Genomic DNA, 121896 nt, shown 5'->3' with positions numbered 1-121896 from the left:
ATATTTTAAAATTAAAAAATGTTGAACATACCCAACATAAAAAAAAGTTACATTTCAGGTGATGAATATGCCAGTTACTTTGATCTGATCATTACACATTGTGTACAAATAGTGAAATATCACTATAACCCATAAAAACACAAATTAATGTCAACTAAAAACAACAAAGTTAAAGTAACTAAAACACATTTTTAGTAACTATGTAGATAAATTTTTCGAGAATATCGGTTTTATTTAGAATATTCAAGTACAAAAATGAAAACTTATACACCTATGACCATTATGAAAGTTAGAACCATTAATATGCTGTGAAAATACTAAGGCACTGAATACAAGTATCCCTTGAAATAAGAATTTTTTATGTTTTTAACATTCAGAAGTTCATAGTTTAGTTTAAAGAAATATTTTTAATAAAATTGATTTAACCTTCTTATTTTTTCCCCTGAAAGACAGTTTTAAACAAGCAGTAAGCTATCCTAATGAAAATAGAATGATACACCCAGGTTCAGAGGTATCACTAGGTAAAAAGCTAAAACCTGAATGTTTTAACTTTTCAACATATTTTGTTTCATTACAGCAATATGTCAACCACAACAAGGCATACTCAAGCACAAAAAGTCATTCTGTTATATAATCTGACACAAAGGGTTAGAATATTACCAATGGGATAACTGTAACAAAATTTTATAATTCTATAAAACTATTGAGAGGTTAGAGTTTGAGCCATATAATACATTCTAAAACACATTCCCCCACTTTTTTGTTTATTTGTTTAGTGTATATGGAAAAGTTCATCCTGGAATATAAATGTAATCAGCCACAGTATGAAGGAGTTCTGTATTTTCAATGGCACTCAGTCTTTGCTCTTTGGCATAAAATGTGACTAAGTGAAAATAACTTGGCAGTAGGAGAAGATACCTAGATTCATTGCAAAACAGCACCTTGAGACTTCTAACAGCAGTGAATATCTAAGTAATATCTACTTTGGCTTATGTATTAACCTTATACTCAAAAGTATTTTTCCATAAATGTCAGTAACAGTGGACATTTGCCAGATATATAATTAGTGATAAAGCAAATAAAAACAAGAATATCAAAGCATACTTATAACATTTTACTTTTGCTTGTGATGACCTTCTGTGCTCTGGAACTCCTGTTACATAAAATTGGGGCTGAAAAGAGAAAAAATCTTTGATTGGTACAACACAAAACAATACAGGAAGTAAAAATTACCAGTCATTGGTTTTACAAAGTTTTTACAGAGAAAATATATCACAGGATATTTAGCTACAGGGTTTTGAAAAGGTAAAGGGAAAACAAAAAAACACCAAACCATAATTTCTTAAGGATAAATTCTAAGCTCTATGGACGTGGTTTTTCTGATGTTGCAAACAACTGCATGGTTCTCAAGTGCAGCAGCGTGACAAATTTTATAATGTAAACATAAGTGGTCTTTAATATGAAAGGAAAAACTAGAGAATCTAATTTTAGTAATATTTGAGATGAAACAATAAAGCAAGGTACTGTTTAACATTATAATTTTTAAAAATGTATGTTGGAAAGCAGTACTATTATATCTATAGTCTACCTTTTGAAATACAATGCTTGAATCAAATATCCCTGTTACACTATCACATTAATTCTTTCAAAAAAAATTGCATGAAACACAGGCATTGAGAAAATTAAAGTAGAAGTCCTGTTCTGGGCCTATCATAGGAGGACATGACCCTGCTAGGGCATAGGTGGCTGAGGCAAAGACCACAAAGGAGTATTCTGAACAGAACAAATCATGAAGAATTTCACTACAATCAAATAGGTAAACTAATAAGGACATTTTAAGTGGGAGAAATAAAATGAAGGACACAAAGTACAGAAGGAGATCAAAAAGGGAAAAAACAAAACTTATTTTCTAAAACTTCCGTAACTTTTTGATTTTAACACATACCAAAACCTATAAGCTTGAGATTATCATCCAATTGCTACTCAAGGCCGCCCCCTTGTACTGTGGCCCTCTCTACCTTCCTCTGCATCTTTACGTCCATCATTGGTTTCACATGTTCTGACATCAAAGCACAGGAGTTCGAATCGATAGCCTGGTTCCCTTATTAAAATAAAAATTCTCACAAAATCAATAATCAAAAGAATTGGTTAAAAGAAAAGTGATCCTAAAAATTAGGGTTTTTTTCTCCAACAAAGTACACAGTTTCAATTTAAACATAAAATTCAAAATAACTCATGATAGGTCAGCAGTCATTAGCTGTGAACTAAGGCCATGATTGGGCTGGGAGAAATGAGAACAGTTAAATTTTCTCCCAGTTAACTGACCCTTTTCTACTATGTTGTATTATTTTATTTTGTTCATTCAAGTATTTACAAAGCCCCTAGTATGCGCCAGATACTGTTCTAGCTGTTCGGAAAAGAACAGTAAATCAGAAGACAGATCTGTGCTCTTAGGGAGCTGCAGTTTGAATATCAGGAGGCAGGCAGAAAGTAAGTAAACAGGAGTTAGAACTAGGAAGATCAAGTAGGGCCAGGAGGACTATGGGTGTAGCCCAGTGTTAGAATGCTTACCTAGCACACATAAGGTCCTGGGTTTGATCCCCAGTATGGAATTTGGGTGGGGACGGGGAGCAGAGCCAATAGACAATAGAGAAGGAAAGGGCTACAGATGCAGAAGGTGAGGGCTCTTACTTCTTGCGGTCCTTGTCCTTCTTAATGTTACTACCCGATGCCATAAAGGATTGGTTCAGGAATATGTCACAGCTAGATTTCCTTTTAGAAAAATGGATCATTTCTTCTTCCAAAGCTCTTCTCCTTTCTTCAAGTTTTAGTCTTTCTTCTTGGTGAACTCTTTTAAGGTGCTCAAATTTGGCCTGCAGCTGTGAAATAAAAATGTAATTCCCATTTCTGACACAGAGTGGCAGCACACGCACAGGAATGCTCTCTGGCTCAGCAACTAGACAATCCCAACTTCCACTTAGGTTCACATCATTTTCCTAATGTCTCCTAAGCTCATGCTTCAAGAAAAGTTTACATCTGGAATTGCCTTGATAATTTTAATTTTAAATGAGTTCCCATGCAAAAAATGCTTGAACCAGATGCAATAATAAACCATAGCGTCATTAACAAAACTGACCTTTTTCGGAGTTTTTATTTTCTTCCTTTACAGTTTCTTATCAAAACCTCTTTAATAAAGTTTCTCAAGTTCATGGTCAGTAAATAAATAAATAAATAAATAAGGGCCATAAGAGAGCTGAAGGAAAGTATCATGAAGGAAAAAACCGCTTATTTTCCTAATAAAGATAATGCATAGTTTTTGAAATTATACTGGCAAACCCTACTGGAAAGCAAATGTTAGTTGTTAGTTTGTCAAGAACCTTACAACTATACTGCATATTTACATACATTCAGTAACTTCTTGAAATCTAAACAAAGAAATCCTGAATTCAAAGAAAGCTTGAATAAAAATATTTTAGTAGAATTTACACATTTATAATGGGGGAAAAAATAGACAAATATCCAACAAAGACAGTAAAAAAATAAATAAATTTAGGCCGAATACACTGAATGCAGCTGTGGGAGACCAGAATTTGCCACTCTAAAATATGAAGGACTACTGAACCGAAGCAGCAGCAGATGCTGAAGAGTTCTCTGTCCTCCCTCTAACACCTAAAAGCAGGACAAAGATCTACAAAGAGTACCCTGCACCTCCCTCACAAGGGGAAAAAGGTTTAACAGTGGCCTAGAGTAAGCCCCAGAGGATCTCTTATTCACAGGCTTTACTAGACTTCATCTGCCTTCCTTTGCTTTTGTCTTGTCAATTCTTTAAAAACTCATTGTTCCTTGTTGAAGATTCTATAGAATCTGGAATTCAAAGCCACCTCTCTAAAAATTACTGACTGAATATCTCATGTATATGTGAAGTATAGATGTTAAGAAGCTTCTGTATTTTTCTTGTTAATTTGGGAACAAGCGGTTTGTTCCAACTAAGAATGTATTCTTTCCCTATTAATAAAAGAGCAGGAATGTAGAAAGAAAAAGAACCAAGCCAGTAAATTTCCATTTCCTTGGGGCTGAAAATCACCGTAATAAACCATATGAAGGGAACACTATCAACGTAAAGGCAGGCCTGTGTTTAAATTTATTCTGCTTCACAATTTAAGGAATTCCTTATATGAACAACAGAAGTGGTATTTCTCAAAGGGTATAAAACTCTGAGAAACAACATATAAAAAGGAAGCTTTAAAAAAAAATCAAGGGGGCTTACATAACATTTTTAAACTATGATGTCTGGCAGAAAAAGCACCCAAGAAATACTAGTCACTAACAAATAAAGGAATCTCTGCTCTTTCCACCCTTCTATTACAGCCATCAAAGAAACCTTTAGCACAACACTCATTGTAGAGTAATTGTATGAGCAACTTCTTCCTGAGGATTGCTTAGGAGCTCTGCTTTTCATATCTTTTCTACTCCTAGCACTCAGCAAAACACAATGGAAGAACCAGTACTGAGATAAAATACAGATAAAATTACGTGAAGTGCTGCATGTAAGTTCACAGGGGTATAGGAGGAATGCAGGTGTAAAATGGGGATCAACTTCACGCTTTGCATGAACCCAGCTGTTTGACCTCTGGTGGCTTATTTTAAAACTGATGTTTGTTGCCCCCAAAATTTCTTCCTCTCTTCCTCCACACCCCCAAAACTTCAGGGGATGCAAATTAGCATTTTTTCCCATTCCAGGTCATGCTCTTCAGCTCATTGATCAAAAGAAGAAAGAAATCTGTGCCAGGTTCAAGCAACTATCTGAAGGCCACTGTTGATATTTGGATAAGAGGTGTCCCCCAAAGCTCCTGTGTTAATGCAGGAATATTTGCAGGTCAAGTGAATGGACTGTGAGAGCTGTAATATAAGCAGTCCATCCTAGTTTGAATGCACTGACTGGGTGGTAACTAGACTGGTGGGGCATGGCTGGACGAGGTGGGTCACTGGATGTGTACCCTGAAAGGGTAGTTTTTCCTTGCAGCCCCTTCCTTACTTCCTCACTCTGCTTCCTAACCCCTCCATGAGCTAATAAGTTGGGCCCTTCCACCTTGATGTGTGCCTCAACTTGGGTCTAGAGTAAGGGGTCAGCCATTTATGGACGGAGACTTCTGAAACTGTGGGACCCAAATAAACCTTTCCTCCTTGAAGTTGTTCTTGTTGGGTATTTTGGCCACAACAATGCAAAACTGATTAAAACAGCCACCTTCTGAATATAAATCATATCTCCTGACAGCACATCCTGAGTCTGGCCCCTGAATTTCCCTTTAAAAACCCTTTGCTCCCTCCTTGTAAGGGGGATGATATCTCTTGAGATACTAATCTGCTACTTTCCTCATTTTCAAACAAATCAATGAAACATCTTTTCCATTTTTTCAAGAGCTTGTCCTCATTATTTGGATCAGCACTGGGTAATAAGGACAAAGATTCTGATTAACAGGTGGAGCTGGTTTAATTGTAGTTTACCTTAAACATAACACAATAATCTGGGGACTTGAGCAGGCGCCACATGAATCAATTGTGTGCATGCTTGCCAACACCAAAGTGCAGAATCTAAAATCTAAAAGATAACTTTTTTTGTCCTCTAGTCTGATTAGATAAACCTGAGATTGATATTTTCAGTTTTGGGTAGTAACAGAGCATTCATGCAAATAAATAAAAAGCAACTTCCTGGTAAGCCCTTTTCTGCATCCTGAACTTCCTCAAGCTGAGATTGAAAACTGAAAAATACCCCCTGGTCCTTCCTGTACCAAGGAAGTTTCAACTGACATGTTCTATGGCTTATATAGCCAAGCTTAATCTACATATATTTCTATAAATTATAACCATTATCTTAGGACCTGGAAAGAAAGAAACTATCTGCTTTTCCCCAGTTTGATCAAACTGCATAAAATTCATTTTATCTTTTCACATCATTTATTTCTTATACAGGCAGGCAGATGAATTCAACCAGTCAGGATCCAGGCAGGTTCCCAGTTTTGGTGACAGTTAGACTTGGTGTTTGGAAAAAAAGGTATATAATGACAGTTGGGTTTCAAGATGGAGGAACAGAGGGGGTTGCTTTCCTGGCTGCTTCATGGCATGAAACCAAGAAAGCAAATAGGCAACTTCTCAGCACGTGGATGGGAAAAAAAGTGACTTTGCTGGAAATTAATACTGGACACTCAAAGCATACGGAGGACTTAGGACGTTCAAATTAATAAAATAATGAAGTAATCCCCAGTGCTACTGCCATGGCAAGCTAGACTTCCCCCACCCACCAGGAGCAAAGTGGACAGATAATGGAATTAAAGGAACCCACATTTTTAGGAGGTCTGTGGTCAAAGACACTGATGAACTAACCTGAAAGACTTATTGCACACAATCACTGTGCAAGAAAGAAGTGCATCTCTTGCAGCTGCCCACAGAAGACAAAGGATGAAGCCATTTTGCAGCTGAGCTGCGGGGACCAGAAGCCGGGTGAGCTGATTTTCAGCAAACCCAAACTGGACCCAAAATTCAGGCCTGGCAAACACACCCTGCACAACATAGAGTGTGCCTACATGACCAGGAGAAAATCAAATGCAGGGAGGGGTTTACACAGGGGAACAGAGGTCATGGATACCCACTTGGCCAAACCCCTTTCCCCCTCCAATCTAGCTGCTTGCAAGACCAACAGCGAGAGACAGGCCAGCCAGGAATTCAAAAGGGTAGGGGCAGGAATAATTGTGTTTGCAGACTGAAACTAAAAGACCATGAAACGAGGAGTCCATGGGTAACAGAGAGGACAAACGATTGGCTCTTCCACTGTACAACTGGAACCCAGGGAAGATTCCTGGGGTGCAGTCTCCTAGTGTGGGCAGGCAAATGCTGGGCCCTGGAGGTATGCTGATTTAAAATCTTCAAACAAATCAACATTCAACGAAGAACCTAGAGCCTACCTAGACCTTAACACTGCCTCCAGAAGCTCAACCTGCGGGATTGACTCTCACACACCAGAACTCCACCTTGAGGGAGAAGCAGACATCACACTTCAGTCCACCACACCTAACACTGTGGAGAGGGGAAGCTGAGAATGTTTTGTTTTGAACTCTGAAGAAACAATTTAACTTTTCATGGAGAACTTTTTTCTTCTTTTCTGTTTAATGGAAATGTGAATGGTCAATAGACACTTATATACATACATAGTTGTCAATTTTTTCTAACTTCTACCAGTTATTTTTCATGGCTAAGTACTTTGAGGACTAGGATGCTGATTAGTATATTTCAGTTTTGTTTTGTATTCTTCATTTGTATTTATTTATTTATTTAATTTTTTTAGTTGTAAATGGACACAATATCTTTATTTTATTTATTTCTTTTTATGTGGTGCTGAGGATAGAATGCAGTGCCTCACACATGTGCAACAAGTGCTCTACCACAGAAGCTACAACCCCAGTACCTATTTGCATTTATTTTTAATTTTTTATTTTACATATTTTCTCTCATTTATCTGTTTTCTTTGATTCTCTTTCTCTCCTCTGCTAACAAACTCTATTTTTCTTTCTCTCTTCCTTTAATTTTTAACTTATATTTTCTCTCCTCCCTCATAATCACATCCTAAATCTCTTCTGTGCTCTCCCTGTTCAGCATTCGAAATTGGAAACCCTTTTACTGTTTTACTGTGGGAAATAACTGATAAGATTATTTCCGTTTATTGTGACAATTAACATTGTAGATGTCACAGAATGAACTATTTAATGCTATATTATTGTTTGCATTGGTTGTTGTTAGAACTATTTGCTTAATGCTATATATTGTTTGCAATGGTGGTTGCTGTTATTTTTCTGTCCCTAAACTGTGAGGTACTGGAAACCTTCAGGGACACTATAAGCCAAAGGGCAGAAACTCTACTGCCTCATATCTATGCTGTTACATGGGTAGACACACAAACAATATGAAAAAGCAAGGGAACAAACTGCCCCAAACAAACCAAAATATTTCAATAACAGAATCCATCAATACCACAGTGGAAGAAATGTCAGAGAAGTTTAGAAAGTTCATAAAATAATCTGCAAGGTAAAGGATAAAGTAAAGAGCAAAATTAGAGAGAAAATACAGGAAATGAAAGAACAATAAAGAGAGATTCTGAAAAAAATCAAGCATAAATCCTTGAAATGAATGAATCAATAAACCAAATTAAAAATTCAATGGAAAGCATAACTAGTAGACTAGATTAGTTGAAAGACAGACAGAATTTCAGGCAACAAAGACAAAACATATCATCTTGAAAATAAAGTTGACCATGGAGAAAAGATATTAAGAGACGCATGAACAGAAGAACTTCCAAGAAATATGGGCTACCATGAAGGACCAAATATAAGGTTTACTGGGATAGATGAAGGCTTGGAGATACAAACCAAAGTAATGTAAAATCTTGTCAATGAAATATTAGAAAATTTCCTAAACCTTAAGAATGAAATGGAAAATCCAATACAGAAGGCATACAGGACCCCAAATATACACACAAAGGTACAATATTATGAAAATGCCTGATATAGAGAATATAAAATTTTAAAGGTTGCCAGAGAAAAATAGCAGGACACATTTACAAAGAAACTAATCTGGATCTCAGTTGATTTCTCAAACCAGACTCTAAAAGCTAGGAGGTCTTGAAATAATATGTACCAAGCACTGAAAGAAAATAGATGCTAACCAAGAATACTATACCAGCAAAATTAAGCTTTGATGATGAAATAAAAACCTTCCATGATAAAAGTTAAAACAATTCACAACTAGAAAGCCTATATTACAAAACATACTCCATAAAATATTTCATGAAAAATAAAACTGAAACCAGCAAAGGGAGGAAATACCCTAGAATAGTCAATCAAAGGAGAAACTAATTCAAATCTAAAATCATAAATAAATCAAAATGACAGGGAATAAAAATCATTTCTCAATAATAACAGTGAATGTAAATGGCCTAAACTCATCAATAAAAAGACATAGACTGGCGGATTGAATTAAAAAAACAAGACCCAACAATATGCTGTCTCCAAGAGCCTTACCTCACAGGCAGACATCCAAGACAAGAGGCAAAAGGATGGGGGAAAAAAAAAAAACACATTATTCACATGGATCTCATAAACAAGCAGGGGTTTCTATCCTCATATCAGACATAGTGAACTTCTAGTCAAAGTTAATCAGAGAGACAAAGAAGGTCATTTCATACTACTTAAGGGAATTATACACCAACAAGATATATTAATTGTAAATATGCCTCAAACAATGCAGCATTTATGTACATCAAGCAAATCCTTCTCAATTTCAAGAATCAAATAGACCACAACACACCTCTAACACACCTCTCTCATCAATGGATAGATCTTCCAAAAACTAAATAAAGGAGTTACAGAACTAAATAATACAACAGAATTAACAGACATACATAGAATATTTCATCCATCAATGACTGAATACACCTTCTTCTCAGTAGCAACCAGATTCTTTTTTAAAACAGACCATATCTTAGGCCACAAAGCAACTCTTAGGAAATACAAAAAAAAAAAAAAAAAAAAAGAGAGAGAGAGAGAGAGAGATAATACCTTGCTTGCATTCCATCAGATAATAACAGAATGAAATTAGAAATCAACAATAAAATAAAAATAGAAGCTACTCTAACACCTGGAGGTTAAATACTGTATGACCAAAGGATAGCAGAAGAAATCAAAGGTGAAATAAAAAAATACTTAAGAGGTAAATAAGAATAACAATCCAACATATCAAAACCTCTGGGACACAAGGAAGGTGGTTCTAAAAGAATAGAAAGTCACAAAATATATACCCTAATATTACATTTCCAAGTCCTATGAAAATGAGAATAAATCAATACCAAAAGCAGAAGACAGGAAATAATTAAAATCAAAGCTGAAATCAATGAAACTGAAGAACCAAAACAAAACAAAACAGAATTAAAAAAAAAAAAAAATCAATGAAACAAAAAGCTGGTTCTTTAAAAATAATAAGATTTTAAACTCTTGGCTGAGTTAATCAAGAGAAAGAGGGAAAAAACTCAAATTACTAAAATCCACGATGGAAAAAGGAAATATCACCATGGACACTACTGAAATACAGATGATAACAAGAAACTATTTTAAAAATTATAGTCCAATACAACAGAAAATCCCAAAGACTTCAACAAATTTCTAGAGACATAAAAATTGAATCAGAATATAGAAAATTCAAACAGATCAATTTCAAGCAATGAAATAGAAGATGCATCCAAAGCCTACCAAAAAAGACAAGCCCAGGACCAGACAGATTCTCAATCGAGTTCTATCAGACCTTCAAAGAAGTAACACCGATTCTCCTCAAATTATTTCATAAAATAGAAAAGGAGGGAATCCTTCCAAACTCATTCTAAGAAAGTTGTATCACTCTGATCCCAAAACCATACAAAGAGACATCAAGGAAAAAAAACTTCAGACTAACATCCCTGATGAACACAGATGCAAAAATTCTTAATAAAACACTGGCAAATCACATACAAAAAATATTTTAAAAATAGTGCACCATGGTCAAGTGGACACCCGGTTGGTTCAACATATGAAAATCAATAAACATAATTCACCAAATCAACAGAATTAAAGACAAGAATCACGGATTATCTCAATAGATGCAGAAAAAGTATTTGACAAAATATAACATCCATTCATGTTCCAAACACTAGAAAAACTAGGGATAGTAGGAACCAAACCACCTCAACATTGTAAAAGTTATATATGTTAAACCCAAGGCCAACATCATCCTAAATGGAGAAATATAGAAAGCATCCCCTCTAAAAACCGGAAGAAGACAGGGATGCCCCCTTTCACCACTTCTATTCAACATAATCCTTGAAATGCTAGCCAGAGATATTAGACAAAAGAAAGAAATTAAAGGTATACGAATAGGAAAAGAAGAGCTCAGACTATCCCTATTTGCTGATGACATGAGCAACATGATCCATTATTTAGAAGATCCCAAAAACCACCAGAAAACTTCAGGAACTCATATCTGAATTCAGCAAAAGAGCAGGATATAAAATTAACATTCAAAAATCAACCGTGTTCCTATATACCAATGATGAAACAATTGAAAGAAAAATTAGGAAAACTATCCAACTCACAATAGCCTCAAAAAAAAAAAAAAAAGACAACAGCAAAAAACCTTGGGAATCAATCTAACAAAAATGGTTAGAGACCTGTACAATGAAAAATACAAAACACTAAAGAGAGAAACTGAAGAAGACCCTAGAAGATAGAAAGCTCTTGTGTGTTCTTAGATAGGCAGAATCAACATTGTCAAAATGGCCATACTACCAAAACCACTATAAATATTTAATGTACTTCCCTTTAAAATAGCAATGATATTCTTCATAGAAACAGAAAAAGCAGTCATGAATTCATTTGGAGAAACAGAGGCCCAGAATAGTCAAAGCAATCCTTGGCAAGTAAAGTAAACCAGGAGGCATCACAATACCAGACCTTAAATTATACCACAGAGCTATAGTAACAAAAATGGCATGGTAGTGGCACCAAAGCAGACATGAAGACGACAGAACAGAAGATACAGAGACATACTCATAAATACATAAATCTCATGCTAGACAAAGGTGCCATAAACATACACTGGAGAAAAGATACCCTCCTCAATAAATGGTGCTGCTGGCACCTGCAGGCAGTTCTCTGCTTTTCTGAGGTGACTACATGGGAAAGACAAAGGGTGCCATTTTAGCACCTCCTCTCCCTCCCTGCCCCATAATCCAGGTGACCTTATCAAAAGAGATGGATATGAGTTGGCACAGAGGTCACAGTCTTGATAAGGCAGATCTTCTCAATGTCTTCCTTTTATCACAGACAGTAATGTTTAGAATTGATTTTTTTGAAACAAATTGTTCAGATGCAGCCAAGAGTCTTTTCTTTCTTATGCTCTGAATTACTTTTTTGAATAAATTCCCATGAGACGCAAAAAATAAATGGTGCTGGGAAAACTGGAAATCCATGTGTAGCAAAATTCAACCTCTATCTCTCACTCTGCACAAAACTCAACTCAGAGTGGATCAAGGACTAAGGTGAGCCTAAAAGAAAAAATGTAGGCCCAATGCTTCATCATCTCAGCTTAGGAACTGACTTCCTCAACGAGACTCCTAAAGCACAAGAAGTAAAATTGAGAACCAACAACAGGATGGTATCAAACTAAAAAGTTTCTTCCCAGCAAAGGAAACAATCAAGAACATGAACAAAGAGCCTACAGAATGGGAGAAAATCTTTGCCACCTGCACCTCAGAGCATTAATCTCCAGGACATACAAAGAACTCAAAAAACAACACCAAAAAAAAATAATAATAATAATAAAGAACCAAATAACCCAATCAATAAATGGAAAAAAGAAGTGAACAGGCACTTCACAGAAGAAGCAATACAAATAATCAACAAATATATGAAAAAATGTTCAACATCTCTAGCAGTTAGAGAAATGCAAATTAAAACTACACTGAGCTTCCATCTCACTCTAGTCACAACTGCCATTCTGAATATAAGTAGCAATAAATGGTGGTGAGCATGTGGGGGAAAAGTACATTCGTGGGGCTGCAAATTGATGCAACCACCATGGAAAACAGTATGAAAATTCTTCAGAAAACCTGGAATGGAACCACGATTTGACCCAGTTATCTCACTCCTCAGTCCAAAGGACTTAAAATCAGCATACTACAGTGACACAGTCACGTCAATGTTCAAAGCAGCTCAATTCTCAATAGATTAGCTATGGAACCAACCTAGGTGTCCTTCCACAGATGAATAGATAAAGAAAATGTATACATACATACAATGGAATATTACTCAGTCCTAAGAAAGAATGACTTCAAGACTTTTGCCAGTAAATGGATGCATCTGAAGACTATCATAAGTGAAATAAGTGAATCCCAAAAAGCCAAAGGCCAAATGTTCTCTCTGTTATGCAGATGTTAATATACTACAAGGCAGGATTAGACAAAGGGGAACGAAAGGAAGAGGGGGGTAGAAATAGGAAAGACAGCAGAATGAATCAGAAATAACTTTCCTATGTTCATAATATGAATAGACCATCAGTGAAATTCCACATCATGTACATCCATTAAAACTGGGATCCTAATTAGAATAAGTTCTATTCCATGCATGTGTAATATGTCAAAATACACTCAACAGTTGTGTATATCTAAAAAGAACAAATAAAATTTAAAATTTTTTTAAAAGAAAAAATAGATCTATGATTTTGTAATGCTCACTATAACGCCAACAAGAATAAAATAGTTGGGGAAATAACTCATTATATCAGAGAATGAGGGTAGAAATAAGAGATGGCTAAATTCCACCTAATAAAAATTACATGTTCCATACATGGTAAAAGTAAATTGTCCTGTGAGCCACTGAGCCCCTGACAGAAGTATTAAAAGGGAGACAAGGCTGAAGTATAAATGTAAGGCCCTTCTAACCTATAATTCTTTCATTCCGGAGAATGCCTTTTCCAAGAAGTCTCAGCTCCTTAGTATTTGCTTATTTAAATAGTTTCTGCTTTTCAGAATAAGAGATGTAATAAATATGTGTATGTGTTTAAAGAATGGGACTTCCCTGGGTCATGTGGATCAGAGGCTCATTTATATAGTTCAGTGGTAGGGAGTACTTGCCCAGTAAGCACAAAGGCCCTGGGTTCTGTCCCCAGAACAACAAAACACAAACAAAAAACAGGTCAATGGTGTAAGAGTCACAACTCTCTGAGCGTGTGTACATCCCTATGATGTGGGAGAGGAGCAGAGTACAAGGTAAAGCTCAGGAAGGGAGCCTGTGTGGGCAGATTTTGTATTATGTAAACAGAGATGATATCTCTGATTACTTAAATGGAAGAAACATACTTTACTGCATACTAAAATATCTTGAAAGGTTACAGAGTACTTCTAAGTTGCTGAGTTGGCCTTGAACTTGTGATCCTCCTGCCTCAGCCTTCTGAGTCACTGGGATTACAGGTGTGCAACACCATGCCCACCTAAAAATGTAGCTAACTGTAACCTTTAAAAGTATCTCAACCAAAGAGATGGAGCAGAGGGGCAGGATCCATAGGAATGAACTTGTCTCCTGAGCAGACCTTCTGGGAAGGGGACAGAGGAATGAGTAGATTTGATTTTAGGCTTTTAAGGCTTTATATCCCAAAGTGTGCATCACATGGTTACCACTGACTCCATTAGAAGTAACCCACATAGACACAGTTTTCACTTTATTATGACCCTCGTGATTGACCTAAGGAAGCTAAATGCCCTTCTTCAGCACACACCATCTCCATTCTGGGCCTGACCTATGTTACTGACCCTGCCATCTTTTGGAGAGGAGGGGAGTGGGCAAATCTTGTTCCACAGAAAAAGTGTCAGACTGGGAGACTGTAGTCCAGCTTCAATCTCAGATTAGCAATGCCTTGGACCTCTACACCCATCACTTTTCTCCAGCCCTTTACACATGAAAGAAACTTCCTAGCAAACAGTCAATGCTTGGCCTCCATTCCTACTGGATTCCCATGTGTCCTCATCCTAACATCTCATGAAGGAGGTCAGAAAATGGAGGCAACATTCTCAATTCAGGGTAGATGAATGAGAATGAGGAGCACCAGATATCAGGAGATTCATGTTCTCAACTATTATGCCACCCCAAAACAACTACTGCCAAAAAGTATCAAGATCACTATGTGGGAACACATTATAAAAGAAAAATTCAAAAAGTCAGTTACTCTTAAAGGGTGCTGCACACAGAACTAAGACTAAAATAGGCCCCAGTATCATCATTTTACCCCTGGCTCCTTATTTTATTATAATCCAGTTTTTCCAAGCATGAAATAAGACCAACAATTTAACTCACAGTGATACTTTTAAAACTTGAGGTACATAAAGAAATGCTCACAAACTAAAACTTTTAAATAAAAATATTATTATTATTATCATGCAAGATGGTAACTCATATAGACAAACCTAGATGAGGTCTGAAAGTAATTATCTCACAACACCAACAACGAGTTATTTTTAGCCCTGTTCATGACGGAATAGGATTCTCGTAAACTGGATACCTGTTGGCATTAAGTACTTTGCTTTACTCTATGACAAAAATTAAAGGAGCAACCTAGAAATGTCAACTAAACATGAGTATGTGTTACCAACACTTTTGAAAATTCTCACTTATATATCCACTATACAACTTGAGCAAACAAAGCAGCTCAAACAACAGTCTTGATAAAGCTGTACTCCTTCTCCATTGTGATGTGTTCTGGGCAGCAGCACAGCATTTTGACAGCCTGCAATCAAGCTTGTTTCCACTTCTATATTCTAAGCCCTCTACTAATTCCTGCCTCTCCAGGCTTATTGGTGCAGACTTAATGCCTATGAGAGCTGATCAGGTTTCCTTTCCTGGACTGGCTGCAAGGAAGGTCAGAAAAAAATTTGTGTACAAGTTCTTGCAGTGTTATTACCATCTAACCCCTGCCTCTATTTTATGATCCTATCCTGGTTTCTCTTTTTTCTTTTACCCTAATTTGAATGTATGCTCTCCAAATGGATATTAAGACTTGCTTTTGTTAAAGACAGAATATAAATTCATGAAATTACAAAAAAAAAAGTGTCTAAACTGCATTAAGATAAATCCTCCAAAGTAATAGGACACCTAAAAAGAATCAATGTAAATCACATCAAACTTGCCTCTCTTTCAGCCTCTTTCAATATGGCTTCTTTCTCCTTTACTCGCTGCACAAACATCTGCTTCATTTCTTCTTCTTTTCTCTGACGCTCACCATACAATTCATGTCTTTTGGCTTCGTAGGTCTCTTGAACACTAAAAAAAGTTATCTGTGTTACTCTCAGGTTAAAAAGATGATGTAATAAGTTTGATAAATCTCATATACCTCAAAGTGGATATTAGAAATATAACAGCATGTACCAGTATCTGCTGATGTACAGAATCTGAAACATGCCATGTAAAAGCATTTGATAAAAGACCTCCAGTGCTATAGCTAATGTAGATATTAGAACTGATTAAAAAGTCCTTCACAAGAACTACCCTCCCAAACATGTTCCCTTTTTAGTCTCTGTTAAGTGGCATTAACTCTATCTAGAAACATTGAAGAAATGAAGTCACCTGAGACACTTCTCTTGCACTTATCTCTGTATCTGACCACCAGGGTTTATTAGTTCAGAATGTGAATCTGACATCATTAAAGTCCATCTTCTTTCCATTTCTACAGATATCCTATTACAGTCCAACTTGATCTTTGCCATTTTCTGCCTTTACTGTTACAATAATCTCCTATATCATCTCTGGACTTCTAGTTCCTCTTTTTTCACATTGTTCCTGCCATTCCTTAGATCTTCCACCAAAACCACAGACCTCCTTATCTTTTTTCCCAATTAGTTATGCTATCTATAGAATCCTTTGATTCTACTTTCCTAGATTCATTTCTCACCAAAACAAATTCAATTCCCTTAAGGTTCCAGCCACGCATGCCTATTCACTGTTCTTAAAGCATACCTCACATTTCAGGTATCTCCTTTGTTTCTGATGCTGCCACTCCCCACCCTCCTTCTGCCCTCATATTCCTCTATCCCTCAAGGTTAAATGCAGATGTAACTTTCTCTACAGGGCTTCTCCACTTCTCTACTTAGAATGAATTGTGACTTCCAAGCACTTCTGGGCATTTACATTTTGGCTGCCTCCCTCTCCCAACAGATCACAAATCCTGAGAACAGGAATGGGATCCCTATTTGTCTTCTTCATCTGACTATCTAGTAAAGCTCTTCAAAATAGTTTGGTGATGGAAACTTCTGGTTAGTAAAGGCAGATAAAATCAAGCAGAGCAAAGACTGTCCTGGAACTCTACAGACAGCTACCCTTTCTTAATTGTAACATTCCAGAAGTATAATAAACCTCATATGTCAAAAATAAACCTCATAAGTCCATTTTTAACTCTCTGAGAGAATACCCTGAAGGTCTGATGATAGGTAATACAAATTCACTTTCTTTCTGTGTCAGTTACTACTACTTATGAAAATACATATAAACAGACTTCAAAATATGATGGAATTCAGGAATTTGATTGATCTTAAATAGTGTAACTAAAGAAAGTTCAAGGAACAGCAGTTAAAAATGTTGCACAATAACTATTGTGACTTATAGTTAAGTTTATGGTATGCGTAGCAGATAACATGAGGAACACAAGTTAAACATCTATAAGAACATTCTAATTAAGAACAAAGCTTAGCGGGCTGGGGCTGTAGCTCAGTGGCAGAGTGCTTGCCTAGCCTGCATGAGGCACTGGGTTCAATCCTTAGCACCACATAAAAATAAACAAATAAAATAAAGCCATTCTGTCCATCTACAATTACAAAAAATTATAAAAAAAAAAAAAAAAAAAAAAAAAAAAAGAACAAAGCTTAGGCTGGGCATGTAGCTCAGCGGTAGTGCTTTCCTGCCATGCATGAGCCCCTGAGTTGGATTCACCAGCAGTGGAGTGGGGTGAAGTGGGGAGGGGAGGGTGAGGTAGGAAAAGAGCAAAGCTTATAAATGTACAAATGTCCTAGGTACCACATAACTGCCTCAGATGCCAAAGAGGCATTTTCCTTTGTACTAGTATTTTGTCTTTCCTACTTGAGTCTCATTTTTAAAAAGCCCCTAAGTCTATCAGATTTTATAAACCTCACTACATTTTGTTCGTACAACACTGGACTGAGAGCCTTTAAAAACAGACTCAATTGACATTATCTTGAATTCATATAAAATGTAACTCTCTTTAAAAATGCCTCCCTGCTCTGTACAAGTACTACAGTTGCTTAGAAAGAAAATAAATTTACATGATAAAAAGAAGAGCTCTAACATTTGTAGAGTATTTGCCATAAGCAATGGACATTTCTGAACTCATGTTCAATATTTAATTTCCACAGTAACCCTCAAGAACAAGCATTGATATTGTTTTATGGGTAAGAAAAATGAAAGTTGAGAAGTAAAATAATTTGTCCAAAATAACATAGCTTCAAAGTAATGAACTGGGATGTGAACCAGATCAGACTTGCTCCGAAGTCCCAATTCCCAAACATCATAAATCAGACTGTTTCAAGCAGGGTATCTCTGAAGGAGAGTGATGTGCTGCTCCTGAATATTTTCCATCATATTATACACTTGTCAACTCTGCACAACACACACTTATGAGAACAATTTTAATTAAAGAAAACTGCACTATCATTCAAAAGGTGGTGAGGAAACTCTTAGGGGATCTGGAAGGGAATGGTTTGTAGGGTTAGTATTGTGAAATGACTGCAACCACTATTTACTATATCATAGATTTATTCAAAGAAGATGAAAAAGCTTTCTTGCTATACTATTTATTTCCTTACTATAAAAGTAGCTTTGTCATGAATATTTAATGCCCACATGCTATAGCTGAAGATCTCACTAGCAAGGCTGAAAACCAAAGAGGAAGAAAAAAAACATTCTCAGATGCTCATGCCATCAAGGAACATCCTCAAGCCCTTCCCCAGACGACCTGTTTGTGTGTTTCATGTATAGTTTGAATATGACTGATGAACTTTTTTCTAAGTCTACTCTGGACTGAAAATAAAGTGAGTTATTTATCTCTTGAGGGCTCTAAAAATGCAAAATGTTACTATAATAAGCAAATCTAAAATTTTATATAAATCTTCCTTTCAAAATTATAGATCCTATAACACTTCAATGCCAGCGATTTTGTACAGAAATATTAAAGGTGATTAACTATGAAAAGATTAGTACATTAATCTGAAATTATTAAACTTGGGGATTCAAGAAGTTTTATAAAATTGTGTTTCATATTGTTTAAATAACCAATATAAAACATTAAAATCAAGTTATTAAAACCAGTAAGAGTATAATGCCATGTACTTGGATGTACATGATCACTTGTGGGCAGCTTAGGATACCAACTATGACTCAGCATAACCATTCAATAAGATGCAAACGGAAAACCAATGAAGAGGGCTGATAAAGACAAAGAGAAATAAAGGTCATCCTAACAAGTACATGTAAGTTCTTTTAAAAAAATTGCTGGATTAATATAGATTTTACATGTCAACCAAATTATAGTGATTACCGAATTAAACATGAAAGATTCACCAGAAAATAAAATGTAAAGTCTTAGAAACTCTGAAAAATAAAAATTTCCAATGTATCAGGCTACAGAATCACACCATTTAGCAACAAATAAGAAAGCACCAGTGGAGATACTTTGCCTCAGCTTAAACCAAGAAATCTAGTAAGAAATATCTCCTCCATCAAGGGGAGAAGGCAGAATCTATCCTCACACTGGAATCCAGTTCCCTTTCTTACTGCTCCCACCCAATCTAGAACTTGGCCTAACTGAAAAGTCTCCCCTCCTGATTCTCCAGGTTTAATGTGATTAGTGAACAAATGTTCTCCAAAGTAAAGAAATGCTCCATAAACACATGTGATGGGCAATGAATGGATCTTGACTGCCTAGCACTTGTCCATCTCCTTTGGTACTATGATCCTGACTACCTTTCCTCCATGGGATAGTTTGGTAGGACAATCCTTCAGGTTAATGCCCACTCCTAAATATGAGATAGGAACATGACCTAAGGTCACTGATTCCTGGTTTATGAACTATGAACAGAGAACAAAAGGTGACAGAACTGGTTTCAGTTCATTCACTTCACTCGAGCTAGAAAGAAACCCGTGCCTACTATTCTAAATGATTCTGTAAATCTTGACCTACCCCCACCTTCCAAACACTGCCCTTTTTGTTTAATGTAATAACTTGAGGTCTTCATTTTTGTACTTGTGCAGCATAAACCTAACCCTCATTTTCAACCAGTTGTCTGCTCCTTCTTTCTTGACAGTCTCTTCACTTAGCTTCAAAAAACGCCAGCAGTGGGTGTTCTCCACTGCTGGCTTTTTCTCACTCTCTCCTACCTGCTCATTCAAGTGACAAAACTGAGGGTGATTTAAAGTAGTTTCCAAAGCACCTTTCTTTTGAGATGTGTTTCTCCATCCAGGCAGTCTTATTATTGCTCATATTTTCAATTAGCCACCTAAAGGCCTATGATTCCAAAGGAGTCACTCCTTTGGCCCAGACCTTCTCTGAGCATAAAACACCCAAAGGTGCCTCACTGGACACTGTCACTAGAATGTCACAGAGGAAACTCTTAACAGATCCCAAAATGAGCTTATGAGCTCCATCATTCTTACCACTAACCTAATCTCAATGAATGGAATAGTCATCAACCTAATCAATGAAACCATAACCACAGAAGAGAAATCTTCCTCTAAGCATCTTCTGGGATCTTCTTAGATCTGATCACTAAATTCTTCCAATTTTACCTTCTAAATCTCTCAAATACATCCAGTTCTTTATTTTTATTGCTATTGTTCAAGAAATGTTCCCCTAATTGGCCTCCCCTAAACATTTGCTTATCTCTTCTATATGTTCATTACATTTATAGTCAAAAGTGATTTAAAAAGGCAAATATGGTATCCACCTAAAATGATTTGTCTTCTCTGTAAGACAAAGATAAGAATCCTCACCAGGGCCTCTGCATTGTGACTCCCTGCTACCTGTTCTATCAATCTGATGCTACCCTAACTCCCAACTGTTTATACTGACGTAGAAATAAAAACTTTCCATGACAAGGATAAACTATAAAAGAATGCCTGAACGACAAGACAGTACTACAAAGAATATGAAAAGATAAACTGCACACGAGGAACCCAAAAACAAATCCTAAAACTCCCAAGATGAAGATCAATGGAAGACTAAACATCTAAGTGAGAATCAAGACAGAATTAAATATAACAAATGTCAATAAACCACAAACACATATCCATAAAAACACTAAAATAAATGGTCTCAACTCCCCCATTAAAAGACAAAGATTAGCAGAACGGATCAAAAAACAAGGTGCAACTATATGCTCTTTGCAAGAGGTTCGAGATTCATCTCATAAGCAAAGACTCCCCCAGGTTTCAGCCTGGGATGAAAAAAATATATATATTCCATACAAATGAAGTCTGAAAACAAGTCAGAGTAGCTATTCTCATTTCTGACAAAGCAGACTTCAGCAAATATTAATCAGGGGCTGGGGATGTAGCTCAGTTGGTAGAGTACTTGCTGACCTTGGATTTAATCCCCAGCACCACACACAAAAAAATAATAATCAGAAGAGACAAAGAAGGCTACTACATTCTGGTAAAGGGAACAATCCAACAGGAAGATATAATGATAGTAAATAGATATGCCCCCAATGTCAGTATACTCAATTACATTTAAAAAAAAACCTCCTTGACATTAAATCTCAGACAGCCCCCAAAACAATAATACTGGGTGATTTCAACACACCCTTATCATTAATAGGTCATAGAAGCATAAAATCCATACAGATATATCTAACCTAAATAATACTATAAATCAAATGGGCATGATAGATATGTACAGAATATTTTACCCCCAAATAAATTTACCTTCTCAGCACCATGCAACATTCTCCAAAACATACCATATTCAACATCACAATGTAAGTCTTAGCAAAATAAAGAATGTAATTTCATGCAATCTATTGGACCAAATGGAATGAAACAAGAAATCAACAGCAAGAGAAATAATAGAAACCACATAAAAATGTGGAGACTAAACAATATAATATACCAATTCAATGCAATCCCCATCAAAACACCAATGACATTCTTCACAGAATTAGAAGAACAGACCTTAAGTTCATTTGGGAGAATAAGAGACTCAGAATACCCAAAGCAATTCTGAGCAAGAAAAGTGATACAGGAGGCATCACAATACTGATCTCAAATTGTATTACAGAGCTACAGTAGCAAAAACAGCATAGTATTGGCATCAAAATAGATGCAAAGATCAATGGAAGAGAAGACAGAGAGAGAGAAACCCTCATACAGTCATCTGATACTTGACAAAGTTGCAGAAAACATGTGGGAGAAAAGACAGCGTTTTTAACAAATGATGCTGGGAAAACTGGATATCCATGTGTAGAAAGAATGAAATGAGCTCCCTATCTCTTACCCTGCACAAAAGTCAAATCAAAATAGATTGAAGACCTAGGAATTAGACAAAAAACCTTGCAATGCCATTGTATAGGCACAGGCACTGACTTCCTCAACAAGACCCCTAAAGCTCAAGAAATAAAACCAAGAATCAATAAGTGGGATTCCATCAAATTACAAAACTTCTGCAGAGCAAATGAAATAATTAAAAGCATCAAGAGACAGCTTACAGAATGGGAAAAAATCTTTGCCAGCTACTTCTCTGACAGAAGATTAATATCCAGAATCTATAAAGAATTCAAAAAACTCAACAACATAAAAACAAAACTCAATTGATAAATGGGCAAAAGAACTATAACGAATTTCTCAAAAACAAAAACCCCAAAATTGGCCAACAAATATGTGTAAAAATGTTAAAACAACTGAAACAACCAGGGAAATGCAAATCAAAACCACACTAAGATTTTTCTCACTCCAGTGAAAGAGGGGATTATCAAGAACACAAACAATAATAAATACTGGTGAGGATGCGGGGGATGGGGAGGTAAACTCATACATTGTTGGTGGGACTGCAAATTAGGACACCACTCTGGAAAGTAGTGTGACAACTCCTCAAAAAACTAGGAATGGAACCACAATATGACCCTGCTATCCCACTAATTGGTATTTATCCAAAAGAACTAAATTCGGCATACTCTAGGGACACAGCCACAAGAATGTTTATAGAAACATAATTCACAAGTCATCCCCAGATGCCTGTCAATAAATTAATGGATCAAGAAAATATGGTATATAGGCAAAATGGAGTTTTTACTTGGCCATATAGAATGAAATAATGGCATTTGCCAGTAAATGGATTGAAATGGAGAACATCATGCTAAGTGAAATCAGCCAGACCCAGAAAACCAAGTGTCAAATGTTATCTCTCATATGTGGAAGCTAATGCAAAATAAGGGAAAGAAGGTGGTGGTGGTGGGAATCAGATATCAAAAATATAAAGGGAAGATGAGTGAAATAGAAGGAGAACAAGAGGGAAGGAGGAAAGAAGGGAAAAGGGAAGAAATATGGAATGAATTTAACAAAATCATGTTATAAGCATATATAAAATGTAACAACCAAAGGGAATTTCACCTTAACAGATATGTAGAATGAATAAATAAATAAATAAGTAAAGGAGCGAAAGGAAGACCAAGGGGGCGGGCCAAGATGGCGGACTAGAGGGCGGCTGCATTTCACGCTGCTCCAGGACGCAAGATTCAAAAGAGGAGATAGTGAGAGACTTGGGACCAACTCAAAGCTGCCAGGTGAGTCTCTCCTGTTGGGGAGGCGTCCCGGATGGGGCGGTAGCCCCGGAACGCAGGGAATTTGTGAAGTGGAGTTGCTCGGCGAGACGCCCCTCCCCCCCGCTGGAGCGGTAAACACAGACAACTGGGATCATCGTAGAGGAGGCGGCTCAGCATAGCGCTTGGACTCGAGCAGCCGCTGTGGCTCTGGGTGGCTGCCTGGGGAGGAGCTGCGTGGCGAGCTGTTTGGACCCAGAGTGACCGCTTCCAAACACCGGGGGGTTGCCCGGAGGAGGAGGAGAGGCCCGGCGGGTCGCTTGGGTCTAGGAGTGACTACATCAGAGCCACGGGCGGTTGCCAGAGGAGGAGCTGCGTGGTGAGCTGTTTGAACTCAGAGTGGGCGCTCCTGAGCGCCGGGGGACTGCCCAGAGGAAGAGGAGGAGCGCGGCGGGACGCTTGGTCTGGGAGTGACTGCATCAGAACCACAGGCGGTTGCCAGAAGAGGAGCTGCGTGGTAAACTGTCTGAACCCAGAGCGAGCGCTCCTGAGTGCCGGGAGGTTGCCCGGAGGAGGAGGAGGAGAGCGGCGTGTTGCTTGACCTGGGAGTGGCTGCATCAGAGCTGCGGGCGGTTGCCAAAGGACGAGCTGCGTGACGAGCTGTTTGAACTCGGAGCAGCTGCTCCAGAACACTGGTGGCCTGCCTGGAGGAGGAGAGCGGTGGGACGCTTAGCCTGGGAGTGACTGCATCAGAACCACAGGCGGTTGCCAGAGGAGGAGGCGAGTGGTGAGCTGATTGGACTAAAAGCAACCGCTCCTGAACACCGGTGGCCTGCCTGGAGGAGGAGCGTGGTGAGTCACCTGGTCTCGGAGCCACCGTTCCTGAACACCTGGGGGGCTACCCCAAGGAGGAGGAGGAGAAACAGGGCGGGTCACTTGGACTTGGAGTGACTGCCTAGGGCTACGGGTGGTTGGCGGGAGGAGGAGACCCGAAGTGAGTTGTTTGGATTCCTAGTGACTGCGTCGGAAACCGGGCGGCTGTCCGGAGGAGGAGGTGTGTGGCGGGTCTCTATGTCTCGGAGCTATTGTACAGGGCTCCAGGTGGTGGCTCAGGGGAGGGGCTGCATAGCCAGGCGATTGGTGCAGAGCAGGGTCCCAGGAGCTAGGTGGCTTCTTGCTGGAAGAGCCGCACAGAGACACGCCTAGGGGCGGAGCGAAGTTTCCAGGGCTGCGGGCAGATTCTCTGGGAGAGGCAGCCTAAGGAGACTCGCCTGCGAAGGGTGAGGCTCCCAGGCCCGGGACGTAGGTCCGGGCCCCTGGGATCGTTGCAGAAGAAGACAGCCCAGCCCAGGAGGTAGTTGTAGATTGAGGGGAACCTCTAGGAGGGCAACTGACTAGCGAGACGTCCCCACCGAGTGACTCTTCCCGGCCGGGGGAGGTTTTCCCACAGGGACGGTAAAGCCAGAGACATAGGCACAAACAGGCCTTGCCTCAGCCCACAGTCTACTTCCCCATTGGATGACCATTGGTCAACAAGTGGAGGCACTTCCGCCCACTAGCAGGGAATATACGCCACCTGAGGGTTACCACACCTAGAGAGGCAGCTTCTTCGTGGAGCTCTGCATTATCAACCTCCTCCAAGACTTCAGGCTACTGAAGGATAAGAGGGGATATACTAGCAATCTTCAGGGACATTATAAGTTGATAGAGGAAATCTGCAATATCTTAATGACCCACTGATCCCTGAACAATATGAGAAAACAAGGGAAGAAAATGCCCCAAACAAATCTAGATGTTACATCAATAAAATCCAACGACAGCATGGCAGAAGAAATGACAGAAAGGGAGTTCAGAATGTACATAATTAAAATGATTAGGGAAGCAAACGATGAGATGAAAGAGCAAATGCAGGCATTGAACGATCGCACCAATCGACAGTTAACAGAGCAAATTCAGGAAGCAAAAGATCATTTCAATAAAGAGTTAGAGATATTGAAAAAAAACCAAACAGAAATCCTTGAAATGAAGGAAACAATAAACCAAATTAAGAACTCCATAGAAAGCATAACCAATAGGATAGAACAGCTGGAAGACAGAACTTCAGATATTGAAGACAAAATATTTAACCTCGAAAACAAAGTTGAACAAACAGAGAAGATGGTAAGAAATCATGAACAGAATCTCCAAGAACTATGGGATATCATGAAAAGGCCAAATTTGAGAATTATTGGGATTGAGGAAGGTTTAGAGAAACAAACCAAAGGAATGAACAATCTATTCAATGAAATAATAACAGAAAATTTTCCAAATCTGAAGAATGAAATGGAAAATCAAGTCCAAGAGCCTACAGAGTGGGAGAATATCTTTGCCACTCATACTTCAGATAGAGCAATAATTTCCAGAATCTATAAAGAACTCAAAAAACTCTACACCAAGAATGTAAATAATCCAATCGACAAATGGGCTAACGAAATGAATAGACACTTCACAGAAGATATACAAGCAATCAACAAACATATGGAAAAATGTTCAACATCTCTAGTAATAAGAGAAATGCAAATCAAAACCACCCTAAGATTCCATCTCACCCCAATTAGAATGGCAATTATCAAGAATACAACCAACAACAGGTGTTGGCGAGGATGTGGGGAGAAAGGTACACTCTTACATTGCTGGTGGGGCTGCAAATTAGTGCAGCCACTCTGGAAAGCAGTGTGGAGATTCCTTAGAAAACTTGGAATGGAAACACCATTTGACCCAGCTATCCCACTCCTTGGCCTATACCCAAAGGACTTAAAATCAGCATATTACAGAGATACAGCCACATCAATGTTCATAGCTGCTCAGTTCACAATAGCCAGATTGTGGAACCAACCTAGATGTCCTTCAATTGATGAATGGATAAAGAAAATGTGGTATATATATACAATGGAATATTACTCAGCCATAAAGAACAATAAAATTATGGCATTTGCAGGCAAATGGATGAAACTGGAGAATATCATGCTAAGTGAGATAAGCCAATCTCAAAAAACCAAAGGAAGAATGATATTCCTAATAAGTGGATGATGACACATAATGGGGGGTGGGAAGGGTTAGTGTTGGGGTTGGAGTTGGGTTTAGGGAGGGGGGCAGGAATGGAGGAAGGAAGGACTGTATAGATGGAGGGGAAGGGTGGGAGGGGAGGGGGGGAAGGGAAAAAAATGGCAGAATGAATCAAACAACATTACCCTATGTAGATTTATGATTACACAAATGGTATGCCTTTACGCCATGTACAGAGAAACAACATGTATCCCATTTGTTTACAATTTTATAATAAAAAAAAAAAAAAAAAAAAAAAAAAGAAAGGAAGACCAATACAAGAGAGAGGGAGAAGGCAGGGAGAGGGAGGGATGAAAGGGTGGCGAATGGAGATTAAAATCAAATTTCTTACATGCTTGATTTTGTCAAAATCAACCCAACTACTATGCATAATTATAATGCTCTAATTTTACAAACAAAAAAAACAAACATGCTATCACTCCTAAAACGATTTTACGTTCTCTCTAGGATAAAGATCAAAGCCCTCACCAAAGCCTCAGTGCTGGTGATTCCCCGCTGCCAGTTCTCTCAATCTTATGCTACCCTGGACCCCACCCGTTTGTACTCCAGGGCACTGCTGTCCTTCAAGTCTTAAACATGCCATATACTCGCTATGCCTTTGGGGCTTTTGCATGTGTCTTACTGTTTTTCCCAACTTACTATAACTCAAAACAAGTCACTGCCTCAAGAAAGTCTTCCCTAATCTTCTAGCTTAAATTAGGATCCCTCCTTTCACCTTATACTTTGTCTACCTTTCCTTTGGTGCACACATTACAAGTGTAATTTACTGTGCAATTTGGGACTTAATTTTGGCCTCGCCTACAAGCTTGTAAACCCCATGAGAGCCAGAATTATATGAAATCCCTAGCACTTATCCCATAGCCTTGCAAACAGCAGACACTTTGGAGGTGGGGAGTGGTAGAGTACATGCATAGCATGCATGCCCCCAGCAACTCAACCAAAAAAAAAGAAAGAAAAGCAGACACTTCAAAATACTAAAGATTTTATCCAGTATTTTTCACTACTGACTCCCAAATTACTATCTCAGCCCTTTCTCAAATTCCAGATATATTTATGCAATTTTACCTGAATTTTAAAATTATAAAAATTATTATTGTTGTTGTTATTAATTTGGCACTAGGGTACCAGGAGTGCTTTACCACTGAGCTACATCCCTAACCCTTTTTATATTTTATTTTGAGATGGGGTCTTGTTAAGTTGCTTAGGGCCTCACTAAGTTGCAGAGGCTGTCCTCAAACTTAAGATCCTCCTGCCTCAGTGTCCTGAATTGCTGGGATTATAGGCATATGCCACCACAGCCAGTTCTGAATATTTAATAAGCAGCTTAAATTTAATATTTTGAAAATCTCTCAATTACCAATGCCGGTCCTAAATTCTCCCTGTCCAACCTTGTTCATGTGGGAATAAACATGACATCTATTCACCCTGTTTCTCAGGTCAAAATAGTGATTGAGGGCTTGGAATGTAGCTCAGAAGTAGAGCACCTGCCTTGCATTCATGAGGCCCTGGGTTTGATCCCAGCAATGCAAATAAACAATAATAAATAAAAAGAGTCACTGAAGTAATCTTTCATCCCTCTTTCCTTTGCACCCCACATTCAAATCAATCCATCACTGGATTCTTAAAATTATATATCCTAAAAATTCTTCTCACTCCTCTATCACTACCAACCTTTTCTAAAGTCTTTATGTTCTCGTACCTGGTCTCCTAACTTGGTCTCCCCACTTTCACTTCTGACTGCCACCTATCTTCTCATTCACAAAGGGCAGTGTCCTCCTCCCATACCCACCCAAGAGTGACCATCTGACCCACTGTGCATACGTACCCAGTGTCTAGTATGCTGAGCAGATGGTAGACAAACAGTAAATATTGGTTGAAAGACTGAATGAGCATATTAAAATGTAGATTTCTAGGTTCCATCCCTGGAAATTCTGACCCTGCATTTTTTAATCATCTACAGGTGACTACGATGAATCCACCAGGCAACCTGGATCCCTCTTCTTAGAGAGTACTACTCCAAAGCTGTCCCGCTTGCTCTCTCTCAGGGTATCTGCCTCCTTAGTGCACACAGAGACCTTTGCACTGACCCTGAGGCTTGGAAGAAATGAGAAGAGAAGCCTCCTTTGGGAAACACTAGGAAAGCCAACTTGAGATGATTAATCTTTAGTAAAGATATAATACAATAAGAAAATCATTAGGTTTATCACAATATTGGCCCATGACCAGAATACGGCATACCTGAATTTGGTGAGGAAGGATTGAGTATATATAATTCTTAATTTATTATGCTACAACATAATACACTAATAAAATTTAACTTTATCTAAGATTAAATCTTGCACAAGGTCAAGGGCAATTACAATACTGATTGGAGTCTCCTGTTCTTTCCTGTTGTTTTTACTCTGAGGCACATGCTAATAGGCAGGGAAATGACTGGAATTCATTTATAATGGAATGGAAAAGGAATCCTCAGTCTTAAAAAAACAAGTTTAAAAAAGTGTTTGCTTTAAGGATCTCATGCTTTATTCCATGCAAAACTGGATGAAAATGCTGTATCAAATCAGATTTGATGTAAAGGATTAGGATTTCAAAAAAGAAAAAAAGGGCAGGGATATAGCACCATATAAAATTTCCAAGGACATTTAGAGCAACATTGAATTCTCTATGCTCTAACCATTGAAGCAAGAAGTCTTAAGGTTCTAAAATTCTTATAACTACATTGTGATATTGTAAGAAACAACCTAATCTCGGACTGTACACACATTCTTTCCTTATAAAATCCTTTGCTAAGTTTCAGTCATTCTAAAAAGTTCTTCAGGATAAAAACCAAATGACCGAGTTTTAGATTATTTAATATGATTTGTAGTCCAACTTTCTTTGTGATAATTGTTCAATATACTTTCATCTGTTTCAGATAAATACAAAAATAAAACTAAAAATGAGTGTTTTTCCTTCACTTATTCATTCCAGTGTATTATGAAATCAAGGGCTTTGAGTCAGACAAGGAGTTAAAGATCCTTCAGAAGCAAGAAGGATTAAAGTGATTCAAGAAGGACAATAAATATTTGTTGTTAAATGATTTGATTTTCTGAGTTTGGGATATTTTAAGAAATACATTCCCATTTTTCTGGATACATAAAAAGGTACAATCCTTTCTAACTTCCTCTTGGCTTCTCAACAAAGTCTCCCTTACCTGACAGGCTTGTTTTCAGGGCCCACATCTGTAAAGCCCATTTCCTCCAGTTTGCAACGCCTATAGAGCTCATAGTGCCTAATGTGAGTCTGCTCCTGTAGGTCCTCCATGTTTGTACAAATGAGCATTTCTCGCAACTTTACAAAGTCACAGTGGTTTTCATTTTCCACTAATCAGAAAAAAAAAAAAAAAAGAAAAAGAAAAGAGCAACACTGTTTTTTAATTCTTGGCACACAATTAGTATTTGTTGAATACACAAATAAAACATGAAAAATGAACATCAAAATTATCGATATGGTTAACAGCTATAATTATTTTATACAAGTAATCAAGGTCTTGCCTTATACACACTGTATTATAGACAGTGTTAATTAACAGACTGGGGGATTGGCTTTAAATTTACTAGCCAACAGACAAACAGAAAATGGTAAAGGAATACATGTTATGTTACACATGCTCAAGATATTTCATGAATGTTGGGACAGAGCATTTGGAGGTTCACTACTTCGGTGGTCCATCGGAGCCACTGGGAAGAATCTGCCATTTTCAGTGGAAAACAAGTGGCGCTTACTGGTTATGATGACCTTATTCTTTGGATCAGGTTTTGCTGCACCTTTCTTTATAGTAAGACACCAACTGCTTAAGAAATAGGGATGTTGTAATCCATCCATTTAACAGATATGACGAATGTTTTAAGAGGTGCAGTCTCTGAAAACTGAATCAAACTCTTGGATTCATAGCATACTGGATATGTTTGTAAATAAACTAATAACATGAAAAAAAAGATATTTCATGAATGTTTTGTTAGCAGTTCACAAATAATACTCAGAACATTTCAAACCGTGCTCTAAAGAATATGTAATATTATTTCATCTAAATGTAGTAAATTGTGCAAACAAGAATATCATCTATTCATCATAATTATCAAATTCTTTTTCTATAATACATTTGTGAATTCAAAATTAGTGAATATACTATATGATCTTTATCCAACTTTATGGTGACCAATGACTAAATAAACACATTATTGTGACCAACAATCTTAAATGCAATTATTCCATGTATTTACTTATTTATTTTTGAGACAGAATCCCACTATGTTGTTCAGGTTGGCCATGAACTCACAAGTCTCCTGCTTTGGCCTCCTGTGTAGCTGGGATTAGAGGCATTCACCACCACGCCCTGCTTGCCCTTACTTTTATATTTTTAGTACAAGTATTAAAAATAAAAATTTTAAAAGTTGTCAATTTAAAAAATTGTATTTTGAAGCCAGTAAATGGATAGGGGTATTCTATTCCCCATTAATTAACATCACAAATAAATGAACCAGATAGTGCTAATTACTTACTCATTAAAAATGGCAGATAATCTAAATGTCAAGTGAATTTAACTTTTTTCAACTTGGTTGAATGATTTATTTGTTCTGGAACAGTTTGGTAATAGTTTGATCAGAAAAAAAAAAGATAAATTTACAGGATCATGGATTATTGTTCCCTATAGTTAAGTGATAATTAGTTTAAATATCGTGTTCAAATATTACTTTACACATTCAAATTTTGATCAAGAGTTGGGGGGTATAGCTCAGTGAATCCCTGGGTTCAATCCCAAGCTCCCACAAAAAAAATCCACATTTTGATCAAAATGCCCACCCAGTGCTTCCCACTTTCTGCATGGCACCAGGGGAGACAACGTGGGAACAATACAGGGAGAATGGGGTGGCTCTGCCTCGCCTCTGACAACCAATCATAATTCAAAATAAGCAACACCTCAGAGACTAAATTAACTACATCAGAGATTATGAGGCAACACAGATCTTTTTTTTTTCTTTCTTTTTTTTTTTTGCTGTTGTTGTTTTGTTTTATTTTTGTGGTACTGGCGATTAAACCCAGGGGCACTTTACCACTGAGCTACATCTCCAGTTCTTTTTATTTTTTGCTTAAAGTCTCCTTAAGTTGCAAGTCTCGCATCAAGCTTGAAATCATACTGCATCAGCCTCCTGAGATGTTGGGATTACAGGTGTGTGCCACCATGTTCTGTACAATATATATATTTTCAAGTCACTGTTTATCTTATTTACCTTGTACAATACCCCAAGGGTACTGACGAGCTCTGACCATCTTGTTTCCAACTTTTACCTCATCCATACTTCCCACAACAGCAAATGGCAACTGTTCCTATAAAGGAACCATAACATCAATCTCATTTTCTCATACCAAAGTGACAACTGATTAGTTATAAAATTATGAAAACAATAGAGAATAACTTTTAAACAACAAATCTATAAAAATCTAACAACCACCTATGCCTCAGATTTAAAACCTGGTTTTGAATATGTACTGACTATACTATAAAAATCATTTGGGGGCCCTATGAAGAAAATTCTTCCTGAGCATCTCCTAATGCAAGGCATTGTGCTATTGGGAATAGAGAAAAAAAAAAAAAAAAAAAAAAGAATTTTAGTGTGTCTCTTTTGTTTTTTTGGGTCAATACTACTTTAGCTCTAAAAAGCCCAAAAATACAATGTTGAATTACACATATACCATAATATATATAATGAAACTATGTATCTATATTTAGGGTATAGAGTATATTGTACTAAAACAAATTAATATACAAAGTTCCAAATTAATGCTAATACAGTAAGTGCTATAGAAATTGAGAGAAGCCAGAGATCACAGGGAGCAGGAAGATATAAGCCAAGCTATATTTGGAAGGATGGGATTTAGACAGATCAAGCAGAAGAACTAGCAAAGGAAGGAGATTGTGAACAAAAAACTTGATTCAGGGGCTGAAAATAAATGAGTTTATCTGAAATTGAGAATTAATATAGAGGAAAAATCTAATGTAAGAAGTATTGAGTACTATTTAGTTTAATATTAAGTAACTGACATTGAGTTTTTTAATTGTTCCTTTCTGAAAAATTATTCTAGGATAGCACGAGAAATAAAATCAAATATAAAGATAATTTATATTTAATATATAAATTATAAATATATAAAATAAAAATATAAGTACACAAATATATATTTTTTCCTGATAAATGAAGACCACTTCATTTACATTAGTCCACTTTTTCTAGAATTTCTTAATATAAATGGTATATAAAAAAGTCAGAAAATAAAAGGGAAAATAGAGAATCAACAGTTAATGAATGTCAATGTTAGGCACTTAACTAGGAGTGTATCATTTAATCCTTGTGACAACTCTTAAGATAGGTACTATTAACCTAATTTTGTAGATCAGTTAACAGTCTTGGGGAGGTTAATAACTCTTACAGAGCATATGGTTAAATTTCCCTTAGTCCCAAACCCATGATCCTTCAAAATAAGACCAGATATTTAAGAGATGTGATAACTTGAAGAAAGTAAAAAGAATTTAGTCATCCTTGTTAAAAGTTAAGTGAATGTTTCAGACATATGTATGGCACTATAAAGGAGGGTATACGTGAATACCAGCTTGAAGAGATCTCCCTGAAGACTGACTCTAAAACATTCCAAGGGAGGTTGTAGTGTATGCTCACATTTGTTTAAAACAGGACAGAAAGGCAATCTTTTGTAGACAAATTAAAGAGGATTTCACAAAAGGTGTATCCCAGTCTCACAACTGCATAGCTGTATTCAGATGAAAGTGGGGAGGAAGGAAAATATACTTAGAAATATATTCTCAATATCTTTTTACCAATTTAAAAAATGTTTTATTCTTATACTTATTAAAATTACACCTTGGGTTAGCAATATAGCTCAGTTGGTGAGTGCTTGCCTCACATGCACAAGGCCCTGGGGTCAATCCCCAGCACCACAAAAAAAGAAAAAAAGAAAAAAAAATTTCACCTTGTTTTGAAGTATTTTTGGAAAATACAAAGGAAATTAAATCACAGAGGTCCCCCCTTATCCAGACAGAATACATTTAAAAATCCCCAGTGAATGCCTGAAACTGCAGATATTACCAAACCCTATATTTACTATTTTCTTCACACATACATATCTATGATAGATTTATTTATAAATTAGGTACATGAAGAGATTAACAATAACTAATAAAATGGAATAATTATAACAATATACTAATAAAAATTACACAACTATGGACTCTCTCTCAAAATACCTTATTATACTATGCCCATCCTTCCTTTTATGATATAAGTTGATACACTGCCCGTGATGAGCTTTCATCATACTATTCAGAATGGTACACAATGAATTAGAACTTAGAAATTATTTATTTCTGGAATTTGCTAATTAATATTTTTCAGACTACAATTTACCATGGGTAACTAAAACTTCAGAAAGCAAAACTTCGGATAAGGGAGACTACTTTTGCACTGACAATAATCACAAGTATTTTCATAGGTAAAACAGACTCCATTTTCCTTTAGGAGCTTACATTCATTGCAGCATTGATTTTAGCAATAGTATCATCATCTGTTGGGAACTGGTATATCTGGACACCATTGCAGACCAATTCACTCATGAGCTTGATCTTAAATTTCTGTAATTCAGATTTAGAAATTGTATCTGCTTTGGCAATCACCGGAATAATGTTCACCTATTAGGCAGAAAGAAAAACAAAATCTTGTAATTGAGGATTTGTTTTTAATCTTGTAATTATTTGTTCACACAAAACCATGTAATCCCTGACAATAAAATTCCTTACCCAAGACCAGAGGTTGATAAACTATGGTCCAGCTTGTTTCGACTTTAAAAAATAAAGACATATTAGAACACCACCATGCTCACTCATGTAGGTACTGTTCATGGTTGCTTTTTTATTACAACAGCTGAGACTAGTAGATGCCACAAAGACCATATTGCCTCGAAGCCTCATTTATTTCCTGGCCCTCTACAGAAAAAACAAGTAGACCTCTGACTCAAATAAGCATTGGCTATCACTTGATACACACAAACACATATATGCCTTATAGAGTCATCCCTATAGATATTACAGTAAATATTTTTTAGTTGGAGATGGACACAGTATCTTTATTTTATTTATTTACTAATTTTTTTATGTGGTACTGAGGATCAAACCAGTGCCTCACATGTGCCAGGCAAGTGCTCTATCACTGAACCACAACCCCAGCCCCTAGTGACTGTTTTTAAAAAGCAGAGCTTGTGAGTTCAGGGTATAGCTCAGTGGTGGAGCACTTGCCTACAATGTGTAGTATATGCAAGGCCCTGGCTTCAATCCCTAACACCACACACACACACACACACACACACACACACAATAATAATAATAATAGTAATAATAATAAAGCAAAGAAAGCAGAGTTCTTATTAAAATTAATCTCTTATGCCAGGCATGGTGGCGCACACCTATAATCTCAGTGGCTTGGGAGGCTGAGACAGGAGGATCACAAGTCCCAAAGCCAGTCTTAGCAATGGTGAGACACTAAGTAACTCAATGAGACCCTGTCTCTAAATAAAATACAAAATAGGACTGAGGATGTAGCACAGTGGTTGTGTGCCCCTGAGTTCCATCCCTGGTACAAAAAAAAAAAAAATTAATCTTTCATTAATTTTAGAAATCTTTCTTTCTTTCCCTTGCAGTCTCTTATAATTCCATCACACATATTGTACAATATGTAAAATATGGGCTGGGGTTGTGGCTCAATGGCAGAGCACTTGCCTGGTATGTGTGAGGCACTGGGTTCCATTCTCAGCACCATATATAAATAAATGAATAAAATAAAGGTCTATCAACATCTAAAACATTTTTTTAAAAATGTAAAATACAATAAACAGTAAACTGAAACTGCTTGCTTAATTCACTAACAACTTTTATTTCTTAATAATCCAAGCACTAATTAGTGACTAGTTGTCACTGGCTCTTTGCAGTGCCAAATCCAGGGGTATTTGTCACCGCCTGCAGCAACAATTTGCACGGGTCTTTATCGGTGGTGGACTGGAAACAAACTGCTTCTATCTTTCTTTTAGTGGGCTGCTTTATCACTTATTCGCTTATTCCCTGGGCTATTGAGGAAGAAAAGCTTTTCTTAGAGAGAGAGAGAGAGAGAGAGAGAGAGAGAGAGAGAGAGAGAGACTACACTTTCAGAAATCTTATCTTCCTAGTTCTGCTGCTTCTTCTTAAAGGTGCGTCCTTCATCCTGTGAACTAAGGGTGCGTCTATCTGAGGTGTTTTAGTGATGTGTCCCGCGTTCTGCGATCTGTGATCTGCAAACTGAAGATGTGTTCTCAGTTCTCCGCTCTGTGATCTGCCTTCCGCCGGTGCCCCTACTCACTGCTTCTATCTGCTTGCTGCTTCTTCTTCCTTTCTGCTAGTGGCTTCTACTCCGCTTCTTTCTGCTGGCTGCTGCTCTTACTGTTGCTCCTTACTCTCGCACCCCCGCCCACTACCCACTTATATTCCCTCCAGGAGGCAGAGGGCGGGGCCACACCAGTTGCGATCAGGGGAGGAGCCAGCTGCCCCAACACGGCAAGGGTTACAAGCAGGCGTGCTCGGGAACACCTGTGCAAGTGCTCTGCCCGTGGACTCAACTGAATACGGCCAGTGATAAATCACCTGAGTGCACTTATGTCAATTAACCTCCTCACTGCCGATGTGATCAGGCGCCGTTCTGGCTGGCACAGCCCCCAACAACTAGTCCCTCAGCAAAACTAAGAAACAATTGACATTTCCCTCATTTTATCAATGTTCCAGTCATCAAAGACTTCTATCTATATGGTATGGAAAGGAAGCTGCAACAATACCAGCTATAAGTGTTCATGACACAAAGGAATGACTTCATTAGCTTTATTCAAAGTTCTATCACTGCAAGGGAGAAAGAGATGTAAGATCCTAAAGACTGATTAACACAAAAATCTAGTCTTGTGAGATCACAATGTAACTTTCAGAATAATAAAAGTAAAAATAAAAATTATAATTCCATTCTTAAATGTTTACCTTCTCCAATTTTACAATGATTCAGTGTATATACTCGGATATTTCAGTCTTGTATATGATTCAAGGTTCTTCCAGCTAAAACTGAAATTAATGGTAGAAAACTTTCCAACAATTTTGAGTAAACAGGTTTCATGTTAAATTACTCAAAGTACCTAAAAAGTTGAATACTGCTGGGCACCATGACACACACCTGTAATACCAGTGCCTTGGGAGGTTTGAGAAAGGAAGACAGCAGGTTCCAGTACGACCTCAGTAAAGGCCTAAAGAATTTAATGAGACCCCGTCTCCAAAAAAAAAAAAAAAAAAAAAAAAAAAAAAAAGAGCTGGGAATGTGGATCATTAGTAAAGCATCCCTGGGTTCAATACCCAGTACCAAAACAAAAATAAAAAGTTGGATAACGAGTCCTTGGTTTCAATATTCTATACTTGTATATTCAATAAATTATGCCAGGTCAATAACTTCTAATTATTTCCACATAAAATTGCAGAAGTGGACTGAATGCTAAACATCGACATTTACATGCCTATCAAAGGGAGGGAAAATAATACATGCTGCCAAAGATGGTCACTTTTCACCATCTACAAAAGATAAAAGTAACTTTCTTATCAAGCAGTCAAGTGTTTAGCTTATAGGAACAAAAGAGAATTATCTTAAGAAGGCCTGGAGGCCTTGGGAACTGAGATAAGCCAGCACAGTCATCTCTCATCTTTATCTAGTGCTCTTGTGTAAATTAGGATCTCCCTAGGCCTGCCAGGTGTCTTGTGGGTAATAGTTTTGCACTATAAAAATACTGCATATCCATAAATGTTAAGTACGAAATGAAATAACTGAAGCATGCCTCAGTTTTCTTTTTAAGCTTGTAAGAAAGCTTAGTTGTAATATTCCTGTCTGGTTTGTACAACAGAAAACTAAAGGCAGGATTTTAATAAAGTGAATTCCCCCCCCATCAACTGAATAAAGCAGAAGAGAAAAACAACAATCTTCGAGAGGGTAGTGACAATCTTCAATTCATGCCTGATGCAGATGATCTTCTACTATTACCATAAAAAATGCTTCATTTTGGTTTGAATGAAATACAGTATTATTTAAGATAACACTGGGGTTGGGATGTAACTTAGAGGCAGAGTGATTGTCTAAAATGCATGAGGTGACAGATGCGGTGGTGCACGCCACCTATAATCCTAGCAGCTCAGAAGACTGAGGCAGGATTGCGAGTTCAAAGCCAGCCTCGGGAAAAACAAAGCACTAAGCAACTCAGTGAGACCCTGTTCCTAAATAAAATATAAAATAGGGCTGGGGATGTGACTCAGTGGTCAAGTAACCCTGAGTTCAATCCCCGATATGCCCCCCCAAAAAAATACAAATAAATAAATAAAATGCATGAGGCTCTGAGTTCTTTCCCTAGCACTGAAAGAAAAAAAACACAAGATTATAATGCTTTCTAAAGTCTTGGCAGTATATAATATGCATCTAGATCTAGTTTTCTAAGAGTTAGCAGGCTGCACTTCTGAACTGCTGAATAAATGATCACATTTTCTGTTTATTCCTGAAAATCCGCTAAGGGAATATATTAATATACATTGCTCCCTGCTAACTCTTCTCTAAGACTTGAGAGCTAAAAATGGGCATCAGATTTGTAAGGACCTCCTATACAAAACTATGAATATTCTGTTGATAGACCTTTATTTTATTCATTTAATTATATGTGGTGCCGAGAATCGAAACCAGTGCCTCACACATGCAAGGCAAGTACCCTACCACTGAGCCACAACTCCAGTTCCAATATTCTGATCAAGACTGTGCCTATCAATTAAAGTTATTTTTAAGTATCAGAATAATAAACAACATAAGTGTTTCCTATGTGCCAGGCACTGGGATAAATGTTTGTAACTTATCTCAGGTACTCTTTTTTTCTCCCTCCATTTTCGTTAATTTCAAGATTGTTCTTTGCAGTAGGTATGCAAAATAACTGGTCAGAAAATAGAGTATTCCCATATACCTCCTTCCTCCACACAGTTTTCCCTATTATTAACATCTTGCATTTCTGATACTTTTTGTTCTGGTTTTCTTGAATTTTTTCTTTGTTCTTTTTAGTTATACATGACAATAGAATGTATTTTGACATACTATACATACATGGAGTATAACTTCCCATTCTTGTGGTTGTATATGATGTGGAGTTACACTGGTTGTGTATTCATATAGGAACATAGTTATATGAAGTCCAATTCATTCTACTGTCTTTCCTATTCCCATCCTGTTCCCTTCCCACTTCATTCCCCTTTGTCTACTTCAGTGAAATTCTATTCTTCCCTTCCCTCCCACCTTTCCGTGTGTTAGCATCCACATATCAGAGAGAACAATATTCAGCCTTTGTTTTTTTGGGATTGATTTATTCACTTAGCACAGTCTCCAGTTCCATCCATTTACCATCAAATGCCATAATTTCATCCTTCCTTATGGCTAAGTAATATTCCACTGTGTGTATATACTACATTTTCTTTATCCATTCATCTTTTGAAGGGCATCAAGTAATCTTCATAACAAGCATGAGCATGTATTCCTATTTCACAGGCAAAAAAGCTAAATCCTACTTAGTTTGCCCAGACAGGCAACAGCTGGTATGTGGTTGGACTGAAGTTGAACCAGGCAGTGACTTATTTTATATTGCTTTATATTTCATATATATATTTAACTTAACTTTTTGTTTTGTTTTTTGTGGTGTTGGGGATTGAACCGAGGACCTTGTATGCTAATTACAGTCCTATCTTTTTTGAGATGGGTCTCACTTACTGAGGAGGCTGGCCTCAAAATCCTGGTGTGGAGGGATCCTCCTGCTTAAGCCTCTCAAGTAGCAGGGCCTACAGGTGTGCACTACCATACCCAACTTCTACTATTATATTTTATACTAGTGTAGTGACCCAGTTGACCTCAGCTAACTCTGAAACAACATTCTTATATAATTAACAGAAGGAGGTTCTTGTCTTCACAAGGTAGTTTACAGTTTATCATAAAAAATAAAGAATATCTTTAAATCATCCAAGCTAGAGATTATACAATATATATTTTACACTGTACTAAAAAATTTTATGAAATATAGTTTATATTCTGACTACTGAGAAAAGTGAACCAACATATTTGCATGCCTATACATTTTGCATATCACATGGATAATGTAACCAGAGCTTGTACACATTATCTCATTTAATTCTCACAAGGTAATGACAGCTGTCTTACTGGGACTGTCAATTTGCTAAAACCTCTATTTACTTGTATTAATTTAGTTAATTTTCACACCTGGACTTTAAGGTAGGGCTTCTTGCTAGTCTGTATATAAGAGGTATGAAAACTGAAGCTCAGAAGGCTAAAGGCACTTGCCCAAGATCAAATAAGTAATAGGTGACAGACTCAACATTTAAAACCAGACTCCATGGGGACCAAACTGTACCTTTTTTTTTTTTTTTTTTTGGTGCCAGGGATTGAACCCAGGGATGCTGAACTACTGAGATACATCCCCAGCCCTCTTGTGTATTTTATTTAGAGATAGGGTCTCGCTGAGTTGCTAAGTGCCTTACTAATCTACTGAGGCTGGCTTTGAACTCACAATCTTCCTGTCTTAGCCTTCCGAGCTGCCAGGATTACAGGTGTGTGCCACTGTATTGTATTTATTCACACTTTATACTACTATCATGTTTATTCTCCCCAGCTTATGTTGCACACTCTTTGACAAATATGAATTCCCACATAAGAAGACTCCACTATGAAGATAACTGGTTAAAAGCTTAAGTCTATCACATCTCTTCACATGGTTTAGTCTATCAATCTTATCACATCTGATTGGATGAGCAGACCATCATATCAACTTCATCACGTTTTTGCTGAAGTCCAGGTACTATGCCAAAAGTAAATCAACCTATGCACCAAGGTTTCACCAGTAGTTCTCATGCTTTCCACACCAATTATTGTATTCTTATATAAAGAAAGCAGAACAACCAGAATGCCCTTCCATTTTTAAACTGTATCTTATAAAATTACTAACCAGGATTATGAAAGCTGCCTTTCTCACACTACTTGAGGCTGAGTTTTCTTTTAGTATAAGACAATATTTTTAAAACATCTTTTAAGCAAATATAAAAAGCTTAACTTGAGTTAATTTATTGACCTTTTTCTAGCTCCCTAAATTTATGACCTTCTTGGATCATAACAGATTTCTTTGACTTTAATTCAATGGCTCGAATTTAAACATATTTCACTAAATATGTGATAAAACATTGTACTTTAATCTTCATCAATGACGTTCTTCCTCTTGCTTAACAGTGTTGTAACCTAAAATTAGTGTTACATAATTTTTGTATTAAAAAAGAAACTGACCGGACACAGGAGCCTATGTCTATAATCCTAGCAACTCGGCAGGCTAAGACAGGAGATCATGAGTTCAAAGCCAGCCTCAGCAACAGTGAGGCTCTAAGCAACTCAGTGAGACCCTATATCTAAATAAAACACAAAATAGGGCTGAGAATGTGGCACAGTGGTTGAGTGCCTCTAAATACAATCCCTGGTACCCAAAAAGAAAAAAAGAAACTGAATTTTTATTTTCATGTTTTGTTTTGCATCTCACCTTCTAAACTGAATTTCTCCAGAAAATAAGCTGATAGAAATTTATCAGATGTTTTAAAGATGCACAGAGTATCCATAAATATATTTAAATGATCCACATACATTTAACGTCTGATTAACTGATTCCTTTCCTAACCCACCTTGCTGTCCAGGTTCTTCATGGTTAAGAGGTCAAGTGTCTTCAGAGAGTGGCCTGTTGGGGCGATGAAATAGAGGCACACGTGGATGCGAGAATCATGGTAGTTGAAGAGAGAGCGCTTGATCTTCAGTTCTTCTTGGAGATAGGCCTCAAACTGAGCATCTATGTAGTCAACTATTGGCTGGTAGCTAAAAATATAATTATTTAAATATTTAATACAACATATCAACGCTACCTTAATAAGACACCTGTAAAACTCTCAAGTTTGCGGTCTGTATTTTTACCAATTAATAAGCAGTTATATGCTATACGAAACATAACTTTAATAAAAAAAATGCTTATAACATATAAACAAAGGTACTATGTGCAAACCATCAGAACAAACTGTGCTTGATACAGTAATGAATTTACAATGATTCATTTCCATATCCATTCACATGCTGGGTCTCATTATAACAAAGGTTCCCATACTTGTCAGACTATTCAAAAAAGCTAAGAATCAAATTTATAGCCATGGCATGTTATTTAACTAGTTGAAAAAAGGCATGGGGTATCAACTAAAAATATATTTAAGTCAAAATCCAGGACTTTCTCTAAATCACATTTGTAAAAAACATGAAAAGCATTAACACAGTAAAGAGGAAAGGCAAACATCAGCTGAAAGTATCTAGGAATATTGGCATGGTTTTATTTTTAGTTAATTATGAACAAAGAAACAGTCAATGATGTTCTCTGCTACAAGTTCTTGCTCAGATAACTCCTCCTTAGAATGCTGTCTTCCCTCTCTTTGTCTCAGAATATTCAACCTTTAGGATGCAAATCAAATCACAAGACACACGCAGGCCAGTGTACTAAGAACATCCTACTTCATTACATGTTAAATGACTGCCTATGCAACTTACCTTTCTATTTTTAACTATCCTTGTTAAACAAATCCAAGTGAAAATAAGTAGCAAATAAGTCCTACCTCAAATTACCTGGACACCTTTGCAATCATCTTTGCAGACCCACAGAAGAGCAGTACCTGTGCAGCTAAGGAACTTGATAAATGTGGATAGAACTGAATTCTTCTACAAAGTTGCCTGACAATTCTAGTCCTTGAGGATCATCACCTCTTTTAAACCCATAGAATACCTTGTTCTCCCTGTCCAGATGGTAAACAATGTGAATACAAATATCTCACAGTTCTGTTTGCTATAAGAACTAGCATAATAAAGAACTTCCTTCATTATCAGAGTGATTATTAAGAACATCAGTAATTCTAGAAAACTGGTTTAAATGTAACCCAACAGGATTCCCAAAATAATAAAATACTGAAATTTAATTCAAATACATATTTGACATAAAAATTCCAAAGAAGCTTTTATTCATGACTTAAAATAGTAACATGACCTATTATGTAACCTAAATAATGTTCCTGTATCAAAATGGTTTGCCTTATGATTTTTGAAAATGAAATCCATAAACTTTTTTGTACTAAATAAACAGAATATAAGAGCAGGAAATAGTGAAATAAGAAAAACCAAAAGTGAAAAATTGAGAAGAACAAGAAAGTCAAAACTCAGAATTTGAAAAGACCAAATAAACTGGCAAAGCTTTGTTGAGACTCATCAAAAAGAAAAAGAAAAAAAAGTACAAGTAACCAATATCTGGAAAGGAAAGTAGGTATCATTATAGATGATATAGACAATAAAAAGATATTAGGAGTGTATTACCAATATTTTTAGGCTAATAATTTGACAATTAACACAAAATTGATTCCTGGAAAAGTATAACATCAAAACAGTTTCAAAAAATAAAAATGATCAACTTTTGAATAGTTCTATAAACACTAAAGAAAGTAACTCCAAATTAGTTTTAGTGGTTGGTTTTAGCAAATATTCCAGGGAAAAAGAACTCTAATCCATAAAATAGAAAAAGATAAAAATCCCCCAGTCTCATTTCAGAAAGCTAACAATCTTTATGTTTTCAAAGACAGTATAAGAGGACAATACAGGCTGAAAACCTCACATATAAACAGATTCAAGGTTAGGGATATAGCTCAGTGGTAGAACACTTTCCATGTATGTGTAGGGATCTGGGTTCAATCCCCAGCATTACAAATAAATAAATAAACAGTTGCAAAAACACTAAAAGAAAAAAATTGAATATAGCACAATATGAAAAAGTGATCCCACCATGATATCCAAGATTATAAGGTTAATTTAAAAAGGGCTGGGTATGTAGCTCAGGGATGGAGAACTGTTGGGTTCATTCCTCAAGACCAAAAACAAACAAACAAACAAAAAAGCAAACAAAACAAAACAAAAACCCACACAAAAATGAACAAAATACCCACATTATCTATTCATATTTTCAATAAAATGTACTAAAAAAAAACTTTCTTATTCTATCTAAAACAAAACCAAAAACAAACAAACAACAACAACAACCAAAAAACTCTAACATTAACACATGTAAAAAATAAAGCTTTACCTCTAGGATGAGGATGAGGATAAGGTGAGGATGCCCTCAACAAAATACACTAATCCTCCCTAGTACAGTCTGAGATTTAAAAAATTAAAGAAAAATAAAGCCTGTCTCCACCCATGATGGGAGTAACTGGGACTGAACTTACCTTCCCATCTAAAACCTAGAAACTAAGACAACATATATGAGAAAAAAGGTTTTTGAATGTTGGACAACAGGCAGTAAAAACTGTGATCATTGAGAAAGGAAATAAATGAGGGGAGCACTAAGATTTTTGCAGGTTCCAGCATGGAGACAAGTTTACTAGGCAGAGCACAGACAGACTCCAAGTAGCCTGATATATTTACCAAGATGAGAAGACTAAGACAGGAGTTTAGGGAGACCAAGATGACTGGAATCTGTGGGACAAACCACTAGGAGAGAAGAGTTGCAGACAAAATGCTCTGTGGGTCTGAAGAGGGTCCCCTAAAGTCTGTGGCTAAGTACGGATAGGCATGTGCCAAGCCCATGACCACTTCCTACATTAGAGAAATAGTGGTGGTCACAAAACTACATGTTTGTCAAAACTAATTTTGAATTGTATACTTAATGGCAATGAAATCTATTCTATTTAAATTATGCATCAGTAAATCTTTATTAAAAGGAAAGAAATACAGGGCTATGGTTGTAGCTCAGTGGTAGAGCACTTACCTAGCATGTGTGAGGCACTGAGTTCAATCCTCAACACCTCATAAAAAAGATAAAAGATTAAAAAAGAGTTTGATGAGCAAATTATTAAAAAAAAAAGGGAAGAAATAAAAGAAGTGAAAAAAAGAAGGTCTGGGAAAACCCTAATTCACAGCAATGGTTTCTGTGGGGAGAGAAATGGGACTGAGCCTAAGGAGACGACCAAAGTAGGTTCCAACTAATGTGCAGTAAAAACATATCCACATGTTACTTTAGTGACTGCCAAAAAACAATCCAACAAATAAATTAATGGAGGAAGGCAAATTAAAATTAATTTCAAGGATAAATTTACATAGAAAGCTGTATCTATTATGGATTTCATTCTATAATGAAATTAGTCAGGAGGCCAATCATACTGACACTATGTTTAGGTTCACTTAAAAATACTTTCATTTAGTTCTAAGTTGCTATCCATCTTATAAATATTAATAAATTTAAAACAAGGTATCAAAGGCCTTCTGTTTCTGCCACTAATCCACATAATTTATTCATATTTAAGACTTAATGCTGTGCTGAAAAGGCTATATGCAAATAAATATCAGAGTCAATTTGTGCAAAGTATTTTCTCTCTAAAAAACTGCTTATAATGAAAATATATACACTTCAAAAAGAACAAAAAGTAATTTACTTTAATTCAATCTATTTACCTCTTTCTTTCATAGCTTAAAGTTGATATAGAATCTATCATTAATTTTCATATTATAGGAAAATACAGAAAATATATACTAATGTAAAATATAAATTAAAATTTCACTATCAAAACTATCCTACAATGCCTACAATGCTTACTAATGTAACTATTTTAGTTGGCATATTGCAAAAATAATTCATGAACCATATGTATTTGGCCACTGTATATATTTGCCCTTGTGTATTTTTTATTCTTAGCAAGAATAATCCTTGGTCTGAAAACTAGTACCAATCACTGAATATACACCAAATATTAGGAAACAGTTAAAACTATTTTCCTGAAAAACACACTTTAGTAATGTAATTCAAATTACTCTAAAGAAATTAGACAACTTGATAGAAAAATGTCAATTTGTTAATAAGAACAAAACACTGCTTAACTGTTCAAAAAAATAATAATGTATGGGAGGAAAGGTATGAATTGCCATAAAGGAAAATCAAATCAAAGCTCAAGAGGCAAAAGGCCAACGTCTTGATCCTGAAATAAGAAAACTTGTTTTGTTACATAAAGAAAACACATACCTCTCTTCTTTATTTATTTGGTCACCAAATCCCACTGTATTCACAATGGTCAGTTTCAATCGAACATTACTTTCCTGGAGTTCATATGTCTGAGCTCTAAGTCTAACATTTGAGCAAAAATGTGAGGCTTCATGTTCTTCAAAATTAGTATTAAACAATGTGTTAATCAGTGTCGATTTTCCAATTCCAGTTTCCCCTGAAAGAAAGACAGGTATGTCTTCACAGGTGCATAGAGTGGGTAAGAAGAAACAACTGCAAATTCCTAGAGTGGTTTCAAGGATTCCAGATATTTTAAAAGTATGGTTGTCTATGAAAGAAATACACGCAGCTCGTTGTAAGTCATCAACAGAGCAGAGAAATGAATATGTATACTAGGTTACTCAAAATTTTGAGAAGAGCACTAAAATGTTTATGGAACAACAAAAGGTTTAAAGCTACAAAAAACAAAACTGACATAAATGAGTGAGAAAATCTCTGGGATCATGATCTCAAATTGACAATAAGAACATCATACTGCTTATACCAAGAATGAAATGAGTACAAGGAACATGAAGGAAAAACTCAGAGAAATAGTTAGTGGCACTCACCAACACAGAGAATATTAAAACAGAAGCCTTGCTGAATGGATCTATTAACCAGCTGATCAGGCAAACTCTCAAAACCAACATGGCCACACATAGTCAAGGATCGGATATTTTCTCTTTTCTGAGGAAAACAAAAACAACAGTCATAGTTAAAATGACCCTGACTGAAATAGGAAATAGGCACACTTGAAAGGATAAATTTATCAAAGGGACTAAAGATTTTACAATCATTACTATTCACCTAAGACACAAATGCCCAAGTAAATTATGAGAAAAGAAATCAGTCTCCAGACCCTCAAAACACAAATTTCTTATTCCCTTCAATATAAGAGTCTAGCACAAACTTTAACATTAAAACATTTTATTTCTAAAAACATGAAAATATTCAAATAAACTATGGCACATTGACTCACAAAATGGAGAATTTAAAGTCATTAAATGTCTATGATACATTTTTAATGTCAAGGAAAATCCTACATTAAAATGTCAAGTGAAAAAAAGTACAACACAGTTTCAGCTCCAGTAGTGACAGTGTAACTTATGTCAAACTTACCTCTCTGCTGGTGACAATTATAAGCAACTCTTTTCAAGTCACAAGGACACAGACACTGGAAAGAATGAAACTGGAGAGGGAACGAAATCTGCATATGAGGTATACATTCACATAGCAAACCCCTGAGAGCACTCCCAGTCATTTTGGAACAAAGAAGATGGAGCTCAGGAAAGACCAAAATAGTCTTACATGGTTGAGAAATCATTTGAAAACTGGGTCAGGAACACTCGCTAGAAATTGAGGGGAAAAATTTCAGAATTAAAGGAGCCCCAAATCTGCAAATACATGGGAGCTGAGTATTTTTAAAGAGTACTATCCTGAAAAGATAGGAGGAGCTTACATTTTAAGTCCCTAAGTTAAAAGGGCCTGAGAAATACCTCAAGTTTTCTACTGAAATCTTAGATGGGCCACATTTTAGGATTAAGGGTCATTTCCTAGGAATTAGAAATGTTCCCTTAGTACTAAAGGCATGACTGAAATAGACTGGCCCTAACCAAGCCTATAACCAATGTTCAAAGTGATCAGTGTGATGAGACACCAATTAAACGGCCTGTTAGAACAAAGTTCAACACTATTTGGAAGAAGAAAACAGAATCTAGCACCTCCACAATACTTATTATATAATAAAAAAGAAAAAAAATTGCAATAGGAAGCAGAAAATGTGATCCATAGGCAAGAAGAAAAAAAAAATTCAACAGAAAGAGATCCAATCCATATGAAACAATGTTGAATCAGTAGATAAGAACTTTAACTACAATAATTGTGTTAAAAATGTATAGGAAAGAGATGGACCTAATGGGTGACATGGCAAAGAATTAAAGACATGAAGCTCTTAGTAACAACAAAAAGCAAAATGGGATTCCCTGAATGGAAAAATGAAAAATCTGAAATTAAAATGTTATTAAAATTTTTCAATATTGAAAAATTCATCAAACAGAACAAAGAAAGAAAGCTCTGTTCAACAGTAATTTTCCAATCTAAATATCTTTATTTATTCAAGCTAAAAATCTCTCATGTAGAGAAAAAACTCTAATTGGAGCCTCAAAAACCTATAGATGATATCAAATGATCTAACTACTTATACCTGGAACAGATGGAAAAATTAGAGTAAAGAAGGAGGGGAAGAAGGAATACCTGAGTAATACGGACGGAAATTTTTCTAATTTTCTAAATATGAACTCAGAGATCCAAGAATTTCCGCAAACTACAACCAAGAAATTCACATCTAAGTACATGAGAGCAAACTGCTTACAAACTAAAACCAAGGAAAATTTTAGGGGCAACCAGGTATGAGGAAGACACATTACATACAAGTAAGCAAACATAAAATGACTGGAGATTTCTCATAAGAAACAACGCAAACCAGAAGACAAAAGAATGGCATCTATAAAATGACCAAGGGGGTAAAAAATGACAAACAAAAATTCTATATCCAATGAAAACATTCTTCCAAAATGAAGGCAAAATGAAGACATCTTTAGACAAAATCAGAAAATTCACCGTCAGTTAACCTATTAGAAATGTTCAGAGAAATCCTTCAAGATAAAGGAAAATGAGCTAGAGATGAAGCTCAGTAGTGTGCACAAGGCCTGGGGTTTGACCCTCAGAACTGTTTGAAAAAAAAAGAGAGAGAATAGAAAATGACAATAAATGGAATCACCAGAAATGTAAATATGTGGGTTTAAGAGTTTTTCCTGTTTTAATTTCTTGAAAATATAATCATTTATTATTTAAAGCAATACCAAAAACAATGTGTTAGCTATTGCTTTAAACATACAAGATACATGTAGAAGTAAAATGAATGAAAGCACAAAAGATGGGAGGAAGAATAGACATACAGTTGCAAGATTTCTATATTATATATATGATCATATTATTTGAAGGTTATGTGTGATAAATTAAAGGCTAGATCAACTTCTTTAAAAAGAAAAAAGTACTAAAGAGGTATACCTAATAAGCCAAGTGGAAATAAAATGGAATCAATGTTAAAAATACTCATTAATCCAAAAAAGGCATATCATTGAATGCACACAAAATAACTAAAATTTAAAAGACTGATGATGTGAGGTTTTGAAGATAGAAGAACAAATAGAATACTGAGAATGTGCTGGTGCAAATGCAAAATGGTACAGTGACTTTGGAAAAATGATGGGTAGCTTGAAAAAAATCCCACCTGGGGGTTAAAGCATACATCCAAATAAGGACAAACATTAGTAACAGTTTTATTCCCAATAATCGAAAACTGGAAACAACTCAAATGTATAAATGGTGAATAGACAAATTGCAGCATATATTGATACATGTCCCAACAGGTATGAATCTTTTAAAACTAAGTATTCAAACAGTGATTTATTTACTATGATTTGTGTAAAACTAAACATTTTTATATATGCATACATTCTTAAATATATATGACTATGGAAGGAAATGCCTCCAAAGGTAGTGACAGACTAATCAGAGGAGATACACAAGGGAGGAGACACAGAGGTCAGGTGAGAAAGAATTGCCTTTTACTATGTGCAGTGGGCAGAATAATGAGATAGCCCCTGGCATGCCAACACCTTGTCTCAGTTATTAATAAATCTAATCTGGGTACAGTTGAGAAATCTTGCAGATGTGATGTAGGTGCCAAATCAGGTAACTAGAAAAGGAGGACAATCATGGGTAGGCCTGACCTACAAGGCAAGACCTTATAGGGCCTGGGCATTCCTGGCTAAAAAGATCTGGGGGAAAAAAAAAAAAAAAAGATCTGGCTTAAGAGATCTGAAGCACAAAGGAGATATGACTTGTCAGAAGTTCTGCTTGATTGGCTTTTAGAATCGAAGGACCCATGTGGCAAGGAAGAGAAAATGGTTTCTAGGAACTGATGGAAGCCCTGTCAGAAAGGAACTGGATTCTGCCAGTGACTTGAAAAAGCTGGAAAGGGAACTCTGCATAAAAACCCAGTCATCTGAAACCATCTTGAAAACAAGAGACTCTAGCTATTGGAGCACAGAACTAAAGGATATTATTTCATCTCACTGAATTACCATGCTTATGCTTGCAATTTCCTGTTTTTAACAGCATACCTCTTTCATCAAGTTAAATTTACCCCTCTTTTTAAATATAACTTTTAATATGCATTACCAAAACCATCCCTACTGTACAGGCACACTCAGAAGGACCCTGGAAACATCAGGTCTAATCAGGAAAGCATCTGTGGAGACCACCCAGTTGGACTTCACATTGTGTCATGTAAAGTTCTGTGCAATGTGCCCAGCTAAAGCAGTGCCAGTCTTTTTGTCCCCTCTCCCAGAACTGTGCTGGGATCTAATCATGCTAGTTTTTTTTTTTGTTGTTGAGGCAACTGGAATTTTAATCTGCTTAAAGCCAAAACCAAAAGAACTAAAAAATAAAATAGAAAACAATTTAATAGGATAATCAACAATTATTCACTCTATCACTGATATTTCACTTGAATCAAGAGAAAAGTTAATTCACATTCATGGTGAATACAAACAAGTCTTCAACACAAGTGTCTACGAATTCTCTGAGTAGTTATTTTTAAATCATAAAAGTATTTAGAGGATAATATGTAACCTATTTCAAAGAAACTTACTCTCTCTTCAACTTCACATGCTTCTGAGGGCATAGAAGCTGTTCTGAATGCCACGTGAGAATGAAAGAGCTGGAAAAGAAAAAAAAAAGGCTTTTAAAATAAAACAATTATTACACTATAAACCTTTACTTAAATGATGTATTTACATTAGAAACGGGATATAATATTGCTGTTATCACCAAGTTTTGACTTACAAGTGTATACTATGGACTCATGTTTAAATTTTTTGGCTTTCTTACTGGTTAAGCAAATAATAAATAATATTCAACATATACAGGAATATAGACACAAACAAAAAATAAACCAGTAAACTCCCATTTACAAAGAGAAGAGCAAAGAATGCTGCTTTTATTTAAAAGATTCACAGGATGAAAACAGAAAAGTAAGTTATTTCACTTAAAATATACTCTACAAGCCAAGGGAGCACTCAAAACTAGTTATGACCACTGCAGCACTCCAGGGAAATAGAAATGTTAAGGATAATCCTCAGCAATTTAGCGAGGTCCTAAGCAACTGAGCAAGACCCTGTCTCTAAATCTAAAAAAAAAAAAAAGGGTGGGGGGCTGGGGATGTGGCTCAGTGTTGAAGTACATCTGGGTTCAATTCCTAGTACAAAAAAAAAAAAAAGAATCATTCAATGTCTGGGAAAGTAGGGATTTTAAAACATGAACAGGTCCCTCAGTCACCCAATTAAAATAAAAATAACTATCACTTACAGAACTCCTATTATATGCTCATCACTGTGTTAGCTCATTAAGCACAATTTCTTTTCTTCGTGTGCGTGTGTGTGTGTGTGTGTGTGTGTGTGTGTACACCAGGGATTAAACCCAGGACCTCACACATGCTAAGCAAGAGCTCTACCAACGAACTACATTCCCAGACCTACCGCCCACCCCTTTGGTGCCAGGGATTGAACCCAAAGGTACATAACCACTGAGACACATCCCCTGCCCCTTTTAATCTTGCCAAATTGCTTAGGGCCTTGTAAGTTGCTGAGGCTGGCTTTGAATTTGTGATCCTCCTGACTCAGTCTCCTGAGTCACTGATATTACAGGTGTACACCAAAATGCCCAGTTTCCCAGTCCTTTTTATTTTGAGACAAGGTCTCAACTGAGTTCTCGGGCTGGCCTCAAACTTGCAATTGTCCTGCTTCAGCTTCCCAAGTAGCTTGGATTACAGGCAAAAGTCACTGTGCCTGACTTAATACAATTTCTTATTTCATCTTTATAACACCCATGAGCTATACTTACTACCATTCTCACAGTTTAGATGAAAGATTAGGAATCAGAAAGGCTGAGAAATCATACAATCCAGTAGGCTGTATACACAGGTCTGATTCAATTTGCAAAGTTGGTGCTCCTTCTAAGTGCCCCAACTTGCAAACCAAATACCAAATGTTACTTTTTGCAACAGTAGGAAATGAGGGATGACAGATATTATGATGTAGATATGAGGTGTCCCCAAAAAACACGTGTGAGGCAATGCAAGAATGTTCAGAGGTGAAATGATTACATTATGAGAACTTTCACCTAGTCAGTGGATTAATCCAATGATATGAACTAACTGGGTGGTAACTACAGGCAGGTAGGGTGTAGGTTGAGGAAACAGGTCACTGAGTGCGCCTTTGGAGGTTATATTTTGTCCCTGCATTGCCATGGCCTGCGTTGTCTTCCTCCACCAACCCTTCTGTCATAAAGTTCCACATCACCATAGGCCCAGAGCTACTGAGCTGGCTGACCACGGATTGAATCTTTGAAACTGTGAGCCAAAATAAACTTTTCTTCCTCTAAATTGGTCTTGTCAGGTATTTTGGTCACAGTGACAAAAAGCTAACTAAAACAAGAGGTATAAATTAAACTCTGATCATTTCAAGTCACTGCTATCCTAGTGTGGCATAAGATACAAGGAAATGCAACATTTTAAAATGTAACACTAAGCTGGGCACAGTGGTGCATGCCTATAATCCCAGAGACTCAGGAGGCTGAGAAAGGAGGATCGCAAGTTTGAGGCAGTTTTGGTGAGACTCTTGTCTCAAAATAAAAAATAAAAAAGAGCTGGGAATGTAGCTCAGTGATTAAGCACCCCTGGGTTAGAACCCCAGTACCAAAATAAATAAATAAATAAAAATAGAAAGAAATACTAAGGCCTCTTGTGCATCCTTCCAAAGAACTGTACAAATAGAAGCACATGCTTGTACAGGGCTCCTTCTTGTACAGAATGGTAACTGATACTCTGCACTGGGGTTTTCTTACTTACTCTCTCTTGAATACTTTCACACAACTACACAGGCCTATCTCATTCTCTCTATGTTGTAGTGAACTATTCTGTACATTACCACATAGTACACATGGATGTTCTCTCTTTGAGACAGTCCTGCCATGTGTCATACAATGAACTGTGTTGCAACACATAGCTTTGCCCACATGTGTGGTGAAAGGGGGAACCTTACTGCTGTGCTCCTGAAACATTACCCCCAGCATATTTCTATTTCTCTCTCTCTCTCTCTCTCTCTCTCTCTCTCTCTCTCTCTCTCTCTCCACACGCACACACATACACACATACACACACAGATACACAATTACCCATTAATACTGGATTTTTATAGAATGCTAACAGAAATTTTCCTCTACTACATTCTGGTAAAATAAGCTTGACTGACCCTGTGATTTAACACTACAGGAATGAGTGTTTTCAAATCTTTAGTAGTTAATTGAACGCATTCTTCCAATAAGAAATGATTCTTGTAGGCTGGAAGTTGCTCCTATATAAAAGTACACAACAAAAGTTTTGTCATGCAGGCTGGGGTTGTGGCTCAGTGGTAGAGGGCTTGCCTAGCATGTATGAGCCACTGGGTTCGATTTTCAGCACCACATTAAAAATACTGTGTCCACCTACAGCTAAAAATATTTTAAAAGTTTTGTCATGAAGACACAGATGAGTTGCAAAACACACTAGAAAGAAGGGAGAATTTCATATTTGGAGGAAGTGAACTATGAATATAAGAATTTAGTTGGAGAAAAGGATTCGTTAGTCTTAGGCTGCAAAGTATGAATAAGGTTAGAAGGGACAGATTAAGGGAAATTGGAAGTGTTCACTTAAGAGTACATTTAATGCCACAGAAAATACCTAGTTCGGGGCTCTGTTATCTAATGATAACTGGGTTAGACAGAATATTCCATGCTCATTGTCACTTCTTGACACAACTTACCAACTACTCATACCTTAATATGTACGTCTACTGTAAGTGATGTGCTACACATCTGATTCCCTGAGGTTATACTGTGCTCACCTGTCAACCACTCAATTAGTGACAAACTTTTAAAAACTAATAGTAAGAAAGTGGCATTCAGTTTTCAATCCAATGAGAGCATATGATTAAATTCTGTAAAATATAGTTTAGTAGGCAATTGGGTTGGTAAGTAAATTTTGCTTAGGAAAAAAAATGATAGATTTTATACCCATTCATCATTAAACTTTAACAAAACCTACCTTAAATTTCTATTATTTATGTAGATAAGGATTCTGTCCCTCGAATTCATTGTTCTAGACAAGGGAATGCCATAGCCATTCGCAGAATGTTTCTCGGCAAGGGAAGGAAAGTTGTTATCAAGATGGTATCAGTTTGGCTGGGAAAAAACTAAACATTTCCCCACCACAGCTGGCTGACAGGAAAAGGTCATGTCTCCCAAGGGCCCTAGAACAAAACCTGTGCCTCTGCTGTATTGTTCTAAACTGAGATTTTGAAAAAGGTAGAGAATCTGATCTTTCTCCAATAAGCCCAAATGTTCTGGCACTTCTTGCTGTGATTCATTAAATATTACAACTTTTTACAAAAGTATGTATTAGACTTTGCTAGGAGTTAAAGTTCTGATATCTAGGTTTTTAAAAATGTGTTTGAATGCAATACATATGTGTGTGTATATATACATAATACATATTTCATATACACATGAAATATAAACTACAAAAAAAAGAAAATTGACCACGTAGTCAAGGGAAGGTTGTGGCTTTGCTAATGTCTTACTTTTGTTTTTTGGAAAGAGATTGTCACTGCCTGTTACAAGTTGACATTTCTCTGAGATACACTTAGAAGGTCAAGGGCCATGTCTTAAGGCCAGCGCTGTGATTTGTTCATAGTAAGTAGAATGGTTAATGGCCTAACAGATTGGAATTCCTCTTACAGGATTTTTTTTTTTTTTTAAACCATATCATTTCTTAGCACCACACCAAACTCTTTGTATGTCAATTGAGGGATTCACTCAATTATTGTTCTCTTTGTTAGTTTACCTTCAACGATGTCCTGCTAACTTACTAAAAACTGTTTCTAAAGTAAAACTTGTTTTGGAAATTTGAGTCAAGTAGTACCAGTGGAAAATATTAAAAACAATTATTTGTATTACTTTTATATGACTTATTCACGCTTCCTAGTCAGAACATTTATAAACTGAGATTTTAAGTAAGTTTTGGCAGACATTCAAAATTACAGTAAATAAATCAACGAAAGTAGGTATCTAATATGAACTTAGGTAAATTAAACCTAGGTGTTATTAGTCAAACTTTAATGATGAATGAGTACAAAAACTATCTTATTTTTGTTTCCTTTTTCCATGTTTTAAAAGTCATGTTTTATTGGCGCATAATAGTGGCATTCTAAACCTACCTTATTTTTGTTTAAGCAAATTGTACTTAACAACCCAACTGCTTAATGAACTACATTTCACAAAATCTAATCACATACTATCATTTGGTTAAAAATTGAAAGTCACTTTCTTACGGTAATTTTTAAGAGCTTAATTGTACTAAAATTCTATAATTTTATACAATACAGTCTCATGGATTCAGGTATGTGGCACATCATTTACGCTAGACACACATGTTCAGGTGTGAACAAAGCATACGTTATGTCACGAAGTGATATTGAGTATAGAATGTTCTACTGCCTTGAGTAGTTTATCTAATGCAAGGGTTAGGTCCCCTAACCAGATATTTTCTGTGGCACTCAGTAGAATCTATGTGGAGTCCAGAATGATTTCCTCACTTGGTTACTCATGTATTACAATAATCAATTCCTCTTAACCTCTTAACCTCATTCATTTCTTTGCAGCCTAAGACCAGTGAATCCCTTTCTTCTACCAAATTCATTGCTTGATTTCTCCAAATATGAAATTCTGCCTCCCTGCCGGTACTCAGGAAGCATGCCACACTGATATGACTATGCTGCTATTTAACCTTCCAGGGTCTGAGCCAGTGCTCCACAAGCAGCCCACTCTCCTCATTAGACAGCTCTCTTCCTCAGTCATTTCCTCCACTGTGTCAAATTCTGCCTCTCTGGCCCACTCCAGTTCCTGGTTTTTCTAGGGAAGTTTCTTTTCTTAAGATAGATCACAGGGCTGGGGATATACCTCAGTTGGTAAAGTGCTTGCCTTGCAAGCACAAGGCCCTGGGTTCAATCCCCAGCACCTCAAAAAAAAAAAAAAGATAGATCAAAGATGTTTGAATACACTTTGCTGCCCCTTGATTCTCTGATGGCGCAAGAAGCTAACAAGTTGGGGAAAAGTCAAGTTTCTTTGACTCACCACACTAGTAAGTATTTTCCAAAACTTTAAAAAATTATGTGTAATACATGGAACTATAAAATAACTTGGACAAAATTTAGATGCATTTTGGTTACCTTGTAGTGTGAAAAGATATTCTGAACTTTACAGTATGAGAAAAGGCAGTATGCTAGAGAGCTGCTTCCTACACTGAGTGGGAAGCAAGGTTAACTATTTTCTGAGGTCCCTTTCAACTCAGATTTTATGACTCTTACTTTTTAAAAGAAATCATGAAAAGACAGTAATATGGTGACGAATGAAGAAGTTATGAAAATGCATGTATAGACAGGAAGGATTAAGGAAAGATACAATAAAATTATATCTCCCGGGTGGGAAGAATGTGGAACTAAATCTCAAAGCTTATTTAAATGAAAAGTAGATGAGCATATGTCTCTAAAAATTTGTCAATGTCTTCGGTAGACAAATTTCTAGAGACATATGCTCCTCCCAAACTGAACCAGGAAGACATACACAATTTAAACAGATCAATATCAAGCAATGAAATAGAAGAAGCCATTAAAAATCTACCATCCAAGAAAAGCCCAGGACCAGACGGATTCTCAGCCGAGTTCTACAAGACCTTCAAAGAACTCATTCCAATACTTCTCAAAGTATTCCAGGAAATAGAAAAGGAGGGTACCCTGCCGAACTCATTCTATGAAGCTAATATCACCCTCATACCCAAACCAGGAAAAGACACATCAAGGAAAGAAAATTTTAGACCAATATCATTGATGAATATAGATGCAAAGATCCTTAACAAAATATTGGCAAACCGTATCCAAAAACATATTAAGAAAATTGTGCACCACGATCAAGTGGGGTTCATCCCTGGAATGCAAGGATGGTTTAACATCCGTAAATCAATAAACATAATCCACCATGTCAATAGACTTAAGGATAAGAATCATATGGTTATTTCAATTGACGCAGAAAAAGCGTTTGACAAAATACAACACTCCTTCATGCTCAAAACACTAGAAAAAATAGGGATAGTAGGAACATACCTGAACATTATAAAGGCTATTTATGCTAAGGCCATGGCCAACATCATTCTGAATGGAGAAAAACTGAAACCATTCCCTTTAAAAACGGGAACAAGACGGGGATGTCCTCTTTCACCACTTCTATTCAACATTGTCCTCGAAACTCTAGCCAGAGCAATTAGGCAGACTAAAGAAATTAAAGGGATACAAATAGGAAGCTGTCACTATTTGCGGATGACATGATTCTATATTTAGAGGATCCAAAAAACTCCTCCAGAAAACTTCTAGACCTCATCTATGAATTCAGCAAAATAGCAGGCTATAAAATCAACATGCATAAATCTAAAGCATTTTTATATGCAAGCAACGAAACAGCTGAAAGGGAAACGAGGAAAACAACTCCATTTGCAATAGCCTCAAAAAAAAAAAATAAAATACTTGGGAATCAATCTAACCAAAGAGGTAAAAGATCTCTACAATGAAAACCACAAAACATTGAAGAAAGAAATTAAGGAAGAGCCTAGAAGATGGAAAGATCTCCCATGTTCTTGGATAGGCAGAATTAATATTGTCAAAATGGCCATACTACCAAAAGTGCTATACAGATTCAATGCAATTCCAATTAAAATCCCAATGACGTACCTTACAGAAATAGAGCAAGCAATTATGAAATTCATCTGGAAGAATAAGAAACCCAGAATAGCTAAAGCAATCCTTAGCAGGAAGAATCAAACAGGGGGTATCGCAATACCAGAACTTCAACTATACTACAAATCAATAGTAACAAAAACAGCATGGTACTGGCACCAAAACAGACAGATAGATCAACGGTACAGAATAGAGGACACGGACACAAACCCAAATAAATACAATTTTCTAATACTAGACAAAGGTGCCAAAAATATGCAATGGAGAAAAGATAGCCTCTTCAACAAATGGTGCTGGGAAAACTGGAAATCCATATGCAATGGAATGAAACTAAACCCCTATCTCTCACCCTGCACAAAAATCAACTCAAAATGGATCAAGGACCTTGAAATCAGACCAGAGACCCTGCACCTTACAGAAGAAAAAGTAGGTCCAAATCTTCAACATGTTGGCTTAGGATCAGACTTCCTTAACAGAACTCCCATAGCACAAGAAATAAAAGCAAGAATCAATAACTGGGATAGATTTAAACCAAATAGCTTCATCTCAGCAAAGGAAACTATCAGCAACGCGAAGAGAGAGTCTATAGAGTGGGAGAAAATCTTTGTCACTCATACTTCAGATACAGCACTAATTTCCAGAATCTATAAAGAACTCAAAAAACTCTACACCAAGAATACAAATAACCCAATCAACAAATGGGCTAAGGAAATGGACAGATACTTCACAGAAGAAGATCTACAAGCAATGAACAGATATATGAAAAAATGTTCAACATCTCTAGTAATAAGAGAAATGCAAATCAAAACCACCCTAAGATTCCATCTCACCCCAATTAGAATGGCGATTATTAATACTAGCAACAATAGGTATTGTCGAGGATGTGGGGAAAAAGGTACACTCGTACATTGCTGGTGGGGCTGCATATTAGTGTAGCCGCTCTGGAAAGCAGTGTGGAGATTCCTTAGAAAACTTGGAATGGAACCACCATTTGACCCAGCTATCCCACTCCTTGGCCTATACCAATAGGACTTAAAATCAGCATACTACAGTTATGCAGCCACATCAATGTTCATAGCTGCTCAATTCACAATAGCCAGATTGTGGAACCAACCTAGATGTCCTTCAATTGATGAATGGATAAGAAACTGTGGTATATATATACAATGGAATATTACTCATCCATAAAAACAATAAAATCATGGCATTTGCAGGCAAATGGATGAAATTGGAGAATATCATGCTAAGTGAGATAAGCCAATCTCAAAAATCCAAAAGACGAATGATCTCACTGATAAGCGGATGATGACACGTAATGGGGGGTGGGAGGGGGGCAAGAATGGAGGAAGGAGGGACTGTATAGAGTGAAAAAAAAAGATTTTTTTCTTTTGATGATGAATATTTATTTATTAATAAGAACTTTAACAGATTAGAACTTTTGTAGCATTGTTATTTACAAAATGCTTTTAATTTGTGGCTTTCTAAAAAAATTATCTTTCTCTTCAAGTTTATTCTCTCTGATATGGCCTTGAAAATATAAATCCAAACTTCATAAAATGAAAAAAAGAAAAGTAGATGGCTTGAATTCTGGGAGAAGGCAAGGTGACAGAAAAGTCAATCAAATTTGAGAAGTAGCCAGGCATCATGGTACATTCAAAATAAAAACATAAGAAGGGATAAGGATGTAGCTCAGTGGTAAAGCGACCTTAGGTTCAATCCTTAGTACTTTTTTTGAGAAGTCATTTACTAAGCCTGGAAAGAGCAAATGGGAGAGGAGCTGGACTTAAAACAGATAAGGAATACTTTGGGAAAACATAAATACTTAGGAAAAAGTATAAAAACTATCAATATATATTTCTCATTTACTCCACAAATAAACACAGTATTTAATAAACAGTCTTACATTTTAAGTACATCATAAGAGACCCTAGGCAATATGGATCAAAGCTAAATAATTGGTATCCTTGTAATTTAAATTTTGGTACAGACAAAAAAACATACAACTAAAATATAGACAAGATACACAGGGTACAACAAATTCGCATAATCAAAAGGCATTGCAAAGAAAAAGCTTAGGCTAAGATTTGAAGGAGAAATGAGAATTTTCCTAGCAAATAAAGAGTGTAGAAGAATAAGCATATGCAAAAGATGAAATTATAACTGGTATAGTTGGAAAGCTTCAATGAGTTCTTTATCATTTAAGCCTAAGGAAGTTTTTATGTAAGTGCAAAGAGGACGGGAGAAGAGGTGCGGCTGCAGAGGGCACAGGAGGCTGCTGGTCCCTTTTGCCTTCAAGGTGACTTCATCAGCACCTCTGTTTGTCCTATGCTAAGATCACTGGAGGCAGGGAAACAAAATGAATCGGTGCAGGTTGAGGCAATTTCAGAAGTACAGTGGTGCCCCCACCCTATGCAGGGAGGATACATCCCAAGACCCCCAGTGGATGCATGATGTTTTTGTGTTTTGTGGTGGTTTTGGGAATTGAACCCAGGGCCCTTAAATGTGTTAGGCAAATGCTCTACCACTGAGCTACACTCTAGTCCCTCCCAGTGAATGAATGAAACTACAGTATGGATAATAATGCCTTTTCTGTTTTAACTAAGCACTTACCAAGAATATGCCTGTAACTTTTGTATTTTGAGGTACAACAGCAAAACTAACACCAATTTCTTTTTCCTTCCTCACAATTTCATGGAAAGATCACTTATAAATTTCTGCAATCTCAGCATATGATATTCCCCTCCCCTGTTAAATACAGAACATTTGTTTTTTCACTTAAAGGAAACATTTTACAAGTTCTCTTTAACATATCTGAGTTCCTAGCATTAATACTCTTGCACTATGGGGACATAAGTAAAGAGTTGTGTTCAAGAGTTACTTGAACACAAGCACTGCAAAACCTCACTTAACTACCAAGAGACTGATGGGGAGGCAACATATGTTGCATAAAAGGATGAGTGGAATGAAGGATAGATTGAAATCTCAGCATGCTACTCAGAAGGGCATGCAACCTAAAACTTATCAATTCTTTTATTTACGGAATTTTCAATTTAATATTCTTGAACCATGGGTAAATGAAACCTTGGAAAATGAAACTAAAGATAAGGGGAACTACTGTACTGAGGTTAAGGATCCTATGGCTACCTAAATTCTTCAAAGAGCTTCAGTCTAATCACCCAAATCTTTAGTTGAGTGTATAATTAAACTAGGGTAAATTTACATTATAATAAAAAACAAACATACAAGTCCTAGTGGTGATTCCCATTTTTCTTATTAAAGTTTTCAATGATTCCATAAGACTTGAGTACTAAAAATTCAGCCAAGATCACTAAGCCAGTTAGGCCTACATTTTAGTCTGAATTTAATTATATATTACTAGTACCAGATTGAAGTTTACAAGTATTATCCCATTTTTAAATCAGAAAAAGAAAAATCTTCAAAAGGCAAGGAAAAGTTACACCTATCAAGAGTCCATACTGAAATACTGTCAGTGGGTTTTATTATTACACAGATTAGAAGTAATGATTATGAAAATTAAGGGAAATCAATATAACATTAAGTAGCAAAAGAGGAATATATACTATATTGACAGTATGGCCACAAGTAACAATTATTTGTGAATATGAGCAAGCATATGTGAAGTCTAAATATTCCTCCCTGCTATTTTTTTTTTAAATGGTACTTACTGGTGATTGAATCAATTAATCATGCATGTTAGGCAAGCATTCTACCACAGAACTATATTCCCAGTCTTTATTTTAAAAGACTTTTTTTTATTTTTAATAGGTTCTTTTTAGTAACATATAACATTAGGATCAATTTTGACATAATTATAAAAGCATGGAATATAATTTACTCTAATTCAGTCCCCAGTACTTCCCCTTACACTCTCCCCTTGTTCCCTTCCCTCTATTCTATTGATCGTTTTATTATTTACTTGGTTGTTGTTTCTTTCAATTAGTGTCTTGTAGGTATACATCATGGTGAGATTCACTGTGGTATATTCATATACATACAAACAAAAATGTCAGATTCATTCCACTATTCTTCCCTTATCCTGGCCCTTCTCTCTCAAAACCCTTTAACTACTCCACTTATCTTTCTTATATTTTGATGGACCCTTCCCCCATCCTCCTCCTCCTCTTCTTATGCTTTCTTTCTCTCGCTCTCATTTTGGACTAGATTCCACATAAAATATTCAACCTTTGACATTTTGGGTCTGGTTTATTTCACTTGGTTATGATAAAATCCAGTTCCATCCATTCCTGACAAATGTCATTATTCCATTCTTCTTTATGGATGAGTAATACTCTATTGTGAGTATATATCACATTCCCTTTATCCATTCACCTGTTGAAGGACACCTCGGTTGGTTTCATAGCGTACTTGTTATGAACTGTGCTGCTATAAACAAGGATGTGACTGTATCCCTAGACTGTGCTAAATTTAGATCTTCTGGATAAAAACTAAGGAGTGGGATAGCTGCATCATATGGTGGTTCCATTCCCAGTTTTTTGAGGAATCTCCATAAAACTTTCCCGAGTAGTTGCACTAATTTGCAGTCCCAACAACATATGCATGTGCCTTTTCCCCCACATCCTTTCCAACACCTATTATTCTTGATAATTGCCATTCTGACTGGAGATAAAATCTCAATGTACTTTTGATCTGAATTTCTCTAATTGCTAGAGATAAACATTTTTTTCATATATTTGTTGGCCATTTTTACTTCTTTAAAGAAATGCCTGTTACTACTTTTTCCCATTTATTAACTGGATTATTTGGGGTGGTTTTGTGTTTGTGTGTGTGTGTGTGTTAAGTTTTTTGAGTTCTTTGTATATTCTGGATATTAATGTCCTATCTGAGGTACAGGTAGCAAAGCTCTTCTCCCATTCTGCAGGCACTCTCTTAATGTTCATTTCCTTTGCTGTGCAGAAGCTTTTTAATTCGATCTATTATTTTTGGTGCTTTAGGAGCCTTGTTAAGGAAAGTCAATTCCTGTGCCAATATTCTGGGAGTGTTGGGCCTATATTTTTTTCTAGCAGTTGCAGAGTTCTATCTAGTCTAATGCCTATGTCTTTGATGCACTTTGAGTTGACTTTTGTGTAGGGTAAGAAAGGAGTCAAGTTTTATTCCTCTACATAGGGATTTCTAGTTTTCCCAGCACCATTTGTTAAAAAGGCTATTTTTTCTCCAACGTATGCTTTCGGCACCTTTATCTAGTATCAGATAACTATTTACATGGGTTTGTCTCTGTTTCCTCTATTCTATTCCATTGGTCTTCATGCCTTTTGGGGGGCCAGTATCATTCTGTATTTGTTACTCTAGCTCTGTAGTATACTATGAGGTACAGGATTGTGATAGCTCCAGCATTGCTCTTTTTGCTCAAGATTGCTTTGGTTATCCTGGGTCTCTTATTTTTCCAAATGAATTTTAGAACTACTTTTCCTATTTCAGTGAAGAATGTTATTGGTATTTTGATGGGAACTACACTGAATCTATACAGTGCTTTTGATTTTCTTTCCTTAATGTGTCAGGTTTTGGTACTGGGGTAATACTTGTTTCATAATATGAATTTAGCAGTTCCCTCCGTTTCTATTTCATGTTGTAATTTCAGGAAAATGAAAGATCTGGCAGAATTTGGCTGAAAATCCTCTTGATCCTGGGATTTTCTGTTAGAAGGATTTTGATATCTGTTTCAATTTTATTACCTGAGATTGATCTATTAAAGTTGCTTCGATTTCATTACTTGATATTGATTTTATAAGTTTTCTATATCCTCATGATCATATGTCTCTAGGAATCTGTCAATATCCTAAGGATTTCCTAGTTCATTGGAAGTATAAATTTTCAAAACAGTTTCTGATGATCCTCTGGATTTCAGAAGTGTCTGTGGTGATATTTTCCTTTTCATCTCTAATTTTGTTATTTGCGTCTTCTCGTCCTTTTGAGCAGTTGAGCTACAGGTTTATCAATTTTGCTTACCCTTTCAAAAAAACCAACTCTCTTGTTTCATTGATCCTTTGTATTTTTTTTAATTCTCAATTTCATTGATTATGGTTCTGATTTTAATTATTTCCTGTCTTCTATTGATTTTGTGTTGGTTTGTTCTTTTGCTTCGGCCTTCAGGTGTACTGTTTATTTATTTGATATCTATTTTTTAATATATGACTTCATCACTATAAACTTTCCTCTTAGAACTGCCTTTTATACTCTCCTAGGGATTTTGATATATTGCTATTCTCATTTGTAAAATTTTTTTTCTTTTTCCTCTGCTATCCATTTGTCATTCAAAAGTGTATTAATCTCTGGCTGTTAAGAGTGGCTATTTTTTATCTTGTGATTGATTTCTAATTTCAATCCATTATTATGGTCTGATAAGATGCAAGGAATTATTTCTATTTTTTGTACTTATTAAGATTTGCTTTATGACCTAAAATATGGCCTATTTTAGAAAATTTTCCATGCACCTCTGAGAAGAAAGTTAATTCAGTCATTATGGATGAAACAGTCTATAGATGTCTGCTTGATTCATTTGATTAATAGTATCTTTTAGTTCTGAAGAATCTTGGTTTATGTCTGGATGACCTATCTAGTGGTGAGAAAAGTATGCTGAAGTCACCCAGTATTACTGTATTGTTGTCTATTTGATTCTTAATATTGAGAAGAGTTTGTTGTATGTACACCATTGTTTTGGGCATAAATATTTACAATCATTATATCTTGTTGGATGATTCCCTTATCAAGTATGAAGTGACCTTCTTTGTGTCTTTTGATTAATTTTAGATTGAGGTCCACTGTCTGAGTTGAGACTAGCTATCCCTGCATGTTTATGAGTAACATCTGCATGGTATAACTTTTCCTAACATTTGATCTTCAGTCTGCAGATATCTTTGTGAATTTCTTGCAAACAACATATTGAGTCTTATTTTTGAATACCATCTGCAAATCTATGTCTTTTGATTGAAGAGTTTAGACCATTTACATCTAGTATTATTATAGAAAGATGATTTTTATGTTCTGCCATTTTGATTTATTTGTTTAATTTAGACTTGATTCTCTTTTAATTGAATATTATTCTAGTGCAATTCATCCCTATGGTGGTTTTTATTATTTTTATTTTTCATTTCTTCATATTATTAAATTTGGTCTCTATGCTAAACCAGATTTGTTGAAAATTCTGATCATGGTCTCTTAACATCTTTTCTTTATGGTCAATTTTATTTTCAATATTATATACTTTGTCTTCAAGGCCTGAAAGTCTTCAAAGTGTTCTGATCTACTGGTGATGCTTTCTACAGAACTTTTAATTTGGCTTATTGAGTCTTTCATTTCCAGGATTTCTGTATGATTCTTTTTCAGAATCTCTTATTCTTTTTGTTGAAGTGATTAGTCACTTCCTGTGTTTTCTAATTTCATACCACACATCATCTTTTAGCTCAATGAACATTTTAACTATGAACTTTCTAAATTCTCTGACCTTTCCTTCACTGTATTGTCAGTGGAGTCAGTTGTTGGATTGTTATGGGCTACTTGGAGTGGCTTGTTCCCTTGCTTTTTCATATTGCTTGTATGTCTACCATCTATTTGGGATGATTATTGTTGCTGATTTTAACAAGGGACTACTTGGTAAGTTTCTTTCTCTTAAAAAGACCTGGGTTAGATGAATATCCAGGTATAAATACATTAATGTGTGATACCAGTATCAGCACCACTTCGAGAGAAGTCACTGAACAATCACTTCAAGTCATGTACTATTTGACCTTATCAAAAGCAAAGAATTTGTTGATACTGATCTCCACAGTTCATCTATTCCCAATATAAACCTGTAGTAAAGTTTTGGACAAGAATGAAAAATTAGTAATTAAGTATAGTAAAACTGCTATAACATTACATAAGGGCTGAAAAGGCAGAAGAAAGATTGAGCAAAAGAAAGAAAAAGAAAAGAGAGAAAACAATATAAAGCAAGGTAAAAAAGAGAAAAAGATGGATGGGAGTATTTGAGGTATTAACAAATAATGTAAGAGGGAGGATAAGGGGTAAAAGGGCTAGGAAAACAAAGAGAATGAGTCCAAATAATGCTTTAAACATTAGAAGAAAAACATTCAAATGGGCTGAAGGTGTAATGTTGGTTATTAGGGTAATAACTATCAATCAAGATAAAGAATAATACAGATGATCAGAGTTGATGTTAAGAGTTATTTATAGTAAACCATGCCAAGGTGAAGAAAATTCTTGCTGAATCTTGGTTTGGATTTCATTAGAATTTGGGGCATTTAGAAAATGTCCAACATTCCTTGTCTTTGGATCCCTCTAGAGGTACTGGGGCATAGCAGTCACTCCCCTAGTTGCTAAGGACCTCCCACCAGCTGGTTTTGGTTTGTCAGCTCAGGGGCCTGCAGCTGACTGCTCTGAGGGTGTGGTGTCATGTCTGCTGGTTGTTTCTATTGTGTGCAGGAGTTCCAGGTGCAGGGTTCTGTGTGATTGCTATAAATCTCCATGTACCCTCTCCCCTCTATAGGATCCCTTTCATGGTGGCATAGAGCCTAGTAACTGTCTACAAGCACAGGTACTGTGGTTGTGAATTCTCTGTGGGTGACCTGTGGTGCAAAAATATTCCCTATGGCCCACACATCTCAGTAGGGTACTGTCCTTACTACTCAACTGGTTCACTGGGGTTCTAGCTTCCACTGCCCCAGGTTGTGAAGGGCAGGTGCCGATTTCCTCTGTTAACTATAACCAAGGGATGGTTCAGAGAGTATACAAATAGTGAACACTTGGCATTCGTGGCTGAGGATGAGGCTAGGGACTGGGGGCTGGGTCGGGCTAGGAGCTACTGCTCTCTACTGCCTTTGAACTGGACAACTTTCCTCTTTGACTGACTTCTCAAGGGCTATGGTAATGATCTGGGCATCTTCCCTTTAAGCTTCCTGGGGACTCAGGCAACTTCTCATCATGGCTTTCTGCCAACTGCTCACATGATTCGAGACTGGTCCTTCTATGCTGCTGGATAACCAGGCAGTTTCCCTCTAGGATGGGCCCCAAGCAGACTGCAGCAGAGATCAGGGGACAGTTCCTCAGTCAACTCCCAGTAGTTCCTCGACCCCATGCCCCGTGTCAGTGGGCAGTGGCAGCAGCAGTCCTGTTGGCTCCCCTTTCCCCTTCCCTCTGCATGGAGACAAAATGGTCTTGCTGCTGGGATTTGCACTCTCACTTCTTCGAATTGCAGACATCCACTCCCGCCCTGCCCAGGCTCCTGCAAAGGCTGTATGGAGAGCTGAGTTAGGCAAGCACTTCCCAGTGGGATTGCTCTACCCCACTCTCCTTGGGGGTTTTAACAACTTTTAGCTAGTAGCAATCCCTCTACAAGTTCTTTCTAGACTGATTCTTAAGAGCTCCCACTGCAGAGGTACTCATGCTGGTTTCATCTGTTGCTCTCTAGAGGTGCAGAGATGCTATGTTGATTTAAGGGGGTAACTAGTCAGCTGTGGGCTCCACAAAATGGCTGTGGAGCCCAGGATGGCTTTCTATTCATGATTTGGTTTTAAACTCCTTGATCTGCTTCAAGGACACCAGAGCTTGTCATGCTTTAAATTTTTCTGCCTTTCTTTCCAAATGGTGTTAAAGGGGTGAGCTTATGTGCTTTTCTACTCCCCTCCCGCCAATGCCACTTTTCTCTCTCTCTCTCTCTCTCTCTCTCTCTCTCTCTCTCTCTCTCTCTCTCTCTCTCTCTCTCTCTCCCTCCCTCCCTCCCTCCCTCCCTCCCTCTTTTGCTCCTCCCCCGATCCCATCCTGGTCCATATTCAGGGTTAGGAAATGCTACGCTTGTTTTCTACTTTGGTAAGCAATCTTCAAGTCTCTCCAGGACTCAGATTTTGTAATATTGGGTCTTTATTGAGCATTTACTTTGTTACCCACCTCTTAGATCAGTTGTTTTTTTACTGTTTTCTTTCTGTGGGGAGATTGGGAATTGCTGCTTAGCTCTGTTCTGCCATCTGCAACCCCCAAGTCTTTCTTATTTTATTTTTGAGATAGGGTATCCCTAGATTGCACAGGCTGACCTTGAACTTATAATCTTCTTGCCTCGGTCTTCCAAGTAGCTGGGATTATAGGCATACACCATCATTCTCCACTAAAATATCTCATCTTCCTACATGAATTACCTACATGAATTCAGGAAGAAAAACTACAGCTCTTCCACAAATACTATAAAAATGCATTTGTTCAACAGACATATACTGAGTGCCTATGTTCTGGGAACTGTCCTAGGCACTGGGTTGTATAACTTAACAAAAGAAGGGGAGTAATTCCTGCTTTTAAGAAGCTTCTATTCCAATTAGGAGAAAACCTAACAAAAATAAAAGTAAAGCATAAAATGATAGAGAATTATAAACACAATAAAAAAATAGGGAAAGGGAAAGAAGAAATGTGGCAGTGACTTGACATGGGGATGGGTGCTATTTTGAATCAGGTGATTTGAGAAGGCCCACCTAAAAAGGTGACAGTTCATCAAAGACCTGAAGAGGTCAAAGGAGCAAAGCAGATGAAGAAGCTATCTGGAGGGAGAGCATTCTAGGTAGAGGGGTGAACAGCTACAGAGGTCTAGGAGAAGGTGTGTGCCTAATGAATACAAAAAACAGGATGGAGGTCAGAACAGAGGGAGAAGGAAGGAAAGAGAGCAGTTACAGAGGAATGAAGACAACATCAGACAGGGTTCTTATGACTTATTTCAAGAAATTGGCTTTGAAAGGTTTTTAGCATAAATGGGAATTCTCCTTGTTTTTAATGGTTCACTGCAGCAGTTTACAGTTGAGAGTAAACTGAAAAATGGCAGATAAAAACAAGATCAGTTAAGAGGCCACTGCATTAACCTACAAAAAGAGATGACATCAGCATGTTAGCAGTTAGGGAGAAATGAGATGTGGTGGAAACTTGGATCTACTTCAAAGGCAGAACCAACAGCATTTGCTGTAGGCTCAAAATGGGATATGAAAAGAGAGGTATGGAGTATAGTTCCAAAGTTTTGAATGTGAATAACTGGGAAGGTGGAGCTCCCATTCACTGGAATTATAAGACTAGAGGGGAGGACTGGGGAAGACCACGAGTTCATTCTAGAGCTTGTTAACAACGGAGATGCCTATTAGATATTGAAGTAAAGGTACTGAGTAGGTAGTTGCAAAAAGTCAAGACTGCAAAGATATCTGGACTAAGGTAGAAATTTTGAAGTCTTGTTTCAGTCAGTACTGTATACTGTCTGATGAGGTGAAATCACCCAGGGAGTGAAGGTGTAATGAACAGAGAAGGAATTACAGAAATGAGCTATGGTTCCCCACTTAAAGGCTGGGGAATTAAGAAGCAACACTTCAAAAAATCAAGAAACAGTCAAAGAGGGTGAAAGAAATGTAGGAGCCTATGGAGTACTTGAAGCCAAGCAGGGAAAAAAAAAAAAAAAAAGTATTTCCCAGGCAGGAGAATGCCACTCCTATTTATTTACATGTTGTACTTTCATGCCGCAATAGTGAAGTTGTATAGTTTCTGACAGAGACTGCAGGGCTCACAAAGTTGAGAATATTTACTATTTGACTCTTTAAAGAAAAGGTTTATCAACTATTGATCTAAAAGAATGAGATGGTGAATGAACTGGGAAAACACAATTTTTCGCTATAATGAAGGCCTCTTGAAGAGTTGCTAGAGTTTGGATCTAAAATGTACCCTAAAGTGCCATGTTACAGAGCCTTGCCCCTCAACTTGGTACTTCTGGGAAGTGGTAGACACCTTTAAAGGGTGGAGCATAGCGAGGAGAGGCAGGTCTTAGATCATTTGGGGTATGCGAGTCTCTTGCTTTTTCTCTTTTGCCTCCTGTTCCCCATGAGATGAACAGCTTTGTTCTATCACTTACCCCTGCCATGATGTGCTGTCTCTTCCCTAGCCCACAAATGATGAAGCCAATCATGGACTGAAACCTCCAAAAAATTGCAAGCCAGTATAAACCTTTTCTTTTTATAAGTTGATAACCTCAATTATTTTGTTACAATAACAGAAAGGGAACTAACACAAGAGTAAGGTCATAAAGTTAAAGGGAGACAATTCAGCATGATTTTCCTCCATCATTCTCCGTTGTGAGGGCACAAGAATAGAGTCCAGGGACAGTTTAGTTTACTTAGGTGTGGGCTTTGGACAGGAGAGAATAAGGCAAAAGATAAAGTTCAGCACTTTCAGGATCTTACTATAAATGGCTATTATCACGGAGTCAAAGCAGGGAAGAAAAGTGGAAAGAAGGTAGAAAGGACATAAGGGAAACACAAAAGATAGTAGATTAGCAGATTAGGTAACAGAATTAAGGGACTTTGAGTACTAAGGAAGTAAATAAGCAAGGTAGAAGGTAAGGTCGGAGTAGAATGACTGAAACAGACTGTGATGGGTACAGCTGTTGGTAATGACAAGGCTGAGGTATTAACTGCAAGGAGTGGCTAAAGTAACAGAGAGAGAACACTGAAGGAGATGAAGGCAAACACTAAGAAGGCAGGGGAATTAAGGGATAATCTAAACAGATACTAAAATCTCCCAGATTTTTGACAGGCCTAATGCTAGACAAATACAGAGTCGGTAACCAAACTTGGGTAGAGGTGGGGTTTCAGGAATGTCAACAAAGAGAGGCAAGTGAGTAGATGGCATGACAACTGAGTGACTTCAAACTGTTACAAAGGAGAGGAGAATGATGTGGAAGTGGCAGTGAGGGGCACATTGGCCAAATGTCCCTCATACAGGTTCTGTGCTACAAGGGGAGCCCAATAATGACGGTAAACTTTGAAAATCAGCTTTTCTATATCTCCTCTGGGAAAGTTCAGTCAATGAAAAATTAGGCAAATATTTTTGTATTCTTACTAAAAATCACAAATACATACAGGAATGCCTGATCTATCTTATCCCAAGTGAACAAAACTTTCTAGGGAACTGTATAAAGTGACTTAAGTAACAAACAATTGAAAATTATCATGATTATCATTCTTTTACCATACTGGCATACACCAATGATCATGCTAAGGCAATCCTTCGCCCGAGACCATACTCTCCTCTGGTTATCAAGGTCCTGTAGGATTCAATTTGATCTATCTCTCCAGTTTCATCTAGTTCCTGAATCTCCCTAAACATACCAAAAATCCATGCCACTACCCCTGCAACTACCAGGTACCTTGCCTGGGTGCTATTTCCATCCTCTGTCCCATATAAATGTTCCCGTCTTCTCAAGAGGACTTATATGAGTGTGAGGAGAGGCAGGCAAATAAGAAAACAAAGTGTGTAAGTGCTATAAAGGGAAGAAAATGATGTGATGGGGTGCAGGGTATTGAGGAGAAATTTTCAACAAAGGTTCAAATGCAACTCAAAAGGAGAAAGGGTAGCCATTTTAGAAAATGATGTGATATAGCAAAGAAAACAAGATCATAAAAAGAAAGCCTACAGAATGAAAAAAAAAATCATCTTCAATTATGCTTTCAACAGTGGATTAATATAAAACCCTTGTAATTCATTTGTGTCATAAACGATTTATAGAAAATATTTTTTTTAAATTCATATAACTTAATAATTAGTGAACAAACCAATTAAAAATTGGAAAGGTTGGAATAGACATGTCACCAATGATGTCAAAAAAACACATGATAAAATATTCAACATCTTCAGTCACTTGTAAAATGCAAACTGAAACTTCAATAAGATAGCACTATATAAGAGTGGCTTAAAAACAAAACAAAAACAAGTCTGACAATATCAAGTACTGACAAGGACATGGAACAAGAACTCTTTCATTACTGGTGGGAATGCAAAATGGTACATCCATTTTAGAAAACAGTTTGGTAGTTTCTTATTAAGTTAAACATACACTAGAATGCTACTCAAGGATCCCACTTCTAGATACTCAAGAAAAATGAAAACATATTCACATAAAAATGTATAAGTGAATATGTACAGTAGCTTCATTTATAATTGTCCCAAATTGGAAACAACCCCAAACACTTAGTGGAAAAAGTAAGCTCAACAGTGGTATGGGCACATTCACAGAATGGAATACTACTCAGCAACAAAAAGGAATGTGCAACAACATGAACTAATCTTAAAAGCATTACATTTAGCAAAGTAGTCAGTTCAAAGGCTACAATAATACCATACACATGACACAATAAGAGACAGAGAAACTGGTCAGCTGCTGTCAGAGAATAGTGGCAAGAGAGGCTGAGACAAAGGGAACTTCTAGGGTGGGGTGACGGAACTAGTAGCCTGACTATGGTTACACAAATGTATGCATTCATTAAAACTCACAAAACTCCAAGCTAGAGATGTAGTCCAGTGGCAAAGCACTTACCTAGCATGTGTGAGGCCCTCATTTGATCCCTGGCATGGTAAAAAGAACAACCAACCAAAAACAAACCCTCACTAGACTTTATACTAAAACAGGTAGATTTTACTCTATGTAGATTATACTTCAATAAAAAAGTTAACTCAAAGAAATGTAACATTTTATTTGGCCTTTATGTTGCTGTGACCAAAACACCAGATGAGACCGACTTAGAGGCATAAAGATTATTTGGGGTGCACGGTTTCAGAGGCTCAGTCCACAGTTGGCTGACTACATTGCTCCGGGTCCAAGGTAAGACAGCACACCACGGAGCAAGGACCCAGTAAAGGAAACCTGGTCAGCTAATGGCAGAGTTAGAGAGAGAGGGAGAAAAAGAGAATAGGGAAAGGGACCACAGGAAAGATGCATTCTTCCAGGGTACGCTCCCAGTGACCCACCTTCTCCAGTCACACCCCACCTGTCGATAGTTACCACCTAGTCATTTAAAATTAGTATGGACTGATACGGTTATAGCTCTCATAATCTAAGCATTTCCCCTTTGAATATTCCTGCATGAATAGAAGCTGGCCTGGAGGGCCCCTCATATCCAAACCATAACAGCAACAAAATCTTCATACTAAAAGATGATCTAATCAATAAATGGGAAAGCAGTAGCTAAAAAAATCTGAGGATAAACTAAATGATTAATATAATATATGTGGTTTTGGGGTAAACAACAATAAAAATATATAGGAAATATGCAAATACAAAACAAAATTAAAATACTTTCTCTGATTGTTCAAATTACAATGTAGTGTTAGGTTCTTTTGGCCCTCAGAGTGATGCAGAAACTAAATTATAATTCTTTCCTATACAACAGAATCTCTGTTACTATACAAGAAAAAGCCTATCTTCTACCAAACAGAGAGTCCCTAGAAAAGATCTCAATGACTTATGTCACAACAGAAAAGAGCTAACATGACATCAGTATAAATGTATGGCTTTAAAGAACTGTTAGAATTAACTACTTCTGGTGACAACAGATGCAAAATGCTGGAGCACTAAATAATTAGCAACACCATGTATAAGGGCCTGGGGCTAGGAGGTACAATGACAACAAGAACCAAACAAGAGATATTTTGTTCAAATTTGAGAAAGTTGACTCTCATCCAAAAATAAATAAATAAATAAATAAAGGTGGGGGAAGAAGAGATAATAGTACTTAATGGGAAAAAAATTATAAAATGCAATAACACAAGTAAAGTACTTGCCACCCTGAACTTCAGCATCAGTATATGGTCACATTCAATTACCACAGCAGACATAGTTAAAGAAAAATGAATAAGAAGTAAGATAATAAGACAATTTCATAAAAAAAAAATAGGTTGAATATGTTAACTTTTGCAAAGATTATTGGACAACTAAAAAGGTAAAATTATATTCAAAGAATATGAAAATAATGACTAAAGTTCTCTTTCACATTTTAAAAGCAAAAGTTAAAATTTTTTAAAGTCATAATTTTAAGATTGGTAAATACAAATGAAAGGCTTCTCATGTTCTTTTAAGGTCGACTGTGTGGACAGAATCTGAAACAGTCGTCTTCCTGCCTAAAATACCTAGCCAGCTAATATATATAACACATAATTGCAGTCTCACATTTTCACTGTGAAAATCAGCATGGAGATTCCTCAAATGACTAGGAATATAACCACCATATGATGCAGCTATTACATTCAATATTTATCCAAAGAACTAAAATCAGCAGAGTATAGTGATACACGCATTCCAGTGTTTATAATGTTTACAGTACTGCAATTCACAACAGTCAAGTTATAGAACCAGAACAGGTGTCTGTCAACAGATGAATAGACAAAATGTGGTGTATATATACACAGTAGAGTTCTACTCAGCCATAAAGAAGAATGAAATTGTTATTTGCTGGTAAATGGATGGGACTACAGAATATCATGCTAAGTGAAATAAGCCAGACTCAGAAATTCAAAGGTTCAGTGTTTTCTCTCATATGTAGAAACTAAAGAAAAAAGAAACAAAAAGGGGGATATCATGAAACAGTAGAGAAATCAATACAGTACAGGTAAAGGATCATGGGGCGGGGGGGGGGGGGGGAGTAAGGGAAGGAAAGGAGAAGAACTGGGGAATAAAATTGACCAAATTATGCTATACACAAGTATAAATATACCACAATGAATCTCACCTTTATGTATAATTATAAAGCACCAAAAGAAAAAATATGTTTGTAAACAAGAAGGAGGAAGATGGAAGGAAGAAAAAGAGGAGAGAAGGGAGATAGGAAAGGGCAAGTTTTGTGGACTGAATTGGAGCAAATTAGGTTATGTGCATGTGAATGTCACAATGAACCCACAATAATGTGTGATTAAAACACACTGATATTACATAGAAAAGAAAAAAACTATATGACAACATAAGAGCTCTATTAAAAAACAAAAGTAGAATGAAAGTGAACATAAAACTTTTACTTCTGAGGCACATAGCTAAAGCATTGCTGCGAGGAAAATTCATACCACTAAATTAATACATCAGAAAAGTTTCAAATTAATAATATAAGAACCTGAAGAACCAAGAAAAGGAGCAAAATAAACCCCAAGCAAGGAAAGAAGAAGAAATACTTCCAAAGAAAGAAAAGATCACATATCATTTATACTGAAGATAGAAAAATTTAAATAAATAAATAAAACAATGAGCCAGTTCTTTAAAAAGATCAATAAAACTGACAAACTGGTATCAGAATTGACATAAATTTGGACTGACACTGGACTGAGTTGACATTTGAACTAAAATACGGATTAGCACTACAGATCCTGAAGACAACAAAGGATACTAAGGCAATACTACGTTCAACTGTATTCACATAAATTTGAAAACTGGAAGGAATGCCTCTGTTCCTTAAAAACCCACAAACTACCACAATTTTCCCAATGTGAAATAATATGAATAGCCTGGTAACTATTAAAGTTAACTTAATTTTGTAAAATTAAAACACTCAAAAAAGAAATCTCCAGGCCAAGATGGTTCCATTGAAGAATCCTACCAAATATTTAAAGAATTAACACGAATTCTACACAATCTCTTTCAGGGGACAGAATATTTTCCAATCCATTTTATGAAGCTAGTATTACCTCAGCGACAGTACATAAAACCTACAGACCAATATCCCTCATGAAGTCAATAAAGGGCATCTACAACAAACTCCACAGCTATGATAAAAAGACTGAATGCTTTCTCCCCAAGAACAGAAACAAGGCAAGGTGAATGGTCTACTTTCACCCCCATTACTAAAAGGAATGCTTGAAAAAAGAAAAAAGAAAAAAAAAAAAGATTAGAAAAGAAAGAAAGAAGCACCAAAGAGCTAGAATCCAGCCAGCACAATAAGGGTGAAAGCAAATGGTAAAAACACTGGAAAGGAAGAAATAAAACTGTCCCTATTTGCAAATGACATGATTACTCACAAAGAAAACCTCAAGGAATTCCAATTCCTAAAACAAATGAATTTAGCAAGGTTACATGATACAAGATAAACATACAAAAATCAACTATATGTCTGTTACAAAGGAATATGTAGATGTAATTTAAAAGCAATGATCATCTACAATTCCTTAAAAAATTAAATACTCAGGCATGAAGGTATAACTAACAAAACATGCATGACTGTGTGCTGAAAACTGCATAACGAAAGAAATCAAAGTACATACAAAGAAATGACAAGAAATACTGTGTTTATAAGGTAGAAGATTAAACAGTAAAGATGTCAATTCTCGGTAAACTGATAACAGATATAAATAATGTAATTCTTAAGAAAATTCCAATAAGTTTCTTTAGATATACACAAAATGATTCTAAAACTTACAAAGAAAGGCTAAGAAATAAAAGCTAATTGGTTTTTTTTTAAATAAAGAGGCATCATTTACCTTATTTGAACACTTACACTGTTACAAAGAATCAATGCTGTATGAGTTGGCAGAACCCAAAAATAGATTCAGGTAGGTATGTTCAAATGGCTTTTGACAAAAGTGCAACAATTCAATAAAGGAATGAGAGCTTTTTCAATAAATAGTGCTGGCCAAAGGGGACATCCCTAAATCAAAATGGGCTGTTGACTGAAGTCTGACATCTCGAAGAAAAATTAACTCAAAATGGATATGGGATTAAATGTAAATTGTAAACTATGAAACTTTTAAGAAAAAAAAAACTTCAGGATCTAGGGTTAGGCAAAAAGTTCTTAAACTGGACACCAAAGAGCACAAATCCATAAAAGGAGAAATTGATAAAATGAACCTCATAAAATTTTTAAATTCTAGTTTCACAAAAGATCCTATTAAGAAGATGAAAAGACAAAAGTACAGAATGAGAAAGCATCGCAAACTACACATCTGAAAAAGGACACATATCTACGGTACATTAAAAAAAATCCTTCAAGAGTCAAAAAAAAAAAAAAAGATTCAATTAGAAAATTCAAAGAAAAAAATGAAGAAACATTACACAAAAAAGGAAATACCAACTATGTCCAACATCATTAGACATTAGGGAAATGCAACTGAAAACCACAGTATCACTACATACCTATTGGAATGGCTAAAAATAAGGTCAACACTAAATGCTGACAAGGATGTGAACAAACTAGATCTCGTATTGCTGGTAAGAATGGTACAACCATTCTAGAAAGACAATTTGGTAGTTTCTTATTAAAGGTGCAATTACCACATAACCCAGAAACTGCATAAATGAGCATTGGAGAACTAAAGCCAATCCCAAAATACCAAAGGTAGACTGTTCTCTCTGATATCTGATATGCACATGCTAATATACAACAAGGGGCAGAGTAGAAGTTCAGTGGATTAGACAAAAGAGAATGAAGGGAAGGAAGGAAAGAAGGAGGGTAGAAATAGGAAAGACAATAAAATGAATGGGACATAACTTTCCTAATGCTCATATTCGAATACACCACCAGCGAAACTCCACATCAGATACATCCAGAAGAATGGGATCCTAATTAGAAAAAATTATACTCCATGTATTTATATGTCAAAACACACACAGCTGTTATATACATTTAAAAATAAAAAATTTTATGTTTATGTTATATTACATTATTAATTATAGAGATGTTTCTATCAGTTTTATTCACAATAGCCCCAAACTGGATACAAGTTAGATGTCCTTCAAAGTGTGGTACATTCATAACTACTGATACTTGAAACAACTTGGATGAATCTCCAGAGAACTTTGCTGAGTGAAAAATCCAATCCCAAAAGATTACTTACTCAGTAACTACATAAGTTTTGAGATGAAAATTTATGGAGTTGAATAACAAATTACTGATTAAGAGGGACTAAAGAGGAGGTGGGACAGGGAATGAAGTGGGTGTGATTAATAAAAAAGAGTAACATGAAAGACTCTGGTGAGGGAAAGGGCCTCTATCTTCACTTTATCAGTCAATATTTCATGTTGTATTCCATTTTGCCACATATTGAGAAAACTGCATAAAAGGTACAGGGCTCTCACTATATTATTTCTTACAACTGGATGTGAATCTACAATGATCTCAAAATAAAAAGTTTAATTAGAAAACAGCTTCAGAGCAAGATTAAGTGCCAGAATTAGACAAGAAAGCCAACATTAACTAAGGTGCTCTCCTCTCTTCAAGTATGGCTTGATACTGAAAATTAGAGATCAGTTTATAAACACACCTTATTCACCTGGGGCCCTTGATATTTTCCTGACTCACGTGAGCAAATGGCAAGGGTAACGAAACAGTACAGAGAGAAAAACTGAAGACTTTTAAAACTACGTGATAGAGTGGAAAGAGACCTGGGCTGAACCGAGAGCAGAACCCTTGTCCAAGCTCTATAAAAACGAACGTATGCAAAGACATATCCCATTAGCCCTCCATATAGTCTCTGGAACTCCATGTACACTCCTAAGAGGATGAGAATTACAAAAGCAAATCACACATTGTGTTAAAAATAGCTGTGACCACTTTGAGAACTACTGGCTTACTAGCAAACCAGATAAATATTCAAAAGTGATTTGAAAGGCATAAACCGTGTTCTTGTAATGCGCCAAGGGTGCCAAGGCGGGAAAACGAAAAGGTTCAACTTCTAATGGAGACAACCTGGAAAGCAGGGTCGGCTTTTGGAAAGCCGCGGGAGGCGGCCTCGACCCAGCGAGCAGTCCCGGCGTGCACACAACTCTGCAAGCTTACTAGGCTAGTATTAATCTGCACCGCGCGCTCAAAAACCGTTAGCGAAGTGATGCACCAGCAGACAGTTGTGAATGTAACTCTCCCGTTTTGGCAAAGATCGGGAAGTCAATCAAAAAGAACTTTCCCCAACTCCCAGCCGCTCGGCCGTGCGCCCCAGCGAGTAGGGGGTCAGCGAGCAGACCCGGCTCTCCGCGGGCGACCGGCCGCGCCCAAGGAGGAGTGAGGATCACAATCCCCGCCGACCAGGGGCGGCCTGGAAGGCAGGGGACCAGGAGGTACCGCTGGGGCGCGGGTCCCCGGGGTCCTAGGCGGAGGGTGCAGGGTGGCGAACTCACCAGGTGCTGCGACTCTTCCGAGACGGCCATGGCTCCAGGCTGAAGGGCAGCTAAGCCGCAGTTTCAGCCTCGGCCCAGGAGCGCGTCCCGGCCGCAGCGAAGGAAAGGCGGGTCGGGTTGGGCGTGACTAGCGGGGAACAACCCGCCGGACTCGGGATGGGTAGGGACCGCGCGCGGCCGGGGCCGCCCAACGGGCGGGGTGGCCTCTACTGCTGGGCTCAGGGCGGGGCGTGGCCAAGCCCATTCGGCCGCGGGGACGCGCCATTGACCACGCCAAACGTTTCCCGCGCGCCTGGCGAGCCTCTCACCGAAGGGCCCCTCAACGTTTTAGAGGACGGAAAGTAGGTGCGGGAGGGAAGGTGAACGAAGAAAAGTTGGGACATGACGAAGTAGACGTGAGGAAAAACGTCCGGGCAATACAGGCAGCAGGCGGGAACAGCGATTGTGGGCCCTCACACATAGACCGGAAGTGGGCGGGGCCGGCGGCGGCCGGCGGGAGCAGAGATTGCAGCCCCCGGCGGAGACAGGAAATGGGCGGTCCTAAGGGCGGGGCGAACACGCAGGGCGGGGCTGGAGGGGGCGTGTCCGCCCGGGCGCGGCCCCGGCAAGGCGGTGTCGGAGTCTGACTGCAGAAGCCTGAGCTGGAGTCGTGGGAGCTCTCCAGGTTCCAGGATCTCCGACCGCGCTGCTATGGGACCCGGCTGAGCCGCCAGCCGGTGAAGAAACAAAGTGGCGGCGGATGGAGGGGCCGGCAGAGCTGGGCCCCGAGGCCGTGCTGTGCTTCCTCGCGGAGCATGGGGGCCGAGTCCGGCATGCCGAGCTGGTGGAGCACTTTAGGGGCGCCCTGGGCGGCGAGCCGGAGCAGCGGGCCCGCGCCCGTGCCCGCTTTAAGGAGCTGGTCAACGCGGTGGCCACTGTGCGTACAGATCCCGCCGATGGCGCCAAGTATGTTTACCTCAAGAAGAGGTTCTGCTCCGGATCCGCGCCGCGGGAGGCCGCGCCCCCCGGGGGCCTGCCTCTCATCGAGGTGACCGCCGAGCCAGAGGCCCCAGGTCACCCGACCGGGTCCGAGGAAAGCGGCCCGCGCCCAAAGGCAGAGGACCCCAAGGCGGCGGACCCTGAGGTGCCTCCGGAGCAGGGCCGTGAGCCAAGCGATGGGGAGCCCCCGGCTGCCGCTCTAGGGCCGCCTCTGAACGGCGGGGCTCGGAGGAAGAACTCTAGGCGCGGCGTCCAGGCCCTATCCCAGATGCCTCCTCCGGGGCCCAGCGAGGACCTGGATCCTCCACCCCACGGTTGCGAGGAGGCGGACTCCAGCAGCTCCCTTGGAGGACCCACCACCCCAAGATCTGCCCGCCAGAACTTCCGGGACCTGGTGATGGGCAGCTCCCCGCAACTGAAGAGGAGCGTGTGTCCTGGGGGCAGTAGCCCTGGAAGCTCCTCCGCGGGAGGTCGCGGCAGAGGCGCGGGCGACTCGGATAGTGCATCGGTGGCTTCATCGTCCGCAGAGGAGGAGAGCAGCGGCGGGGGCTCAGTGACCCTGGACCCTCTGGAGCATGCCTGGATGCTTTCGGCCTCGGATGGCAAGTGGGACAGCCTAGAAGGTCTGCTTACCTGCGAGCCTGGCCTACTGTCCAAGCGAGACTTCATCACCGGCTTCACCTGCCTGCACTGGGCAGCCAAGCATGGCAGGCAAGAGCTCCTGGCCATGCTGGTCAACTTCGCCAACAAACACCAACTGCCAGTGAACATCAACGCCAGGACAAGTGCGGGCTACACCGCCCTACACTTGGCCGCTATGCACGGACACGTGGAGGTGGTGAAGTTACTTGTGGGGGCCTACGACGCAGATGTGGACATCAGGGACTACAGCGGGAAAAAGGCCTCCCAGTACCTGAGTCAGAGCATCGCCGAGGAGATCAAGAACCTGGTGGGAGCCCTGGATGAGGATGATGGGGAGAGCGCTGCCGGTAGCGGGGGTGGACGTTGGAGGCTTTCGAAGGTGCTCCCCTCACACCTTATCACCTATAAACTCTCTCATGTCTTAGAGGATGGGGGGGATCATCACCACCACCATCATCACCATCACCACTTGGCTGAAGGATGGACTGGAGGCAAAGCAAAGGATTCCAGTCGCAAAGCCTCGAGCAGCTCTAGCGGGCGGATAAAACCCAGACTCAACAAAATCCGCTTCCGAACCCAAATCATCCACACCACACCCACTTTCAGGGACCCAGAGCAGCCACTGGAGGAAGGGGAGGAGGAGGAGGAACGATCTCTTAAAGGCCACTCATCCTCGTTCAAATTGAGACCGAAGTCCAATGTGTTTGGGTAAAAATATTTTTTTTTAGAAATGCTAAGGTTTATTTGTCTTTTGGATAGAATACTAGATGTGAGTACGGAAAGGAGACCAGAAAAGATTGTCGCACTCTTTTTGAGGGATTGCGATGGGTAACGAAAGAATTCCCCTCTGGCTAGCTTTCTGGAGGAAGTGGATTTCTTTTTTAAGTGATTGACCATACATTGACCTCTGCCTCTTCCCATTCCACCCCTCTGACCTGTGGTCCGTGTTTCTGAGGACTAGAAATGTAACTAGGGGTACAGAATTCATGACTGAGTTCCTTTGCTTTAACGGATACCATGCAAAGTAAACAATGTTGCACTTTTTTAGTATCTGTTTTTCTAAGTGGTTACTCTCTCAAGAGCAACAAAAATGCAAATGTTAATGAAACTGGTAGTATTATTTTAAGTGTGAACAAAACTACATGCTGCTCTGTAGTTTTAATAATTGCGTTTGCTTTTTAAGGTACTACTGAAGGTAAGGTCAGAGTTGAGATGCGAAAGTACTAACTAGAGAATAATGTGAGTAAAATGGGAATCCTGTTGGTATCCTATTTGTATTGCAAATAGCAGGTTAGTTATTGTTTTAAAAGCAATTTCAATTCTTATCACTAAGATTTAAGCAACCATCACTTTTAAGTTAATCTGTACTCTGGTTTCCACCTATCTTAACTCCACTGCACTCAGTGTTATGGTACATTATTAATAACTACACATTCTTGTCTAAGGAGAACACTCAGCAGCCTATGTATGTTTAAATAAAATATTGCCTCTCTTTCTGATTGACTCTAACTTGTCCTATTCCGAAAGTCTAAATTTGTTAGGATTTGTATTCTGGAATCATATGATGATTGGTTCTCTTTTGTTTGGTATAACCCTAATGGTGCTTAGGCAGAAACCATTTCTGGATTAGACAATTGGGGGGGGGGGGGGGGCATAAATGTTAGTGAACCAATGCTTCTGTGAAGTAATTATTAAATCAACTTAATGATTCTTGGGTAAGAAACTTTTATTTTACTAATACATTCATAATTTCTATGCTTTGTAGCAACATTTTACAAATGTTTAAAACAAAATCAGTTTCCTACCTTTCTTTGAATATATTCAAAGAGCTCTAGTGTAGTTACTGAAAAGCTGGGTGTTAAATCTACCCAGTTAAAAATGGCACTTTATAAAAAGGAAAAGAGAGGAGATGAAACTATTTCCATATTTAAATGCTGCTATTGAATTCCTTTGTATATAAGTGAAAGATATCATTCATTAAAATTAACGACTTGTTTAAGTATGATTCTTAATTACATTTCATTCATTTGTGTAAGAGTAAATGGCTTTATAATTACTTCAAAATTTAACTCACATGCATATTAAGTTGTCTCATAACAAGAGTAGAAACTTTCTTGGGGGATAAATTTGACCAAGTCCTTTTCCCTTAGTCTTTTTATTCTCCAGATGTTGAAAGTTAAGTTGCTACAGCCTACAAGATAAAAAAGAGAAAATAAGTTTGCAGAGTGAGTGAATCCATGTGTGCATTGCACAGAGCCTCAGCATTTAAAGTTCTTAGATCTTTAATTTCCCAAGTCATAGAAATTTGTAACAAATTTGTCACATCTCTCTGTAGATGGCAGTTGAACTTGTTTAAAGATGGATTTAAAAAACTAGTCACATAAAGTATATAAATGATTATCCATTTGTGTGCCTTCACTTTTGTTGTAGGATTTGGGAAATGGACCATGTACTTTTGAAAAGCACTTTCATTCACACATGTGGGTGGAAAAAAAATGTAATTTTTTGTCATTGAAAATAGTTCCTTGAGAGTGAAATATAGTCTGAATCTATACATTCCTTGTGTCTTATGTAAGAATAAGCTACAACTTCCCATTGAGGAATCTTAAATTTCATAGACATGTAAAGCTATGGCAACTATAGTAGTACACTTCAGAACCTTCTGAAGATTCTATTGAATGGTCAGTATTAATCTCTTAAAGCATATATTAGTAACTATGCACAAAATCTATAATTTACTAGGTCTTCAGAAATTGTCAGTACATCATTAACTTGCTCTTCACACCAAAGGTACAATTTTCTGGTAAAATAATATTTTAAATTTTCAAAAAGTCATTCCCAAAGGGGGGAACTACTGGTAGCATTCCTTCTCACATATGATTGTGTGCAGTAAGTGTAGCATTTTCAGCTACTGAACTCTACATTCCTGTTATTTTTCAGTTTCCTAATCACAATTATAAAAAACAAATAATTTGTGAATTTAATATTCATAGAATTGTGCCTACCATTAATGGAAATAAGTATGTCAAACACTTTGATGTCTATTGACGTGAGACTGGTTAAAAACAGGTATGTCCATGTGTTTCTTATGAATACGCTTGAAGCTAGTGAATGTTTGTCAGAATTTATTTTTGTGGTATGTAAAATGTGGCTAGCTTATATAACTTAAAAATCTGGTACTAGTTTATTCATGCCTAAAATATTGGAGTCTCGGATGCCTTGTCTTTTACTTTTTGAGTAAGTGAAAGTTTGGAAATTTGAAAATGTAAAATCTGTAAAGTTTGTTTTTGTCACAATAAAAGGTTCACACTAAAATTTGTTTCTAATTTCTATAGTTGTTTTACATTTTACAAATACTGTGTTTTACTGTTCAAAAGATGCTTTTTGAAGATTGTACTTCCCTTTTCCTACCCCTTAAGGTCACACAGCCCACAAGTTGCTAATTCACAGATAAGAAATGAGGCTTAATGGCTGTTCAGGGTCACACAGAAAATGGCAGTAAGATCTTCTGAGTCTACTTTTCCATATCTTTAACCTGCACTTTGAATTGCCAGATTTTTAGCAAAACTGATGTAGTCAGCAACAGTGATGGAGGAATCAACATGAAGACAGGTAGGTTGTCCTCAGCTACTTTTTAAAAAGACAACAAACTGTGAATTGAGTACACACAATCTGCCATAAACTCTCCCTACCCATACCAGCCTTCAGGCAGATGTGGAACTGCCTTTTACTCTTTTCTTCAAAATCTGTTTTCTTCAAGCACCCAATGTTAATTCATTTCCTCATCAAGGCTGCCTTTGATCTATAGTTTACAAAATCCATCTGTATTACTTGGAAAAGGAACATGGGAGTCCTTGGCGTATTGAATCCTTGGTGTGATTGTCCACTATTGCTCTCAGGGAGATCCCACAGTGATTGTGCTGTAGTTTTTGTTGTTGTTTTATCACAATCCATAAAATGTTTTTTACTATAACTGAAGGACTAGTAAAAATTTCATTTCTAGACCCTTGCCTTTCCTTTAGCAGCACCTGTTTTAAAAGGATTCATTGAGCAATTCAAGCAATTAAAGATATCTTTGAAAATTTTTATTGAAAAAAATTTTAACTTCCAAATCAATAGTTTTATTTGAAATTCTATTTATGGTTAATCACCAAATTAAATACCCTGTTAATTTGCTACAAACCAGTACCCCTTTAAGGATGAGTCATATCTTCATAAAATACTTTTTAGAAGACTGGGAAATGATTCCATGTGAATTTATTTTTTAAGATATAGCAGAAGGATTGCTTATATCATTCTTTGATCCCCCTCCTCACCCTAAGACCAGCACTCTCACATTCCCATACCTTTTTCTTCTTGATCTTCTCTTTAACTGTTAACTTCATCTCAGCAAGTGGCTTTGCCATTTTGTTAATAAACTGCCCACTTTTCCACACTGATAATCGGTTAGGAGTATATCTTAAGTGTCCCAATCTTGGATAGTACCTGACATGTTAAAGATACTCCATAAGTAGGTCTTTAGATGGAAAAACATTTGATAGTCATAGCATTGCCTATTGTAGATAATCAACAATGTGTATTCATATGAACTAAATAAAGGTATTTTTCATCCAACACAGCTCTTAAATGCCAGCCAGCTACCTCATCTGCAACTCAGCCAAAAGAACAGTTATTTATTCTAATCCTGGGGGTAAAATTGACTTCATTAGGATTTCGATTTGTTAGTAATTTAAGAGGTTTTCAAAAATACAGTTGACTGTATGAAAGCTGACTTGTAACTGGCCTTAATTATTCTAAGTACTGTCAGGTGTATTGCAGACTACTTTGTGAAACCCTGAGGAGCAGATGGATAGGGAAATGAAGCTTAGTTGAGCATAGAGAATTTTCTAATACTCATTTTAAATATATCGTGGACTGCCTCATGAAATAGAACACTCAGCCTTTGGAAATAATGGGTCAGAGCTTATGGGAACACATGAAAATTTAAAACATCATTTTAAAGCACCCTTCTTATGGATTCTGTTCTATAGCCATTCTGGCCGAAGCTTTAGCTAAAGGCAGCCTGACTTAGAATGGAGTTGATCAGCTCTTTACCAATTGGGTGAAATAGGATCACGGTAGTTGGGTTTGGTAACCCAACTTTTTGCTGTTCTGATCAAAGAACCTAGAATCCCCCATTAGAATACTTTTCTGTAGTTTGGAAGTGTAGCTTAATGTAGTGCACTCGCATAGGGTGCCCAGGGCCCTAGATTCTACCCCCACACTGCAAAAAGCAAAATAAAAAATGAAAAATTCCCTGGGTCTCTAAAAAACTTTGAATTTAACAGTCTAGAAATAGAATTGCACATTCTTGATATTTTTGTGGAAATTTCCAATATTGGTAAATGTGACTTTAGAGTTTACATTGAAGAGGCAGTTACTTGATTGTGGTAAGCTGTTCAATACTATGGCCATATGCTAAGTCTGCACTGAGGAGATCCTAAATCTCTGGCTAAGGATTTTCTTTGGCTGTATGAAAATGGTTTATACTTTCAAGAAGCTTACTGTGTGGCAAGTGTGGCTGTAAGCACCTTACAGTAACCAGGCTGTTTCATTCTCAGAGCACCCCTCTCCTTTCGATTCTATTATCTGTTTGATGAGGAATTGAGATGCAAAGACTCAGTCGCCACTGCTTAATCAAGTTCACATAGCTATTCTTAGGAGACTCAGCTTTGAGCTCAAGTTAGCTTCCATCCAAGGTTTGTGGAACAGCACTAGACCCCATCACTTTTCTGAGGATATAATAGACAGTCAACTGGTTCAAAGCTTATAAGACAACCACATCTTGATATGGAAAACTTATACTACTGTACAAGAAATCAAGAAAAACAAATAAGCACCAATGATGACATGGGTAATGTCATTAACACTAAAAATATTGCTTCACATTAAGAATATTGGGGTAGGATTTTTATTTTATTTATTTGGGGTGGGGAGTACTTGGAGTTGAACTCAGGGGTACTCAACCACTGAGCCAAATCCCCAGACCTATTTTGTATTTTATTTAGAGCCAGGGTCTCACTGACTTGCTTAGTGCCTCATCATGGCTGAGGCTGGCTTTGAACTAGTGATCCTCCTGCCTTAACCTCCTGAGCTGCTGAGGTTACAGGTGTGTTCCACTGTGCCTGCCTGGATTTTTATTTATTTATTTTTATTTATTTAAGTCTCACCTAAGGTAAAATTCATTTGGGTCATAGAAGTATATTTCATTAGCTCAGAAGAGAGGAATTGCTAAAATGTTTGAGATGTGTTCATATTTTTTTTCTTACCTCCCCTCTTTCCAGTCCCCTACCACCTTAACTGAGCATTTAAACATCAGTAGAAGGGCTCAGGTCCACTTCTACATAACAAGAGATCAAAAGCCAGATTGGAAGAAAACCAGTAGCACAGCATTTATATTCTGTACCATGAACTGATACACCTGTAACCCACTAAATCTGTTTTGATCATTCATTTTGGAAAAAGTGGGAGTTTACTTTTACTACAAAGGGTACTATTTTGTGTTTTTAAGAAAGGAATCTTTAAGTATATTAAGTTCAATGTTTGCAAAGTGTTCCTAAAAATCAGTCACTTGCTATACCTTTGATGCCCAGTTAACTATGCATGGATTTCAAATGAATAAAAGTATCTTGCTTTAGTTTATTAGCTATATATATATATTTAGTTTATTAGCTATATATATATGGATATGTTCATGCATTTAATCAAATGACAGTAAAGCAGTAAATAAAATCATATTGTCTTCACTACATCCAAGTATGTTCAGGGGGAAGATAGCATTTAAATTCTCTCATCTAAAAGACACAACTGTAAGGTTTCAAAGATGAGAATACTACCTGTTACAGTTTGGCCTCCATGGAGGTTTCATTAAGGACCTCCATCCCTCTCAATGTGTCTACTGTTTCCATTTCTAGATTTCCAGGTGAACATCTGGTCATGCCATCCCTGTGTCTTGCACTACCAAAAAGCCTTCCATAATTTAGCCTGACCCACTTTGGGGCCTCATGGGCCTCATCTGGGGCTTCTCACCCCCCGACACCCACACTTCAGACTCCCAAGCTTCTTGCAGTTCTCAGAATACATTGTGCTCTTTCTAACCTCTGGCCTGCCTTTCTCAACCTGCACTGATAGCTGGGACAGGCCTGCTTTGGCAGCATTGCTGCCTATAACTCCCTGGTGGCCTCTTCTCTGGTCGCATGCACTCAGTGGCATTCTCCTCTGTGCCCCTACCTGGCCCTCTTTCATGGACCATTGCCACCTTCTTTTTTTTTTTTTATTAAATTTTTTGTAGTTGTAGTTGGTCAGAATGCCTTTATTTTATTTGTTTATTTTGTGCAGTGCTGAGGATCAAACCCAGGGTCTCACACGTGCTAGGCAAGCACTCTGCCACTGAGCTATAGCCCCAGCCCCTGGACCATTGCCTTCTTTGCCAACTGTCTGACTGTTCTCCACAGCAGATATCCTTGCTATCTCTAGCCATTCCTGACTCATGCTTGCACTTGAGAACTGCTTGCTTACAGGTTCAAGGAGGGAACAACTCTTCTTGCCCACTGCCCTCACACAGACTACATTTGATGCCACAACCTTTGGACCTCTTGGAGGGGGACATCTTAACCAAACCCCAGACTGGTCCCAGTGGTTGACTGTTAGGAAATGACCCTGGTATCTGCACAGCTGGACGTTATTAGACTAAAGGTGATCCCATCCTGATTATCTTTCCCAATGTCTTACCCTGAAAACCAACATTCCTGGATGAAGGTGTCCTCCAATGGAGGGTACTGTGGGAGAATTCCTTCCAGGAGAGGTAATGCCTTAATCCATAAACAACTACTAGAAAACCGTGATTCCTTTATCCAAAAGCTGGGATACTACCTTGGAGGTCAAAATTAATCTCCCAAAGAAACTTCAAAAACTAGGTTGGTAAGTTTGGCGAGGGAAAAGGAAAGGAGGAGAGAGAGAAGACACAGGGAAGCCCAGAAGAGTCTGGACAGCCCCAGGATACTCATGTAGGGGCTGGGCAGAGTCTATTCCTTTGTCATCTTAGTGCCAACTGAACTCCACAGGAATGTGATGATTGCTCTTCTGCATACTGTGCAGCTAGTGAAGGGGAGGGGTCTACCTCAGTCACCCCTGGATATACAGCACTTAGCACACAGGTGCTTTGTAAATATTCAAAAGAGGCCACGGATGGTGGTCAGGGCTTAGACAAAAATTAATACCATGGCTCAGCCCATCTTACAAAGTTGTTTTGAGATAAACTTCACTCTGGGGCTGTCCCTGGGAAAGTTAGTAGGTATGTTAGACAGCTTTCATTTACTATAACAAATAAATGAGATAATCAACATATAAAAAAGAAAAGATTAGTTTGACTTAGAGATTTGGAGATTTCAGTCCAGGATGGAGAGGCCCTGTTGTTTTTGAACCTGTAGTGAAGCAGCACATCATGTTGAGAGGGCACGGCAGAGGAAGTTGTCACATCGAGGCAGTCAAGGAAACAAAAGGAGGAAGAGGAAGAGGTTGGGGTCCCACTATACCTTCAGGGGTACACCTCCATGTCCACAATCTCTTACTAGGCCCCACCTCTTAAAGTTTCCACCAACCTCCCAATAGCTCCACTGGTCAGCGACCTAGGCTTCAGGAGGACATTCCGGATCCAGATGGTGGCACAAGGAAACAAGTACGAGAGCAGGTAGGAGCCATCTCTTCAGGTGTTTTGAATGCCAAGCTAAAAAGTCTATTTATAAAGAGGGTCTGCAATATTTTTTGAGGGGGATGGTAACATAATGCATATTACATTTTAAGAAAATTCCTCTGGTAGAATCAACTGCTTTTACTACTCTGACCAACATTCTGGAGTATGATGCCTGCTTCAGTCTTCCTTGCCCACCTCCCAAACATGATTTCATTCTTGGACTCTTCCTTCACTCTTCTACTTGAAGCCACGCTTGTGTTGTCTGGGGAGTGTTGCTTGAGGTCTGCTCTTCCCTTCCTTTCCTCATGGGGAGATAATAATAGCGCCTAGACATGTGGAAGCTTCTGGTGACAGTCGAAGATTCTCTCTCCCTGTGTCCTTCCACATACTTCTCACTGTCTCTTGGATACACACAGAAAATCTATTAATTCAGATTTGGGCTCCATTGAAATTAAGCTCTTGGGTAACCAAAAAGATATTTTGGTAAGCAAATGAACACAACAAAGGAGTATTTTATGGCACTGTTGGTAGTTGGATACTTCAAATCTTTCCTTGAAGTTTCTGCAGAGACCAAGACTGCCATTAGCAAGGGATACAAGAGTGAATTCCTGAATCATTGGACAGGATGAACTTTGATGTCATTTTAAATTCTGTGATTTAGATGCTTACTCTACTGCCCCAGAAACCTAACTGAAAATCACTCTTAGCATTCATTAATGGTAAGAGTTTTGTAAAGAAAAAATCTGTCAGCCTAGTTTGAGTTTATCTCACATTTAGCACTGGTAACATACTTAAAATTTTCAGCATTTCACATTGATTTGACCCTCAATACTGATTATAGCATTTAAAAAATATTTACTTAGATATAATTGACTCATGCAAAACACAGATTCTTTATTTTCTCCTTCAAAGTGACTTATTTTCTTGATTACTGAAAATTTCATCAACCCTTTATGTGCTACATAAATAAGGTATTTATTTTGAGGTTTAATAACATCTATAAATTGAGGGGGATATGTCTAAACAATCATACACAGTTGTTTTGCAATTAGAACAAGATATCACGAGGATGATTAAAACTGTTGTTAAGTGTAAACATATAACTTGTGGAAAGAAAGGATGCTGGGGTCAAAGCTTCTTTTCCCTCTTCTCTCACCATATTTGACTGTTTCCTCTCCTAAAATTATAATACACTCAGAGCTGCTTCTATATAAAATGAAAAGTTTGGGCTGGGGTTGTGGCTCAGTGGTAGAGCACTTACCCAGCCATGTGATGCACTGGGTTCGAGCCTCAGTACCACATAAAACTAAATAAATAAAGTTATAAATAAAATAAAGGTATGTATATCTCAATTATCTATCCGGAATGTATATGTATTTATATTAATATGTTTTGAGTAATACAAAATATATAATGGAAAGTTTGTAGATGTCAAAGAAAGAATGAAATCCACAATCAGAACAGTGTAATCAATATGCCCTTCAGAAACTACTGGATCATTCATTCCAAACATGAGGAAAAATGTACTTCCTGCCTCATGATGTAATCTCCTCCTCCCACACTCCTGCCATTATGATATCATCTGCCATTAAGCCTTCACTAAAGATAGAATCAGTGAGGTCACCTAATCTTGAAGTTTCAGTATAAAAAACTCTGAGCTAAGTAAACCTCTTTTCTTTATAAAGTTAATCTGCTTCAGGTATTTCCTTACAGCACCAAAAAACAAAAAAAAATGGATGAATGTACCATTGTTGCCACAATAGCCATTTTCTGTTTCCTAATTTAAGCCTCTCACATTTATATACTCATTTACATTCTCGTGCTTTCCCAGCTGGATACATTTTTCTGTTAATTTCATTCTCTTTTCCCCAAAGTTGTCTATTGTTTTATATCTTTTGCAACCTATCCACATTTTGTTTCAAGACATTTCACCAATATGATTACATCCTGCCTTTTCAAAGCATATCTCAGCACATTTAATCTACTTTGAAACAACAGCCTTACCAAAAGTACTTAAGTGAGTACTTATTATTCCCTTCCCTCTTTAGGAAGTGCATGTTCTTGGCAAACAAGTTGGTCATCATTTAAGGTGTCTGAATGCCATGTAAAATACTACTCACTGGGTAAAATCGAGTTGAACAGCCACCAGCCAGTACAAACATTACTATGCCTAAAGTCTAAAAAAAAAAATTCCATTTTATTGGACTTGAAAAATGATAAGGCTTTACCTTAAATAAAAATTAACTTATAGATATTTAATAAATTGAAAAATCTATTTTTAAATCATAATACCATTGCATACTAATTTGAATAGTAAGTATGAAAATATATGTATGATTTACTCTGCTCATATTTGGAGCTTGGGGCAGGGAGATTAGCTCAATGGTAGAGCTCTTGTCTGGCATGTATGAGGCCTTGGTTTCAATCCCCATCACTGCACAAGAAAAAGAAAAAATAAGTAAATAAAAACACCTCAATAGAGCTCATACAAGGGAAGTAGTAGTATAGTATTCTTCCCTCTGTAGAGAAAACATTGATTAAATGTGCCAGGCTCTGTCCTCAAGGAATGCATGAAATAAGTATAGTGCATGAAAGAATAAGAAAAACACTCATATAGGTTATGCAGACAAGATGCTAATTAAGATTTAGGCTACAAAAGATAAATTCCAGCTAAATGATTTTAAAATATGTAATCTGTATCTATTGGTCTATATAATATATGTTATAATAGTGCTGCTATGAATTTTAAAATGAGACACTTTCAGTGAGTGAGACTCTTGTTGCTAAGTGAGAGAAGGGATTTTGCACATATATATACATACCCACATGTATTTATGTATTTTTTGATTATTTATATTAATGTTTTGAATAATACAAAATATATAAACTTATTTCTTATGCATATTATGACGTTTTGACACCTTATAAATTTTTTTCTGGCAGGGAGCCAATCCAGAGCAAATCCTCCTCCATCAGGCTTTTATACTGCTAGAGGCAATGATCTTCTGTCTGAATCTCCTCAGGACCAGGTACTAGGCAACTCTGGACCACCCCTACAGTTTAGAGTCCACCATGCCTAGTACCATTATTCACACCAGTTAATCCTACACCATCCACCCTGTCCTGCCTTCTTTTTCCTCAGAATTCCCAATGAAGTCAGTGTCTAACCCTCTTCCTCACTCCTGTTGTTGTGGGGTGCAACTTAAGAACAGAACCATCACCACTGAGAAGTGCAAATTTGAGAGTCTTTATTAGCCAGCCGGCTGACTGTCTCACACAATGCCCAAAATGGCTATTGGGAGAACAGCCCTGACCATAGGTTTGCAGGAGTTCTTATACCATAAGTCAGTACATCAATCATAAGTGTCTATTGCTATAATTCAAAACTACAAATTAACATCATGAGATCTAAAATCATAAGCAGAAGGGGAAGTGGGTCAAAATGACCTTTGTTGGGTACAAGTTAAAAATGGTTACTAACATCTAGACAATCACTGTTGACATGGTACATCGTCTAAGAAAAATAGGAATCAAAAAGTGAACAGTTTTACATTATGTAAGAATTGCCATTTTGAGTTGCCAACATGCTATGCTAAGCAACTATTGATGGGTACAGAGGCACAGGGTGTTCCCATGGGGGAAGCATTTCCAACATAACATGGTATCTCAGGGTAAAATGGAGTCTGTTTAGTTTTTGCTCCTATAGCCTGGCCTATAACATTTCCATGGAGTCAAATATGTCAACTTGTCACATTGCCTTCTGCCTCCTGACCACCTGGTAGACCACCACGTGGTCCTGTATGGCATGGCTGGCCTCCTGTCTCCAGGAATGCTAGTTTTTAATGATTAAACAGATGTGATGTCATTGTTGCATGACCTGGAAGTTGACTGTGGCAGTCATAGGACGGTAGATATCATCTCATTCAGCCTTTGGTGTTCTACATGAAGCAGCAGAGATAAGGGATGAGTCACATTGTGGCAGAGCTAGGACTTGGACCTACATCAGCAGCAGATTCTCAGCCCAACACTATTGCTTCCATATAGATTATTTTCTGTGAATTGGACAAATTACACTTTCTTACCAGAATGTAATATTTTAAAAAGAAGCCTATTTGTAATCCCAAATCCTCTTAGAAAGTGAATTAAGTATATAGATTCAATTCATAATCTTAATCACATCTGCTATTACTTGTCAAATTCTTAATTTGGAAAACTCTAATTGCAAATAATGTACAAAGTTAGGTTGTACACTGATTGGTGTCCTAATTTCCCACCACTAATAATACAAAGTTCGAAAATCAAGTGCTTCTGAGAGAAGCTGCAAGTTCATTACAGGATCTCATGATCACTGCTGAATAATACAGAATTTTTCTCTTTATTGTCCTGAGTTCCTGGCATGGAGACTCTAAAACCCTTAGAATTTCCCAACTGGTAGGTTTGTCTTTGATTTGCCACTGAGTTGATTACAGTGTGTCCCTAGGCAGCTTCAAGACGAGGACTAATCACCAGAAGGAGAAATCTGTTGATTAGAAAGTTGGTAACTTGGAGCCACCTGACCTTTGAAGATGGAAAGAAGGTTGGAGGTTGAGATCAATCACATAGTCAATAGGTAATCAATCATGCTCACATAATATAACCTCAATAGATATGTGGGACCCTGAAGTTTGGTGGTGCTTCCTGGTTGGTGAACATATTGATGTGCCAGGAGGGTGAATTGTCTCAATTCCACAAGAAGACGGCATGGAAGTGTTGCACCTCTGACCCTCCCATGTGTACCTGTTTTACAATAAAATTGTCATCCCAAGCATTGTGCTTTCCTGAGTTCCATTAGTTGTTCTAAGGAAGTATCAAACCTGAGCAGGTTATGGAAACCTCCCAATTTTAGTCAGTTAAAGGTGTGGGTGCTTGGGCACCCCCAGGCTCACAGAGTCCTCTGTGGAGGCTTTGCTCTTTACCTGTGGCATTGGTACCAACTGAGGCCATGTCAGGATTGAACTGCAGTACACCCGGTAGCTGTCAGGCCAGTCTGGGTGAAACAGAACATCATATTATCTGTTCAAGGACTTGATGTCAAAAATGGAACACATAATTATCAGTTTAGATCTCTTTTCCTTCAAATTCCAAAATCTCATAAGTTACCATGAATACTGTTGCTCCCTTTTTATTGTGTTCATTCTCTGTGTAAAATGCATGGTTTGGGGAACTCTATGAGCTCAGATCCTTACAGGTAGTAGAAGGCATACTTAATTGCAATATTTAAAAAGAGTTTTGAATTAAGACACGATTTATAACAGAACAGACAGGATTACGGGAACTAGCAGGAAGTGTTGTGGCACAGGGAAACAGTTACCACCCTCAAACCTGAGGTATTGCTAGTACCTCATTGACAAAGAGCTGTGGCACAGGGCCATCCAGCAGGTCTGTAGTCACAGGACACAGTAACTGCAGAACCACACCAAACTGGCTCAAGCAACTCCAATGTCTCTTCTCCTACCTCCCAAGATAAAGGCACAACTAAAAGGAAACCCAAATGATTTGCCTCATGAGGATGAATATGGGGGCAAAAATCTAGCATTGAAAATGAGCACAGGACTCAAAATATGAGGCTGCTTGAGTTCAGCATTGTTACAGATGGAGCGATTCCCAAAAAGTCAATCAACATTTGTTTTCTCGTGTAACAGAGTCGATTCCATTTAATCCCCTTAAAAATCTAGTGTGTGCAAAAGCAGGTATCACATGCTGTTGACTAAGAAGACTGTGGATTAACTGGTGATTTCATTTACAATGTGTGGCTAGTCATCTTCTCCAGGAAGTCTTTAATGAGTTGGCTGTATTGGTACATTCTCTGTTCTCTTTTGCATTTTCCCTCAATATATTATAATTTAGTCTTTCTACCTGCCTATTTCCCCTGTGAACTTTTTTAGGGCGTGGACTTTCTTGTATTCCTTTCTGAATATTCAGCACAAAAAAATGTGAATAAGAGCCAGGCGCAGTGATTTTAGTACCAGGGATTGAACGCAGGGGCACTTAACCACTGAGCAACATCCCCAGCCCTTTTTATATTTTATTTAGAGACAGGGTCTCACAAAGTTGCTGAGGCTGGCTTTGAAGTTGAGATCCTCCTGCCTCAGTCTCCTGAGCTGCTAGGATTACAGGCTTGTGCACCCCAGAGACTCTGTCCTTTTGATTAGTATCTTTTAAAAAAGAGAACCCAGAGAGCTTCCTTTTCCCTTTCGTGTTAGTACAAAGCAAAAAGATGGCCATCTAAGAACCAGGAAGAAATCCCTCACCTGATACTGACACACGCCAGTGCTTTAATCTTGGACTTTCCAGTCTCCAGAATTGTGACAAATAAATTTCTGTTGTTTATGAGGCATTGAGTCTATAGCAATTTTGCTATAGCAGCCCCAAACTAGGCGACAGCATTAAAAATCTGATGATGGTTTAGAACTCTCATTTTTTTCCCCCTGAGAAGAGCACACCAAGACATATTTTTTCTCTTAAAAATATGCCTCTTGATATCACGTTTGAAAAGAATACATTACTCCAATGACATCTTTGCCAACAGTACATAACCTCAATGGAATAATGAGGAATCTTCGACAAAGACAAATGGAGGAACTTTTTCTATTGGCAAAAAAGTCAGTGTCATAAAAGACAAAGAGAGACTGCAGAGACATTTCAGGTGAAACAAGACTTAAGAAATATGGTAACTAAGTACAGTGTATGATTCAGAATTTGCTATAAGGGGCATGAGTAAAATAATTCAAAAAATCCAAATCAGATCTATAGATTTTAATAGTATTGTGTTGATGATAATTTCCTGATTTTGGTCATTGTTCTGTGGTAGTCAGCATACAAGAATGTCCTTGCTCCTAGGAAGTGCTTGTGAACTACTTGGACTAAAGAGCATCCTGACTGTACTGACTCTCAAATTATTCAGGAAAAAAGAAGAAGCAAGAGAGGACAATGGAAATACAGCAAAATGTGAAAATTTGGGAAATCAGGATGAAAGATCTATGAAAATTTTTTGTGCTATTATTGCAACTTAAGGAGGTAAAAGAACAATGCTATTATGCAGTAGTTAAGACACAGGCTTTTCTGTTCTTCCTAATGCTTACAAGAGGCAAATTAATTCATTTAAATGCAGGGTAAACACTAGGTTTGCTCTCTGAAGATAGTACCAAAGTGAGATTTACCTTTTCCTTTAAACTTTCCTTTTTATGTTCCATAAAAGCAAGCTCAAGGGCTGGGGTTGTGGCTCAGTGGTAGAGTGCTTACCTGGCATGTGTGAGGCACGGGGTTCAATTCTCAGCCCTGCGTATAAATAAATGAATAAAATAAAGGTCTATTGACATCTAAAAAAAAATTAAAAAAAAAAAAAAAAAAGCAAGTTCAAGTTTCAAATTTCCCTCCAGGGAGCTATAGTGTGGGGTTTCCTTTATCCTGAAGGTCAACGAGAGTGGAGGAGAGCCATTTAAAAAAGGATAGCAGTGACCTCATTTCTGATCTTTCGTGTTAACCCTTCTCATTGACCAGACTGAAAATCAGCTGGATTTAGTTCTCATATGTGTTTTAATAAATCAATTCCTGATTCCTCATGTAATATATTTCCAAAGAGCCAATTTGCATAGTAATAACAACAACAAAAATTGAATGGAGGCTCAGCAACAGGGCTCCTGTTATATAATTCTCTGATATTATCTCAATGGCTCATTCATGAGGGTTTGACCTTAGCTACCAGGACTGGGGAAAGCCCCACTGGTTTGATGCATTGTTGAAATGATTCTCTTGTAAGATCTTCTGATTCTTCTGCCAAACCCTTAGTTTTATTCTTGGAATAAGCAGAAATCAGAGACTTTCCTACATCCAGTAGAGTTCTGACCATGCTCCAAGACAAGGGAGGACGCAGCAGGTGTTACGACTGGCTAAATCTCTTCATGCAGGAAATGGGGGCAATCTAAAAGAGGTGTCAACCTAGGTTTTCCATCCCATATTCTTATAAGGGGCTGGTTGCCCAATTCTTAGAATGCTTTTTGTTGTGCAATCCATTCATATGTCAAGGTAGTTTGATCTACAGCACCTCCTCATTCATAGATAGTCATTCATATTTTTCAAGCACTCTTATTCTTTGCCTTCTGAATTGAGAAATTGATGGTAGTTGGTAATTTGACATTAGGACAAATCTATGCTAAGAAAATGAAGTAGGTGTTTCTCCAATTCACTGGACACTGTGGTAAAGAGAATTCCTCTAAAATTTTCTGTGGGGTTTAATTAAGTGTGATGGGGTGGGGCTGGGGTTGTGATTCAGTGTAGAGTGCTTGCCTAGCATGTGTGCAGCACTCGGTTCAATTTTCAGCACCACATATAAATAAACGAATAAAATAAAGGTCTATCAACATCTAAAAAAAAAAATTTTTTTAAAGTATGATGGGGTTCCAGAAATCATGTGAAGAATATAAGTTGTAATCAAAGCTTGTACCTGCCTTTTACAGAAGGTTATTACCAGGTCATTCTTATTTTTCCATCAATACTAGATTAAGAGCAAAAGGGGAACTCAAATGACTTTCTTTTCAAAAAGGCTTGGTATTTATCTTTTCTTCTTCTGTTTTCTACTTTTTTTCCCCTTCTGAAAGAGTGCACTAAGCAGAAAGGGAGGGTCACACAAATGCTTGGGAATTACATAATTCCTTTTGTTTTCAAAGCCTGAATCTCCATTAGTATTTTATCTTTTCTCATTATACCTCTGACTGGTCCCTCAGCATGGATTGCAGGAAACTTTTTCAAACACAGGTGAACATGAGCTGAGGCAGAGCAGCTTACTCACTAAAGGCCATGCAGACCTACTTTATGACAGTGACGCTATATTGGCTTCCAACGGCTCCTATGAATCACCACCACGCTCAGATTCTTTGGCTCTGTTTTCATTCTGTCCGGCTGCTGTTTACTGAACAGTCTTTCCAAATCCCCATGCATGCAAACTGATCATTGGCTATTCTAAATCAGGCCCAGGTGCTACAGGAAGGACTGAATCACAGGAGTGAGGCCCTTCTGGCCCCTGCCCTCCTTTCAAATCAACTGATGATTTTTGACACTTAGAGGCTATTGCTTTTATGTACAGCTTACTGAAGAACAGAAATTGAGGGTAAATCTTCAAGAATTACCAAAGGGGGACAGGCAGAAAAAGTGGTGAAAGAAGGGTCATAACTGCAAATAACGGTTTCTAAACATGAATTGGGCTGGGTTTATCCCCAAAAGAATAAAAAAGTAGGGACTTGAACAGATATGTGCACACCGGTGTTCACAGAATAACTATTCCCAATAACCGAAAGGTGGATACGACCAGCATGTCCACCAGTGGGTGGGCAGGTAAGCAAATGTGGTGCATACATAGAATGAAATATTATTCAGCCTGAAAAGGAAGGAATCCTGTCACAGGCTACAACACGGATGAATCTTGAAGACATTATGCTTAGTGACATAAATCAGTCACAGAAGAACAAATGCCATATGATTCCTCTTATGGGAGGTACACAGAGCAGTCCAATTCATACAGACAGAGAATATCATGGTGAAAGTTGGGGACTGGGAGAAGGAGAGTGGGGAGCTCTTTTTTAATGAGTGTACTACAGTTTCAATTTGGAAAGATGAGAGTTCTAGAGACGGATGGTGGTGACTGTTGCACCACAATGTGCATATACTTAATGCCACTGAACTGTGCACTTAATAATAATTAACATGGTGAATTTTTTTTTTTTTGTATGTGTTACCAAATTCAGAAAGCCTTCCTATGTGGGAAGAAATGGATAATATCCTAGCCAGTCCAGGGGCAGAGAGAGACTGTTTCTCAAGTAATCTTGCCTTTTTTTTTCCAAATAGCATTGGCTATTGTAGATGCTTTATGTATTTATTTTTCTGGTGCTGGGAATGGAACTCAGGCTAGGCAAAGCAAGCACTCTACCATCAAGTTACACCCTCAGCTCCTGAAATGCATTTTATTTTTAATTTTAATTTAATTAATTTATTTTTGCAGTGCTGGGAATTTAACCCAGGGCCTCATGTATGCCAGACAAGTGCTCTACCTCTGAACCACATCCCCAATCCCCTGAAGAACATCTTAAAAAGTTAGGACTAGTAAACAGATCTGAGTAATGACCAATGAGTGAGTGTTTGGGGTATCTTGCCAGATGGTATGTTTTGGTAACGGAACACTGGGGCGGGCCAGAGAGTTATGCTGTTATCAGGAAATAGAAATCCTTGTGTATACACAAAATGACACTTTATTTAGAGTCCAGGGGGAAATCTGCTAATCTCCTCTGCAAGGTCACAAGACAAAAATCTTACCATGATAAGTCCAAAGTGGTCAAAAGAATGTCAGCAGGTAATATTTCTCTTCCAGGCAGGTTACCTCACTTCCAGCTTTTCTTTCCCTAATTTTACTTTCAGATATCATCTTTTTCTTCCAAAGCTTCCAAAGCTCTATCACTAGGATTTAGTTGATTACTCTTATTTATTTAAACCATATTTATTGATTAGGTACTATGGACCACAGTGCTATGTGTACTAAAAAGAGCAAGCCAAAGTTCTTGATCTCAGGATATACCCTGTAGGTAGGAAAGTCACATGCAGACAGAAAAGTATGTCATTGCTGAAGGTGAGAAACACACTTGTTGGTCAGAGAAGGGCAGATTTTGTAAGATGGGAAACAGTAGAGGAGACTAAAGCTGAATCGTGTGTGCTGTGGGAATCATGTGAGTAGAGTGACGAAGGACTTGGCTCCAGCACAGGAGAATGCAATGCATGTACTCAAAGTCCAGAGTCTAGATCTCATATTGGCAGACAAAGAATGATCTAATTTGGCTAGAACAAAAATGTGTACTGATGAAAAGAAGATAATGTTGGAAACAGGAATTTTTGTTAAAGGATTTTAGACCTTGAGAACTAAGGACATTATCTTGCAGGAAGTGTTTAGTTATACCCATTGGTGGTTTGTTGTCATTAATTCTTTACTGTAGAAATCATCAAAGGTATGGAAAAGTGTGTTTAAACCTCAATGAACCTACAAACCCCTTCCACATGGTCAGCATTTTGGTCAAATCTTCAAACATTAAGAGTATTCAAATTTCCGTAATTTTAGCCTCTCCCACCTCCAAATTACAGTCCAAAGTAGATACATGTGTTGTAATTGGCTAAGATGTCTCAAATCTCTTTTAATTGATGGTTCTTTCTCATCAGTTCATCATCCCATCAACCGATAACTAGCTTTTTAAGAAAATATCTTACATTATTTGTTGAAGAAACTGGGTCGTTTTCCCTGGGGAATCGAGCTTCTCCGGACTTGATTTTTCTGAGTCCCCCTCGTGTCATTTAATATTCTTCTCTCCTGTGTTTCCTGCAAATCACTATTTATAGAGGCTCGGTCACATTCAGGTTCCATTTTGGCAATAACGAATCAAACATGGCATTGTATATTTTTACCAGGAGACACATTATCTGCCATTCCTTGTGTGTGGCATTGGTGGCTATTGAAGATTAATGTCCATGTCCCCTATTTCTTTAGGTGTTACAAAATGGTGATCTGATTCTGGGTTTAGATTACCAAATAGAATTTCCACAAGATCTTTAAAATTGCAGCCCTGTTGTGTTAATTTTGACTAGAAGAAATTCTAAGTTGTTAACTATTTAGAAATAAGTACGTCACTTGAATCCATAGACCAACTGTAACTTTACTAAGACTGGGACTATGGATGTGATGTGCCTCTTTGCAGGAAGTTTTCAGCATCACTTACGTAGTATTTTTGTAAAATAAATAAATAAATAAATAAATAAAACCTAAATCTAATTAACCTTGTAGAACCAGCTACCCACTGATAGGAAATAGCTGGGGATAATGAAATAATTTCATTGACAACATGAGGATGCCATCAACCAATCCAGAATATGGAAAACTTCACGGACAAATGAACAAATGCCCCTAAAGTCAATGGCTTCAAAAGAGAGTAGAGGAATGTTTATGAAAGAGACTTCAGAGGCAGGTTAACGAACAGTAATATATAGAATTATTTGAATTGATTCCAATAAAGTAGTTATAAAAATAGGTTTTTAAGATAATATGTATAGCATAAAGAAACTATTAATTTTGTTAAACAACATTATGATAGTTATGTTTCCTATAAGTTCCTTATCAGTTTCAGATGCACAAGGCAGTAATTATGGGTGAAAATAATATGATATAGAAAATTTGCTTTAAAATATTCCAAAGCAAAATACCAGTTTTTGTGGGAGAACACATAAAAACAATATGGGCGGGGCTGGGGTTGTAGCTCAGCGGTAGAGCGCTTGCCTCGCATGAGTGAGGCACTGGGTTCAATCCTCAGCACTACATAAATAAATAAAACAAAGGTATTATGCTATCTGCAACTAAAATTTTTTTAAAAAGTTAAAAAAAAATATGGTCAAAATATTGATAATTTTAAAGCCAGGTGATGGTATAGGAAGATTTATTTTATTATTCTACTTTTTATATTTTAAAAAATGTTCATAAAAATGTTTTGTTATTTTGTGATTTGTTCCTCGAACCTCATCCAGTTCTGGGGACTGAACCCAGGGACTCTCTACCACTGAGCTTCCCCCGATCCGGTTTTTATTCTACTTTATGGCAAAGTTTTATGAAGTTGCCCAGGCAGCCTGGCCTTGAATTTGCAACCCTCCTGCCTCAACCTCCCAAGTCGCTGGGATTACAGGCATGTGCCACTGTGCCTGGCTATTAAAAGTTTTTGAAACATGAGAAAGAGTGAAAGCAAATAAGAGACAAGGAGGGAGGGGAGTTTGCCATGTAGTCTAGGTGAGAGACAAAGGTCCATCAGACTGCTTCCATCAGTGAGAGGGTAAGAAACGGATAAATTTAGAAGTTATCTGGGAAGCAGAAAATCACTTCTGGTGATATTAGGAAAGGAAGAAACCAATTATAATTCCTAGATTTGGGGCTTTGATCTAGGGGGAGGATGCCTATTGAGAAGAAGACTGGGGAAAGCAGAAACTTGGAAGGTATAGACAGAACATAGAAGTTCCGTGTCAATCATACTATGTGAGAAGGCAATTAGAAACCAAGCAGAAGAGTCAGTCCACAGTTATTCATTCAACCCCTGGGCTCAGTGGATAGATGGCATTGAAAACCATGACCTGGTATCAGGTCACTAAGGAAGAGAGAATGGGTTAAAGCAGTTTGTGTTAGAATTGGAATATTCCAGAATCTAAAGATGAAAGTTAAGAAATCATCTGGAAAATATCTCCAGGCAAAAGGGAAAAGCAGGCTTTTGCAGTGACCACATTCAAAATGTGTACTGGCTTCTGTGGTCTCTATCCCCAGGGCAGTCCGCAATGCTGTCTGGCTACAGCCTGGGCCTGGAATTTAAGACTTTGAGTCTCGCTTTGCTTTCCTAAAACAGGGAGCTGTCATCTAAATCTGGACCTTGTTTTTTGCCTTGTCTCCCTGGGCTGCTTGTCAATATTTGATTTCTAGATAACAGGACCCCATCTATTGCCAAACCCCAAGGCCCCTCACTTAAAACAAATAGGAGAGGAAGTTAACAAAAACCATTCTGGGTGAAACAGTCTACTTTAAGGGACTTTTCCCTGGTTGGTTTGTTCCTGTGGGTTCCCACCCCCAGGAATAGTCTGTAGCCTCTAACTCTGAGCAGCCTTTGTTTCCCTCCCAGACTGTGTGGCCCCAAAGACAATGCTAGGATTCAGGAGCCAGTGGAATTCTAAATGTCAATCTGAATGCCAGGAGCAAGGTTACTCTTCCTCTTCAGGCTGTTGGCAAAATTCTTACAGAGCATTTTTATTTCTAAGGCAACTTCTCAGCCCTAGTCTGCTTAATTCCTTGACTGCTGTCTTGGAGATCTGATGACCAAGAGTGAACAGTTCATGCCAAAATGTAAAAGAGTTTTTGGACTAGAGGCAGGGAGCTGGGATGTGGTGCCTGTTGCAAATCATTACAGATTTAGTTTAGATACCTAATCTAGAATAACAAATGGTTTGTCACAGGAGAAGAGGAGTTCCTGGAGAGAAGGGGGACTTGACTCAGGATCAGCAGGCTTCTTGGCATTTGTGACAGAAAAAAATTTCAGCATGTACCAGTCAGACACAGATAGAGGTTTATTTAGGAAAAGTAGATAACACATTCAAGGGAGTGAGAGATGTGTTTGGGGGCTTCCCAGTTCTTTTTTAAAATAAAACTTGGTGAGGGGTGGGCATGGAAAGGTATGTAGTGATAATATTTGTTTGATGATCTCAAATGGTTTCTGGTGGTCTGGTCAGTCTCAGGATCCTTTGGCTGAAGTGGTCTTCATTATCCGATCAGTAAATAGTGTTAGAAAATCCCCCAAATTATAGGTTTTCAAGATATCGCATCTCTCTTTACTTAACCTATTCATTGGCTGTTCATGTAGATTTAAAGATTTCCCTGGAATTTGAGAGTAACAGACCTAGAAAAGTATTTGTGGAAACTCTGAATTAAAATCTTATTTTCTTGTTCTTTCTTTTTATCTCCTTTCTACCTGATTCTTATTTCTTTTATCCTACCTCAGTTTTGTGAACTGGCACACAGTGAGCATTTAACCCCTTCTGGCCAATCCCTGATGGGTGATGCCTGAAATTCACCCTTTTGGCCTGAGATTTTGTTCTCTGTAAAGCGAATTGCTACTGCCAAAAGCAAGCAAAACCAACCTTTATTAAAATAAATCTGGGTTTTTCCCAAGTTTATATGTGAAAGATGACTTTCCAGGTAGGGATGGGAGCACTTAGCAAATATAGCCTAACTCTGCTTGCAGGCTGCCACATGGTCTGAGGGATAGATTGCTAATAGGTGGGATAGCCCCCGAATCCCCTGACTGGACGAGAGAGTTAGCCTGTCTGGATTGAAATCCCAGATCCATGATTTACCTGTGTGGACCAACTTCTTTCTGCCTCAGTTTCCTCACCAAAGAGGGACACTACCTTGCTGAGCTGTTTGGAGATTAAAATTTGCAAATGTAAGTAAGATCCTGAGTAGTTGCCCACAGCAAACTCAGCATGAGGGTCAGCTGTAACTAGCTGAAGATGGCTACTCCCTGATTTCTGGCTCCCAGTTGTGAATGTTAAACTCTGCTCAGAGTATGGACAAGATTCTAACTTCCTTTCAGCATAGTCAAGAAAAGCTACAATGCTCACAAGAACTAGTGCTGGGGCAGCAGGTAGTTGTAGTTTGGTTGGTGGTCAAGCACTTATTTGTGAAGGCCTGAATTCTATCCCCAGCACCAAAACAAAACAAAACAAAACAAAACAAAAACTTCACCAAAGCACAAGAGACAGCCAAAAGTAACTGAAGTCAATGGAAACCCAAGGCCCAATACCAGCTAAGCTGAGTGTAGGCACTCACTGTCCTCTACTCCACTGGCACATCTATGTCTCTAGACCTTCCTCCTCTGGTGTGTTGGTCTCTCTGAAGATGCCCCTCCATGCTTGCACACTCTCCTGGGACTCTGTTCTGTTCAGTTGATTGGTTATATTTCCAGGCTCCTCCTAAGTGGATTGTTATCCCTTAGGTGAGATCTGACCCACTTCACCCAGGATATGGCTCAGGTTTTGGGTAGGAATTAGGGTCAGGAGAGTGAAGCACTCATCTCAGGTGCAAAATGCGAGGCAGGGAGAGCAAAACCTCAGTCATCCAGAGGAGTAACATTTTAATGAAAATTTTTTAAAAATCAAATGAATACATAAAATGAATGGCAAAGAAAACATCACAATGTTAAATGAAGCTGTGCTCTGAGCCGTAATGGAGCCTGGGGCAAGGGGGGTAACACACTCTCCTATACACATGCTTTCATGGATTTGTTAAGTGGCTACTAATTTAAAAATAAAATATTAAAGTGTTAGCTTCCATTGAAACCAAGAAAGTAAATGATAAGAATTCAGTTTGGGGAATAAGTGAAATATTTACAAGTAAAATAGTGCCATGAGTTTTAATAGACCTCCTTTTCAAATGTTTAGTATTTTTATAAATTAAGGATGGAGGGAATAAAAAAGAAACCTGAAAAATACATGAAAACCTTGAGACAGGATGCAGCTTCTCCCTTGTGCCTTATCCACAGGATGACCCAAGTTCTGTCCATGAGTGGACCTGCCCCCTGCAAGGTGTCCACCCAGCCAATGGCTCATGTCAGATACCCTTGTTTCATCCCACTGTGGTCCCTGGAAGTCTCATGTGTCCTGTGTGACCCTCCCAATCACATCTGACTGAATATCTGACTGAGGCTTCCCAAACAGAGTAGATCTTATTTGAGAAATCAGATTGGGGACTAGAGAAGCATGGGGACATATTTTCCTGGAAGTTAGGGGACAGCTGTGATTGGTCACAGAAACAGTCTCAAGGACAGAGAAAATGAGCAGAGTGCAGATGAAAATGGAAGCAAGTGACCATGTGACCCAGGGACTGAAACCTGCAAACAACTTTCTAGGTCCTGGGCATTTCCTCCTGAGGTGGATACACAGCTGCTGAAAGTGGATTTCTGTTACTTCAAATCAAAAAAGGCAAATTTTAGGAGTCAAATAAGATAATGGAGGCTGAATAACATTGCTACATATTAGAAGGTTGTCATGACCATGACATAATATATGAAAAGGTCAGAGATGGAAGAAAAGTAACACGGGGCCGTACCTCTGGTGGCTAATTCAAGCAACTATAAAAAGACTGATTCACTGTCTTATTCAATTTTCTGTTGCTGTAATGAAAGTTCTGTGGACTGTGTGGACTGAGGGTGTAGCTAAATGGTAGCGTGCTTGCTCAGCATGTGGGGGTCTCTGGATTGGATACCCAGAATTGCAAAAAAATTTTTTAATTGAAAAATAAAAAAAACTAAAACAACTGAGACTGAATAATTTATAGAGACTAGAGATTTATTAATTCATGGTTCTGGGGACTGGAAAATCCAAGACCATGGCACCAAGATCTGATGTCTTTTTGCTGCATCCCAATATGGCCAAGGGTTCACCTGATGAGAAAGAACAAGCCTGCAACTCCAGTTTCCTCTTTCTCCTCTTAGGAAGTTACCAATGCCTTCATGGGTGTCCTACTCTCATGACTTTCTCTCACCCTAATAACCTTCAAATACTACCAAATAATTCAAATATTATGAATTTGGGACTTAAGTTAGCAACACACAAACTTTTGGGGACACATTCAAATCAAAACATTAGCTTCAAACCTCAGCTTTTCAGGGAATTATTTTCTAATCCACAGACCAAAGTGAATTCCTTCAAAATTATTGAGTCAAATATTTCCCTTCTCTGCTAAAGGGGAAATGCCCTCAGATCAGGAATCTACGTCTCTTTGCTCACCATTCTATTCATCCACAGCACCTGAGACCATGAAGGCAACTCCAGATACTTAATAAATTCTAGTCTACTCATGAAGATAAGCAAATAGCTTAGGGAGACAGAATCCTCCTTATGGAAGATTATGACTCCAAAGCAAACCATAAGTTACAAATACAGAGTTATAAGAGAGACTCATTCTTCACAAATATATACTTGTTGCTGAATTGAATAGAAACAATTAATGCTTAGGTAGAACTTATTCTGTGCACGTGCTATTAAAAATACTTTCAGAGTTAACATTATTACCCCTATAGCAACTTTAAGAGGAAGGTGGGTGCAGGGTTGGGATTCGAATCAGCACCCTCCCCCACCCTGTAGCCTCAGGGACTACATTTTCTCTAATTCAATGAATAAATCAAGAAGATGAATGCTGTATCAGAAATTACTAAATTCCAGTGTTAATAGTTGCTCATTCCTCACTGTGAATGGAGCACCTAAGACATTTCAGCAGGGGGGTCAGAAGAGACTTTGCAGGGCCTGGCCCTTGGAATAGGTGAACTGATTTGCACAAAGAGAAAAGAGACACAGTTTTCCAGATTAGCAGCATTAGATACAGAGAAGCAAATCTTGGACAGCTTTCTTTCTTTTTTTCTTTTTCTCCAGGACCATTAATGAACTCCTGGGCCTCTTGCATGTAAGACGAGGGCTCTACTGCTTAGCTATATCCCTGGCCCTCAACTTGCTTTTAAACTCTTCCTTTTCAAAAGGCTTTGGTGGTCAGGTCTGACTTAGACCTTGAGAACAATTATCCTTCTACTAATGCTCACTGAGGGGGGGGTCTCATTGAGTGCCACACCCCAGTCCTACCTTTGAGTTGCTTACAGTCTGTTGGAGGAAGAAGTAAAAAAGTAAGTGGATAAATTAACTGTAATCACACACACGAGGAGGAGCCACAGGCAGAGGGGTGCCAAAACCAAGGGACCAAACAGAGAGGCCAAAGCTGGCCCCGTTGAGAGGATAAGAAGCACTGACTGAGGTAAGGTTGGGAGAAGAGGGGTTCTCTATGTGGAGGTTGGCGCCTGCCAGGGTCCTGAGGTGGGAACTTGGAATGAGTTGGAAACTGAAAGGGGAATAAGACCACCACTGAGGAGCTCAGAGGGAGGAAGAGGGTGAGACTGTGCTCAACTGAGCAGCAATCTGTGGGTCATATTCTGTGTGCATTCAGAGCCTCTGGGAGATTTTAAGTAGCAGAATGACACTTTTTTTTTTGTGCTGGGGATTGAACCCAGGGCCTTGTGCTGACGACGCAAGCACTCTACCAACTGAGCTATCTCCCCAGCCGACACCTTCTGATTTACGTGTATCAGCCGGATGCGATGGCACATGACTGTAATCCCGGGAACTTTGGAGGCTGAGGCAGGAGGATGACAAGTTCAAGACCAAACTTAACAACTTGGCAAGGCCCTAAAGACTCAGTGAGACCCTGTCTCAAAATAAAACATAAATAAGGGCTGGGGATATAGTTCAGTTAAGCTACCCTGGGTTCAATCTCTGGCACCAAAAAAAAAAAAAAAAAAAAAAAAAAAAAAAAAAAAGCCATATCATGACTGCTATGTGGAAAATGGAATGGGCTTCTGGTGATGGGAGAACAGGAAGTGAAGAGGGACAGCCCCCCTCCCCCAGCAGCCCAATCCTAGCAAGGAGCATCCTTGACCAGCCCTGCTTTGGAACAAGCATCCACAGTCCTTACCAAGGGAGCGAATGGAGGAAATTAGAGAACAGAACCAGGAATGAAGTCCTGTTACGTGGTCAACAAGAGTCCCTATCTTTTAGAGACAGGTACTAACATACATTTGGATGAAATGATGGAATGCATGGATGGGGGAGGGGAGTGGGTGGAGGGCTGTAGAAACAAAAGCTTGCTTATGTGTTGATAACAACTGCAGTGGAGACACTCTGTGGGGGTTCACCATACTCTTCCTTCTCTTTTAGTATATGAATGAAATTATCCATAAAACATTTTTTAAAAAGTAAGAGTCAATGCTTATGCACTTGCTCCTGCCAGACACCATTCTGAATGTACATTACGGCATTTGAACGCTGGGTTGAAGACTACAAAGCAAATTAACCCTTGGGCCCTGTTTTTCTTACATGAGAGCAGAGTGAGCTACCTCTGCTCAGTGAATCGTCACAGTGAACGCATGGTGTGACCTCTGCTCAGACCGAGAGACAACCTGGCCAGCTCCCAGCTCTTGTTGCCATGCCTGGTCTCTGCCCCTCCCTCCTGCTCAAAGGGAGCCTCTCTCCCCCTTCCCCACTCCGCCCTCTTATTTGTATATGGTTTGAATCATGGAGTCTGTTTAAAAAAAAAAAAAACCAACGATCCCCAATTTTTGGCTTGAACAACTTGGCGGCTATATTGAGATGAAGAACCAGAGGGAGGAACAAGTTTCAGGGGAAAAAACCAAGAGTTAAGTTTTGTTCCCGAGTGAGGCCGCGTGCAAAGTCACCCAGGGCTGATCCAGGGAACAGGAAGAAGCAAGGACAGCTGCGGTAGCTGCACAACCTGCTGCAGACACAGCCACGTCGGGTTCGGAAGGGCCACAGGGGGCTGGTGCTTGCGGGGTTGGGGGTGGAGGGAGAAGCCCCGGACTCCACAGGCCACGCCCCCTCCCTGTCCCCAGCCTCCACCCCAGATTGCTTGGGGCCCTCAGGGATCGCTGGCGCCCTCTGTTCTTTCAGAGCCTGGACTTGCCATCATCAGTCAGCACTGGAGCTCAGATTCAAAACCTTACTTTTAGAGCAAAGCTTGCCCTTTTTTTGTTTTGTTTTGTTTTTTCTTTCCCGCGGTCCTGGGGTGATTGAATCCAGAGTCTCACGCTAGCTGAGCAGGCACCTGCCCTGAGCACATCCACGGTCTCCTACCACTATTTTGACTTCCCTACGGCTGTAGTAAAACCTCTACCCAATGGAGTAGCGCATCTTGAACATGAATGTGAATTACCTGGGTACCTGACTCAAATGCAGATTCCCAGCCAGCTCCTAAGTGTGCTTGGTCCACATACCGCAAACTGAATGACTGAACTTCTAATCCTCCTGCCTCTGCCTCCACAGGCGCTGGGATTACAGACGTGCACCACCCCACCCAGTCCCCCAAGATTCTTAAAGGTCAGCAATAACAAAACAGAAATTACTTACAAAACAAGAGCAACTTGGTTTCATGCCTAGAATCTTGCAAACTATATGAATGTAGCTTTGAAGATTTTTTTGTTCAAGTGGGAGATATGTGTTCCTGAAAATGGTACTTTAAAAATATTATAGAGATTTAGTATTTGACGATATTATAAATTATTTCCTTTTTATCTCCTGTGCTGGGGATGGAACCCAAGGCCTCTGTGCATACTGGGCATGAGCTCTAAGTACAACCCCAGGGTCAACGTTATACATTTTATACCTTCCTAAAATAAAGGATATTCTTTGTAAAAGAGCTGATTACTTCCTCAATTCTTCTGTTTTGAAAGTTCTCAGATTTTTATATTCCTTTTTCTTAAGACCTAATTCCCAGAATACAATTTTCCTTTAAGAAAGCTTCCCCCTTGATGTGTTTAAGGGAAAAGAGTGGCTCCTTAGGCAAAGATGAACTTGGGAAAACTGTCACAATGCTAAGTTAGCCCTCTGGAGGCCACAGCCCCTCCGGCATCAGCATGTTATACTAGACATGATGAAATGATAATTCTAGGATGCAACCACTCATTGCAAAACAGTCGTGACCTTATCTTAGGGTAAAAGACTATGATGATCCTAAAGATTCCTGGAATAGTCTCTGGATGCTCCTTGGGGGCCACTCGTGTAACTTTGGGTTTTCGACTGATCTACATTGTGGTCATCTGGATTTTGTGGGAAACAGAAGTCACTGAGATGGTGGTAATTCATAAGGCCCATCGCAATACACCTGGTGATGTGACAACACATGTATCATCAATCAGGTTCTGGAAACACAGAGATTGGAATTAAACTGGGGAATAAGGAGCAAAGCTAGGAGCTGGCAGAGCAAATGGGGAAGGTGAGGCATCCCAGAGATTAGTGATTACAGGAAGCCACTACTCCCTTAGGGCAGAAAGGACCAAGACGTGGTGAAGGCATGTATACCAAAGCCAGAACCACTGTGTGCATTGGAACCATATGCGGAGGATCCGCCCAGCCAGAGCTGGAGCACCTAAGAGAAACTACTGAAGATGCTATCAGTCTCTCACCATTGACCAAACGTCCTGACTGTTGGCTGAGGAGTAAGGGAAATGCAGTCTACAGGAACAGGCCCCCTGTGGTGTGGGTCAGAGCCAGGACAGGAAACAGGAATACCAGAGAGCAGTAGCCCCTGTGCCGCACAGCATCCTCTCTCACAGTTCAGCCCACATTCAATTCCCATTCAATAAGTCACGAGTTTAATTACCAGGACCAAGACTCCTTAAGGCGCCCTCTTTCCCTAGACACAAAGTCTAAGCAATCTCTGGGTCCTTCTCAAAGTTCAGGGTCTCTGACAGTTCAAGGCCCTGATGTCAGATGCAAGTGTGGCTTCAAGTATTCTGCTGTTCTGGGAACCGCACTGGGTAAGTACCACCAATTCCCTTCATCTGACATAATGAGCAATAGATAAAGTAGAAACGTTTTATGTCTCTGTAAATTTTTAAAATTAATTTTGTTTATATTTTATGTTTTATCTATTGTATTTTATTATTTAAAACTGTAGTTCTAATTTCTGTCACTGTTAGGTTGTTGACATTATCACTTTCTTTTTCTCATTTTCCGTTTTGACTTCCCTTTGGTGGTTTAGGGGTGTTTACCTGGTAGGATGACACAAACCCGTATTTCTGATTAGTTAGTCCTTAGTGTTCCTTCCTTGAATGATAAACTGTAGTTTCCCATTAGATTTTACTTTTAGACAATGGTAGTCCAAAGAAGAGCCAACTAAATCCTCTGAGGACCAAACCTTTCGTCCCCACTGTATAGGACCAACATTCCCTCAAGGGAGTGCTTGCAGGAAGATTTATACATTATTATGTTTCTGATAATCTGAAGATTCCTTTCTCGGTAGACCTGGTCTTCTCTTCAACAAGGGGTTGGTGCCACAGCAAGATTTGACAGAGAAATCACTGTCTTGTTACTCAAGCCACAATTCTGCTGGCTAGACCTAGAACTTCTCTGCTTACATAGACTAAGTAGTGCTTGGGAGCACCCCCACTGGTTTTGTTTTAAAGGTGACTGTGACCCATTGTTCACACCCGGGCAGTCTTCACCCTTTGTGCCTCACAGTAGTGGTGCTCACTTTGGTGTCTGCTGGGGCAGCTCTGTTGGCCAGACTGCTTGGCTCCAGGATCCCATCTTCTCCCTGGATCAGAGAGCCCGTTCCATGGGTAGTGTCCCATTGATTTTCAAAGTTGCTGGCTCTCCTCTCACCGAAGCATTTTTCGAAGTAAAGGGTGTCTTAGGATCCTCCTGGGACACGTGGGTAGGTGGTCACCTAAAATAATTTCCTTTTAACTTTCTCATATCCTGAATCTTTGGATTCTTTCTCTGAGGTTATGTCAGGGAAGTTCTGACATCCTACTTTGTTCCACGTAGTCTACTGCCGGGTGCAGGTTTCAGTCAACCAACCAGATGTTAGAGCCACTTGCAGCTCTTCAAGGTAGCCTGTCATATCTAGAATCCAGGATACTAGGACTCATATCATTAAGCGTAGTCCAGTCCAATATTTTATTCCATTTCAGTTTATTGTGTATATATACTGAACAAAATCTTGCAATCGTTTTGGTATAAAACCATCTCCTCTAGGAACAGACCTAGGATGCATGGATCTGACTCCTGTGGGTCAAAAGTAATGAGTGGAGGGGATGAGAAATTGAGAAATCTTAGGTATTTCTTTGGAGGATAATTCTTTAGGTAAGGGTCTTGAGCAATGAATGGTGTGTGGCTTCAGAGAGTATGGAAGAAGACACTTCTACTGGTAAGGAAGTCTTCAGGTACTCAAACCATCCATGTGACCCCATCTCAATCTCACATACATTCTCCTTTCTTTTCCTTTTTTTTTTTTTTTTTTTTTTTTTTTTTTGCTGTACTGGACATTGAATCCAGGGATATTCTACCCTAGCCCTTCTTTTTATTTTGAGACAGGGACTCCTAAGTTGCGGAGCCTGGCCTTAAACTTGTGTTCCGCCTGCTTCTGCCTCCCTGAGTTGCTAGGATTCCAGGCGTGCACCACCATGCCAGCTGCCCACTCCCTTTACTAATAATGCCCTAACCTTAACATAGAGACCTGATAAAGCCAAAGGTTGAACTTGTAATTCAGAAGTCTATATAACTGTATTTTGAAACTAGTCCTCTGACTGTGATATAGAAATAAGAAATTCTGTTATGGACACCATGGAAATTTATGTCTTGACATATGTCAAGACATGTCTCTCTATGTCTTGACTTGAACTTGAGTCTGAACTGAGTTTTGTTTTTGATTTTTTTTTCCCTTTCTTTCCAATGCCAGAGATTGAATCTGGGGCCTCACACATAGTAGGCAAGTGCTATGCCACTGAGCTACATCCCCAGACTTTGTTTTTTTCTTTGTGAGCTGATACAACATGAGGAAAACAGTCCTTCTTCATTACTACTCTACCTATCATTACTACCATCATTACTACCACACCCTCATTACTACACTCATTGACTGTCAGACCCACCATTACTACTAGACCTATCATTACCACCATCATTATTAGCACCATAGCCATCAAGTGCAGTGGCCACTTCATGTCCCAAAGCCTGGCTTTTCACTAGACTTCACCTCAAGAAGGATGACAATTTAAATCATTGTGATGTCATAGAATTGATGGAGCTCATTATTACTTTCAAGTTCAAGTAGGGAAGCAATCCCAGAATTCCTAGGACTACTTTTAGGATCTAGAGTTGTACCAGTCAGGCACCACTCATGGTATGATATGCATCTGAGACTGAACAGACAAATTTCTGCTATGGAAGTGATTTGTTCATTTGTACCTGATGACTTCCTAGTATCAGGATCCTTGGAATACTGTATGAGCTCTCTGGGAATGTTTTCATTTGTAAAATGAGGTGATCTAATTTCTTTGTCCTACTAAATTTCTGCCTAGTGACCTTGAACCATCTAGCTCTACTCCAGTAGCTTCTAACTGTAGTTCTTTGGAACAGAGGACAATAGACCACAGCTTAAAAATGACAGCCAGGGACTCCTCTCTGATAGCAGAGCTAGTTAAATCAAGTGTCTCATTTGAAAATTAAGATGGGCTGGGTATGGTGGTTCATGCCTCTCATTCCAGCTGCTTAAGAGGGTGAGGAAGGAGGATCCCTAAGTCCAGGAGTTTGAGAACATCTTGGGCAACATAGTGAGACTGTTTTAAAAAAATTAAAATTTAAATAAAGCAAAATGGGTAAGATTAGAAACTCCTTGGATTTAGGAGAGTTTGGGGTTCAAGAATAAGCTGTTCAAGAAGCCAAGGTAAGGGCTGGGGCTGTAGTTCAGTGGCAGAGTGCTTGTCTAGCACTTGTGAGGCACTGGCTCGATTCCTAGCACCACATAAAAATAAACACATACGATAAAAGCTTGCTGTCCATCTACAACTACCAAAAAAAACAATTTAAGGGAAAAAAAAAAAAGTGCCAAGGTAACAAATTCACAGGAAAAGAATGCCGAAGAGAAGAAAGAACAAACTGGAGAGACTGAGGGGCAATGAAGGCTTCCATCAGAGGTCAGCACCCACCTTGTGGCACACAGTCTGTCCTCTTTCCTCACTTGGGTTCCCTGAGAGCCCCTTTATCTTTATTTTAGAGGAGAAACAGAAGAAGAAACAACAAAACCCTTCCTTTTACTTTGTATGGTCTCTGTTCCTTAAACCAAAAGATCTTGGCCTGGAGACAAAAAGAATATCTCACACTCACCCTTGTATTAAAGATAGCAGATTGTGTGAAGCCTGGAAATCTCTTTTCTGGATAACTTAAGTTTTAAATAACGAGTCTACTACTTATCATTAGCCTGGCCTTGAGTAGTATCACCTGCCAGCATGTTAATTTCCTCAACTGTAAAATGAAAATACTTCTGTATGGAATGTCCTTCCAGACCTGTCAGTTTTGATTTGTGAACTCCTACCTATCCTTCAAAGTCTAGCTCGAGGGAAATCTTCACAAATCCTGAGTCCCTAAGGGGAATCACCTCCCTTCATTGTCTCAGTAGATTGATATAATCTGCCTCATCTGTTTTTAACTTGTGTAGCTATCTTATCTCTGCTACCATGCCATGAGCACCAAGCAGGCAGGGCCTTGTCCAATCACCCTTCATTCCAGTGTGGCATGGCAGAACCTCTTGGAGAAGAGGGGCAGAATAAATGTTTTTTTTTAATTGAATGAATTCTAGAACTATGTTCTTTCTTTTTGTAGGTGGACACAATACCTTTATTTTATTTTCATGTGGTGCTAAGGATGGAACCCAGGGCCTCATGCTTGCTAGGCGAGCGCTATACCACTGAGCCACACCCCCAACCCTAATTCTAAACCCTTTTCTTAAAAATGAAATTTCAAAGGAAAAGCAGATTCATTTGTTCAGGTGCTTTTCATACATAATCATTTCTGAAATGTGTTCCATGTGATAATTAGCAATTATAAAATTAATCTGAGTTTTCTTAAACTAAAATTTTTGTGAGTGCAGAATAGTGTCTTGAGAATAGAAAGAGGTAAAGCCTGGTCTACTATCATTCTCTAAAGATAATTAAAAAAAAAAACTCAGGAAAAGTAGGACAATTTATAGGAGAAAGCACAATTCTCCCAATAGAGAAGAGAAAAATGCAGATGGTAAAAATTAACTGTAGTATGAGGACCATGTTTGACCTGTTATTTAAACAGTGTGACCAAGAAAATCCATGATATGGTTTGAAAATGAAGTCATTTCATGTAAATTAGAGACAACCTTGGGAGGTCTGGGGATATAGCTCAGTGGTAGAGCACTTGCCTAACATGTGTGAGGACCTGGGTTCAATTCCCATCACTGAAACAAAGAACAAAACAAACAAAAAAACAACCAAATAACCCAGAAAACCAAACCAAAAAAACCCCAAACAAACAAACTAAACCTACTGGATTCCATACTTTCTTGAACGATCCAGTCATATATATCACCCAGCTGCCAAATGGTTAGTAATGATTGATCTGGGGGGACCTGCAGATACCATACATTCCAACATGCCATATAGCTGCTTGTACCAGAACTAAGATACTCCCAACCATGTTCTCTATATTCCCATGCAAAGAAAGTGGTGAAAGTGTGCCAAGTCCACCTTGAAAAAAATATTGATTATACATTCCTTTTCAACTATGCTTAACTATTAATAAAATCGGTATTCTTATTAATGGGGAGGAAGGAGCAATACATTTCCATGAGGGATTCGAGCTGATAGAAAGCTCCAAAGGAATTAGCTGAGTTTGTCATTCATTACTCATTTGATGTGGAAATCTCTCCCCAAGTTTATAACTTTGAAATTAGCCCACATCAGAGTTCATAGTATATATACTGATTTTCACTCAACAGAATGACTCTTGTACCTCAGAGATGTAAGTCAGAATCACACATTCTCTCCTTATTCAAACAGACTACCGTGATCCCTTTAAGCATCATATTAAAGCTATTCAAAGATTGACAAATGACATCAGTGATATCCCAAGAAGGAAATTAGATAACAAAATCAAATAAGCTCATACAACAGCACTCCAGTGGCCTTGGTTTCCTTTCATCTTATTTGGGGCCCTGTCTTCCGTGCTGTGCTTTAGGCGGAATGCAATGACTATAGTCAAGGGCTTGTGGTTGAATGGTCGGTGAGAGGGGCTGAGTGGAACAGATGGCAGGCTGGAGTAGGGAGTGGTGGGAAGTCCTTGTAGCAGGCACTGGGCAGAAAGGTTTTGTCTGGCAGGCAGTGTGGAAGCCACAGGGCCAGAGCAGAAACTGTTCTGGGGTTAGAAAACAAATCAGCAGGGGCCTCCAAATGACATGGTGGACTCCAATGTGAGGCAAAGCAGAGGGGGCCAGGAAACCCAATTGAGAGGTCTGTCTGCAGGAGTCCAGTCCCCCATGCTAGGAGAACAATGACAAAAATGCTCTGGCCTGGGAGGAAGCTGACATTCTAAGCAGATTAGGTGAACAGAGCCCTTGGGGCCAGACTACAGCTTGTTATAAGAATTGGGGCCCAAGGTGGGGCTGAGTCTCAGGCACAAGCAGATGGCTAAACTGGGACATGAAATGGGGGCACAGAGTAAGCAGCAGAAGCTTGGCTCTTTTCCCAAGTCAGCAGTGGTGTCAGGAAGTGACAGGGAAGAAGAACTGAGCCTCCAGGGATCAAGTAGTCCCCCTGCTAGGAGGCAGAGTGGGACTTGAAGGATGAACCCTATGACCAGGCTTCATGGCCAGGCCCAGGGAGGGCTGTTGGAAGCTGTCCGAAGCCTGAGAGCAGACAGCTCGTGCTGGTTCTGCCACCAAATGACCTTAGACAAATCTCTTGGAATCTTTTCCCTTCTGAAAAACAGCACACCACCACCAGTCCCTCCTAACAGTCTGGGTTAAGGTCTTGATTTCCATCTATGCCTCCTTGTCACCCATCTGGTCCTTGGGGCTTTGGAGTGTATGAGCTTAGTGTCTATCTTTAACTCTTTTCTCTCATCTTGTGCTCTCTCCCTGGATTCCCTTCTCTACTCCCACAGCTATGGTCTAGCATTGATCTGTCTCTGATCTTGAAGTACTTGGTAGGTCAGTTAACTGGCACATCTGCTTTAACGGATGTATGACAAACAGGTACACACAACAGAAATGCATTTCTTGCTCAGGTAAACAGCTAGGTTGACAGAAGTTCTGCCACCTTTAACAGGTGGCTCACAGTCGCCCTGTCAATGCTGGCTAGCACGAAGGGATGGGGCATGAGGCAGCGTGAGTAGACATTTTATGGGCCAGGAATGGAAGTGGCACGTGCTTTTGCTTGTACCCCACTGCCTTGAACTCAATCACGTGGCCACGCCTAACTTCAAGAAGGCTGGGCAAGGTGGACAGAGGGTGAACCAAGGAAGTGAAGGACACCACACAGTGAGCAGCTGGAAGTCTCTGCTGTCTTCATCCTTGAGTTAAAACTATCTGCAAGCTCTATCCTTTGTGTACCATGCTGGAATCTCACCCTAAACCTGTTTGAAGTTCAGTTCCTTAATGTCCTCAGTAAAACCTGTTTCTTCCACTCTATTCTTCCTCTGTCAATGATATTATCACCCTTTCAGATATCCAACTACAAACCTTTGAGTAAGTTTGGCTTCTCCCTCTCCTCATGTCCAATTTTCAGTACCTTTTGGTGTAAGGACCAGATGGATGACAAGGAGGCATAGATGGAAATCAAGACCTTAGCATGTAAGAAGCACATCTGATTTTTCCTGCTCAGGGACCATAACTGATCACTGCTGCTGCCCCACTGTGTCTGTCTATTAGCTTTGAGAATGCCCTTCCCCCACAGACTGCCCCCAGCCCATCACTGCAAGATGTGGAACTCCTTCTGAGGGACATTGCTGGCAGGGGGACTCTCCATCAGCTTTGTGGAGCTGAGATCTCTGCAAATTCTGACACTTTCCTCTGCAGCCCATATCCGCCCCCCTCACTGAGGCCAGCCCTGACTTGCAGTCTGAAAGTTTTCCCCATCTTCTGTTTCCCCTTTACCTTTCTCAGTCCCTCATAAATCTCTTGTCATGTTGGGAGTATAACTCATAGTACACTTCCTAGCATGTGCAAGGCCCTGAGTTTGGTCTTCAGCACTGCAAAAATAATTTTTAAACTAAAGAAAATCTCTTGCAAATAAATCAAATCCTGTATTGGCTTCTGTTTCTCAGATGACCCCAAATCAAGCTGCTTTCACAGTTGTCCTCTCTTTTCTATCCTCATTGCTACAGCCTTCTCCCTTGCCAGGCTCCATAATGGTCTCCCACCCTCCATCTGGTTCCTTTCATAGGCACTTCCAAAACAGGCATTAACATGCCCCCTATCCGGGCCAAAAGGCTTCTGTCACTCCTACCTGCTATCTATGGAATCTGCATATGTTTCTTGGACCATCATTCAAAAACCTTCACAGTCTCTGCTGAGCTTGCTTCCTGCCTCATCCTTCCCTCTCCCACACCTGGATGACTTGCTGTTCCTTGACTACACAGTGTTCCTACTTTCGGCTCCTCCCTCTACCTGTTTCCACCCACTTCTCATTCTGTCAAAATCCTATGATATACATTCCTTACAACCCACTCGAAATCCTCCTTAATCCTCAAAGACCTACTTCTTCCCTCTTCTGGGTTCTTCTCAGAGCACTTTGCCCATTTCTTTACCAGGTAGATCTTGGTTTAAATGCATGCCTATTTCCTCCACCTGAAGTCAAGGACGGCACTTCATTCATTCAATCATTCTGAGTTCCTACTTCCTTGTGCTTGGTGTAGGAGGTAGAACAAAACAGATCAAAATTTCAGCCCCAGTGGCTTCTTTCTAGTCTATATCCAGTGTTGAGTGGTGGTTTTTTTTTTTTTTTTTTTTTTTTATAACAAGTGCCTCAGTTTGTTAAATAATAAAAAAGATCATTATTTTATATTCCCTACTAATGGAACAGTTAATGGAGATGCTGAGACAAGTACACTAAGAGGATAAAATGAAATTGTGGCTGGAACATCTGCAAAAATTGATAAAGAACTACATAGATGAGAAAAATGGTGGAATGAGACAGACATCATTACCCTATGTACATGTATGATTACACAAATGGTGTGAATCTACATCGTGTACAACCATAGAAATGAAATGATGTACTCCATTTGTGTACAATGAATCAAAATGCAGTCTGTAAAAAATAAAAAAAATAATATTTTAAAAAAAGAACTACATAGATGAAAGTGAATTTAGTCAGAAACACTTGAGGCAAAAGGAGGGAAGGATGTTGGAACACCCAAATTAAAGGGCACAGCCTCTGTGTTTGAAGCTAACAAGAACCCACATGTCGGCAAAGACACCAGACGTGTCTAAGAGTCATTTCCAGAAATAACCCCTCCTCCAGTTGGCTTTGGGGGAAAGGCGCTGATGAGATGAGATGCCTCCCAAATGTCCCTGGGAAGCAGCCAACCAAAGCATAGTCATGGGCTCAGACGCTTGGACTCAGAGCTGGAAGGCTCTTGGGGTGAGAAACTCCCAAAGACAACCTTTCATCATCTTCTGCCTGTTCATTTTCAAATGAGTGGGTCACTCGTTTGTAAGCAGAGTGCTTTGTTCTGGAGCTGGACAGTCCTAAGTATTTACTCCTTTTCCAATTCATCTTGGTTTTTACTCATCCTTCCAATTAAACAAGATTTTTTTTTTTTTTTTTTTTTGTATTTTGGCAAAATGCCAGCTCTGAATTTCTGTAGAAATGAAGTATGCACTCTAGAAATTTAAGCAATGGTATGAAGCCAATTTAAAATCTCCCTGAATGCCACCACCCAGAAGGAACCTTCATGAATATTTAATGAATAGAAATTTCTCCATGCATACCTAACCACAGAGAGAAAAATAATATTAAAATGAGATAATCCAATCTGAATTAAAAAAATTTTTTCCAGTCTTAATTTTTAATTTTAGTTTTTATTTAAAACTTTATCCAAGTACAATATGTATATAGAAAAGGGAACAAGTGAAGGTTGTAAATGCAATAATTATCACAAAACGAATACATATGGAAAGGCACAACTACAATGAAAAGGCAAAATTATCCTATGCTGTTAGAAATCAGAATAGTGGTACTTTGGGGAAAAGGAGGGAAAGATAATGAATACTTTTGTGGATGGCGAAGGAAGATTTGGGGATGCTAGTAATGTTCTTGAGGGTGGCATCTGCTGTGGAGGAAAACAATCCTAGGCTGGTCTAGTGACACATTCCCATTTCCCAACCTGAGGGGGAGTCTCTCAGGACTACAGATAGCCTACCTGAGTTCTTGCCTCAAAATGGACTATTTGGTTCCTACAGGATAGAGAGGTGTGGGATCAATAGGATCACAAGGGTAAACAAGGAAAACTGAATTTGCATATCCAAGCCATCCTTCCATTTATTCCTTGTACAATCATTGATGTGTACAGTGACTTCTCATGTGTTATTTCCATCCCATCTTGCTTTGGAAGGCATTCTTTTCCAACAAGCTGGCACAATCAGGGCCACCTGGCACTGCTTGGTCCTTCCTGTCCCTTCTTGAACCCTGAGCCCACAAATTGGTAGCCATCAATGTATACCGCCTGACTTCCTACCTTCACCCATAAGGGCGGGTCCCGCAGTGTGTGGGAGAAAATAGATCGCAGGCTCTTCATTGGCCTCTTCATCTCTGTTTAAAAGTCAGCCTTTCTCAGCACCATCCTCTACCACCATCTTGGACACACTCTCTTGGACCCTTTCTCAGCATTTTCTGTTTAAGTAGCGTTGCTGAGTACAATGTAATGGCCTCAAACCACAGAAGGGAATCCCAGGGACAGACTTGTGCAGACACATTGAACACACCCACCCCCTGGGGCCAGGTTGTTCAACACTGTCAAGCAAACTTTCCACCTATTCAGCAATTCCAGGTAGAGGAGTCAATTTTGCCCGGAGTGCTGAGATTACCTTTACCAGAGCAGAAGCAGTAATGTTGACAGGTTGCCATGGACAGAGGAGACTTTGGAAGGAGGGGTGTTTTGGTCTTCCCAAGAAAATGCCTACTTTTCTTAGCAAAATAGGAGACAAATGATGTACTACCAATATAAGTACTGTGCAGATTCTCACTTAGGCGAAGTTTAATTCTTCTGCAAGTGTTGGGCACGCCCAGTCAGAGGCTGCTCCGAGAGTATGCTTAGACTTTCCTCTTGCTTTCCTCTTTCCTCTTGCTTTTCCTCTTGCTTTCTCTTTGGTATCTCTCATCTGTCTCTCTCTCTCTCATCAGCATCTATCTGCATCTATCATTTTCCTCTATCTATTATCTATCTATCATCTGTCTATCTATCTATCTATCTATCTATCTATCTATCTATCTATCTATCATCTATCATCTCTCTATCATCTATTTCTGGACACAGCCTTGCATTTGAAGGCAGACAGGGCTATCTTTCTGTGAGATCTGAATTTAAAAGAAAATGTAGATATCTTTTCAGAAGCTAACATGTCATGACTGAGACTTTTCCCTCCACTGCCTACTACCTAGGCCCCATGGTGTTAAGACAAACCCTATTTTCTGAGGTTCCTGCCTGATTTGCAGAGGGCCCTTTGTAGACTCTGCTTTTGCTCATGTCCCTTCTCATGAGCACCTCCTCCTGTCTTCTCCTTCAGGATTTGGTTTGGACATCACCCACTCTGGGCACCTTTCCCTTCCTCTCAGCTTTGTTGCAGAACGGCCCTGGCTCTCACCATCCCATGAGACCTGGAGAGAATCCAGTCATATCCAGCTTCTTAGAGTAGAGTCATTGCCCTATCCAAGCTTCCTTTGAATTGTGGAGAAAGGGGGCTATGTTCTCA

General features: G+C 38.4%; 2 protein-coding genes and 1 pseudogene across 2 annotated transcripts; 2 read left to right on the top strand and 1 right to left on the bottom strand.

Moving 5' to 3' along the window:
* Window positions 1-216: 216 nt before the first annotated feature.
* On the bottom strand, window positions 217-78959 carry Septin10 (septin 10). The gene is made up of 11 exons (XM_047522674.1): window positions 78617-78959; window positions 50481-50549; window positions 46333-46450; window positions 45746-45941; window positions 41340-41526; window positions 34062-34223; window positions 31756-31852; window positions 29679-29847; window positions 15752-15884; window positions 2692-2879; window positions 217-1172 (listed from the first exon to the last, which is right to left on the bottom strand). Exons 1-11 carry the CDS (start codon window positions 78644-78646, stop codon window positions 1157-1159), a joined length of 1365 nt encoding a protein of 454 aa, XP_047378630.1. The 5' UTR covers window positions 78647-78959; the 3' UTR covers window positions 217-1156.
* LOC124963149 (cytochrome c oxidase subunit 7C, mitochondrial-like) lies at window positions 30152-30329 on the top strand (annotated as a pseudogene).
* On the top strand, window positions 78912-83545 carry Sowahc (sosondowah ankyrin repeat domain family member C). The gene has a single exon (XM_047522673.1). It carries the CDS (start codon window positions 79356-79358, stop codon window positions 80946-80948), a length of 1593 nt encoding a protein of 530 aa, XP_047378629.1. The 5' UTR covers window positions 78912-79355; the 3' UTR covers window positions 80949-83545.
* Window positions 83546-121896: the final 38351 nt, after the last annotated feature.

Source organism: Sciurus carolinensis, chromosome 13, assembly GCF_902686445.1.
Source record: "Sciurus carolinensis chromosome 13, mSciCar1.2, whole genome shotgun sequence".
NCBI lineage: Eukaryota > Metazoa > Chordata > Mammalia > Rodentia > Sciuridae > Sciurus > Sciurus carolinensis.
The sequence above is the reverse complement of the archived record's forward strand: the minus strand, read 5'-3'. Positions and strand labels throughout refer to the sequence as shown.

Coding starts and splice junctions, on each gene's coding strand:
- Septin10 (XM_047522674.1), bottom strand. CDS start 78,646: ATGGCCGTCTCGGAAGAGTCGCAGCACCTG. Junction 45,942..46,332: donor TTTTAATATTCTCTGTGTTG/GTGAGTGCCACT, acceptor TCTTTCTTTCAG/GGGAAACTGGAATTGGAAAA. Junction 34,224..41,339: donor TGAAGAACCTGGACAGCAAG/GTGGGTTAGGAA, acceptor TCTGCCTAATAG/GTGAACATTATTCCGGTGAT.
- Sowahc (XM_047522673.1), top strand. CDS start 79,356: ATGGAGGGGCCGGCAGAGCTGGGCCCCGAGGCCGTGCTGTGCTTCCTC.